Genomic DNA, 144,179 nt, shown 5'->3' with positions numbered 1-144,179 from the left:
ATATAAATACATTTGTAATGCATATTATTAAACATTTGACAAAAGGACTCCGAAACCAATAATGTACGACTGTACGTACCGATTAAAAGCAATGATCAATACAGCAATACATATTGTGTATTGAAAGCCAGTTAACCAATACGTTTGTATTGTAAAAATCGTATATGTACCCAGCACTAATATTTATCGATATTGTATACTAAATTCCAGTTAATCCAAAGAAGGACACAATACGATACCTTTGTCGCACTAGGCTGTCACCTCTAACCGTCAGAAAATGCTTGGAATGTTCAAAATAATGTTCGTCGATGAAGGTAGCAATCAAGACCATTTGTGCTGTATCAACGCGAAGTGTTTGGTATGTGTTAGCTTTCTCCTATTCAAATCAACTCCGTTGAGCAAAACCGAATTCGAAATATGCGTAAATGATTGTTTGTTTGTTTGTTTATGTTTTACGGCCCATCGACAACTAGGGTCATTTAGGGCCAAACAATATACTAACAAGTTTTATTTTCAAAGTTAAAATCAGATAAAATTTGTCATTTTTAAAAGCATCCGTATTGTATATTTAGATCATTATGATAAAAAAGTTGGTTAAAAATGGTAAAATATATATATGTACGAGTAGATTATGTGAAATAATATGTACGAATAGATTATGTGAACTTTGTTATAAATAGAACGTCAAAGACAGTAACGTAAAAGACATCAAAGTCTATAATATAGATCGATTTCTTTCAAGTAGCTAAATATTGTTTTCGAATCCACGGAACTGAAAAGGGTTTTCATATCCGGGAATCGAAAGTATTTATCACGAATGTGCTTGAAATCGGAACATTCTATTAAAAAATGCTGCACTGTGAATTGAGCATCACATGCATAACACAACGGTGGATCCTCTCGTTTCAAAAGGAACGAATGAGTAGGATATGTGTGCCCGGTACGGAGCCGAGAGAGGACTATTTCCTCCCTACGATCCTTCCGACTTGGTTTTGATGTTTTTAAAAAGTTTTGGTTGTACTTTAAAAAGTTTGTTGCTCGTCTCGAAAGACCAGCGTTGCTGCCATTTACTCTGAATGGCAGAACTAATTACAGGTTTGAAATCTGTATATGGTATTTTAATATTTGTTTGCTGCAGATTTAGAGCAAGTTTTGCTTGGCGGTCAACAAGTTCGTTGCCTTTAATTCCGACATGGCTCGGAATCCAAAGTAATGTCATTTTGCATTTTTTTAAGATACGAGATATTCGTAAAACAAGGTTTTGTATGAGTATGTTCTTTGGATCTCGTGATTGTAAATTCTGAAGGACGGATAGAGAGTCGGAACAAATTATTGCCTTTCTGATGCGTTGTTCTTCGATATGGTCGAGGGCCAAATCGATGGTACATGCTTCCGCAGAGAAGATAGAGGCACCATCTGGTAAGCGGATTGAAGAGCGACGGTGATCTGAATAGCATACTGCGGAGACCTTTACTCCATCTTTTGAACCATCAGTGAAGATCTGAACATGATCAGGAAAATCTGCAATGCACTCCCGAAAAGAAGAGTTGTGCTCTTCGGGTAATACACTCGACTTTGCCCTCTCGTGTAGAGGAAGGTTAATATCAGGTGTTTCGACAAGCCACGGCGGTACATCCGATACGGTGTATTCGCCTATGTTGTCAAAGCTTATGTTAAGTTTATGAAGAAAATTCGAAATTCTAATGCCAAATGTTGGTAAGAGTTTTTGGTTTTGATTAAATATGTTTGGTATTTCGGATTGACAACAAGGTCAAAAGCCGGATTTTTCGGGTTGGATTTCAATTGGGCGGCATATTGAAGAGAAAGTTTTTTCCTTCTGTCATTTAGGGATGGTTCATTTGCCTCAACATAAAGGCTCTGCACAGGGGTTGTTCGAAAAGCACCAAGTACTAGACGTAATCCTTGGTTTTGGATAGGATCCAGCATCTGCAGGTAAGAATTTCGTGCCGATCCATAAACGATGGAGCCATAGTCGAGTTTTAATCGAATAAGTGCCCTATAAAGGCGCAGAAGCATTTCGCGGTCTGCACCCCAGTCAGTATGGGATAGTACTAACCCTAACCCTAAAATGTTCATTGCCTTTGAGCACTTATCTTTTAAGTATTTTATATGTGGAACAAAGGAGAGTTGAGTTTCGAATCGAAAATTAGTCCGAGGAATTTAGTCTGCTCGACAACTGGAATTTTGATACCGTTTAATGTTAGATCTGGATCATTATGTGGTTTTCGTTTTTGGCAGAAGTGCATTGTTGAAGTTGTCGTTCTATCGTGTGCATGTTCTTCGACCTATAGCAGATCAAGAAGTCATCGACGAATAGAGACCCTTCAGTTGACTTACCGAGACATTTAGTTATACTGTTGATTTTCAGACCAAAAAGTGTTTCAGAATAAGTTGAACCTACGCGAACTTTAAAATGTCTGTCAGATATATAGTTTGAAATGAATTTTGGGAGATTCCCACGTACACCAATTTCATGCAGGTCTTTCATAATACCATAATGCCATGTAGTATCGTATGCCTTTTCCAGATCAAAGAACACAGCGACAAGATGCTCCTTCTTCGCGAAAGCTTCTCGAATGAAGGTTTCTAATCTGACCAGATGGTCTACTGTTCCTCTGCGGTTTCTGAATCCACTTTGGAGTGGGCTCACAATATTATAGGATTCAAGGAACGACATTATTCTACTGTGTCACCCAGTAGTAATGAATCATCAATATATGACGTGTTCCAAGTTTTCTGAGACTAGAGAAGAATGACTTTGTGAACATCCTAGGTGCTTTGGTTTGGTTCGGTGTATTTGTTTAACGTCCTATTAACATCTAAGGTCATTTAAGGACGGCCTCCCGTGCGTGCGACATGTATGTGAGTGCAGATACATTCCAGATACAGGCACAGAGTAGTAAGCATCTTTTCAGTCTATGGAAGCCATGAAATAATTTTCCGTCATCAGATCTATTTCTGTTTGAGAGTGTCCATTTTGAAAAGGAGATAAATTTTTGACTCGTTTAAGTCTTTTAGATTTAAAATTAATCTGACACTACCATCTTTGTTAGGGCGTACGAAAATGTTTGATATGAATTCGCCAGTTGTGTGACCAACTTCTTTAATCACACCTTTTAGTAGCAATTTTGTAATTTCTTTGCTCATGGAGTCTTTTTCTTTTTCGTCGAATTGATATTGAACTGATCAAATCAGCTGGATTGTCAAAAACCTCAAGTTTGACTCCTTTTATAGCATCTAAAATGACAAAATCAGACATTAGTCTCCTCCAAAAGGAATGATGCTTACTTAAACAACCTGCCTGGTAATTCTGTACATAGTAGGGTAATTTCGTTCGAGTGTGGGACAAATAATGCCCAGTCATTATGATCACTCACCTGGTCATTTGTGTAAACCGACAAGGTCTGTACAGCGAGGTGGTTTACTTCCTCTCCTGTCCCTTCTTGTATTTTTTTTTGTCCAGGGTTTCTTTCCAGTCATCTGTTGCTGGGATTGAAATTGTTTATATCCACCTTGTCCCTGGTGATGATACCCTTTGTTCCCCTGGTATGGGTGGTTTCTCGGAAACTTTTCCCGGTTCGAATACTTCGATTGTCCTTTCATGCCTGAATATGTGTGATAGTCCGCTCCCGAGCTCACTCGAAGGGCCACTAATGTTCGGAAAATCGTCACCGAACAACCGAGTTGTTACCGGGTTGTATTTGGAACACAATGATCCAAATTGATTGTTTAGATCGGAGCGATCAGCTCTCGCCGACGCTGGCTAATCTAATATACGACCTTGAGAAGTCTATATATGACCTTGATGAACCTGTATATACCCTGAAGATACCTAGGCCTCAGAGGAACCTACATAATGACATTTAGGAGAATATTTGACCTTGTGAAACCTATACGAGCTTGAGTCGGGACATCCCATCGGATACGTTGGGAAGACCAGTGAAATCAGACCAGTGATGAAATTGTACCTGTTAAAGACATTCGCGCGTGTCAAATTTAAAATTACTTGCAATTGGACTCTAAAGTACACACTGTAGATATGTTACAATGTAATATGTATTTTGTAAGATGCATCAGATGTTGATGGAATGACGAAACCAGTATTATAATGTCAGTGGTTTTAGTTTTACATTAAACAAAGTTTAACAATAGATGTTACATGACTAGATCAGTGGATGTAACATGACTTTTGTTTCCACATGGAGGTGTATTAAGACATTTTAAAGTTATACTTTATGCATTATCCCTTCCCAGAGTCAAACTAAATGACTTTTTTTGGCCAAAAACCCCGCTTTTTGGCATGTTTCGAACTTTGTGAAAACAATAATACCTAAGTTTTTGGTGCAAATATTTAAAGGTGTCAACACAGCAGATCACTTTATAATTGTACTAGGGTACCGACATTTGGTATATATGGCCCTTATGGCGTTTAGACTATCTCTTTCAGAGACAGTGAATTCTGGATTGGTCATTTTTACATTACACTTCAGGACACAACTTTCACTGCTCGTATCAATACAAGAGGCCCATGGGACCTGTATCGCTCACCTGGTTGGATTAGACCAAATGTTGAAATAATGTTCATATTCAAATTGTTTTATTTGTAAAATTCTAACAATGCTATACATGGTTATAGTGTGGGAATCCCAACTGCTTTAAAGATTAATGAAGTCCAGACTCTCAAAGGTCTGAAAGACCTCAAGAATTGTTTATAGAACATGCATTCATCACTTTATGACTAGTAGCGATTTAAAGGAATTACCTCTATTTCACCTATTGGGCCCGCCCCTTTGGCCATTCGGGGGTCAGAGTCACCATTTATGCAAAATCTGTTCCCCTGTTTCTGACCAAATTGGGTTCAAATCCATTCATAACTTGATGGCTAGTAGCGATTCAAAGGAATTACCTCTATTTCCCCCACTGGGCCCCGCCCCTTTGGCCCCTTGGGGGTCAGAGCCACCATTTATGCAAAATCTCTTCCCCTTCCCCCAAGGATGTTTCTGACCAAATTGGGTTCAAATTCATTCATAACTTTATGACAAGCAGAGACTTAGAGGAATTACCTCTATTTTCCATATTTGGCCCTGCCCCTTTGGCCCCTCAGGGGTCAGAATCACCATTTATGCAAAATCTGTTCCTCTTCCCCCAAGGATATTTCTGACAAAATTTGGCTCAAATCCATTCATAACTTTATGACTAGTAGTGATTTAAAGGAATTACCTTTATTTCCCCTATTGGGCCCCGCCCCTTTTGCCCCTCTGGGGTCAGAGCCACCAATTATGCAAAATCTTTCCCCCTTCCCCCAAGGATGTTTCTGACCAAGTTGGGTTCAAATCCATTCATAACTTTATGACTAGTAGCGATTTAGAGGAATTACCTCTATTTCCCATATTTGGCCCCGCCCCTTTAGTCCCTTTGGGATCAGAGCCACCATTTATGCAAAATCTGTTCCCCTTCCCCCAAGGATGTTTCTGACCAAATGGGTTCAAATCCATTCATAACTTTATGACTAGTAGTGATTTAAAGGAATTACCTCTATTACCCCTATTGGGCCCCCCTCCCTTTGGCCCCTCGGGGGTCAGAGCCACCATTTATGCAAAATCTCTTCCCCTTCCCCCAAGGATGTTTCTGACCAAATTGGGTTCAAATCCATTCATAACTTTATGACTAGTAGTGATTTAAAGGAATTACCTCTATTACCCCTATTGGGCCCCCCCCCCCCCCCCCCTTTGGCCCCTCGGGGGTCAGAGCCACCATTTATGCAAAATCTCTTCCCCTTCCCCCAAGGATGTTTCTGACCAAATTGGGTTGAAATCCATTCATAACTTTATGACAAGTAGCGATTTAAAGGAATTACCTTAATTTCCCCTATTGGGCCCCGCCCCTTTGGCCCCTCGGGGGTCAGAGTCACCATTTATGCAAAATCTGTTCCCATTCTGCCAAGGATGTTTCTGGCCAAATTTGGTCAAAATCCAATAAGAACTTATGACTAGTAGCGATTTGAAGCAAATGTTGGCGGACGGACGACGGACGCTGCGCCATGGCATAAGCTCACCGGACCTTTGGTCCAGGTGAGCTAAAAATGCTGATTGACAACTATGAGATTCTAACTGCTGCAGTATTTTGCTAGATAATTGCTGATATTTATCATATGAATCAGTACAGAAAACTGTTTACTGAATGGCAACATGAAAATGGCATGAAATAACAATTCTGTATCTGCTCACCATGTCGCAAGCCACAAGCAACAAGAATATCAATAGTGATCCCAATGAGGGGCCTTTTTATTAATTTTATTTAGTGTCCTGGGCGCTTATTATGTCAAATACAGTATACATGCATACTTATATTCGCATGCACATATGCTTTCAATATACTTGGGCTATCTACTATTATATAGGAAGCATTGGATAACTTAAATCGAGACTTGAAAGTTTTTAACATTATATTTTCCCTTTTTTTTCCACAGAAGCTTTGGCAAACAGAAAAAAACCCACTTTAAAGTGTTTTATGGAGGATGTGTGTTGGGCGGCTTTAAAGGTACATAGAAGTAAAGTGCACAAGACAATAAGATGTTAAAAGTAATGTTTAAATGTATCTCAAAAGGCAATGTATTGTACAGTTATCGTAAGCTTTACTAATCTTTTAATCTAATACAGATGGTGTCAGTCATATGGATACAGATGGTGTCGGTCATTAGGATACAGATGGTGTCAGTCATGTGGATACAGATGGTGTCAGTCATGTGGATACAGATGGTGTCAGTCATGTGGATACATATGGTGTCAGTTATTAGGATACAGATGTTGTCAGTCATTAAGATACAGATGGTGTCGGTCATTAGGATACAGATGGTGTCAGTCATTAGGATACAGATGTTGTCGGTCATTAGGATACAGATGGTGTCAGTTATTAGGATACAGATGGTGTCGGCCATTAGGATACAGATGGTGTCAGCCATTAGGATACAGATGGTGTCAGTCATGTGGATACAGATGGTGTCAGTCATTAGGATACAGATGATGTCGGTCATTAGGATACAGATGTGGATACAGATGGTGTCAGAAACAGTATGACACTTACTTATAGGGGTTTTCATATGCAGCTGAAAAGGAGATCAATCCAATGTCACCATCTGTGAAAACCATGATTGAGTTTTTAACGGAACTGTTTAACTCTGGTTTGGGTTATAGTCAGGGTGGCGGATCACGTGATCCGCGATGGTATACTTCATGGAAAAATGGCGTCGAAAACAGCCCCCTCGACGGGTATTATCAGGTAGGGCAGCTCTGATTACCTCTTGATTATTGTTATATATAGCCTAAAACCATCTATGTGTTGGTCCAGCCTTAGTTGTGCAATATTGTGTCTAAAATCCCAGTAGTTTGTGAGAACATTGTGCACGAAGGTTACGATCGGCGATCTTGAGCTCGGGTATATTTCACGGATCGAACAGAATTTCTTCATAAATCGTCATTTTGATAATGATGCTAGATATAAGTCATAGTTAAATAAAAGTTTGACAGATTTTATTGTTAGAAAAATATACTATATACCGTTGTCATTTGAAATAAACATATGCGATGATTCGTATGAAATTGGTATAATTCACTGACAAATTGATTATGGTATAATTCACGGCTAACCGGGAATGTATGGTTGTGTTTTCTAGAAGATTCAATTACAATTAAGTCAATCCTTTCTAAAAATTGAAGTTAAGTGGTTTAATATAACGCGCTGCACATAACTTAGAGGTAATTTACTTTATGAAATTTTAGAACAATGGTACATGTATTTTGTGAAGTATGCGGCAAGAGCTACCGGAGTAGGTCAGGACTTAACGACCATAAGAGAGTACACCAGAACAATGCACCTTACAAGTGATGTGCTAAGCTGTTCTTCAGCAAGGCTAATTATCAAAGACACAGGTAAGTAGACTACTTCAGTATTTTCGGGATTTTTCAGTAAACTACATTACGCATCCGTTCCATAATTGAGACTGTTACGGGAATAAAATCAATCGACGAAGGAATATACATAATGTGATACATTTTCTAACATTAAGATAACATTTATAATGATTTAATATTAACGTTTTCTTTTCAGGTGTAATAAACACAAGGAGGAAAAGCGGCACAAATGTGAAACATGCCTAAAGACATTTGCCACAGAGACGGACTTGAGTCAGCACATAAAAAAAATCCACAAAGAACACAAGTATAAATGTGATATCTGCGGTCTATCGACGTCCACCAAGGGAAGCCTTTTGGACCACATGAATAAACATACTGGGAGAAAACCTCACAAATGTAAGAAATGTGGAAAATGCTACCGCTACCAATCTGGTTTGAGCAGGCATTGTAAGCAACATTGATACTAAGTACTGTACCTTGTTACCAACAGTCACGGTTTTATATGCACAGGAAAGCACTACATATTCTTGACTGTTATAAGCATACATTTTCACCCCAGCCTTTGCGGAGATAGTCTGGTCGTTATGTCATAAAAGGATCTTTTTAGTTGCACATGCATTTTGTATTAAAACGCCTGCTATGTCAATGACATAATACTCACAAATAATTAGCATGAAAGTGGAAAGTGGGGAAGTTTCTGCAATAGCTGCATTATTAATAATTTTATAAACTTTTCCATAATGTAATTGTTTTCTTTCATTTAATAATAACAGGTTGTGTAACAATATAGATTTTCTATTTTAAAGTTCCCCACTTTGATTTTCATATTGATATATGTATTTTTATTAACAATACTCAAATACGATTTTTCTGATATCATGTGTTTATTGCCATTGCGTTCGAATACATCATGACACCTTGTCAGGTTCCTACTTAATGCAACGTGTTCGTAGACGAAGTCATTATATATAGTATTGTTTTATGTTCACGAAGAAGTGCCAAATACGTCGTTTCTGTGATATGATTATATTATTACTTATGATTTCCAATTCTGTGATCAATCTTTTATTTTACCAATAGTCTGTTTGGTTTTTACTATTTTGTTATATAATTTGTTTGTTTGTTTGTTTATGTTTTACGGCCCATCGACAACTAGGGTCATTTAGGGCCAAACAATATTCTAACATGTTTTATTTTTAAAGTTAAAATCAGATAAAATTTGTCATTGTTAAAAGCATCCGTATTGTATATTTAGATCATTGATAAAAAGGTGGTTAAAATGGTAAAATATATATATGTACGAATAGATTATGTGGAATAATATGTACGAATAGATTATGTGAACTTTGTTATAAATAGAACGTCAAAGACAGTAACGTAGAAGACATCAAAGTCTATAAAATAGATCGATTTCTTTCAAGTAGCTAAATATTGTTTTCGAATCCACGGAACTGAAAAGGGTTCTCATATCTGGGACTCGAAAGTATTTATCACGAATGTGCTTGAAATCGGAACATTCTATTAAAAAATGCTGCACTGTGAATTGAACATCACATGCATAACACACCGGTGGATCCTCTCGTTTCAAAAGGAACGAATGAGTAGGATATGTGTGCCCGGTACGGAGCCGAGAGAGGACTATTTCCTCTCTACGATCCTTCCGACTTGGTTTTGATGTTTTAAGTTTTGGTTGTACTTTAAAAAGTTTGTTGCTCGTCTCGAGAGACCAGCGTTGCTGCCATTTACCCTGAATGGCAGAACTAATTACAGGTTTGAAATCTGTATATGGTATTTTAATATTTGTTTGTTGCAGATTTAGAGCAAGTTTTGCTTGGCGGTCAACAAGTTCGTTGCCTTTAATTCCGACATGGCTCGGAATCCAAAGTAATGTTATTTTGCATTTTTTAAGATACGAGATATTCGTAAAACAAGATTTCGTATGAGTATGTTCTTTGGATCTCGTGATTGAAAATTCTGGAAGACGGATAGAGAGTCGGAACAAATTATTGCCTTTCTGATGCGTTGTTCTTCGATATGGTCGAGGGCCAAATCGATGGCACATGCTTCCGCAGAGAAGATAGAGGCACCATCTGGTAAGCGGATTGAAGAGCAGTGGTGATCGGAATAGCATGCTGCGGAGACCTTTACTCCATCTTTTGAGCCATCAGTGTAGATCTGAACGTGATCGGGAAAATCTGCAATGCACTCCCGAAAGGAGGATTTGTGTTCTTCGGGTAATGCACTGTAATGGTTAAGGACGAAATTTTTTTTTTAGTAAAATAGTGACTGTGAATATTTTTGTCACTTAACGGTATATTGATTGATCACAATCACAAATAAATTGTAATTTGGCTTGAACTTTCACATCAGGCCCTACTGTACATTAGGATATCAAATGACACCACTGTATATTTAGGTGACAGGCAGGCAGGCATCAGACCGGAGGAAATATTGCAAAATGAAGGCTCGGCTATGGATAATAACACATTGGTATCAAAACTATGCAAGGTGTACAGATCAACTCAGGCGGGAACATTATTAATTTGCTGTTTCTACGTTTGTGGTCACCTGAGACCCCTTCTACCATTATTTGTTTCATTGTCAATTAAACATTTAATCCAGTGCTGTTTTAAAGCACTATTGTCCCATAATTCTGAGCAAAACAATAAAAGTATCTTGATCAATTGTTTTATTTATGATGGCTTAAACCATCTAAGGTCTTGCATTTACCTTGTGCCACGGGAATTGTTTTTAATTTTAATTTCTATCAACATAATAGTTATTATGCATTAAAAATATTATTAAAAGAATATCCAGACTGCATTCCTGTATCATTTACAGCTCTGCAGAATCACAAAAACAATCTGAAATATTAAATAAATCATGTAATGCACGACATTTTTGTATGGTTAATGACCTTAGCTGTTGATAGGACGTTAAACAAAATAAACCAAACCAAGTATGCTTATAGATTCATGTCAAACAATTTGTTTTGTTTAACGCAAGTGTTTTTGAAATTATATGAATGCATTATTATTACTTTTGTTTTCTTGATATTTTGCTTGGATTGGTTCATTATTATTAAATGTTCATGTGTTTCATTCTGTACATGGTTCATTTTTGGCCGAGCCCTTGTGCCAATGGTGCGTTTGTTTCATAAATGACGCAGTATTATTCTATTGTAACGACAAATTGACCCCTTATAGTTGAAAATATTACGCATTATTTTCTTGGAGTACGGGTCATTCCTTCAAACTTCGTTTGGTTCATTTAACGTTTCAAACGGTAAGCGTCTTTAGGATTCAGATTCTGGGTGTATTATATATAATACTTAAACAAATGCCCAAAATGTTTTTAGTGTGTCTTACGATCATGCAATGGGGGCAGCAGGAACAATTCTTACGCCCTACCTGCTGGGCATGCCAAAAAGGGTAAATAAAATTAACTAAAATATTTCAAAACTCATGTGACCGTTAAGGCCCATGAGACTATTAAGCTTGTTGGATTAGCAGCACTAGTCCATATGTGTCTCATTTATAAACAGTTGCCTAATAAAACTTTTTTGTTCCATATTATTAGATGTTGGTGCTTCTCCTGTGCAAGCAGAGCGGGGAATGGCGAATATACTTAATTTACAGGGTGATTATAATTATTAAATTGTATTTCCCTTTATTTTAGACCAAACAGAAATGTATGGTTGTTAGATCACATCTCAAAACAAAAACGAGGTAAAAGTAGTAGCAACTTTCTATCAAAATATTGAGATGCGCCTGCGCAAATAATGACACGAATGGAAAAACCTACGCGTTGGATTATCCCATCTCTGCCATTCTGCTCTCGTCGTACTTCTATTCGTGTCATACAAATACACGCAAACGAGTACATAAAAATCAAGGTTAAGGCATACATGTACATACTAATATATGCGATCGCGACACCCCTCAGTACGCTTACGTTAACCCTTATCGTGCTTAACGCGTCAAGTGCCGCGGCGCCGATCCAAGTCTGTGTCTGCTAATCGCGACATATGCTGCTTTCCGAGGTTGTGTTTATACCGTCCAAAAATAGATACGGGATTGCCTGCAATCGGTAGTACTATAATAGTAATTGACGTCATACCTTCCCAAAATGCCTTTGCAGTAATTCTGAGTAATTTGATTGGCTAATAAAAATACTATCGGAGGTTTCCTTCACTGTTGTGACCTTCGATACAAAATGTCTGACTGGACGACGAAGAAAGGGATGCGTTCCTCCGTGAATATTTTGATTCTGACGCCGAGGAAGAATTTGAAGGTTTCGAGGACATTCATTCTGTTAAGCAACATGAAATCAACCATGTCGGACCGTGCCAGCACCGAAAAAAAAATTCAACATGCTATTGCAGGACTATAGACAGTCTATTCTACCTGAAGTGGTAGATAAATATGATCAGCTAACTGTGGAAGAACAAAACTTGTGTGGTCAGATGAACAATTGTTTTTGTGGCTTACACTTACTTGTAGGCATTGCCGATGTTGCAGAAGCAGCAATCAAGAAATTTGAAAAATTGTATTTGGATGATAAGGAAATCGGTTCATCAACCAAGCCAGAGCTTAAGCGTTATCATCGGGCAGAGAGTGGTACGTTACGACTGCTACGGACAAGCAGCAAAGCATTTGCCATGGGAGAAGATGAAAGAAATGGTGTATTTCTACCATGGAAGACATTTCTTGACAACAAAGGAGAAAAAAATCAAGTGCTCAGATTCAAACATAATCGCTTTAACATGGTTTTTCTGATAGGTCAGGCTGCGTTTTACCATCATGAAGATGCATGTGAATTTCTTAAGGCAGTTCATGGTACTTCAAATGATCTCCTGAAAGCTGTACTTCTTGACACTGAAGAAAACCTATATTTGGCTGGTGCTAAGGCACTTGGTCTACTTTCAAAATTTCTCACTGCTCCATTGTGGCGCTTGATTGAATTGCCAGGACATATCTTGGACATGAATGACCATTACAACACTTTGGTTAATTTCCTGGAGAAGGCATCAGTTGATCCTACAATAGCGATGGGATTTATGAAAGGAGAAAAAACACCGTTTGATTCAATAATTGACAACGACGATAAAGTACTTGCCAAACTCCTGAAATCATGTGATTCTATTGACGAAATCACATCGCCAATTCTCCAGAATCTCTTCTCTGCAATTAAACAGTTCATCATTCGAATGATACCTGAACATTTACCAGAAGGGAAATTCTGGGAGGCATCACCATCGTTACGAGAAGAAACAAAATCTGTTCGGAAAGACAAATCTCCTGAATTTATCTTCGGATTACTGGATCATTTGATTGCATTCAGACCTAATGCATCTGTATTGGCAAATGAAAGCTTTTTGTTGTACTCTTATAACAAAACATCACAATGGCTTGGAAATCTGCCACGTATTGAAAGGGAAGCAATGCTACAAACGTCAATTAAAGAAGGAAAGGAAATCAGAAAAGTGTTTAAAGCTAGGATAGGTGAAATTGAACAAAAAAGGTTGGAGGCACAAGAAGCAAAAAAGTTGGGAGTTGGAGAGACAGGAAAAAGAAAGAATTAGGAGGGCAGAGAACATGACAAATGATGTATTGTATTATGGATTATGGCAAAGTGAAGTGCAGATGGTAGAAGGATTAGAAAGACTTGGAGGAAAGGAAAAGGAAAAAGTGGAAGCTCTGCAGGCACAGTTGAAGTTCCGTAAGAATGTACTCCGTCAAAAACATTCAGACAAAAAAGTATTTAACCTATCTAGAAAACTACCATCTGGAAAATATCACAAGCTCTCGGTTGAAGAACTGAAATCTAACATTTTAGAACTAATTAAAACAGCCGCATCTGCAGAGACTTCGGAAAAACAGTGTAGCGACGTCCCCCTTCTTGTGGGAAAATGTGTTTCACATCAATTTGAGGACAAAGCCTATCGAGGCCGTGTGATAAGTGTTGTCCCGGGCTTTAATGAATGGTATAATGTCAAATATGACAATGACAGTGCCATTTATGTGTACAACCTCATGGAGGATTACAGGAAAGGTGATCTGAAAATAATAATTTCAAAAGAATAAGCATAGTATATAGACTTTTCATTATTAGTTTTGTTAAACTGTAAATATGTTCAGATTTTTTTAGATTTGCTGGATTGGGGAGACATCCACTATTCAAGATAAATAAATGTGTAAGAAATATCGCTTTTATAATTAAGTTACTGTTAAATGTTTAAACACTTTAAATTTGCATGCAATTGCATCATTAGACACTTGAAATCATAGTTAGAAAAAGTGTCTCGGTTGTACATTAGTCAATTTGTATTCTGAACAGATTACAATTAACATGTATATCGATATATTGATTATCGATCAAAAATAAACAACAATCTGTCACTTGAAGAGTGAAGTACAGCTGCTAACAGTTTTACTTCATAGTCTTAGATCTGGTTGATTATTAAGTATGTAGTCAATAGTCCATTTTATTTTGTTTTTAATATTGTTTTATTTCAGCCTTACTAATTTTAGTTTGCATTTGTTCCAATTTGTTTTTACTAACATTTTCAAAATTATTTCATGGATTACTATGTTTTTACCTATAATATACATCAAACAATTTATTCAGATTTATAGTGAAAACTACATGTATTTGGAAAGATGATTTTTTACTTTTGAAACTTGTAGTCTTTATTTTAAATATTGAAAACAACTTTTAAATGCTTCGTTCTTACATTAATGTTATTGCATTTCCTGTGGTAATGTGATATTTGTGTAATTAAACTTTTCTTCATTCAAAATTTAAAACAATTGTTTTCCACTTTCTATTTTTCAGGTTGTGTTTGACTTGTATAGAAAAAGATACAGGGAGGCCGGTAAACTTCTGGACACAAGAAGAATTTATTGTTTAATTTAAATAAAAACAATTTCATGACTTTACTTACACTGTTTAAAAGTAGTGGTTGTCTTTCCAACAAAATGAGAAAAGTACATCACGTCAAGGATTATACATGTATGAGTACAATTAATGAAAAGCAACAGTACCCAGAGAAAACCCACCAACCCAAAGTACATGTACATGTAAGTTACTGGCAACAACTCCAAATTTGTTTAAATTTGCTATTCAGAAGTGAAGGGCAAGTGCTTCTATGTTGGACACATGAGTAAAACACACTACAACCCTGGTGTATAGAGATTATACATGTACATAACTGAAAAAAAATCCATTTTGGAGGGGGGTACCCCTAAACAAACACATTTTTGCCAATAAACATTATAAGAAAATTGATTTCCTTAAACAACAGTGAAAGAATTATGAGAATATCTCAATTAATAAAAAAGTTACGGAATAGTGTTACGTTTTGGTGAAAAATGAAAAATGCAATAATTGTAACCCTGAATTTCCGAAACTTCAAAATATCATAACTTTTTTAAAAAATGAGATAAAATGAAAATTTAAAGTATGTTTTCATCAGGAGGCAACACTCTTTTAATGTGATTAATAATATTTATAAAAATAGAGGCAGAAAAAAATGTGATAGCATTGCTACCATAAGTCACAGAGACATGAGACTAGCTTGTACACCAAATCGACGCAGAGTCATGAGACTGGCTAAGTTCGGGGACCCCCGTTACGTTACAGCTACATCGCGAACGAGCAATGGTCATCAATAGTATATCGGTAACGAATAATAAACACAAAGTAAAAATATTACGATGGTTTTGGAATTCTAGGGCGAAGCATATCGCTAAATCTATTGTCTTCAGATTTTTTATTGAAGGAACGAAATGACTCACATTCTTGTATGGATAATGGGCCGAAATGACCTATTCTCAATACAAGAATGAGTCATTTCGGTACACTGAAAAATCGACGAAATTTTACTTGAATACCTGTTTCGGAACCTTTTCCTGTCTCTGAGGTTATCTGTGGACAAATACTGCCATCCTGGTGTTCTATGGAGTCCTCATAACAATATCCTGTGTCTGTGGTTAACTCGGGACTGCAATCATCTGCAATTATGTAATAATGTGCATGTGTAACGTATCGGGGGTCCGATCTTAGCCTGTCACACTATAGATCCCAACAATAGCCCGTTATGCCAATATATACAGATAGGGCCGCTATGTATATTTACAAAACATACTAAACACGAAAATACAGTAGATGGAACTAGTACAACTATTTCCCACTACAGACTACCAAATAGTACAAAACCACTCTTCCTATTTACAACATAACAAATGCAAACAATGATAATTACGATATATACCGGGTTTGACGGAACGTCCCTTGCTCAGCCTCCCCGCGCTAAACCACTGCACTCCTAACTGAGCGCTCAAACAGCTACAGAGCTAACTGTTTAGACCACCTTGCATTGCCCCGCAAGATACCCGGTGCTTGACCACACCCACCACGGACTACATATATACTCAGTAGTATCCGCTCCTTGCACAGTGCTTTACCACACTGTTAAACCCTACAGTGATAACATGTATATGCAATGTAGCCAGCGCCGTGTCCTGTGTGTATTAACACCAATACACACTGCCCACTGCCCGCTCCTTGCACAGTGCTTTACCACACTGCTGACCCTACAGTGATAACATGTATATGCACTGTAGCCAGCGCCGTGTCCTGTGTGTATTAACACCAATACACACTGCCCGCTCCTTGCACAGTGCTTTACCACACTGCTAAACCCTACAGTGATAACATGTATATGCACTGTAGCCAGCGCCGTGTCCTGTGTGTATTAACACCAATACACACTGCCCACTGCCCGCTCCTTGCACAGTGCTTTACCACACTGCTGACCGCTCCAGACCTTAATGAGCGCTCACTTACACTCACCATATATACACGTGCCCCACACAACAGCTATAATCAAGCCTGCACAGGCCCAAAGAGACACTGGCGATGACTAGCTACAGGTACTGCATGCCGCATGCACGGTTAGATACAGAGACAGAGTGAAGCCTTGTTCAGGCAAGTCCCTACTCTATAACATACCCGCTGTGCAGCTCAGTTTCTGGTTCTGTTGTTTCGTCTGCTTGATGTCCAGTAATGATGAGGGTGATGATAAGGTGATAATGAGAATGAAAAATAATGGGCTGCTACAGCCGCTGGCTCGCCCTTATATACCTAATGGCGAGTACATGTGGAGAGGGAGAGAAGGTTGTTGGGCGAGTCCAAGTGTTCGGCAATCTCCGCTATTGTCCGGAGAGATAAGGACACAGCCTTCCTACCGACTATTTATAGAATGTAGTACAGGGTCAGCTGTCCGTCTGAAATGACCCTAAGGAAGTGTCCTGCCTAGGTAATGTTTACGTTCCACCAGAGTTGTGTATTGGAACAGTATATTTCGGCTGTGTTCATTACATTACCCCCGCCTCCGAGCAAGCGTCCTCGCGTCTAATAACGGCATAACAAACTACTCAACTGCAATATATACAAACATTTATCTAAAGACAGCTAGTCTAAACTTACATGTATGTAACAACCATAATGGCAAGCCAACAACCTAACATATATTCTAAAATGGACATGGTATGAATACTAACTACGAATGTATGGCAACATATAAATCGGAATGGAACAACAAAAGTTCTGCAAACAAGTCTAACAATATGTATGAACATGGAAGGAATCATGGTAATCATTAGTCTTAAAAAAATATATATATATACCTTTTATCAAAATAAAAAATGTAAACCTCTATATCAAAATAGTACAAGTTATATCCACATTTCAACAAGCAATATGTAACAAGGAAGCACCATTCTTCAATATTTCGACTATAAACTAATAACCAAAGAAGCACCAATCTTCAATATTCCGTGTCCCACCATGGGACGTCCATACTTGTTTAAACAAAGGTCTCTTCGAACTCAACCACTTCATACTCCCGACCGTTCTCGGTGTATCTGGTGGTCTTAGTCACTGTCCGTCGTGACCTGGCCTCTGTCTGTATGCCTACATGGCACACCGTCTTCCTTCTTCTCACACCCTTCCCCATTACTGCCGTATTTGGCCTTACCGGCCTCGGGATCATGTTCGCATGATCCTTTGGGTGTATAACTGGCGCCACCTTCCTTTTTGGTGTCCCCGAGAACACTGGTGCGGGGTTTGTTCTCTTCCGAACAACTGGACCACTTTCATTGTCCGGGGATTCCACTAGACCCGTTTCCTCGGTGTCGGTGTCGGACACTTCCAGGTCGCAAAGCAACGACCCCGGGTCCTTGTCACACCAGCTCACCTCAGATGTTTCGTCCTCAGACGAAACATTCGTAGGCTCAGATGGAGACACTGTCGGTCGAGAGGCCAATGTACTCCCGTTTTCAACGGCAGCTTCTATGATGGCATGCCGCTTCTCGTGGCGTTTCAGGTTAGCTTGCTTGTATGTGGTGTACGCACAGCTGTTGCAGCGCAACACGTTGTTTACCGACTTCATTCCACAATCCACGAGATGTGCCCTCATCTCTTCCAATGTTGTCTTCTTAGTGGAACATATTGGACAGGTATGTGGCTTTACCGGTGTCGTCTTTGTCTTCACCATTTTTCTGGAAAGAGAGAAAAGAGGCATTGCATACAGTGATTTTCCCAAGACACGGTATACTGGAGTAAAATCAGAATGCCATTTCGGAGCGCGCCTTTGTCTCCTGGAGCCTGTTTCTCCGCCCTCCTCAATCAAACCCCTCTCAATTACTGTCTCGCTTTCCGGACTACGTTCTGATTCAAAACTAGTCTCATCCACCTGCACCTGGGCATCTCTCAACCCGGACACCTCACTCTTACTTTCACCTCTTAGTATCTGAGATTTTGTCGCTCTTATTCTATCTGCATGCACAACTTGAATTTTACCTTTGTAACCACATCGGATTTTGTAGGTCACCTCTCCCACTCTAGAAACTACTTTAAATGGTCCCTGCCATCGCTCTGCTAGTTTGCGTGACTTCCCCGGTTGTATGTTCGGGAAAAACACATAAACGCGGTCACATGACCTAAAGTCCTGCCACGACACCTTTTGGTCATGGTACCTTTTCTGGCGGTTCATAGCTCCTTTGGCATACTCCCTGACATGCTGATGTGATTCTTCCATTTGTTCCTTTAACTTCCAGACCCACTCGTTTCTTGGGATGGTCTTTAAATGTTGGGGCATTTGAAATTGGATGTCGAGAGGTGTAGTTACCTCCCTGCCAAACATCATCAGATTAGGAGAGTTTCGAGTTGTTTCGTGTTCCGTGGAACGGTACGCCATCAACACGTACGGAAGATGTTCATCCCAGTCAGTTTGATGTTTGTTTACAAACGCACTCAGCATTGTCACCAAGGTTTTGTTAAATCGTTCTACCATCCCATCAGACTGAGGGTGGTAGGGTGTAGTGCGTGTTTTGTTAATTTTCAGGAGCTCACACATCTCCTGAAATAACGCACTTTCAAATTGAGATCCCTGATCCGAATGGATAATGTGTGGGACTCCACATCTGCATATAACTTCCTCGACAAGTACTTTAGCCACTGTGACTGCCTCCATGTTGGGCATGGCAAAGCATTCTGTCCATTTCGTGTAATAATCGGAGATAACCAACACATGCCGGTTACCACTATTGGTAACGGGTAGTTCACATAGGATATCAATAGCTATCCTTTCCATCGGGAATCCCGATTCGACCAATTGCATTGGCGCTTTCTTTGTTGGTATCGGAGCTTTCCGTTTGTTACACTGTGGACATCCAGCAAGATAACTCTTGACATCCGACTGTAACCCTGGCCAGTAGTATCCTTGCCTGATGCGAGCTAAGGTTTTCTTAACCCCAAGATGACCAGCAGTTCGGTTGTCATGACAAAACCCTAGCACGGTTCGTCTAAGTGATGCTGGTATCACTGCTTGCAAAGTCTGAAGTAGAACATTTCTCCTCCACAATATCTCATCTTGTACCACTAGGGATTCAAATTGTGACCATAGTGCTTTCACAACTATATTCCGGTCAGCAATTAGTTTGTGTTTGGGTTTGCTGCCTTTCAAAACCCATTCCTTCACTTCGGAAATATCGGTATCGACAGCCTGAGACTCCCTGAGTGTACCATGAATATTGTGATCCTTTGCTTTGCTTTCTATTTGTATAGAACTGACCATTGGCAAAGTTCCCTTTTGTGAGGTTATCCTATCCTCCCAAGTAGGATCAAATCCACATTGCTTACAAGGGATGCGACTAAGACTGTCGGCGTTTCTATGCTGTACACCTGGCCGGTGTTTGATTTCCATATCGTAACTGCTCAAGATTTGTAACCAACGGGCCATTTGCCCCTCTGGTTCCTTGAAGTTGAGCAACCAGCGTAAAGAACTATGGTCTGTGCGCACTGTAAACCTCTTGCCATAGAGATAGTGCTTGAAGTATTTTGTGAAGTGTACCACTGCCAATAATTCCTTTCTTGTCACACAGTATTTCCGTTCTGATTTTGTAAGGGTTCTCCCCGCATAAGCGATTGGTCTTTCTACACCATCCACGACCTGAGAAAGCACAGCACCTATAGCTGCGTTGCTGGCATCTGTATCTAACAGAAACGGCTTAGAAAAGTCTGGATGAGCCAAGATTGGTGCGTTTATGAGTCGACTTCTAAGAATGTCGAATGCTTCTTGACATTCGCTTGTCCATTCAAACTTTCTCCCTTTCTCAGTAAGTTGGTGTAGGCATTTTGCTATGCCGGAGAAGTTTTTAACGAACTTCCTATAGTAACTGCAAAATCCTAGAAAAGACCGCAGTTCCTTGACATTTGTTGGAAAGGGCCATTGCTGAACAATCCCTATTTTCTCCGGGTCGGTTGCAATGCCTGCCTCTGATACAATGTGGCCCAGGTACTGGACCTGCTTCTTGAATAGCTGGCATTTCCTTGCCTTCAATTTTAGACCTGCACCCATCAGTCTGTCAAACACAGTCTTTAGGTTGACCATCATCTCCTCGAATGCTCTTCCTACCACGATGATATCGTCTAAGTAAATCAGACAGATTTGCCACTGGAGACCAGCCAGAACTGTCTCCATTAGTCTTTCAAAAGTGGCAGGTGCTGAGGTCAAACCAAACGGCATTACAAGAAATTCGTACAGACCGGTTCGAGTACTAAAAGCTGTCTTTGGACGGTCCTTCTCCTCTAACTCAACCTGCCAATACCCAGAATTTAAATCCAGAGTAGAAAACCATGAACAGCCTTTTAACTGATCCAGCGCTTCGTCAATTCTGGGTAAGGGATACGCATCATGCTGGCTCACAGCATTCAGCTGTCGATAGTCAACACAAAAACGCATTGTCCCATCCTTTTTCTTTACCAAAACAATGCCGGAAGACCAAGGACTGACAGATTTTTGTATTACTTTCCTGTCAAGCATTTCCAGGACCTGTTTATCTACCTCTTCACGTAAGTGTGCAGGTACCCTCCGTAGAGGTTGTTTTATAGGCTTAGCTGATCCAGTTTCGATATGATGTTTCACAATGCTCGCCCTACCAAGATCTTCGTCATTTTCTGCAAATGCACCCTGATATTGTATCAGTAAGTCTTCAACATTTTTACTCTGTTTAGCGTCAAGATGAAGTTTTGACTTCTCAAACAACTGCAGAAGATCAGGTCTTAGTGTCTCAGAAACTTCATCCGACCTAGCACCCTGACAGAGTACATCCTGTACCGGGCTAGCGGTTGCTATTGTTGTTCCTGAATAGATGACTTGGGGATGGTCTTGCAGATTCATTAACCTAACAGGAATTACCTTGGCTGTAGTTACTAATGAACGAGCTACCAGTGCCTTTTCTCCTTTCAGGAAGTTATCTGATCCTTCCACAATCAGAGACTCAGTCTCGTGTGTATCTTCTGCATATGAGCACAGTTTGCCAGGTATAATCATCTCACTTTTGGGAGGGATTATCCTCCGCTCATTTGCACATACCCTGAAACACCCAAAAGTTCCTTCGTACTTCATACTTATCGGAGCGTCATCAAGAGTCAAACGCCCCATTCTGAGGTCCAGTACTCCATTTTTCTTGGTCATGAAGTCTAACCCAAGCAAGCCATCAGTGCTAATCTCCGCTACAACTGCCTCGGCGTACATCTCATTACACCCTTCCGGCTTCAGTATAAAACTGCCTTTCCCGAGTACTTCCAGCTCAGCCCCGTTTGCTGCAACTATATCCTTAGTTACTTCCTGCAATTTTGGCCGAGCTTCCTCTGGGATACTTTCATACACTGCCTTGGAGAGGATGGTTACTGTAGCGCCTGTATCTATTAAGAGCTTGGTTTTGACATGCTGTACCTCAGCATTCATGTAGAGTCCGGCCTCCACAGCTGCAGAGGACATACCAAGCTCTGCCTTGGCATCCGTCTCTTTTTCTCTTGTACTAACTGGTTTAGCAGCATTAACTGGCTCCTTCCTGTTAGTTTGTTTCTTATTCCACTGAGGACAGTTCCGCTTGAAGTGTCCAGTTTGCCCGCACTTAAAGCAAGTCTTGGTAGTATCCGATTGATCTTCCCAACGACTACCGGGCGATTTATTCTGTGGCTTTTTGACATCTTTTAGTGCCCGAAGCTCTTTTTGCATTTCTTCAAGCTTCTTTTGTATTTGACCAAACATGTCTGGTGCCATTGGTGATTTCTTATTTTCCTGCTCCATTCCTGAAGCAGTTTCTACGGCTGCACCTCTGACATAGGAATGTCCGTCCCTCTTATGTTTCTCGGCGCGATTGTAGGCCTCCAACTCCACTGCAAGCCGTATTGCATCATTCAAATTCTGGGGTCTCCCTTGTTTAATCCTTATACGCATATCAGAGTCTACCAGCGCCTCGATAAACTGCTGCTTCGCTAATGTTTCCCTTACATCACTAGGGACCGTCCGGTAAGCCAAATTCACCAACCGCCGGATCGCCTGCCCCAACTCTGGTAAAGATTCTGTTGCTTTTTGTCTCCTCTCCAAGAGTTGTATTCTGTATAACTCATCTTGGTTTGGGGGTGCAAATCGATCCTCCAGAGCTTTCACTAGTGAGGAATAATGTTCCTGTCTCCCCTTGGGCAAATCCCCAAGGATGCCCTGTGCATGTCCACGCAAACTGACAGCCAGATAGAGACCCTTTTCCGTGCTAGTCCATCGGTTGATCCTGGCACATGCCTCAAAATGTGAAAAATAATCTTTCCAAGGCGACGAACCATCATAGTTGGCGGCTCTGACCGATATTGTCTTTGGTCTCACTAAAGCTTGGTCCCGCTCATCGTCAGGCTCGCTATCATCTGATGGTATCCCTGATGAGGTAGAAGCAAATTTAGGAATCCTTCTCTTGGTTATGTACCCTCCCTTTATCACCTTAGGTGTGGAGTTAAACATATGACTAGATTCTGAGAACCGTACCCTGCGAGGGCTGTCCGATCTAGCCGTATCAAGAGTTGGGGATATACTTCTATCCTTCCCTTCCTTTATGCTTTGGTTGTGCGCCGACAGGGATCGTAATTCCTCCTGCATTATCCTGATCTCTTCGTCAATATCTTCTTTATTTGTCTCTCTCCGGCTTGTACTGAAACTTATAGGAGCAGTCTTCTGTTTGGACACCCCAGAAGGTCGATGTGAAACGAACCCAGAATCTCTGGCCTCCGACCTAACAAATACTTTGGTATCGTCGTGATCCTCAAACCTTGTACTGTAAGGCGATGTACCTAACCTACTGGAATCTGGCAACACAGGGTCATAGTTGGACAGATCGTCATCCGACATATTGCTGTGCTGTACTATATATATATTTTATTAATTCAAGCAACTGTTGGGATCCCACCGCTGCCACCAAATTCTGTAACGTATCGGGGGTCCGATCTTAGCCTGTCACACTATAGATCCCAACAATAGCCCGTTATGCCAATATATACAGATAGGGCCGCTATGTATATTTACAAAACATACTAAACACGAAAATACAGTAGATGGAACTAGTACAACTATTTCCCACTACAGACTACCAAATAGTACAAAACCACTCTTCCTATTTACAACATAACAAATGCAAACAATGATAATTACGATATATACCGGGTTTGACGGAACGTCCCTTGCTCAGCCTCCCCGCGCTAAACCACTGCACTCCTAACTGAGCGCTCAAACAGCTACAGAGCTAACTGTTTAGACCACCTTGCATTGCCCCGCAAGATACCCGGTGCTTGACCACACCCACCACGGACTACATATATACTCAGTAGTATCCGCTCCTTGCACAGTGCTTTACCACACTGTTAAACCCTACAGTGATAACATGTATATGCAATGTAGCCAGCGCCGTGTCCTGTGTGTATTAACACCAATACACACTGCCCACTGCCCGCTCCTTGCACAGTGCTTTACCACACTGCTGACCCTACAGTGATAACATGTATATGCACTGTAGCCAGCGCCGTGTCCTGTGTGTATTAACACCAATACACACTGCCCACTGCCCGCTCCTTGCACAGTGCTTTACCACACTGCTAAACCCTACAGTGATAACATGTATATGCACTGTAGCCAGCGCCGTGTCCTGTGTGTATTAACACCAATACACACTGCCCACTGCCCGCTCCTTGCACAGTGCTTTACCACACTGCTGACCGCTCCAGACCTTAATGAGCGCTCACTTACACTCACCATATATACACGTGCCCCACACAACAGCTATAATCAAGCCTGCACAGGCCCAAAGAGACACTGGCGATGACTAGCTACAGGTACTGCATGCCGCATGCACGGTTAGATACAGAGACAGAGTGAAGCCTTGTTCAGGCAAGTCCCTACTCTATAACATACCCGCTGTGCAGCTCAGTTTCTGGTTCTGTTGTTTCGTCTGCTTGATGTCCAGTAATGATGAGGGTGATGATAAGGTGATAATGAGAATGAAAAATAATGGGCTGCTACAGCCGCTGGCTCGCCCTTATATACCTAATGGCGAGTACATGTGGAGAGGGAGAGAAGGTTGTTGGGCGAGTCCAAGTGTTCGGCAATCTCCGCTATTGTCCGGAGAGATAAGGACACAGCCTTCCTACCGACTATTTATAGAATGTAGTACAGGGTCAGCTGTCCGTCTGAAATGACCCTAAGGAAGTGTCCTGCCTAGGTAATGTTTACGTTCCACCAGAGTTGTGTATTGGAACAGTATATTTCGGCTGTGTTCATTACACATGTTATTATATTAAAGAATGTGCAAGACACTGAGAAACATTAAAGTTTTTTAGAAGAAATCTGTACAACTTAATCAAAATTGTTACTCTGAATTTAAATCATCGGAGCCCATATCAATGAGGATATCAATATCATGATTGAGGAAATGATTTCAGTATGGGAAACATTGGTTTGCAGGGGTGCACTTAATGAGTGACCAGGGAGTAATGAGTGTCCAGGGAGATATTTTTCACGCCCAGGAATTCGTTAATGAAGATTTTTTGATAATTTTTTCTGTATCCCATTATCTACCACCATGCAAAATCTCCTTTCGATCGGACCAGTGCATATCATGTAAATGCACCGATGAAGTTGCAGTGCAACGTGCACTCGGAGTGTCCCGGGCGTATTTTACACGCCCAGGAAGTCGTTGATTTAAATTTTTTGATTATTTTTTTCTGAAACATACAGATTAAACCTTCTGTTTTACCATGTATTAAGACAACCCATTTATATTGCTACAATCCCATTGACAAATGGTACTCTTAACAATAATCATGAAAATATGACAATAGTCGTACATAAAGTGAACCAGAATACTCGGAGAACCCAACTCTCAAATAATAAATGTGATCTGATATAAACTGGAGATACACAAGGGATAGTTTGAGTATATACGTAACAGTATATGGTTACACTACAATTGTCAAGAAAAATTTTACATGATTTTATGAGTGGTAGCTAAAGGATGTATATATGTGCACCATTTTAAAAACCCTGAGGTATGCAAATAATACATGTTGATCATGATCATGATCATATGAGCAAAAGCAATGGTTCCAAAATCTGAACATTAAAAAGGCATCCACTTGTAACAAACACAACTAACTATAAACACTTTGAAACAGCAATAACCCTAGAACAAGTCAATCAAAAATTATGGTACAAATATGGTATATAAAATAACCAATAAACAACCAATGAACACTTACATTTCTGGGTAAAGTATTCATTATTACTGACAAAAAAATGTGAAGGATCAATAAATTGAAGTATCATTAGTTAATTAATAAACCCATACTACACTGTAAGGTACAGTAAGTATATTGGTGGCATCATTAAGATCAATAAAGTTTATATTCATGATAGAACACAACACTAGAGTAATCACTTATAATGTTCATAAGCATTCATGGTACTGTCAATAACTGTAATGGCAATGAATTACAGATATAGTACCTATATGATTAGAGGAGGTGGCTTTTGTTGAACATGTTTCTTGGCTTTGGTATCTAGACAATTGGAAGAAAGCCACAAAGCGTTCTGAGCAGGTTCCCCTACGATATGTACAAGATACAAGGTATCACCTCCATTATTCTTCTGAGCTAATACACGTTTAATTTTATGAATATTGCTTTCACTTGCTGAACCGGACGTAAAGAGCGTGTCTGGATTAACGTGATCACGAAAACGTATGGGTTTATTGGCATGTCGCACTGGACGTGTAGACACAGTTAAAGTTGGTATCCGTTCTGGTTGTGAAATGTCTGTACTGGACTCAATATCAACATGAGCGACAGGAGAATCTATCTCTGTGGATTTATCAAACACATCAGAACTAGCAATGTCCAATTCAGTTGTCTGATCAAATGCACTATTCTGAGCATCATTGTCACTAGAACCAGCAATCTTTGACATACCAGTAGTCACTTTGTCAATGAAGAAGTTTGAGGGGTTAGGAGCACGTACATACGCCATTTTAAGGCGATCGATGTGGACAGGCTTAGCAAGAAGCTTTCCAGATTCCTTGACTTTCAATGCAATCATGTGTGGACTGAGCACTTTATTGACGATGTAGGGTCCCGTATATTTAGGCTGGAGTTTTTTACCCTTTCCTGTTGGTTGACTGGACATGTATACATAATCACCAGTGACAAGGTCTAATGGGTTAGCTTTCCTATTCACTCGCACTTGCATATTTATACGCGACTTTTGAACAGCATCATGCATTTCTGTACGAACAGTCTGTAAGCGTTGAATGTGATGCTGTAGGTAAGAGTGACAATCCTTAGGAAGTCCTGAGAAGTCTGTATCTGCAATATTAGAGAGAGGAAACTTAGGTCTCTGTCCATACATTAACTCAAATGGCGAGTATTTAGAACTACTGTTAACAGAATTGTTCATGGCAAACACGATAGCAGGTAATATATCCTCCCAACTTTTCCCTTGAGTGATAAAAGGTGTCATTCGCTCTGCTAGAGTACGATGTAGGCGTTCACAAGATCCCAAGCAATGATGAACAAAAGATGGTGTAAACTGCTGGGAAATGTCAAGTAGTCGACAAACTTCAGCTGTGCACTTTGACATGAATTCTGTGCCTTGATCACTGATTAAAGAGTCACATACTCCATACTGAGTTACAAGTTGGAAAAGGCACTGGCTCACAGTTAGGACATCCTTGTTTGGAATTGGAATGACAAACAAATATCGGGTAAACAAATCAACTGCAGTAAACATATAGGAGTTACCCTTTGATGATGTAGGGAGAGGTCCGTACAAGTCAACTTGCCATACTTCAAACGGTGCAGAGGGCGTCTTAAAGTAAGTAATAGGGGCACGCGTAGGAATCTTTGTCATTTTGCGAGTTTGACATTCATGACAAGGTCGAATATAATCACCAACAATTTCGGCCATCTTTGTGAAGTAATAATGCACACGGATGAGATCTAAAGTTTGTTCTATGCCTCCATGTCCGCCCATGGGAGAGTCATGGTAGAGCTGTAATATGGTTCGTATCATTGCTTGCGGTAACACTAACTGATACTTACTCAATAGTTTTGTGCGCTTGGATTTGGCAATACGAGAGTGAAACAATAGGTCATCAACAAGAATGAAATCCGATGCTTGGACTAGAATGGTTCTGGATCGTTTCTGCGATAAAGGTAATGTACCGTTGGAAAGGTATGTATAGATATCCTTAAATATTTCATCACCTTATTGCAATAAGGAAATACTCTCTTTTGAAAAACCAGTCTTTTCCAGTATATCCAACTGGGGAATAGTTTGGTGGGTCTCCCTATCAGTAGAGTCTGCTGCAGGAGTATCATCCAAAATATCAATGTCTGAGTCACAAGTCGTTTCAAGAGTAACATTTGATGATTGTGATCCATCAGCAGGCAAGGGTTCTGGAGTCGTCAAACAGACAGGAGGAACAAACATAAAGTCAGTAGGAACAGAAGGAGAAGACGCAACACCAGACTGACCAATATCAGTATATCCAATTAACTCTCCATCATTCACTGTCTCTATGTCACTATTACAAGCAGGAGAGTGGCTGGCATCTTGGGTTTCACTGGTTTCCACTGAAGTAAGATTTTCCGGAGATTGACCTGCATAAGAAGTTGTGACGCGAACTGTCTGAATATCAGATTTGCTTTCTATGTGGCGTGTTGTCAACTTTTTAAGATGACGACCAGCACAGTGCTGTACACTTTTTTCTATATCAACATCATCAGTGTCAGCATCGTATCCATCGTCATAACAATGCAGCTGAATCGGTCGCAAGATGTCAATATTCTGTACCATTTTAATGTCGACATCACTGTCCTCTGGCTTAAGAAGATCCTGAAGGTCCTGTCCTGTAGGTAGAGTGATCTTACATGGTATGTCATTGCTGTAGGGGAAATACGGGTCATCCTCAGTAGGGCTTGCAAATAGGTCATCAGGATTTGTCCGACACCTGCTTAGAGCATCCTCCACAACCATCTCAGCCGCAGGTTTGTATTTTATTTCAAAACTAAACTGTTGTAGTATCGACATCCACCGTTCATATAATGCCCCCAGAGAACTTCTTCTGAAACAGCGGTTTTAAAGCCTGGTGGTCGCATTCCACAATAAAGTTGCGTCCTCTTAAATAGTCAGCACAGTCTATAATACTTGTGACAACTCCCAAAAGTTCAAGCTTAGTTGGTCCATAAGATGACTGGCTCTTATTAAGAGACTTTGATCCAAAACGAACAACTTTGTGAATACCAGGAAGAGCACATTTCTTGTCAATGTTTGTATCTGGATCAGGGTGAATTTGGTACAGCATATATCCGATACCCTTGGAGGAAGTGTCAACTCCTAGGTGAAATGGTAAGTCGTAACGTGGAAACGCAAGTATGTCTGAAGTGGCCAGAAGGTCTTTCAATTGTGTCCATAAAAAGGTTTGATTCTTTTTCATCAGCCGAAGTAAAGGCTCTGCAACAGATGCATAGTTCGAAATATACTTCCTAAACCAATTCATTAGGCCAAGAAATCGTTTGAGTTCATTTATCGTCGACGGTTTAGGAAAATCCTTGACGGCAGTGATACGATCTGGCGGAGGACGAATTCCTTCCTTTGATATCAAATGACCAAGGTAAATGCATGACTGATGCGCGAAGGTACACTTTTTAGGCCCAAGTTTTAAACCAGCATCATGCAGACGTGTAAAAACTTCATCCAGGTCTGATAAATGTTCCTCAAAAGTTTCTGAAAAGATCAACACGTCATCTAAATAACATAAACAAGCGCGGAATGTCAACCCGTGCAACACCTTGTCCATCAGAAGCTGGAATGTATTAGGAGCAGTTGATAAGCCCATCGGCATACGTTGAAACTGGTATGTCCCAAAGCAGGAGTTAAACGCGGTATAACGCTGCGATGCAGGTTCGATACCCATCTGGAAAAACCCAGACGACACGTCTATCGAAGTAATAAAATTTGGTACCCTGTCACTGAAGGACTCTGTCAGCTCCTGTAGGTTGGGAATGGTATAGTGAAAATGTTGAGTTTGAGAATTCAAGTGACGGAAATCACAACAAAAGCGATATTGAGCAAGGCTTTTTTCACGCGACGTACCATTCAACTTTGACGGATCTTTACACCGTTTTGACACCAATACAATAGGGCTGGTGATAGGCAAATCTGCCTTTTCTGATACAGGTGTAATAATTCCTTGTGACAAGTTCATCCAGTTGATGGCGCAGTGCCTCGCGTTTATCAGGAGATAGTCTATAGGGTTTCTGAACTTTAGGCTATGGGTTTGGTTTCAACATAATTTTGTGTTGGACTAAATTGGTAAATCCTAATGCTGGGCTTTCACTAGTAACAAATACATCTTTATGTTTAGTTAACAGTTCTAACAACCTTAGCCTTTCCTGCTCTGTCAACCGAGATGAAATGTCAAAATAAGATTCAAACCTACTATCAACAGAGTTACTCCCTTTTGAATCAAAACTCAAATGGTTTACATGGTGACTCTGATTTGAAATAAAATCATGATGTATACTGGAGTTATCTGAGCTTGACGAGTTATCGTGGCAAATATGGTTACATTTTAGAATATTTCTGTCTGAGGCAGGGCATGCATGAACAGAACAACATTGTCTCTTGTGGTCACATCCTTTGGTATCATTCTGACAACATTTGACATCAAAATTATCAAAAATATTTTCTGAACATGTTGCAACATTACCCAAATTCTGAAAACATTTGGTTGGAGCAGCATTAGTATCAAGTAAATGACCAGTGGAAGTATTGTTCAAGAAAGTGACAACATCTGGAACATTTTGGCAACATTTGGCAACATTCTCAAAATTCTGACAACATTTGGTATGTACAACATTAGTATCAAGTAAATGGTCATTGGAGGTATCATTCAAACAATCAACAACATCTGAAACATTTTGGCAACATTTGGCAATATTCTCAAAATTCTGACAACATTTTGTATCTACAACATTAGGTTTCATTTTCAAAGGTTTGTCTAACATAGAAAAATGAACACTGTCTGACTCTACGTCAGTCATACATGGCATAGATTGACCAACCTTAGTACGAGCAACATTCTGTACAGAAGGATTGTGATTTGTCAAAACTTCATCACTATTCAAGTTTAAAACATGAAATTGACCCAGAACTTTCCCTCGAGCAATGGTAATATGTTTGTTGGTAGGATTTAAAATCTGAATTGGTACATTGCCCTTTTGGTTAACATTTACAACACTTCTGGCTAACAACAATCCACATTTTGCCATTTTCATATTACCTTTACATAAACCCTGTACACCATGCATAGTTTTTGAAACTGTTGCCCATAAGCGACACTCACTGTTAGGGGCTATAACACACCTTCGAGAACACACAATGTTATTTTTCTTGGAAAAAATATGAAAAATTGTCAAAATCTAAAACAAGCTTGTGTTCTGCAAGATAATTACTACCTAACAACAAAGGTTGTGAACTCTCCTTGATAACATAAACATCAATACAGTGTTTCCCTTGTGGAGATTTCATAATCAATGTAGCCCTACTCTCAATATGTACTGACTGCTTATTAGGCAAAATAATCTTTGTACAAGGTTCAAAATCTAGTTGAGATTTACATTTGTCTGGTAGTGAACTAAATAATTCAGATGACATAACATTGATCTGACTACCACTATCTATGAGAGCAGCTACCTGTGTAGATTCAAACCTGACAGGCATGTACATGAAATTTGTGTCTCCTGATTCATTTTTGTTACATAATGGTAAAGAGTCAGAGTCTGAAGTTACAGAACTGTTGGACATTGGATCTGTCTCTGAATCTAATATGGGAAAGGTGGCGGCACCTGAAATGTTGGACATCCCGGGGAGTTGTGCCGTTGGTTGGTGTTCCTCGCCGGGATTGGATAGTTTAACTGATAACATGTAATCGCTGTATGTCCATACATGCTGCAGAGCTGACACAGTGTCTCTGGTGAAGGAACACCATTACCATTCCATTGACAGTTATATTGCTTGTGGCCTCTGCCACCACATCTATAACATGAGCTTACTTGACCTTCATCGAGACGCGAACGTGTATCAGGAGCGCGCGAGCGGTGACGTGTTCCGAGAACTCGCAGAGAACGCATAACATCTAATTTTGGTACAGTGTGCAAGTGTAAAGCTGACACAAAACCGGAAAGTACTTTAAGGAACATTTTAGGTTACAGGGACTTCCAAAGTAAATATTGTGATTGGGGAATCAAACATGAACCTGCTGCGCGAAGGATGTATGCAAATGCTGTGAAGGGTGATGGTTTGTGTATCAAAACATATGGATTGATTGTTAATCCAAAGTACCCCCACCTTGGAGCAAGTCCAGACGGGTTGGTAAACTCTACAAAATGTGATTGTGATGATTATGGTGTGTTGGAGATCAAATGTCCAGCTTCAGAAAAGTGGAAATTTAAGCACCCATCTCAATGTGCGTTGGATCCAGATTTTTTCTGCTACTTTGATCATTCCTGTGATACATTGAAATTGAAACAAAGTCATAGATACTACTACCAAGTGCAAGGACAGATGCTGATTACAAACAGAAAGTGGTGTGACTTCCTTGTCTGGACTCTGAAGGGATGGACAGTGGAAAGGATCCAATATGATGAGCAGTTCTGTTTGAACATGGTGTCTAAGCTGGCCAAGTTTTATTTACAAAATGTGATACCAGAGATTTTTAGCTCACCTGGCCCGAAGGGCCGGTGAGCTTATGCCATGGTGCAGCGTCCGGCGTCCGTCGTCCGTCGTCCGTCAACTTTTTCTTTAAATCGCTACTAGTCATAAAGTATTGAATGGATTTTCACCAAATTTGGTCAGGAACATCCTTGGGGGAAGGGGAACAGAGTTTGTATACAGTTTTACTCTGAACCCCCAGGGGCCTGAGGGGCGGGGCCAATAGGGGAAATAGGGTTAATCCTTTAAATCGCTACTAGTTATAAAGTTATGAATGAATTTGAACCAAATTTGGCCAGGAACATCCTTGGCAGAAAGGGAACAGAGTTTGTATAAATTTTTACTCTGAACCCCCAGGGGCCTGAGGGGCGGGGCCAAATAGGGGAAATAGGGTTACTCCTTTAAATCGCTACTAGTCATAAAGTTATTAATGAATTTGAACCAAATTTGGTCAGGAACATCCTTGTGATACCAGAGATTTTTAGCTCACCTGGCCCGAAGGGCCGGTGAGCTTATGCCATGGTGCAGCGTCCGTCGTCCGTCAACTTTTTCTTTAAATCGCTACTAGTCATAAAGTATTGAATGGATTTTCACCAAATTTGGTCAGGAACATCCTTGGGGGAAGGGGAACAGAGTTTGTATACAGTTTTACTCTGAACCCCAAGGGGCCTGAGGGGCGGGGCCAATAGGGGAAATAGGGTTAATCCTTTAAATCGCTACTAGTTATAAAGTTATGAATGAATTTGAACCAAATTTGGCCAGGAACATCCTTGGCAGAAAGGGAACAGAGTTTGTATAAATTTTTACTCTGAACCCCCAGGGGCCTGAGGGGCGGGGCCAAATAGGGGAAATAGGGTTACTCCTTTAAATCGCTACTAGTCATAAAGTTATTAATGAATTTGAACCAAATTTGGTCAGGAACATCCTTGGCAGAAGGGGAACAGAGTTTGTATAAATTTTTACTCTGAACCCCTAGGGACCTGAGAGGCGGGGCCAAATAGGGGAAATAGGGTTACTCCTTTAAATCGCTACTAGTCATAAAGTTATGAATGAATTTGAACCAAATTCGGTCAGTAACATCCTTGGCAGAAGGGGAACAGAGTTTGTATACATTTTTACACTGAACCCCCAGGGGCCTGAGGGGCGGGGCCAAATAGGGGAAATAGGGTTACTCCTTTAAATCGCTACTTGTCATAAAGTTATGAATGAATTTGAACCAAATTTGGTCAGGAACATCCTTGTGATACCAGAGATTTTTAGCTCACCTGGCCCGAAGGGCCGGTGAGCTTATGTCATGGTGCAGCGTCCGGCGTCCGTCGTCCGTCAACTTTTTCTTTAAATCGCTACTAGTCATAAAGTATTGAATGGATTTTCACCAAATTTGGTCAGGAACATCCTTGGGGGAAGGGGAACAGAGTTTGTATACAGTTTTACTCTTAACCCCTAGGGACCTGAGGGGCGGGGCCAAATAGGGAAATAGGGGTTTATCCTTTAAATCGCTATTATTCATAAAGTTATTAATGGATTTGAACCAAATTTGGTCTGGAATATTCTTAGGGGAAGGGGGAAAGAGAGTTTATATAAATATTGACTCTGACCACCAAGGGGCCTGAAGGGAGGGGCCAAATAGGGGAAATAGAGATTTGAGTTTTAAATGGATTTGAACCCAATTTGGTCAGAAACATCCGTGGTGATGGGGGAACAGATTTTGCATAAATGGTTACTGTGACCCTCAATCCCATAACTATGTATAGTAACGCTGGGCATTAAGGGATAAACACAATTCTTATGTAAACATAGGCCAAAGGGTTTTCCCCACCCTAAGGGACTTAGTTTCTTTAAACACCATTATGTTGTAAAAAATAATCCATATGGTCTTTCAGAGAGTACATTTTTGTATAATGTATTAACAAATTGAACATGAACATTATTTTGACATTTGGTCAAATCCAACCAGGTGAGCGATACAGGCCCCATGGGCCTCTTGTTTCTCAGCGTGTGAAAAGAGACTTGGCTCTGTACCCGTAGACAGTGACATTATACTGAAATTCGTACCATTCCCTGATTTTGTCCTGGATCCATAAGCTAGTATGGTGACACTGAACTTTGTATGCAAAATGTAAAAGTGCACGTATTGACATTTGACAATTAAGTTGCCTTAATAAATAGGTATTTGCATACATTACAGTTTAAAATGTTTTCATGAATATACTTCTATACCAGTCATGATCAGCAGTAGAATTTTTATCAATGTATATATATATGGGCAAGATATTTCCCATAAGTGATCATGATCTCATTACTGAAACAATTTTCTTCTTGTTCTAGATATAATATATTGTTCGAAAATGAAGCATTTATGAACATTCATTTTTGAAAAAAAATGATAATTCAAATTGAAACTATGTATACAATAATATAACATGGCGCACATACTTTTTAATATATGACATGAAAAAGATAAGAGATTCAATGTTTGAGTACAAAATCTTCCTTGATTTTATTGAAATTTCACAATTGTCGCATTATATAAATAGTACACACTAGTAGAACACACCGTCACATAATAAAAAATAAATCACTTTCTAAATTAAAATTTAATTTATTCATTCCCTTTGCAGCTCCAAATATACATGTTTACCATGTATATAGATACAGTGTTCCAGCTAGGATTTCAAAAGGGCATTTTTTTTACGCGGTTTCAGATTTTTAGGGCATATTTACATGTTGCATACATTTAAACAGTATAATACAAGGTGATAACAATTTGCATTCATTGTTTCTTAATTGGTTCTAGTAATAATGTATTGGGGCATCCAGTAAACATATTGTTTTTTTTTTAGGTGTAATCATTAAATGTCTGTATAATATTGGAAACAAATTCAAAAGAACCTTTCTTTTATGAATTTAAATTGCTAAAACTCATGGGTCAACTAGATGCTAAAGTATATAAAATATGCTTTCCTTCTCCAGATTTGTCTTCCACTTTAATAATTATGTTTGTAAAGTCCATTCAGCCTCATTTCAAGAATGATCTACCAGTTAATTAATAATTGTATCTTTTTTGTAACCATTAAAATTTCATCATTGTTTTCTTTCAGAATTCAGTTCTGCCCATGAGCTTGAATTGAATTTACAGACTTAATATAAATTAATGAGAAACAAAAGTATAACAATAAAATTAAATTTATTAACAGTGCATCAATGAAAACATTACCTTACAACAATAGTTTAATCAACTCTTTCTCTATTGAATCAATATATTGCACTCTCTCTGACCAGTAAAAGATTAAAGCACTAGTCTACAAGACTACACAAACACACACCTCTTGGAATATTTTAATCAACTCTTTCTCTATTGAATCAATATAATTAAAGCACTAGTCTACAGATATAAGATCTTTCACTTCAACAACATGCTTTCACATTATCAATCTCACAGCTCTCCAAGACTACACAAACACACACCTCTTAGAATAAGTTAAGTAATTTACATTCAAACAAAATATGACATATTTACTTTGTAACAAATTCAAAAGAAAGCTCAATACATTAATATAATACATATGTTTATATAGGCCTTAAAAAACTACTTGTCTAAAACTGCTCTGTAACATGGCAGACAAAATGAAAATAACGAAATAAGAGTGGTGAGACTTTACCTTTATATACTTTTTACTCAATCAACCACCATACATAGTACACTGTATACAGACTTTTGTATGCTAGGTCTTCCTTTAAAATAAATTTACTGAATAGAAATAAAAGGGCACACCAAAAGTGTGAAAATATGAAATAGTTATATAATTATTGTTAGTTAAAACCAACAACAAGCAACATGTATTTCTAACTTAAAGTCATATATATGATTACATGTACATCATGTTGTTCTACTCTAAAGCTTGTATATATATATGTATGCTACTCAAAATGTAAATTGTATGAAATTTACACAAAACATATATAACTTGTATACACTATGTACTTCATACACAAAGTCAGAAATTGTGCAGAATATTCCTTTTAATACAATATATATATATATGCTGGTAGTTTTAAATGTCATATGCCTTCATAAGTAAAAAGTAGTCTCAATAACATCCAATATATTTTAATAATGATCATGAGCTAGTACTGCATGTAGAAATGTCAAATAAAATTCACAGATTGATATAACATGAGTCTCATTTCTTTTTAATCAGCGGTGGTTGAAGGTTAGTTAGTTTCACGCAAACTTTCCAAATGGTGGAAGCTTGTGGTGCCATTGTAATTGGAATGTTTGTCTGTAATATTCTAAAGTTTTTTATCCTCTCCATTTGCCTTTCCACATGAATCCTTAAATTTGCTATTTGTCTTGTTTCCTGTACTTCACGTCTTGTCAGTTGTTTCCTTTTCTTTTTGAATGGCGGAATAATCAATTGCACTCCTTTCGGTGTTGTGAGATCAGAAATTAAGAAACCTTTGTCTGCCATAATGGCATCACCACACTCGCACATGTCTACTAGGCCACTTAGTTTGGTTATCTGTTTGTCCGATATGCTACCATTATATAGGTCTGACACAAAAGTTACGACACCGTTAGGACTTATTCCCACCAATGATTTGTAAGTCATATGAGACTTGTAGTCACTGTAAAGCATTGATCTCAGCTGTAAAGAGCTCGGTGTTTCTGTTCTGATCTCGGTACAGTCTATGATGACACGGCAATTTGGGTACTTTGACTTAAATGAATTTGGCATTGTCAAATCAATTTTCTTTCGGTCCTGCCACTCAATCAGAAAGGAAAGCTGAACATTCAAGTAATCGATCCATTTATTGAAATCCTACTACATGATGATGTTGAGGTCTTGAAGCGATAGGCCAAATCCTCTAAAACAAGACCTAACCTTAACCTCATCAAAACTAGGAAAAATTCGTCTATCAAACGTAATGCACTAGGTTTTCCACTAACCTTTGTTTCCCTTAAGTTGAGGGTCATCCTTAAACTCGTCGAACAAGGCTTCAAAGGAATCTGTATCTGGAATCCCAGTATAAAACATAATATCCTCATTGGATCGTTTCACATCCTCATATGTGAGAGTTGGTCTGTCAACTTGTGTTCCAACACTGTTATATGTTTTCGTTGAGGTTTGTGTTCCCACTTGAGCTGATACTATATGTGCAGAATCTGTCTGAGTGGAAACACTTACAGCACATGCCGACGTTTGGGAGGATTGGTTCCGAGAACTAGAAATATGGGATCCCAGAACATTGCCACAGTAATCATTAAAGAGTAATGAATTATCAAGTCTGCTTGAATTAGCATCAAATGAAACGCTTTCACTAACAAAGTCATCACTCCCGCGTGAAAGTTCCAAATCCAGCAATTCATTTGGTGCACATGTTTCTATAGCTTCATCCTCTGTCAGGCGGATTTGTGTTGTTTCATGAACTTATGGAACTGATGTGTTCACAATAGCTGAACATGCCTCAATACTACAGTCCAAATCCTGAAAATATGACAAAAAGTCTGCAATAATGACATGATCGATAGACACAAGATAATTTGTTTTCTCACGCATGGGTAAAGATGGAGATAGTTATAATTTGGTTTATTTTTGTTTAATAAACATCTTCTTCTATCAGTAATACCCAGAAAAAAACACCAACCTAAATATACAAACAAGACGCCCAAAGGGCCTTAACGGTCACCTGAGATTTGACATATTTCGGTCAACTAAATTGACCCTTTTTGGCCCCACCCATCAGTCCTAATGGGGTCAGTCTATGAAGAGTATTTGATTACAACATATAGTAGATAAGAAGATTTTTAAAATTTCAGTCAATTTGACCCTTTTTGGCCCCGCCCACCAGCTCCTGGGGGTCAACCAGGGCCAACATGTACATACCATCAAACTGTCATCCCATGCTGATAATTTGAACTAAGTTAGAATGAATTCCAAAACAAATCCAACAAATAATAGTCAAAAATGTGATTTCCCTATATAAACTATAGTAAAGTTTACCCCCTCCCCAGGGTCATGAAATTCACAATTTTGGTAAAGCACCTTAAGACCCTTCCATCTATGAAGAGTATTTGATTCTACCATATCTGAGAGTAGAGAAGAAGATTTTTGAAATTTCAGTCAATTTGCCCCTTTTTGGCCCCGCCCACTAGCCCCTGGGGGTCAACCAGGGCCAACATGTACATACCATCAAACTGACATCCCATGCTGATAATTTGAACCAAGTTAGAATGAATTCCAAAACAAATCCAACAAATAATAGTCAAAAATGTGATTTCCCTATATAAACTATAGTAAAGTTTACCCCCTCCCCAGGGGCAAACGTGAGACCCCACGGCCATGAAATTCACAATTTTGGTAAAGCACCTTAAGACCCTTCCATCTATGAAGAGTATTAGATTCTACCATATTTGAGAGTAGAGCAGAAGTTTTAGTCAATTTGACCCTTTTTGGACCCACCCCTCAGGCCCGTGGGGGGTGGGGACCATATAATTCACAATTTTGGTTGACATTCAGCCATAGGAACTTTCTGCCAAATTTCATTGAATTTTGTTGAGTGGTTTTGGAGAAGAAGTCGAAAATGTAAAAAGTTTACGGGCGCACGACGGACGACGACGGACAAAAGGCGATTAGAATAGGTCACTTGAGACTTCGTCTCAGGTGACCTAAAACTGTATATATTATAATTAATATATAAAGCTTTAGTCCATTCCACCAAGATTGAGCAGAATTACAGCAAAAACAAAGTTAATTAATACAAAAGACCGTAAATCTATAGGAAGTATCATTGTCATTAGGAAAACACAACTTCATGTAATTTCTGCTGAATGACCATATTTTGCAATACTGTTACTCAGAAACGACAATTAAACCTGTATTATACATTTTCGATCTATAAGTACCAAAATAACACAAAAAAGGACCATTGCTCTTAAATATTGTCTGATCAAACATTCAGGAAAACACAACTTCATGTCATGGTGATTAAGAATATTGAGTTTGAAGGTTATCTGTCAAAAACTAAGTGGTCTCTGAACAACATTTTACGCAAAGCACCAAACCATATATAATGTGTAAGTAATTGATATTGCTAGTAGATATTTCATAGGGATTTGGTATGTTTTATTTTATAACAACAATGGACACTGAATTAACATGAATGGTATTATCTGTGACAAAAATCGAAATATTCAATGAAAAAATGTATCATGTCAAGCATAGATCTAGAGACAAAAGTACCTTACATTGATGATTAGCATTTGCCAGGTTTCTCAGTCAGAAAACCTGTCCCAACTAACCCTAGCTAGGGGGTCCATCCATTAAGCTTGCTATTACAGCCTCAGTTACCTTTAGGTTAATTAGGCCAAATAAATATATATAAATGTTTTTCCTATTTCCCAACCATCCCTATTTGTTCGGTTTGCCTTATCTTATGATTAACATTTTGAATTCTAAATCGATGACTATCTCTATCATTCTATTTATCTGTCACCCAAATTGTATTCATATCGACTGTATACTACCATTTGGTAACAGTTCAATGCTTAAATAATTGCCATCGATATCCATTTTCTGGTCCAGACATTACATATATATAAGGACACTTGCTCATATTTATGCCCATAAAGAGACTGGATTGCATCTAAGTATTGTTATATATTGATATATATTCTATCATAGAACATATGGATTACATTCAAATAAAAGATAAAGGCTTTGGTTTAAAAAGTAGATTGAACTAAAAAGAAAATGCATAAAAATGTTTTCCTATATACCATATTTTAGGGAGCAAAAATGTATTAAGAAACACAACTATAATTTTGTTTGGCCTTCCAGGTATGGAATAGTTTTACCTGTAGTCATGTGTGACAGACAAGGGTATTGCAATTGTTGACCACAACACTACCATGCTACCAGTAACCCCACCACAACCTTATGACACCACTCAAGAACTTAACAAAGGATGATTAGGTAATACCAGTCACCAGGTAGGGCAGGTCAGAACACCTGACCCTAATTAACTCAGAGGGGTGTGTCATTGTGTAGTTGTACCAATGAAGCCAGCTGTTTTGGCTTCTTTTCACATAAGCTGAATTAAAGTTTTAATATAAATGATACAGTAACTTATGGTCTTATTGCCCCCATGACTTTGAAATTGTTTAAGTCTGAAACAGCTTCCAATCAAACAAATCAATAAAATATATACTTTAATAATTAATCTTTTTCCTCTGCAATTTGTATAAGAGGCCATCTGGACATTCCTTTTATTATCTGGTCAACTAGTGAATTGTTTGTCATTTTTATGCAACTGATTTATCTCGGCCTAACATTATATATTTTGAGAACAATATAACCAATATTGACACTAAGCAATTTTATTAATTTATATACATTCATAACCATATATGGTAAATATATAGCATTGAGGTATTTTTGATTATAATAAATACACATATGAGACCTATTCACAGTTTGCAAAAAAACATAACAAATTAAATTATATAACACTTCAGGTTAAAATCAGATTTCAACAAACAAAACCAATGAAAATTGATTTTGCTAGTTTTTATTTTGAGTTTAATAATACATATGCTTGTCAGCATTTTTATTTCTTACAATATCAAGCAAGCCCTGAATAGATGTTTTTGGAGAATAAAATTGTCAGTAGCAGAAACAATTAACATAGTAAAGAGGAAATTCAATATAACTTGATATGCAAATACTCTGGAATTTAGATTTAAATTTTAAAAATACCTTTTCCTTTTGCAAAACTGATTCACATTTTTTTTCCAAATGGTTGTAATGCTAGTCCACCTCAATTTATCTCAATTGACAAACTATTTCAAATAAATTGAAAATTAAAGATATAATTTGTGATACTGTAGAAAGGAATGTGACACGATTGATATTTAAATAAGAATATCTACAATGTAAGTTAAGATGAAACTATTTAGATTATATAGAGATGAAGGATATTTAGTCAAAAGCAAGAAATAAATACAAATAAACAAATCTACATATGAAATAATTATATGATGGGAACTCAGCTCAAAATTATAGTTGTCAAGTTTGTTTAGTGAATTAAATCTTTTAAAAACATTTTGATTTAAGTTTTAGAATATATGTATTTTTGTGTCCTTCTACAACATTGGTTAAAAGGCAATCTATGAAGTTATATAACTGACAAACAGTGCTGAACAGAATTATATTAATGCAAAATGTGAATCCATTGCTATGAAAGAATAAAATAGAATGAAGACACGGCCATTGAAAGATATTGTCAATTAAGCATACATTATGGAGTTTATTTTGCATCTCCTCTGACAACTTTGTCAATCAGATTTAAATTTGTTAAGTTTGAATTTGTGTTTTATTGCCTTATTAAGTTAATAACACACAAGACTTTTTCGAAAAAAAACGAAGTAGAAGTAATGTGAAGCCATAAAATATCAATGTTTGATACCTATCTATCTAGCCATTAACACGCTATAAAACTTACCGAAGTTTGAAAAGTCTTGGTCGGAAACAGCGATGGTACAGTGTGCTTATGAGTTGGCCCCGATTTCCCCACAAAATGATCCGAACAAATCCTCGTACTGTCGTAACTTTTGAAGTTAAAGTCTTTTCGCACCAATCGGCATAGCTGTATCCATATCTTTCGGAGTTTCAAGTCGGATAGAAATCTGTGTAACTTGATTTTTCTGTCACCGTCCCATTTACTAGAATGGTTGCTGCATATGCAGCAGTAACGTTGGTTGGTTGGCATTCTACCGTTACATTACAAACAGTGTGTTTAGCTGGAAATCTTGCTGTGCTAGTAAGCCTAACGTGGGTAATACACAGCAGTGACACTTCCCGGAAATGAATGACACTACTTCAGGACATGCGCAATAGATTTTAGAGAGCGGTGTGACAAGGGACATAACTCATGTTTTGGGAAAGGGCTATATACACCGGTACCTCATCAATATGTGTGAATCTTTATTGTACAAAAATATGTCTATAAATAGACCCTTTTTGACTTGAGTTCTTTTGATCCAGTTTTGGCACTTCCAACCCGGATTAAATCAAAGACTGGTTAAATCACTATAAACTGATAGAAAGTCCACATAGTTCATCTCGGGATAACTGTCCGTCTTTAAGATAATATGAATCCATAAAGTTTAACACTTAAACTGTCCAGGTTTTAAATTTTATAAAGTTACCAAATTCACACTTAACATTTGCTTGATTTCATAACAACATTTCGAATTTCGCAACGTCTTTAAAAATCTCCATATGACAGGCCTCGTTTTTAGCTCACCTGGCCCGATGGTGCAGCGTCCGTCGTCCGGCGTCCGTCGTCCGTCAACTTTTTCTTTAAATTGCTACTAGTCCTAAAGTATTGAAGGGATTTTCACAAAATTTGGTCAGGAACATCCTTGGCAGAAAGGGGAACAGAGTTTGTATACATTTTTACTCTGAACCCCCAGGGGCCTGAGGGGCGGGGCCAAATAGGGGAAATAGGGTTAATCCTTTAAATCGCTACTAGTCATAAAGTTATGAATGAATTTGAACCAAATTTGGTCAGGAACATCCTTGGCAGAAGGTGAACAGAGTTTGTATAAATTTTTACTCTGAACCCCCAGGGGCCTGAGGGGTGGGGCCAAATAGGGGAAATAGGGTTACTCCTTTAAATCGCTACTAGTCATAAAGTTATGAATGAATTTGAACCAAATTTGGTCAGGAACATCCTTGGCAGAAGGGGAACAGAGTTTGTATACATTTTTACTCTGAACCCCCAGGGACCTGAAGGGCGGGGCCAAATAGGGGGAATAGGGTTACTCCTTTAAATCGCTACTAGTCATAAAGTTATGAATGAATTTGAACCAAATTTAGTCAGTAACATCCTTGGCAGAAGGTGAACAGAGTTTGTATAAATATTTACTCTGAACCCCCAGGGGCCTGAGGGGTGGGGCCAAATAGGGGAAATAGGGTTACTCCTTTAAATCGCTACTAGTCATAAAGTTATGAATGAATTTGAACCAAATTTGGTCAGGAACATCCTTGGCAGAAGGGGAACAGAGTTTGTATAAATTTTTACTCTGAACCCCCAGGGGCCTTAGGGGCGGGGCCAAATAGGGGAAATAGGGTTACTCCTTTAAATCGTTACTAGTCATAAAGTTATGAATGAATTTGAACCAAATTTGGTCAGGAACATCCTTGGCAGAAGGGGAACAGAGTTTGTATACATTTTTACTCTGAACCCCCAGGGACCTGAAGGGCGGGGCCAAATAGGGGGAATAGGGTTACTCCTTTAAATCGCTACTAGTCATAAAGTTATGAATGAATTTGAACCAAATTTAGTCAGTAACATCCTTGGCAGAAGGTGAACAGAGTTTGTATAAATATTTACTCTGAACCCCCAGGGGCCTGAGGGGTGGGGCCAAATAGGGGAAATAGGGTTACTCCTTTAAATCGCTACTAGTCATAAAGTTATGAATGAATTTGAACCAAATTTGGTCAGGAACATCCTTGGCAGAAGGGGAACAGAGTTTGTATAAATTTTTACTCTGAACCCCCAGGGGCCTTAGGGGCGGGGCCAAATAGGGGAAATAGGGTTACTCCTTTAAATCGCTACTAGTCATAAAGTTATGAATGAATTTGAACCAAATTTGGTCAGTAACATCCTTGGCAGAAGGTGAACAGAGTTTGTATAAATTTTTACTCTGAACCCCCAGGGGCCTTAGGGGCGGGGCCAAATAGGGGAAATAGGGTTACTCCTTTAAATTGCTACTAGTCATAAAGTTATGAATGAATTTGAACCAAATTTGGTCAGGAACATCCTTGGCAGAAGGTGAACAGAGTTTGTATAAATTTTTACTCTGAACCCCCAGGGACCTGAGGGGCGGGGCCAAATAGGGGAAATAGGGTTACTCCTTTAAATCGCTACTAGTCATAAAGTTATGAATGAATTTGAACCAAATTTAGTCAGTAACATCCTTGGCAGAAGGTGAACAGAGTTTGTATAAATTTTTACTCTGAACCCCCAGGGACCTGAGGGGCGGGGCCAAATAGGGGAAATAGGGTTACTCCTTTAAATCGCTACTAGTCATAAAGTTATGAATGAATTTGAACCAAATTTGGTCAGGAACATCCTTGGCAGAAGGTGAATAGAGTTTGTATAAATTTTTACTCTGAACCCCCAGGGGCCTGAGGGGCGGGGCCAAATAGGGGAAATAGGGTTACTCCTTTAAATCGCTACTAGTCATAAAGTTATGAATGAATTTGAACCAAATTTGGTCAGTAACATCCTTGGCAGAAGGTGAACAGAGTTTGTATAAATTTTTACTCTGAACCCCCAGGGGCCTGAGGGGCGGGGCCAAATAGGGGAAATAGGGTTACTCCTTTAAATTGCTACTAGTCATAAAGTTATGAATGAATTTGAACCAAATTTGGTCAGGAACATCCTTGGCAGAAGGTGAACAGAGTTTGTATATATTTTTACTCTGAACCCCCAGGGACCTGAGGGGCGGGGCCAAATAGGGGAAATAGGGTTACTCCTTTAAATCGCTACTAGTCATGAAGTTATAAATGAATTTGAACCAAATTTGGTCAGTAACATCCTTGGCAGAAAGGAAACAGAGTTTGTATACATTTTTACTCTGAACCCCCAGGGGCCTGAGGGGCGGGGCCAAATAGGGGAAATAGGGTTACTCCTTTAAATCGCTACTAGTCATAAAGTTGTTAATGAATTTGAACCAAATTTGGTCAGGAACATCCTTGGGGGAAGAGGAACAGAGTTTGTTTAAATCTTTATTCTCAACCCCCAGGGGCCCGAGGGGCGGGGCCAAATAGGGGATATAGGATTACGCCTTTAAATCGCTACTAGTCCTAAAGTATTGAATAGCTTTTCACCAAATTTGGTCAGGAACATCCTTGAGGGGAGGGGGAACAGAGTTTATATGCATTTTTACTCTGTACCCCTAGGGGCCTAAGGGGCGGGGTCAAGTAGGGGAAATAGAGATTAGTCTTTTAATTGCTACTAGTCATAAAGTTTTAAATGGATTTTAACCAAATATGGTCAGGAATATTCATTGGAGAAGGGGAACCGAGTTGGTATAAATTTTTACTCTGAATCCCCAGGGGACTGAGGAGTGGGGTCCGATAGGGAAAATAGGGGTTAATCCTTTAAATCGCTATAAATTATTAAGTTACGAATGGATTTTAACTTAATTTGGTCAGGAACATCCAGAGAGGAAGGGGGGGAAAGAGTTTGTATAAATATTGAGGGGCCTGAGGGGCGGGGCCAAATAGGGGAAATAGAGATTAGTCTTTAAATTGCTATTTGCCATAAAGTTTTAAATGGATTTTAACCAAATTTGGTCAAGAACATCCTTGGGAGAAGGGGAACCGAGTTTGGATAAATTTTTACTCTGTACCCTCAGGGGCCTGAGGGGCGGGGCCAAATAGGGAAATAGGGGTTTATCCTTTAAATCGCTATTTTTCATAAAGTTATGAATGGATTTGAACCAAATTTGGTCTGGAATATCCTTAGGGGAAGGGGGAAAGAGAGTTTATATAAATATTGACTCTGACCCCCAAGGGACCTGAAGGGAGGGGCCAAATAGGGGAAAAAGAGATTTGAGTTTTAAATGGATTTGAACCCAATTTGGTCAGAAACCTCCATGGTGATGGGGGAACAGATTTTGCATAAATGTTTACTGTGACCCTCAATCCCATAACTATGTATAGTATCGCTGGGCATTAAGGGATAAACACAATTCTTATGTAAAAATAGGCCAAAGGGTTTTCCCCACCCTAAGGGACTTAGTTTCTTTAAACACCATTATGGTGTAAAAATAATCCATATGGTCTTTCAGAGAGTACATTTTTGTATATGTATTAACAAATTGAACATGAACATTATTTTGACATTTGGTCAAATCCAACCAGGTGAGCGATACAGGCCCCATGGGCCTCTTGTTTTTTATGGTCTTTACATGTATCTTCTTCCATTCGTTAGTGGTTAAGTTAATCCAAACAAAGCTGTAAATCCCAATGAAGTGTTGAATTCCAGTAGGTAGACTAAACATCCAAATGTAATTGTTAATTGACTGGTAAATCCGAGCGACGTTGAATCCAGGGGTACAATCAAATAAATTTAATCAGCATTTCTACACAAACACCAATTCTATCAAACATCATTAATATTCACATAAATTCCAGCAAAACACTTTCATTGAATTACTGATTATATATATTCCTCAGAACACTGTTATTATATTACACACACCTTACTAACACTTCATTAGCTTTATAATCCAGTGAAAATTAATAACACTGCACACTTTTAATTACTCATACTTGGATTTTATCACAAAATCCCACTATTTCTTTGTTAATCCACAGTAATAATCATAGAATTTTACAACAGCTACTTCTAGTTTTACACATACGGGACACAATATCCCCAGAGTTAATCCAATGGAAGCAGAAACTTTTTGACGCATGTTGTTACATCATGCATATCTATCCGATATCACATTTTTTTTCACTTTTTTCCTTCCCCGGATCCTGAAGGCCTCCCTCCAAGTTTATTTAGATATCCTGTAGTCTGGTCCACCATTCCCCAGAGACAATGTAATAATTCCGGTGACACTGCAGATGATTGTGTTGGTGCCGGTGTTGGGATGCTCCTAACAACGTTATGAACACGTTGAACCTCTTTAAGGACTGTGTTAGCCACTGCTTGTTGATACTGTTGAACATTTGTCTCTGTCTTCCTGTTGTCCAACTAACGTGACAGAGGTCTCCAGTTGTGTCATTTTGGCTTCTATTGTCCCCATCCGTCTTGAGAATCCCTCCAAAAACTGGGCTAAAGTAATTATTTGGGCCTCTGCCGACGCTTCCCTTGGTGACAATCCTGGCTCCACTACCTGAGTTGGCTCTGGTGCTAAACAGTAGTTACCTTTGTGTCAGAGACCGGTGAAAATCGCCCATTGTTAACAGACTCATCCATGAGAGGTGTGCTTGCTGACTCTGGTAGCAAAATATTGTCCATGGTAGCTTTAGAAAATCAGCATCCAAAGAACTATGGTATTGAACAAATAATGTTAATGTCGAAAAATTTTCACACAAAGTTTAAGTTTTAGATTCCAATTCCGAAAGAAGTTACAAGTTAATCCAAGGTCGAATGTTCCTAAAAGTGTCGGTGGTGATCTCTGTCAGGGTATATCCCTTCCTCTGAATTCTCCCTTTAACCAATCAGATTGCCCATGACATCACTCCTGACCAATGGAATTCCTCCCACCTACAGTGTCCACTTTTCCCCACACTGTCCCTCAAGCCCTGTTTACCAACATACTCATCAGTAAATGTTGTCTTTGAAGTTCCTTAATTCAGATCTCAGATAGGTTCTTGGACAAGGCCCATTCACTGAAACATCAATGCACAATGAACAATGCACAATGCACCTCAGAAATTCTCAAATCTCTGCACACTGACAAGACTCCACCAGTCTGTACCCTTATTATTAGGTTAAAGGCTGAAACTCTGAACACATAAGACACACTCCTAATTAATTGTTAATTCCTAGCCTTTCTGGTGGTCTCCTCTCTCTGGCACCCCTCCTGAGGTTTACACCACTTGTCTCCTCTGAAGGTTAAGCACTCACAGTGGGACCTTTTCTGCCACCTTTAGGGGGACAGGCTACCTGTTGTTTACTCATCTTTCCCTCTGATGTGGGTATCACACAACAGTTCTTGTTGTCCAGTTTCTGTTTAATGGCCGATATCCAGTCAGGAATTAGATCTCCATTATAAGGTTTTAATATGTCATGATGAATAACTTTCCCTGGCTTAGATGCAGAAAACTGTACTTTGTACAATATGTATGACAGCTTCTCTCTGATCACTAGGGGTCCTTTCCAGATAGTGGGCAATAGTTTCTTACTTTTACCTATTGCAGCTAAACCACTATAACAATACACTAAATCTCCAGGTTTATATACATGTTGTGTAATCCGTGTATCATAGTCTCGCTTTTGTCTCTTTGCGCTGCTACCTAAGTGCTGCCTTACAAGTTCATATACAATTGTAAGATTTTCCTTCAAATTTGTCACATATTCTGTCTCATCCCCATTTGAATCAGGCGGCAGAAATCCCACTGACATCTGTATGGGAAGGTTTACCTCCCGGCCAAACATCAACATGTTTGGGGTGTACCCTGTAGAGTCATGTACAGAACTTCTATAAGCTGATGTCACAAAGGGTAAATACACATCCCAATTGTTTTGTTCCTCATTTACATATGTTGCCAACATGTCCACCAAAGATTTATTAAATCTCTCAACCATCCCATTTGAAGAAGTGTGATATGGCGTTGTCCTTGTCTTGTTAATTGTAGGGCGTAAGAATTGTACCTGCTGCCCCCATGGCATGATCGTAAGAGGCGACTAAACTTGGGATCTTATCTTTTCTCTTCTTTCTTAACAACTTTCTTCTTTCTAATGTCTCCCTTGACAATGCCTCACTTTTGACCTTTAGTTGAGCGTTCGCCGCTGTGAGGAAGGTTTTGGGTTCTGTCCCCTGGCCGAGACATACCAGAGTCTTTAAAATGGTAGTTGCTACTCCTGCTTAGCGCTCAGCAAATAAGGAGTGGGACGACTGGTTAGCCCGTTGTCAGTATAATGTGACCGGGTGGGGTGTGCTGCTGGGTGTCTTCGGCAGTATGCTTCAGTGAGATAGCACTTTAAATCGGCAAAAGTTCCAGCCTATCACAAGGAGACTTAACACGAACATACCACAGCCTCCCAAAACACACATACGCACTCACCACACGCATACATATCGCTAGCACGGGAGGCCGTCCTTAAATGACCTTAGATGTTAATAGGACGTTAAACAAAATAAACCAAACCAAACCAAATCTACACACTTCCTGGAATAACCGAGACTCATAGTTTCTTCAATGGTCAGAATGTAGTTCCCATGGGATCCCATATCGAGAAATAAAATCAAACACTATCCGGTTTGCTGTTGTCTCAGCTGTTTGATCAGGTATAGCATATGCCTCCACAAACTTTGTAAACTGATCCATAACCACCAGAATGTACGTATTCCCACTTTCAGTCACAGGGAATGGCCCTAATATGTCCGTGGCTACCCTATCCATGGGAGCTCCCACTATATAGCTACCCAGTTTAGCTTTTGGTTTTGACTTGGGTCTTTTTCGAGCACAACAAAATTCACATTTCTTTACAAAATCCATGATGTCTTGTTTCTTTTGTACCAGAAAAAAGAAGTTCCCACCTTTTTAGCCCACCATCATCAGATGGTGGGCTATTCAAATCGCCCTGCGTCCGTGGTCCGTCCCTCCGTCCGTCCCTCCGTCCGTAAACAATTCTTGTTATCGCTATTTCTGAGAAAGTGCTGATGGGATCTTTCTCAAATTTCATATGTAGGTTCCCCTTGGTGCCTAGTTGTGCATATTGCATTTTGGGACCGATCGGAAAACAACATGGCCGACAGGCAGCCATCTTGGATTTTGACAATTGAAGTTTGTTATCTCTATTTCTGAGAAAGTATTGAAGGGATCTTTCTCAAATTTCATATGTAGGTTCCCCTTGGTGCCTAGTTGTGCATATTGCATTTTGGGACCGATCGGAAAACAACATGGCCGACAGGCAGCCATCTTGGATTTTGTCAATTGAAGTTTGTTATCTCTATTTCTGAGAAAGTATTGAAGGGATCTTTCTCAAATTTCATATGTAGGTTCCCCTTAGTGCCTAGTTATGCATATTTCATTTTGGGACCGATCAGAAAACAACATGGCCGACAGGCAGCCATCTTTGATTTTGACAATTGGAGTTTGTTATCGCTATTTCTGAGGAAGTACTGAAGGGATCTTTCTCAAATTTTATATGTAGGTTCCCTTTGGTGCCTGGTTATGCGTATTGCATTTTTGGGACCAATCGGAAAACAAAATGGCCGACAGGCAGCCATCTTGGATTTTGACAATTGAAGTTTGTTATCGCTATTTCTGTGAAAGTACTGAAGGGATCTTTCTGAAATTTCATATGCAGGTTCCTCTTTGTGCCTGGTTATGCATATTGCATTTTGAGACTAATCAGAAAACAACATGGCTGACAGGCAGCCATCTTGGATTCTGACAATTAAAGTTTGTTATCGCTATTTCTGTGAAAGTAATGAAGGGATCTTTCTGAAATTTCATATGCAGGTTCCCCTCAGTGCCTAGTTATGCATATTACATTTTGAGACCAATCAGAAAACAACATGGCCAACAGGCAGCCATCTTGGATTTTGACAATTGAAATTTGTTATCGCTTTTTCTGTGAAAGAACTGAAGGGATCTTTCTCAAATTTCATATGTAGGTTCCCCTTGATGCCTACTTATGCATATTGCATTTTGAGACCAATAGGAAAACAACATGGCTGACAGGCAGCCATCTTGGATTTTGACAATTGAAGTTTGTTATCGCTATTTCTCAGAAAGTAATGAAGGGATCTTTCTAAAATTTCATATGCATGTTCCCGTCGGTGCCTAGTTATGCATATTGCATTTTGAGACTAATCAGAAAACAACATGGCCGACAGGCAGCCATTTCGGATTGTGACAATTGAAGTTTGTTATCGCTATTTCTCAGAACGTGATGAAGGGATCTTTCTGAAATTTCATATGCAGGTTCCCCTCAGTGCCTAGTTATGCATATTGCATTTTGAGACCAATCAGAAAACAACATGGCTGACAGGCAGCCATCTTGGATTTTGACAATTGAAGTTTGTTATCGCTATTTCTCAGAAAGTAATGAAGGGATCTTTCTAAAATTTCATATGCATGTTCCCGTCGGTGCCTAGTTATGCATATTGCATTTTGAGACTAATCAGAAAACAACATGGCCGACAGGCAGCCATTTCGGATTGTGACAATTGAAGTTTGTTATCGCTATTTCTGTGAAAGTACTGAAGGGATCTTTTTCAAATTTCATATGTAGGTTCCCCTCAGTGCCTAGTTTTGCATATTGGGACCAATACGAAAACAACATGGCCGACAGACAGCCATTATAGCTAAATCTTAAATTCTGTATATAGGTTCCCCTTGTTTGAAAAGTACTAGAGGGCTGTTTCTGAATTTACACAGATAAGTAAGACTTAGAGGAAGGGAAAAGTAGGGAAAATATCAATCTGACATGGAACCTATAAAGATCATTCAATGGTGGGCGCCAAGATCCCTCTGGGATATCTTGTTTAATGTTTTCTTTACCCCTAAGTGTCCTGAAGTGATAGATCCATGAATTGATTTAATCACACGCGAAACTAGGACTCGTGTCAGCACCAATTGTAGTTTCATTTGTTTATCCTTCCCTTTCCATTGCTTGTACAACACTCCTCCTCTCAGAAGTAATAAATCCCACAACAACCACAAATTTCTGGCGGCCGGACTTCCAGCAGCTATTACGTTCCACTCGGGCCATTCTCCTTTACTAACACTATCCAGTATAAGTGCTATACCAGGATCCTCACTTTGCATTCTCTTAATATCAGTGTTTGTATATCCTCCAACCCATTCTAAAGGTGTAAAATATTCCACCTCAGACTCAGGTATCGACTCCTGAGATTGATCAAGATCTTCGTTAAGGGATCTCCCGCTAAGTTTAGTCCCCCCGGGGTCCCTATGCTGGTGAATCTCAGTAAGATCCTGTCCCTCCATAATATTTTCTTCACGGCGATATCTCAATCTCCGCACACCGACCACACAATGAAAGAAAACAAAATAATTTCTGACACACATGAAAAGGTAGCTAATCACTGAACCAATCGCTGTACACACCACCAACATTAGCCGCAATAACTGAAATAAGATTGTAGGGGTGGGGTGTTGACACTGGCATGACTTTGGATGTCAATATGTCTAACTGGTTTGGTTAGCAATGGAACAACTACACTTTCCTCCATATAACTAGACCACTGTTCATGCCTCTTAACACATTTGTCACATCCACCACAAGGTAAATCCTCTAGTATTGTCTCATCGTCATAACAGTCACATTCCTCGGGGTCACGTGGGTACCTAGACAAAGCATCAGCATTTTGATGTTTACTCCCGTGACGATGCTCTATGACAAAGTCAAATTGTGCCAGTATTTCCAGCCATCTAGCAGTCTGGTCTGTAGGATCCTTAAATGACATAATCAATCTCAAGGAACTATGATCAGTGCGTATAAGGAATTTACGCCCCAACAGATAATGACGAAATTGCTGAACAAAAGTGATCACTGCTAACAGCTCACGTTTCGTAACACAACAACGACGCTGTGACTTTGTAAGTGATTTACTAGCAAAGATTACAGGACGTTCCACCTCTTTTCCTGCACGAGCTGACCACTGCATTTGACTAAGTGTAGCCCCAATTCCTTTATCTGATGCGTCAGTATCTAAAATGTACAATCCTTCATCTCCCGGATATGCCATTACCTCCTCTTCTGTCAATGCAGTTTTCAAATCTCGAAAAGAATTTTCACATTCATCACTCCAAATGAATTCCTGTTCGGCCTCTAACAGGCGATTCATTGGCCTAGCCCCGGCGGAAAATCCTTTAATGAACCGTCGATAATAAAAGCATAATCCCAGGAACGAACGAATGTCGGTCTGTGACTTTCGTGTAGGCCAGTTATTTATAACTTCCACTTTCTTTGGATCAGGTTTCACACCATCTCCAGTAACAATATGTCCCAGGAACTTCACCTCTGTCTGGAATAAGTGACATTTACTTGGCTTCAGTTTTAATCCAGCACTACCAAGTTTTTTGAAAACTTGATCTAATCGATCAAAATGTGAATCAACACTTTCACTAAAAATGATATCATCCAAGTATATCAACAAGGTGTAAAACTGTAAGCCACGAAGTATGACAGGTAGCTGGCGCATTACGAACGCAGTCTTAGGGCGCTGCCCTGCAGGTAGGGCGTAAGAAACTTGGGATCTAATCTTTTCTCTTCTTTCTTGATAACTTTCTTCTTCCTAATGTCTCCCTTGACAATGCCTCACTTTTGGCCTATAGTTGAGCGTTCGCCGCTGTGAGGAAGGCTTTGGGTTCTGTCCCCTGGCCGAGACATACCAGAGTCTTGAAAAATGGTAGTTGCTACTCCTGCTTAGCGCTCAGCATATTTGGAGTGGAACGACTGGTTGGCTCGTTGTCAGTATAATGTGACCAGGTGGGGTGTGCTGCTGGGCGTCTTCGGCAGTATGCTTCAGTGAGATAGCACTTTAAATCGGCACAAGTTCCGGCCTATCACAAGGAGACTTCACACGAACATACCGCAGCCTCCCAAAACACACATACGCACTCATCACACGCATACATTTCGTACGCACGGGAGGCCGTCCTTAAATGACCTTAGATGTTAATAGGACGTTAAACAAAATAAACCAATAAACCAAGTCTTAGGGCGATCTTGAGGAGCTACTGGGAATTGCCAATACCCTGATTGTAAACCTTACTTAAACTATCCAGACAATCATCCATTCTTGGCAGGGGGTAAGCATCTTTCCTAGTTAATTCATTTAGCTTACGGTAATCTACACAAGGTCGAGTGGTCCGATCGGGCTTTTTGACATATACCATAGGACTGGCCCACGGTGATTTTGACTCCTTAATGACACCCTGTTTTAATTGTTTTTCCAAAATGATTTCCTTTTACTTAGCAAATGCCATAGGGGGTCGCCTGGGCGCTTGTTTCACTGGACAGGCTGTACCAGTATCAATTTTATGTTCCACTATATTTGTAAATCCCAAATCCTCAGAAGAACTTGCAAATACAGACAAATGAGCTTGTAACAGTCTCCTCAGTTTCAGAATGTCATCCTCAGATAAGTTCACACTAGACTCATTGCATAACTTTTGTACACCCTCTGGCCACACTTCAGCAGCAGACACATTATTAACCCATCCATTGTGTTGAGGATTGTCACCTGGGTCAAAAGTTGAAAAGTAAACTATTTCCTGGACACTAGCTATAGACTGTCCTGAATGTATGATAATATCCTCATCTGTTAAGTTCATCACAGGAATAGGAATTTCATCTCCTGGTGTCACTAATGCATTTCCTACCAACAAGTCATTCTCGACCCTAGGTAATGGTCCCACAGCACATGGTTTTGAGAAAGGTATACCCAAACTTGTCCGTCCAACTAAAACACATTCACTATTTGCTGGTACTTTTGTTTCTGTAGCACATGAAACTCTTGACACACCAAATGGGGCCCTATGAATAAACGTTTCATACTTCTTCCCGTTAAACCGTAAACCTGTTTCAGTCCCACACATATACTGGTGATTGTATAGAAAGTCTAAACCTAACAGACCATCCTCTCGAATGTCTGTTACGTACATGTTCCATTCAAATTTGGTGGATTTCAACTTAAACTCAAATTTAGCCATTCCCTCTACTGCCAGGAGACCATCATTAGCCACCTCCAGCTTAAGTCTCGGATCAGATTTATCAAGTTCGGGCCTACAATCCATTGGAATGCTGTAATCCTGCTTAGGGCTCAGCAAATTAGGAGTGGGACGACTGGTTCGCCCGTTGTCAGTATAATGTGACCGGGTGGGGTGTGCTGCTGGGTGTCTTCGGCAGTATGCTTCAGTGAGGTAGCACTATAAATCGGCAAAAGTTCCGGCCTATCACAAGGAGACTTAACAAGAACATACCGCAGCCTCCCAAAACACACATACGCACTCACCACACGCATGCATGTCGCACGCACTGGAGGCCGTCCTTAAATGACCTTAGGACGTTAAGCAAAATAAACCAAACCAAACCGAGTCATACCAAAGTCGTTAAAAATGGTAGTTGCTGCTCCCGCTTAGCGTTCAGCAAATAAGGAGTGGGACGACTGGTTCGCCCGTTGTCAGTATAATGTGACCTGGTGGGGTGTGCTGCTGGGTGTCTTCGGCAGTATGCTTCAGTGAGGTAGCACTTTAAATCGGCAAAAGATCCGGCCTATCACAAGGAGACTTAACACGACCATACCACAGCCTCCCAAAACACACATACACACTCACCACTCTCATACATGTCGCACGGACGGGAGGCCGTCCTTAAATGACCTTAGCTGTTAATAGGACGTTAAACAAAATAAACCAAACCAAACGCACCTAGTAACTTCAAAGTTTTTTGTTTTTGTTTTTGTCACTATCCAAGTTCACTTTTTTCTGTTTTCTCTATATAAGCTATTCCAAGTCCCAACGACAGTAAATGTATATTTGGCCAATTATGATGTAAACAGCCACTGTGTTCTTTCTCTCAAAAGGTTTAATTTGCATATTGCTTTATGAATCAACACGATACATTTGAGAACATAATATTGAAATATCTGTATCATAGTATTTCTAGATACACAGCAACAACAATCTTTTTTGTCAAAATCCAAGATTGCTGTCATTTCCCAAAACCATGTCAAATGTAATATACATAAATATATTCGAATTTGAACCTCCAAATTTGAAATCATTTGAAATAATAAGAGACTGTTCAATCATAATTGGACCACAGATGAAAGGTAGCTTGAATATTGATGAGATGGCATTCAGTATTTTATGAAGACCAGAAGTGCCCATCAAAACAGGATTCTTTAACAGCATTAACAAAATATAAACAGGTAATTAAAAGCCTTCTGGAAAAGAACCATGATGGAAACATTACTGCAAATATTCAACATATTTTCTTTAAATATTTTAACATCCTCTTACTCTTTGCTACATATCTTTTCTCCTCAATGTTTTCATTTTCAAATCGTTCGACATCTTTCAATGGAAACATGCATACATGTATTTCATTTAATGAACACAAACATTTGACATTGTGACAAAGTCAAACTTGCAAGTCAATGTAATACTGGGTACATGTATAATTTTAGTCTCCATCACTGAGGACTTTTATCAGGTAGCAATATTTAGACCTCATAATGAAAAATAGCCCCCTTCCCCTGGCTTGTTTTAAATTCACGAATATTTTTTTATTCAATTTCAGTTTGTATGCATATTTTGTAAAATTCCATTTGTGTTATTCTGTAAATTCTATATTTGGTTTACTGTGGCCAATTTTTTTAATACAAAATCATCCAGCCCCATTCACAAAATAGCGATATTGTCCGAACATTCATGTAGCAGAATATAGATCACAGGATTAATACAGACTGGATACTCATTTAAGTGAACCTGATGTTTGACAACAATATTTCATAAAGTGAACAGATAATTCATTTTGCTGATATTACCAAATCCCAACCTACGATGTCGGTGTGTTAATCCAGAGTATATTTTTGCATTTAGTATTAGACTATGCATGAATTACACAACTAAATGTCTACTTGGAAATTATAGATAGGTGCAGTGCTCAATATTTCATTTACATTGCCTGGTATGTACACAACTGTATGATTTGTCATTCCTGCATACAGTTGTGTACATACCAGGCCTTGTCACTCCTGCATACAGTTGTGTACATACCTGGCCTTGTCACTCCTGCATACAGTTGTGTACATACCAGGCATTGTCACTCCTGCATACAGTTGTGTACATACCAGGCATTGTCATTCCTGCATACAGTTGTGTACATACCAGACCTTGTCACTCCTGCATACAGTTGTGTACATACCAGACCTTGTCACTTCCTGCCATACAGTGTTTACAGCACCAGTCATTGTCATTCCTCTGCATACAGTTGTGTACATACCAGTCCCTTGTCACTCCTGCATACAGTTGTGTACATACCAGACCTTGTCACTCCTGCATACAATAGTTGTGTACATACCAGGCCTTGTCACTCCTGTATACAGTTGTGTACATACCTGGCCTTGTCACTCCTGTATACAGTTGTGTACATACCAGACCTTGTCATTCCTGCATACAGTTGTGTACATACCAGACCTTGTCACTCCTACATACAGTTGTGTACATACCAGACCTTGTCACTCCTGCATACAGTTGTGTACATACCAGACCTTGTCACTCCTGCATACAGTTGTGTACATACCAGGCCTTGTCACTCCTGCATACAGTTGTGTACATACCAGGCCTTGTCACTCCTGCATACAGTTGTGTACATACCTGCAGTACCCAAAAGCTCTTGTTATATCAACCTTAACAGGCCATAGCAAATTCTTTATTCCTGGCACCCGACTCCAAACAATATCTCCTTCTCTGAACTGAAAACAGAAAAATTCATACTGAACAAGTGACAGTGACGATATTCCCAGTACAATTGTTTAAGTGCAATTACACTGTCACATTAGTGTTTGCTTTGCTTTCATATTTAAACTACAACTAAATATAACCTGTATACTCCTTTCAGTATACTGTCGTACGATGTTCAAGGCAGCTGTTACTAAGATTAGCAATCGGTACTTACACTCAACATTGCCATCCACTGTAGTCTTGATTCTGAGCGAATGAGTGTTGCAATAGGCAAATACAAGATTGAATTCTTGTAAATGTTGAATCGGAGTCCATAGCACTGTCTGAAGTCAACAATCTCTAACAAAAGGCTACACCTAATTCCATTACCCAGCACGTACGCCAACGCAAATCTGAAGTGGCGTGCCTCCACATTAAACAAAATGTCTCTAAAGAACATCATAAGTACGTTCTCATCATGACATTTACTTATTAAATTTTCATAAATTGTGAACAAAAAACTTGTCCACTTTCGATAGATTACAAATATCCCAGCAACAGAATAAGAATCGCTAAAAGCCTACAACATGCCGACTGGTCTTGAGCCGCCATTATTACGACCGGAAGTCGGAGTGCCTTGTGGGAAATTTATTTTGGATTCTCTACATAAACTGGTCTTTTGGTCTAGATATGTGAAAATACATGAAACGATAACCACTAAACAAATGAATAATAACGAAGACATTTCAATAATCTATTTGTATCTACAAAGTTTCATTACCGACAACTCATTTCCATTTTGCCCCTCTCCCCCAATCACATAACCTAAAGCACGCCGTAAATCTATTTTTGGGAGACGGTTTTACGTCAATAAAGATAAAATATAGCAATACAAATTACTTAAAAATACCCTTTTCTCGTTTCTTGTTGAAAATCGTGATTACTGAGTCACAAACATACAACAGATGACAGCGAACCCCAGAAGCCATCGCCGACAAGTCCACAAAAACGATGCATCGAATTACTTTTTGAAGTATATAGTAAATATCTTTATCGAATTGTCTTTTGTCATTGAAATCATGGATATCAGTTCGATTCCCTTGATTGATCACAGATATAAAAGGAAACATACCTTCACTTAATACAACAGACCTTCACTTAATACAACAGACCTTCACTTAATACAACAGACCTTCACTTAATACAACAGGCCACTTAATACCACAGACCTTCACTTAATACAACAGACCTTCAATTAATACCACAGACCTTCACTTAATACAACAGACCTTCACGTAATACAACATACCTTCACGTAATACAACAGACCTTCACTTAATACCACAGACCTTCACGTAATACAACAGACCTTCACTGAATACAACAGACCTTCACTTAATACCAAAGACCTTCCATTATCGTAAATCGTTAATTATCACAGGTTGGCAGGTTTCCACAGTAAAACCGCCGTGTTGGAAATGTGGTCGTCCCTGACAGAGGTGAGGAACGGGCTAAGACATGCACTAACATATATTTTTGAAATAAAAGAGACTACAATCCAGTTAGACATACTAAGGATTCTCTTTTATATACCGAAAACAAAGACTCGCGACACACCGCTATTGTAATTATCACGCGGTGCTCAACTAAGCCTTAACCTAGAATTCACGGCGATATTGTATTACGGTATGCCGGCACAAATATCTCTTGTTGTACGGCCATGTATTCGTGTAATGGCGAGCTGGAGATGTGCTATTTACGTATGTTTGGTATGGTATAAGTGTTATTTGTCGTAAGTCACGGAGGACTGCTGAACTCTGCACTGTGGAATTACTGATATATGTCACATCTAATAGTCGATATATTTAATTATTTTTTGTTCACAGTAAAACAACAATGACAAATAATTGTGACATAGTAGCGATGCATCAATTCTAAAACAAAAACAATAAAAAGGGGGACAAACTCTGATCAACAAACCACGTCAAACGACGGAGGTTCTCGTTTATATCTGACCGGTAAAGGTTTACCGGGACAGGGTATACATCACAAATGTAAAATTATATCAGGTTTTATAGAATCGTACACTTACCTTCATATCGACAGGTTTACATCCACAGAACGAGAAATGACCCGATGACCACTTTAAGTGTGTCCGTAAATTATGGTCCGTCAATATAATGAGTCGCGAGGACGAAAAACCAATATGTCGATATTATCGGCACACTTAGTCAAATGAATGAGGTCAAAGGACATCTGATCTAGCCAATGATATGAAAGGATATATAAATTGCCTTGTGTATTTACCCCCAGTGTGGTTGTGGTTCATAGTAAGGCTGTTCCGATTAGGTCGGCTATTTATCATGTAACGTAACTCTTTATAGGGAAATGTAATTTGAAGACTAACTATCATTGTACCTAAAGCTGCGATAATGACGTAACCACGGGTGCGCAGTGTAGGTGATATATATAATCCTCTTTTCGTTCTATATAGTTTATATTTAAACGTGTCACGTGACATGTTTTCTGAAGACCTATATCAGGCGGACGCATCCGCAGAACTTCTGTACAAATTGATCCATGCTTTTAACAATGTGCGAGGTTATCGATGTGAACGGTTGCAGGAGTTTGACATTAATTCCTCTGGGATGTTTACTAGTAACGGCGACCTTTATAACTCCGGTAAGTTACCTGTGGACGTACACCTGTTCAGGGACGTACAGAACTTTGTTGGATAAATCTACAGATTCACAATTTAGGATTAAAAAAAACAATACAGCGGACAGAGTGGCTCTTTATCGTAGAGTTGATATGATAACTATAAAACGTCAGTACTGGTTTGCTAACATTATTTAGTATATGATTTGAGAGTACTGACCAATATGTATTACTCCTCAGAAAACGATCTTCAGATTATAATTATCGGTGTTTCGTTAAGGGAGAGGGGGGGGGGGGGGGGGGGGGGGGGGGTATTGAACGTTATGTCATATATACCATGTATATCTGATATAATAGTCCTATATATACCATGTATATAATGTATATCTGATATAATAGTCCTATACATACCATGTATATAATATCTATCTGATATAATAGTCATATCTACCATGTATATCTGATATAATAGTTGTATATATACCATGTATATAATGTATATCTGATATAATAGTCCTATATATACCATGTATATCTGATATAATAGTCCTATATATACCATGTATATAATGTATATCTGATATAATAGTCCTATATATACCATGTATATCTGATATAATAGTCCTATATATATAATGTATATCTGATATAATAGTCCTATATATATAATGTATATCTGATATAATAGTCCTATATATATAATGTATATCTGATATAATAGTCCTATATATATAATGTATATCTGATATAATAGTCCTATATATACCATGTATATAATGTATATCTGATATAATAGTCCTATCTATCATGTATATAATGTATATCTGATATAATAGTCCTATATATATAATGTATATCTGATATAATAGTCCTATATATATAATGTATATAATGTATATCTGATATAATAGTCCAATATATATAATGTATATAATGTATATCTGATATAATAGTCCTATATATATAATGTATAGTAATGTATATCTGATATAATAGTCCTATATATATACTGTATATAATGTATATCTGATATAATAGTCCTATATATACCATGTATATAATGTATATCTGATATGATAGTCCTATATATATAATGTATATAATGTATATCTGATATAATATTCCTATATATACCATGTATATAATATATATCTGATATAATAGTTGTATATATACCATGTATATAATGTATATCTGATATAATAGTCCTATATATACCATGTATATAATGTATATCTGATATGATAGTCCTATATATATAATGTATATAATGTATATCTGATATAATATTCCTATATATATCATGTATATAATGTATATCTGATATAATAGTTGTATATATACCATGTATATAATGTATATCTGATATAATATTCCTATATATACCATGTATATAATGTATATCTGATATAATAGTTGTATATATACCATGTATATAATGTATATCTGATATAATAGTCCTATATATATCATATATAATGTATATCTGATATAATAGTCCTATATATACCATGTATATAATGTATATCTGATATGATAGTCCTATATATATAATGTATATAATGTATATCTGATATAATAGTCCTATATATACCATGTATATAATGTATATCTGATATAATAGTCCTATATATACCATGTATATCTGATATAATATTCCTATATATACCATGTATATAATGTATATCTGATATAATAGTCCTATATATACCATGTATATAATGTATATCTGATATAATAGTTGTATATATACCATGTCCAGGAAGAGCAGCATCATAAAGCAAAATTTTAGCCAAGTTCCCATTTTTGGGGCATGCCCCTCTGTCCCAATGGGTCAGACAAGACTCATTTATATCAATTAGGATTGCCTTTCCCCAATGATGTTTCATACTAAATATGGTTGTAATCAATTCAGGCATTAAGGAGGAATTGCATTTTTAAGAAATGTTAAACCTAAGCGCTCCTTTTGCCCCATCTTTTTTTCCCCAGGGGTCAAACCTGTCTCATTAAAAAATATGATTGCCGTCACCTTATGTTTCACATCAAATTTGGTTGTAATCCACCAAAAGGTTAGGGAGGATTAGGATTTAACAGCAAATATTCACCAAAGTTCCCCTTTTGGGGCCCTGCCCCTCAGGCCCCAGGGGTCACACTAGCCTCGTTTATATAAAATATGACCATCCTTCCCAAAGGATGTTTCACACCATATTTCGTATTAATCCACCTAACGGTTAGAGAGAAGTAGGATTTATAGCAAAAATTCACCAAAGTTCCCCTTTTGGGGCCCCGCCCCTCTGGCCCTAGGGGTCAAACCAGCCTCATTTATATAAAATATGATTGTCCTCCTCCAATGATGTTTCACAACACGTTAGAGAGAAGTAGGATTTTATAGCAAAATTTCATCAAAGTTCCCCATTTGGGGCCCCACCCCTCAGGCCCCAGGGGTCACACTAGCCTCATTTATATAAAATATGACCGCCCTCCCCAAATGATGTTTCACAACATATCTGGTTGAAATCCACTAAAGGGTTAAGGAGGAGTAGGATTTTATAGCAAAATTTCATCAAAGTTCCCCATTTGGGGCCCCGCCCCTCAGGCCCTAGTGGTCACACCAGCCTCATTTATATAAAATATGACCGCCCTCCCCAAATGATGTTTCACAACATATCTGGTTGAAATCCACTAAAGGGTTAAGGAGGAGTAGGATTTTATAGCAAAATTTCATCAAAGTTCCCCTTTTGGGGCCCCGCCCCTCAGGCCCCAGGGGTCACACCAACTTCATTTATATAAAATATGACCGCCCTCCCCCAATGATGTTTCACACCAAATTTAGTTGTACTCCACCTAAGGGTAAAGGAGGAGTAGGATTTTATAGCAATATTCACCTAAGTTCCCTTTTTGGGGCCCCGCCCTTCTGGCCCCAGGGGTCAGACCAGCCTCATTTATATAAAATATGATTGCCCTCCCCCAATGATGCTTCAAACCAAATTTGGAAGTAATCCACCCAAGCGTTAAGGAGGAGTAGCGTTTTGAAAGAAAAAGTTTACGGACGGCGCACGGCGGACGGCGCACGGCGGACGATGACTATAGGTCATCCTGACCCTTTGGGTCAGATGACCTAATAAACTATAGTAAAGTTTACCCCCTCCCCAGGGGCAAACGTGAGACCCCAGGGTCATGAAATTCACAATTTTGGTAAAGCACCTTAAGATCCTTCCATCTATGAAGAGTATTTGATTCTACCATATCTAAGAGTGGAGAAGATTTTTGAAATTTTTGTCAATTTTACCCTTTTTGGCCCCGCCCACCAGCCCCTGGGGGGTCAACTAGGGCCAACATGTACATACCATCAAACTGTCATCCCATGCTGATAATTTGATACAAGTTAGAATGAATTCCAATACAAATCCAACAAATAATAGTCAAAAATGTGATTTCCCTATACAAACTATAGTAAAGTTTACCCCCTCCCCAGGGGCAAACATGAGACCCCAGGGTCATGAAATTCACAATTTTGGTAAAGCACCTTAAGACCCTTTCATCTATGAAGAGTGTTTGATTCCACCTTTTCTGAGAGTAGAGAAGAAGATTTTTGAAGTTTTAGTCAATTTGATCCTTTTTGGCCCCGCCCCTCAGGCCCCTGGGGGATGGGGACCATATAATTTACAATTTTGGTTCACCCTCAGCCATGGAAGCTTCCTGTAAATTTCATTGAATTTAGTTCAGCAGTTTTTAAGAAGAAGTTGAAAATGTAAATAGTTTACGACGCACGACGGACGACGCACGACGCACACCGCACGACGCACACCGCACGACGCACGACGCCAGACAAAAGGCGATTGCAATAGGTCAACTGAGACTTCGTCTCAGGTGACCTAAAAAGCGACCATCTTATATCATAATTTAATTTTTTTCGTATATCTTTTCGTATAGCTAGTTATTCCGTAATATTTGTAAACTTTTCGTTAGCTGTGCGGTTTGTATCGCACAGTTGTACGGTTTGTATCGCACATCACACAACTGTATATGAATAAAACCTTATATATGTCCTAGCATTTGCTAAAGTATATAGATATGAATAGCCTGGGCATTTAAGAATAAAATGATATTCATGATAGGGAGCATTTAGATTACATCTACAGAACACATTCTTAAGTGTCGCTGAATATTTTGATAACAACCTTTTAACATTTAAATCGTGTGCCGAGAGCAAGTTAATTCGTTCAAGAAGTAATTCTTTAATAGTTTTCACAAATATCCCTGCTACTAAATTCATTGCTAAGAGGCATGTATGAAAAACAAGAGCTGTTTGAGAACAGCAAAGCTCGTCTCGCAAATGTTTGTCAATAAATAATCAAAATATATAAATTGGAATGGTTTCGCAAATTGCATTCATAATATTTATATTGTTTATTTTATCAGATTCTGTTTTGTGAATTCATGCAATATTCAAATCTATACAAATATGTATATATAAAATATTTATTGACAAACATTTGGGAGACAAGCTTTGCTGTTGTAGATTAATTGAATATATAAAATACAAATCTAATTGCTTTTGGACGTATTTCTTCATTTTTTTAAAAGATATTATCCTTATGAGAGTTGTCTCCCTTGAAAAATGTGGACCGGTATCAATTGTCTTATGTGAGCATTTTCACATTGTTTTATTTTCAGTTTCACCCAAAGAAGTGATTGAGTATTTCCATAGGGAAAAAAATCAGCACCCTAGTACGAAGTATAAAGTGATGTGTTAATAGCTTTCAACATTTGGACTCCACCCCCCCCCCCCCCCCCCCCCCCCCCCCCAAAAAAAAAAACAAAACAATCTTTCAGTTTAACTCTGGCAAGGGATAGTTTAACCCGTACCGGGAACCTAATACCATGTATAACTTTGCCTATCAACACTCAAAACATAAACTTAATATAAAGTCCAAAGATTTAAAAATAAAAACAAAAAAACCACAGATTTAAAAAGAACAAAATCCTATTTTTTACAAGCTTTACTTTAGGACGGGATTGTTTAACTCCAGAGGGACTCTATTGCCAATTATTAGCACCATAGTACAATTATAAAGTGATGTATTAATACCTTTCAACACTTACACCAAAAACTGAACGCAGAAATATTTAAGTCCAAATATTTGAAAATTCTATTTTTTTCCCCAGAAAAATCTTTTAGTTTAACTCTGGCGGGGGATAGTTTGACCCCAACAGGGACCATATTACCATAAATTATAATGCCTTTCAACACTTGCACCAAAAATTTAACATTTGAAAAACCAACGCCGACGGCGGAGTGACGACATAAGCTCTCACTCTTCTTCGAAGAGACGAGATAAAAACCTTTGACTGTGCTCTATTTGTTGTATGTAAATATCTATCTATTGGTAATGTAGAGATATGATCAATGTTTTCTGTTAACCTTATATAACCTAGGTATATTCTATTTCATTCATTTTTCATATTAAATAACCATGTATCGCTATTCGTCACATCACAAGGCCTGTACCAGTATAAATATATTCCGTTCGATATGAAAAATGCTCCAGCAACTTCCCAGCGACTTATAAATAGCGTACTATCAAATTTTGAAGACTGTGGTGGATACATTGATGATGTCCTTATTTACCAAGAAACATTTGAAAACATCTGCGCCGGATTCGCCACTTCTTCTGAAGACTCATGAAAATGAACATGACAGCTAAGTGTGAATTTCGTCATGCAACTATAGAATTGTTAGGTCATGTTGAAGGACAGTGATAAACGTGAACATTACCGTGGTCCCTATATAATTGTTAGGGTTAGGATTAGGGTTCCGTGGTCCCTATAACATTGTTAGGGTTAGGGTTAGGGTTCCGTGGTCCCTATAACATTGTTAGGGTTAGGGTTCCGTGGTCCCTATAACATTGTTAGGGTTAGGGTTAGGGTTCCGTGGTCCCTATATAATTGTTAGGGTTAGGGTTCCGTGGTCCCTATATAATTGTTAGGGTTAGGGTTAGGGTCATGTTACAGTGGCTGGTAAAACCGGTCAAGGCCAACGTAGTAGCAATCTAAGATTTCCCATCTCCTGGAAATAATAAAGAACTGATGAGATTTCCCATCTCCTGGAAATAAGAAAGGGCTGATGAGATTTCCCATCTCCTGGAAATAATAAAGAACTGATGAGATTTCCCATCTCCTGGAAATAAGAAAGAGCTGATGAGATTTCCCATCTCCTGGAAATAATAAAGAACTGATGAGATTTCCCATCTCCTGGAAATAAGAAAGAGCTGATGAGATTTCCCATCTCCTGGAAATAAGAAAGAGCTGATGAGATTTCCCATCTCCTGGAAATAATAAAGAGCTGATGAGATTTCCCATCTCCTGGAAATAATAAAGAACTGATGAGATTTCCCATCTCCTGGAAATAAGAAAGAGCTGATGAGATTTCCCATCTCCTGGAAATAAGAAAGAGCTGATGAGATTTCCCATCTCCTGGAAATAAGAAACAGCTGATGAGATTTCCCATCTCCTGGAGATAAGAAACAGCTGATGAGATTTCATGGCGGGATTTTATCGAAAATTCTGTCAGAAATTTCTGTTATAGCAGCTCCACTTCCAGCTTTGCTGAATAAAATGTCAAGTTCATCAGGTCAGACGAGTGTGTGAAAACCACATAATGATCCAGATCTAACATTAAATGGCATCAAAATTCCAGTTGTCGAGCAGACTAAATTCCTCGGACTAATGTTCGATTCGAAACTTTCCTTTGTTCCACATATAAAATACTTGAAGGATAAGTGCTCAAAGGCAATGAACATTTTACGAGTACTATCCCATACTGACTGGGGCGCAGACCGTGAAATGCTTCTGCGCCTTTATAGGGCACTTATTCGATCAAAACTCGACTATGGGTCCATCGTTTATGGATCGGCACGGAATTCTTACCTGCAAATGTTGGATCCTATCCATAATCAAGGATTACGTCTAGCACTTGGTGCTTTCCGAACAACACCAGTGCAGAGCCTTTATGTAGAGGCAAATGAACCATCTTTAAATGATAGAAGGGAAAAACTTTCTCTTCAATATGCCGCCCAATTGAAATCCAACCCGAAAAATCCGGCTTTTGACCTTGTTGTCAATCCGCAATACCAAAACATATTTACTCAAAACCAAAAACTCTTACCAACATTTGGCATTAGAATTTCGAATTTTCTTCATGAACTTAACATAAGCTTAGACAACATAGGCGAATACACCGTATCGGATGTACCGCCATGGCTTGTCGAAACACCTGATATTAACCTTACTCTACACGTGAGGGCAAAATCGAGTGCATTATCCGAAGAACACAAATCCTCCTTTCGGGAATGCATTAAAGAGTTTCGCGATCACGTTAAGATCTACACTGATGGCTCAAAAGATGGAGTAAAGGTCTCCGCAGCATGCTATTCCGATCCCCATTGCTCTTCAATCCGCTTACCAGATGGTGCCTCTATCTTCTCTGCGGAAGCATGTGCCATCGATTTGGCCCTCGACCATATCGAAGAACAACGCATCAGAAAGGCTATAATTTGTTCCGACTCTATCTGTCCTTCAGAATTTACAATCACGAGATCCAAAGAATATACTCATACAAAACCTTGTTTTACGAATATCTCGTATCTTAAAAAAATGCAAAATAACACTATTTTGGATTCCGAGCCATGTCGGAATTAAAGGCAACGAACTTGTTGACCGCCAAGCAAAACTTGCTCTAAATCTGCAACAAACAAATATTAAAATACCATATACAGATTTCAAACCTATAATTAATTCTGCCATTCAGAGTAAATGGCAGCAACGCTGGTATCTCGAGACGAGCAACAAACTTTTTAAAGTACAACCAAAACTTAAAACATCAAAACCAAGTCGGAAGGATCGTAGAGAGGAAATAGTCCTCTCTCGCCTCCGTACCGGGCACACATATCCTACTCATTCGTTACTTTTGAAACGAGAGGATCCACCGGTGTGTTATGCATGTGATGCTCAATTCACAGTGGAACATTTTTTAATAGAATGTTCCGATTTCAAGCACATTCGTGATAAATACTTTCGAGTCCCGGATATGAAAACCCTTTTCAGTTCCGTGGATTCGAAAACAATATTTAGCTACTTGAAAGAAATCGATCTATTTTATAGACTTTGATGTCTTTTACGTTACTGTCTTTCACGTTCTATTTATATAACAAAGTTCACATAATCTATTCGTACATATACATATTTTACCATTTTTAACCAACTTTTTTATCATAATGATCTAAATATACAATACGGATGCTTTTAAAAATGACAAATTTTATCTGATTTTAACTTACAAAATAAAACATGTTAGTATATTGTTTGGCCCTAAATGACCCTAGTTGTCGATGGGCCGTAAAACATAAACAAACAAACAAAAACAAACGAGTGTAGGTCTGGTCAGACGAGTGTAAGTCTGGTCAGACGAGAGTAAGTCAGGTCAGACGAGTGTTAGTCTGGTCAGACGAGTGTAAGTCTAGTCATACGAGTGTAAGTCTGGTCAGACGAGTGTAAGTCTAGTCAGACGAGTGTAAGTCTGGTCAGACGAGTGTCATTGTGGTCAGACGAGTGTAAGTCTGGTCAGACGGGTGTAAGTCTGGTCAGACGAGTGTAAGTCTGGTCAGACGAGTGTAAGCCTAGTCAGACGAGTGTAAGTCTGGTCAGACGAGTGGAAGTCTGGTCAGACGAGTGTAAGTCTAGTCAGACGAGTGTCATTGTGGTCAGACGAGTGTAAGTCTGGTCAGACGGGTGTAAGTCTGGTCAGACGAGTGTAAGCCTAGTCAGACGAGTGTAAGTCTGGTCAGACGGGTGTAAGTCTGGTCAGACGAGTGTAAGTCTAGTCAGACGAGTGTAAGTCTAGTCAGACGAGTGTAAGTCTGGTCAGACGAGTGTAAGTCTGGTCAGACGAGTGTAAGTCTGGTCAGACGAGTGTCATTGTGGTCAGACGAGTGTAAGTCTGGTCAGACGAGTGTTAGTCTAGTCAGACGAGTGTAAGTCTTGTCAGACGAGTGTAAGTCTGGTCAGACGAGTGTAAGTATGGTCAGACGAGTGTAAGTCTGGTCAGACGAGTGTAAGTCTGGTCAGACGAGTGTAGGTCTGGTCAGACGAGTGTAAGTCTGGTCAGACGAGTGGTCAGACGAGTGTAAGTCTGGTCAGACGAGTGGTCAGACGGGTGTAGGTCTGGTCAGACGAGTGGTCAGACGAGTGTAAGTCTGGTCAGACGAGTGGTCAGACGGGTGTAGGTCTGGTCAGACAAGTGTTATTGTGGTCAGACGAGTGTAGGTCTGGTCAGACGAGTGTAAGTCTAGTCAGACGAGTGTAGGTCTGGTCAGACGTGTGTAAGTCTGGTCAGACGAGTGTAAGTCTAGTCAGACGAGTGTAAGTCCGGTCAGACGAGTGTTAAGTCAGGCCAGACGGGTATACGTCTGGTCAGACGAGTGTTAGTCTAGTCAGACGGGGGTAAGTCTGGTCAGACGAGTGTAAGTCTGGTCAGACGAGTGTTATTGTGGTCAGACGAGTGTTATTGTGGTCAGACGAGTGTAAGTCTGGTCAGACGAGTGTAGGTCTGGTCAGACGAGTGTTAGTCTAGTCAGACGAGTGTAGGTCTAGTCAGACGAGTGTAAGTCTGGTCAGACGAGTGTTATTGTGGTCAGACGAGTGTAGGTCTGGTCAGACGAGTGTAAGTCAGGTCAGACGGGTGTAAGTCTAGTCAGACGAGTGTTATTGTGGTCAGACGAGTGTAAGTCTGGTCAGACGAGTGTAGGTCTGGTCAGACGAGTGTTAGTCTGGTCAGACGACTGTAGGTCTAGTCAGACGAGTGTAAGTCTGGTCAGACGAGTGTTATTGTGGTCAGACGAGTGTAGGTCTGGTCAGACGAGTGTAAGTCAGGTCAGACGGGTGTAAGTCTGGTCAGACGAGTGTAAGTCTAGTCAGACGAGTGTTATTGTGGTCAGACGAGTGTAAGTCTGGTCAGACGAGTGTAAGTCTGGTCAGACGAGTGTAAGTATGGTCAGACGAGTGTAAGTATAGTCAGACGAGTGTTATTGTGGTCAGACGAGTGTAAGTCTGGTCAGACGAGTGTAAGTCTGGTCAGACGTGTGTAGGTCTGGTCAGACGAGTGTAAGTCAGGTCAGACGAGTGTAAGTCTAGTCAGACGAGTGTAGGTCTAGTCAGACGAGTGTAAGTCAGGTCAGACGGGTATACGTCTGGTCAGACGAGTGTAAGTCTAGTCAGACGAGTGTAAGTCTTTTCAGACGGGTGTAAGTCTGGTCAGACGAGTGTAAGTCTAGTCAGACGAGTGTAAGTCTGGTCAGACGGGTGTAAGTCTGGTTAGACGGGTGTAGGTCTGGTCAGACGAGTGTTAGTCTGGTCAGACGAGTGTAGGTCTGGTCAGACGAGTGTAAGTCTGGTCAGACGAGTGTAAGTCAGGTCAGACGTGTGTAAGTCTAGTCAGACGAGTGTTAGTCAGGTCAGACGGGTGTAAGTCTGGACAGACGAGTGTAAGTCTGGACAGACGAGTGTAAGTCAGGTCAGACGAGTGTAAGTCTAGTCAGACGAGTGTAGGTCGGGTCAGACGAGTGTAAGTCGGTTAGACGAGTGTTAGTCTGGTCAGACGAGTGTAGATCTGGTCAGAGGAGTGTAAGTCTGGTCAGACAAGTGTTATTGTGGTCAGACGAGTGTAATTCTGGTCAGACGAGTGAAAGTCAGGTCAGACGAGTGTAGGTCTAGTCAGACGAGTGTAAGTCTGGTCAGACGAGTGGTCAGACGAGTGTAGGTCTGGTCAGACGAGTGTAATTCTGGTCATACGAGTGTAAGTCTGGTCAGACGAGTGTAAGTCAGGTCAGACAGGTATACTTCTGGTCAGACGAGTATAAGTCTGGTCAGATGAGTGTAAGTCTGGTCAGACGAGTGTAAGTCAGGTCAGACAGGTATACTTCTGGTCAGACGAGTATAAGTCTGGTCAGATGAGTGTAAGTCTGGACAGATGAGTGTAAGTCTGGACAGATGAGTGTAAGTCTGGTCAGACGAGTGTTATTGTGGTCATACGGGTGTAAGTCTGGTCAGACGAGTAAGTCTGGTCAGACAAGTGTAAGTCTTGTCAGACGAGTGTAAGTCAGGTCAGACGAGTGTAGGTCTGGTCAGACGAGTGTAAGTCTAGTCAGACGAGTGTTATTGAGTTCAGACTAGTGTAAGTCTGTATTTGAGAAGCTCGCCAGTTGTAACTGTACCTGATTTCGGTTGACAGTTCAAACTTCTTCTTGATGCCAGCAATGTTAGTGTTGATTCAGGGACGGGGTGAAAACATTGATCAACACATTTGCTATTTCTCGAAAACAATTTGATAAACACCAGCGAAACTATTCTAACATTGGGAAGGAATATGAAGCATTAATTTTGGCACAATTTGAATCAATTTGATGTCTATATCTATACTACTATAAAGGTAGTTTATACAGACAATAACCCTTTGACAATCATTAGGAAAATGAAAACAAAAATCGAAGAATTCTCGGGTGGAGTTTGACCGGAGTATGGTCTTCACATCAAACACATAAAAGGCTGATGCTTTATCAAGAAGTTATGTACGATTTGATAGTTAAAGAAAATTTCCTTTTCAGGAAAATTTTCTTTTCTTCAGGGAGGGGTGTGTTACATGCTCGGTGTGTTGATTGAAGGGAAACAACTCTTACATATGTAACTAAAATTTTCTGAAATTTTCTTGAAGAGAGATGTATCATAATATTGTGTTAGTAGATGTGGCCTGATGGTTGGGGAATGTACTTGAAAGATTTGGCAATATAGTATAAATACCACGAGAGACAAATTGTTATTCAGAACTGATTTACAATTGTCAAGGAAAGCTTTGTGGATTCTGTTGGATCAATAATTCCCAGAACTGTTAACTGTGGGATTGATAAACATTCTTAATTCTGGGGAAATGGATAGGAAAGGATTACTCAAGGACAGCTGTTGTACGAATAATTATAAGTCATGTCAACTGTGAATTATCTCTCTAGTTTATTTATCATTAGATAACGTTTTGAACTTATAGCTGCTTCATTTCTTTTTTCTGTTATCATCACGAAAAGCAAGATACCCCGGGGGCCTGTATTGTTGAAATGGAAAATTCAGTAAGTACTTTGTTTCTTATCCGTGAATGATTCAGACCGAATTTTTGTCCGAATCCAGCCTTCCGATGGGTTTTGAAGAATAAACAATACCTATTTGGTCCATCCCTTTAACCACGGGACCTGATCCATCCTTTTTTATCAACATGTGTTCTGCTTCACTGAAAAGAAGCTTTTGCCGATTTGGACCAAATCGTACTATCATTCCTCTATCAGAACAAAGATGAAAAAAACACAAACAAACAAACATGTCCGTGTAAGGATCCTCCATTTATACAAAGTTGCTTCCAGTCTCCAAAGTTGTTACACATGAAATGTTCAACATCCATAGAGTCGTTTATAACGGACAGACGACGGACGCTCCGCCATGGTCGTTTATAACGGACAGACGACGGACGCTGCGCCATGGTCGTTCATAACGGACAGACGACGGACGCTCCGCCATGGTCGTTCAGCGAGGTAAAACAATAAACCGACAACAGTGTCATTGTTTTATTCAGTAAGACATACATATTAACAGTATCGAAATGATTATGCCGATAGACTTACACAAGCCACAAAATTTTACATGTTCCAACAACGCCATGGAAATCAAATGTCACCTGAAGACTAGAAACTACTCGACACAATCTTGACGTGAGAGTTTGAGATAAAACACTTGACCGATCGATAGAGTGTTAATTATTATATTGTGGGTACTTGATTCGCTCCACGACATTCAAAAGTTAAAACAAATCAAAACAAAAAATACTTTAGTTTAAAATGACCCAAGTTGTCCCCATCGTGATTAACCTCTATCTTACGACACTTTAGACAAGTTGGTCACGTGGCTGTTTTTAGAAATCAGTCTATTTTTTATATTCGTCACGTGACATTTTACAAGATAGCATTAATTCAGTCCGACATTATGAAATGGTATCTAATTTAAAAGTCATTTACAATTATAGTAAGGGTGATTACAGTGAACAGACACTAATGTGTCAGTTTGTCAGGTGGAGGTGACACAATATCGTTACACAATAAAACCAACATCGGTGTCTGATCAGCTAAATCCACGGTAGATCATCTAAAGTAGATATCATTGACAAAAGTAATATAGATACAATCTCCGTAATAAAACATCGTTTTAAAATAATGCTTAAAAAATCCAACTAGTTTAGTTTTGCTCGCAGATGAAGCGAAACCTTGCTGTACACGGCACATCAGCGAGGACATATTCGGCTGGTATCCTCCACAGAACCATACACGGCCCGTCATAGTTCATAATGACCCTGGACCAACCAACGGACTGGTCCAAAATAGTGTTGCCGGGGAGCTTCCACACTCCACCAAGGTATGACCCGGCGACGAAGAATCCTAGTCGAGCTGTACAGATATATATATACATATAATGTCATGTATTCTTAGGAATCAATTTACGCTGATATAGAAACATATTATACATTACTGTCGGAGTACAACTGTATGTTATACAGAGGTCAGCATAGAAAATGATATACAATGGATATACCAGACTGGGTAATAACGATATAATGTTATATAATGTAGATACCAGACAGGGTAATAACGATATAATGTTATATAATGTAGATACCAGACAGGGTAATAACGATATAATGTTATATAATGTAGATACCAGACAGGGTAATAACGATAAAATGTTATATAATGTAGATATCAGACAGGGTAATAACGATAAAATGTTATATAATGTAGATATCAGACAGGGTAATAACGATATAATGTTATATAATGTAGATACCAGACAGGGTAATAACGATAAAATATTATATAATGTAGATACCAGACAGGGTAATAACGATAAAATGTTATATAATGTAGATACCAGACAGGGTAATAAAGATATAATGTTATATAATGTAGATACCAGACAGGGTAATAACGATAAAATGTTATATAATGATATATAATGTAGATACCAGACTGGGTAATAAAGATACAATGTTATATAATGTAGATATCAGACAGGGTAATAACGATAAAATGTTATATAATGTAGATATCAGACAGGGTAATAAAGATACAATGTTATATAATGTAGATATCAGACAGGGTAATAAAGATACAATGTTATATAATGTAGATACCAGACTGGGTAATAAAGATACAATGTTATATAATGTAGATATCAGACAGGGTAATAAAGATACAATGTTATATAATGTAGATACCAGACTGGGTAATAAAGATACAATGTTATATAATGTAGATATCAGACAGGGTAATAAAGATAAAATGTTATATAATGTAGATACCAGACAGGGTAATAAAGATAAAATGTTATATAATGTAGATACCAGACAGGGTAATAAAGATAAAATGTTATATAATGTAGATACCAGACAGGGTAATAACGATAAAATGTTATATAATGTAGATACCAGACAGGGTAATAAAGATATAATGATATATAATGTAGATACCAGACAAGGTAATAACGATAAAATGTTATATAATGTAGATACCAGACAGGGTAATAACGATAAAATGTTATATAATGTAGATATCAGACAGGGTAATAACGATAAAATGTTATATAATGTAGATATCAGACAGGGTAATAACGATAAAATGATATACAATGGATATACCAGACAGGGTAATAACGATAAAATGTTATATAATGTAGATACCAGACTGGGTAATAAAGATACAATGTTATATAATGTAGATATCAGACAGGGTAATAAAGATATAATATTATATAATGTAGATATCAGACAGGGTAATAAAGATAAAATGTTATATAATGTAGATACCAGACAGGGTAATAAAGATAAAATGTTATATAATGTAGATACCAGACAGGGTAATAACGATAAAATATTATATAATGTAGATACCAGACAGGGTAATAAAGATAAAATGTTATATAATGTAGATACCAGACAGGGTAATAACGATAAAATGTTATATAATGTAGATACCAGACAGGGTAATAACGATATAATGTTATATAATGTAGATATCAGACTGGGTAATAACGATAAAATGTTATATAATGTAGATATCAGACAGGGTAATAACGATAAAATGTTATATAATGTAGATACCGGACAGGGTAATAAAGATACAATGTTATATAATGTAGATATCAGACAGGGTAATAACGATAAAATGTTATATAATGTAGATATCGGACAGGGTAATAAAGATACAATGTTATATAATGTAGATACCAGAGAGGGTAATAACGATAAAATGTTATATAATGTAGATATCAGACAGGGTAATAAAGATAAAATGTTATATAATGTAGATACCAGACTGGGTAATAACGATAAAATGTTATATAATGTAGATACCAGACAGGGTAATAAAGATAAAATGTTATATAATGTAGATACCAGACAGGGTAATAAAGATACAATGTTATATAATGTAGATATCAGACAGGGTAATAACGATATAATGTTATATAATGTAGATACCAGACAGGGTAATAACGATAAAATGTTATATAATGATATATAATGTAGATACCAGACAGGGTAATAAAGATACAATGTTATATAATGTAGATATCAGACAGGGTAATAACGATATAATGTTATATAATGTAGATATCAGACAGGGTAATAACGATACAATGTTATATAATGTAGATACCAGACTGGGTAATAAAGATACAATGTTATATAATGTAGATACCAGACAGGGTAATAAAGATATAATGTTATATAATGTAGATACCAGACAGGGTAATAAAGATATAATGTAATATAATGTAGATATCAGACAGGGTAATAAATATACAATGCTATATAATGTAGATATCAGACAGGGTGATAACGATATAATGTTATATAATGTAGATACCAGACAGGGTAATAAAGATAAAATGTTATACAATGATATATAATGTAGATACCAGACAGGGTAATAAAGATACAATGTTATATAATGTAGATATCGGACAGGGTAATAAAGATAGAATGATATATAATGTAGATACCGGACAGGGTAATAAAGATATAATGTTATATAATGCAGATATCAGACAGGGTAATAAAGATACAATGTTATATAATGTAGACATCAGACAGGGTAATAAAGATATAATGTTATATAATGTAGATATCGGACAGGGTAATACAGATATAATGTTATATAATGTAGATACCAGACAGGGTAATAACGATAAAATGTTATATAATGTAGATACCAGACAGGGTAATAAAGATAAAATGTTATATAATGTTATATAATGTAGATACCAGACAGGGTAATAAAGATAAAATGTTATATAATGTAGATATCAGACAGGGTAATAACGATAAAATGTTATATAATGTAGATACCAGACTGGGTAATAACGATAAAATGTTATATAATGTAGATATCAGACAGGGTAATAAAGATATAATGTTATATAATGTAGATACCAGACAGGGTAATAAAGATAAAATGTTATATAATGTAGATACCAGACTGGGTAATAACGATAAAATGTTATATAATGTAGATATCAGACAGGGTAATAACGATATAATGTTATATAATGTAGATACCAGACAGGGTAATAACGATATAATGTTATATAATGTAGATACCAGACAGGGTAATAAAGATATAATGTTATATAATGTAGATATCAGACAGGGTAATAACGATAAAATGTTATATAATGTAGATACCAGACAGGGTAATAACGATAAAATGTTATATAATGTAGATACCAGACAGGGTAATAACGATAAAATGTTATATAATGTAGATACCAGACAAGGTAATAACGATATAATGTTATATAATGTAGATACCAGACAGGGTAATAACGATAAAATGTTATATAATGTAGATACCAGACAGGGTAATAACGATAAAATGTTATATAATGTAGATATCAGACAGGGTAATAAAGATACAATGATATATAATGTAGATATCAGACAGGGTAATAAAGATACAATGTTATATAATGTAGATATCAGACAGGGTAATAACGATAAAATGTTATATAATGTAGATACCAGACAGGGTAATAACGATAAAATGTTATACAATGATATATAATGTAGATACCAGACAGGGTAATAAAGATATAATATTATATAATGTAGATATCGGACAGGGTAATAAAGATAAAATGTTATATAATGTAGATACCAGACAGGGTAATAACGATAAAATGTTATATAATGTAGATACCAGACAGGGTAATAACGATAAAATGTTATATAATGTAGATATCAGACAGGGTAATAACGATAAAATGTTATATAATGTAGATACCAGACAAGGGTAATAACGATAAAATGTTATATAATGTAGATATCAGACAAGGTAATAAAGATAAAATGTTATATAATGTAGATATCAGACTGGGTAATAACGATAAAATGTTATATAATGTAGATACCAGACAGGGTAATAACGATAAAATGTTATATAATGTAGATACCAGACTGGGTAATAAAGATACAATGTTATATAATGTAGATATCAGACAGGGTAATAAAGATACAATGTTATATAATGTAGATACCAGACAGGGTAATAACGATAAAATGTTATATAATGTAGATACCAGACAGGGTAATAAAGATAAAATGATATATAATGTAGATACCAGACAGGGTAATAAAGATAAAATGTTATATAATGTAGATACCAGACAGGGTAATAAAGATATAATGTAATATAATGTAGATATCAGACAGGGTAATAAAGATAAAATGATATATAATGTAGATACCAGACAGGGTAATAAAGATAAAATGTTATATAATGTAGATATCAGACTGGGTAATAACGATACAATGATATATAATGTAGATACCGGACAGGGTAATAAAGATACAATGTTATATAATGTAGATACCAGACAGGGTAATAACGATAAAATGTTATATAATGTAGATACCAGACAGGGTAATAACGATAAAATGTTATATAATGTAGATATCAGACAGGGTAATAACGATAAAATGTTATATAATGTAGATATCAGACAGGGTAATAACGATAAAATGTTATATAATGTAGATATCAGACAGGGTAATAACGATAAAATGTTATATAATGTAGATACCAGACTGGGTAATAACGATAAAATGTTATATAATGTAGATACCAGACAGGGTAATAACGATAAAATGTTATATAATGTAGATACCAGACAGGGTAATAACGATATAATGTTATATAATGTAGATACCAGACAGGGTAATAACGATAAAATGTTATATAATGTAGATACCAGCCTGGGTAATAACGATAAAATGTTATATAATGTAGATACCAGACAGGGTAATAAATATACAATGTTATATAATGTAGATACCAGACAGGGTAATAACGATAAAATGTTATATAATGTAGATACCAGACAGGGTAATAACGATAAAATGTTATATAATGTAGATACCAGACAGGGTAATAAAGATATAATGTTATATAATGTAGATACCAGACAGGGTAATAACGATAAAATATTATATAATGTAGATACCAGACAGGGTAATAACGATAAAATGTTATATAATGTAGATATCAGACAGGGTAATAACGATAAAATGTTATATAATGTAGATATCAGACAGGGTAATAACGATAAAATGTTATATAATGTAGATACCAGACAGGGTAATAACGATATAATGTTATATAATGTAGATACCAGACAGGGTAATAAAGATAAAATGTTATATAATGTAGATACCAGACAGGGTAATAAAGATACGATGATTTATAAGTTTAAAACACGACCATCAGGTACCTACCCATCTACCGGTAACATATGTAAAGCACGTACTATCGTCAGTGGACACCCATGTATGACCCCAGATAATTGTAGAATTAAATGAGACTGACCTGTAAGTTGATGATAATTGATAATTGATAATTTGATGATAATTCGGTCTTCACTTCAGATGGTACGAAGGGATCACATGAGATGCGTGCGCATATCACCAGTCATTCTTTAAAGTCGTGGAGAGAACACTTAACCATGTACATCTACCCAATACCCATAATAATTGTATGACATACATAAAATATCCATAAAGGGTGGGTACCTCCAAGGGTGGGCATGTGATGCCTTTGTACCATCTGAAGTGAAGACAGAATTATCCTCAAATTTCAACTTACAGGTAAGTCTCATTTAATTCTACAATTCTGTCTTCACTTCAGATAGGTAATCCGGGACCCCATGAGAGGTTAAAAGAGAGTGTTCACGAAACAAACAACCACAACAATTATGTAGAGAACAAGAGTTCAGTGTATTAAGGAAATCAAAGTGTTGACAATATCAAATCAACAAAACAAACTAAAACTAAAAGCCATGTCTGTCAACTACTAAAGATATACTATATAACATAATGACTGATCTGTAAGTTAATGAAAATAAAGGTAATATAGCCATGTCAATACAGAACACCACACACCGCATAAACATTCAGTTCGGCCTGTTAGCCAACATGTAAACATAAACACATCCAAGCAATTTGCAGTAGTCCAAGGGAAACAACTCCATAAATAAGGAGCGTCAGTTGAGCTGGTATAATTTATCATCTGTGCCACCAGGAGGTTTAAGGTAAACTTTGCAAATGTAGAGTCACTGCTCCAGCCTGCTGTGTTGTGAGAATTGTTTGAATTGGTACATTTGCTCTAAATGCAGCAGAGGTTGATGCCGCTCTGGTGCTGTGCGGGGTAAACACTGTCATATCAATGCCCGCCTGAATAAGTACTAATTTTATCCATCTGGATATAGTAGCCTCAGAAACCGGTGAATATGGTTTGTGAAAACTTATAAAAAGCTTGCCGCCTTCCGAGTTGTCCCTCAAGAGTTCTGTTCTGTTGGGATAATTTTTAGCGTTTCCGCCACACACAGGTTTACATAATTAAACTCCCCCAGTGTTATCTCACCTTGGTTTTTAGAATGTCACCAAACCTGAATTTAACACAAGTGTCTGAAAGGGTCACATTCCTAATATTTAGTGGATGCAGACTCTGCGCCCCTTGTCCTGTGGAGAGTACCAACAAAATAACTGTTTTATATGTCAACATTTTTAATATTGTTGTATCCAGTTGGCGTACATACTCCAAGACTATCTCAGTGTCCTGGGTAACATTGTTTTTCGGTAGTGCCGGTTGCAACTGAAATACTCCTTTCAGAAATCGTTGAATGTGTGTGTGATTCCCACACGGCACACCATCTATGTAAATGAAGGACGACAAGGCTGATTTAGCCGTATTTACTGCACTGTAACCTATTCCCTTTTGGAAAAGATGTGTTAAAAAGTTCAACACATGTCCGCCTGTGGGTGACAAAGTAGGTATTCGTCTCTCATCACAATATCGTACCCACTGAGACGTATAAGTTTGGTATTGTCGCACAGTTCCTTGTCTCCATGACGACACGAGAATGTGTTAAGCGTCCTCCAAAAGGTCGAGGCTTTTGATGGATTTCCTGAAAGGCAACAGGCCATCAGTCTTATTTTTGGAAGGCTAGTGGTTTGTAGGTGTGCGTTGCTGTGGGTACTCTTCTCCCTGGGTAGAATATAAACACAGTCACTTAAACACCTAGCTAATTGTGGGGACCATGATTGAGTGGTCCAATATGGAGAATTAGAATAACTTCCGATTGGTCCTCCAAAATCTTGTCCATAGTTTTTCCAATCAGCGTAAAGGGTGGAAACATGTATACAATTTCTTCTGATTGCCAGGTTATCGAGAAAGCATCTACAGCCATAGCAAATGTATCAGGCTTCCACGATACAAACTTTGGAAGTTAATTATTCAACCTAGGGCAAACAGATCAACATGTGGTGTTCCCCAAATTTCTGTGATTTTGGTGAAAATGTAATAAAAAGGCTTCCATTCTGTAATTTCATGATTTTGTCTGCTTTCAGCATCAGCTGCTGTGTTATCACAACCTGGGATATGTGCTGCAGATAACCAGATATGTTTCGCTGTGGACCAGGCCCACATTTCTTTAGTAAGTCAACATAATTTTTCCTCCCATGTGTGAAACATAAGCTATTGCAGTGGTATTGTCCATATTGAGTCTGATGTTGAATAATTAACTGTAGAATTTTTACAAAATACTAGCATGGTGAACCACGCTGCTTTCAATCCTAAGTAATTTATATGTTCTTGTGCCTCAAAAATGGACCAATTCCCACCTGCAGTAGGACAATTACATGTACTTGTAGCCAGCTGGCACAAATTGTGATGTAATACTCCTCCCCACCCCAATTGTGAAGCATCAGAGGTCAGTATTATGTCTGGTGAACCATGACAGATGTTTCTTTGTACATTTTCAATGTTTGAAATCCACCATTGTAAGTCATCTTTGCTATCATTAGATATATACACATGACTATCAAAATTACCCTTTGTAAGTTTTAATGCTTGGTTTGGTTTGGTTTATTTTGTTTAACGTCCTATTAACAGCTAAGGTCATTTAAGGACGGCCTCCCGTGCGTGCGACATGTATGCGTGTGGTGAGTGCGTATGTGTGTTTTGGGAGGCTGCGGTATGTTCGTGTTAAGTCTCCTTGTGATAGGCCGGAACTTTTGCCGATTTATAGTGCTACCTCACTGAAGCATACTGCCGAAGACACCCAGCAGCACACCCCACCTGTATTTTGTCATGTTCCAGTGATCTATAATATGCCTGACCATATTGAACACCCGGAAAACTGGAAACCATTAGTCCTATGTATTGAGCCACCTCCTGTATTGTCGGGGCAGGCTTCACCACTAATGTCTCGCACACTTGTTTAATTTTGTAAGATTTGTTTCTGTGTCAATGAAAGTGTCATGTTTTTTGAGTTTATATAAAGCCTAAATACTCAATAATTTGACTTGGCTCAAACACTGACCTTTCTGGGTGAACAACAAATCCTGTTTGTTGTGACAATAAGACATTTGAACGACATTCCTCTACTGTGTCACCCAGTAGTAGTGAATCATCAATATACGACGTGTTCAAATGTCCAAGTTTTCTCAGACTAGAGAAGAATGGCTTTGTATTTTTAGTGAACATCTTAGGTGCAGATGAAAGACCATCAGGCATTGCTGTAAATTGATAAGTTTCCCCTCAAATGTAAAGCGGAGATATTTCTGATACATTCCAGATGTTCCAGATACAGGCACAGAGTAGTAAGCATCTTTCCAGTCTATGGAAGCCATGAAACAATTCTCCGTCATGAGACCTTTTGCTGTTTTGAGAGTGTCCATTTTGAAATGGCGATAAATTATTGACTCGTTTAAGTCTTTCAGATCTAAAATTAATCTCACACTAACATCTTTTATAGGGCGTACGAACATGTTTGATATGAATTCGCCAGTTGTGTGACGAACTTCTTTAATCACACCTTTCAGTAGCAATTTTGTAATTTCTTTGCTTATGGAGTCTTTTTCTTCTTCATCGAATTTATATTGAACTGGGTTATGTTTTCCCATATCAGCTTTGGATTATTGTGTTCCAAATACAACCCGGTAACAACTCAGTTGTTCGGTGACGATCTTCCGAAAGCCATGAAGGACATTAGTGACACACACAAAGTCGCCCTTCGAGTGAGCTCGGGAGCGGACTATCACACCTATTCAGGCATGCAGGCCATATCAGCTGGATTTTCAAAAAACTCAAGTTTGACTCCGTTTATAGAGTCTGACAAAATCAGACGTCAATGTCCTCCAAAAGGAATGATGCTTACTTAAACAACCTGCCTGGTAATTCTGTACATAGTAGGGTAATTTCGTTCGAGTGTGGGACATAAATAATGCCCAGTCATCACGATCACTCACCTGGTCATTTGTGTAAACCGACAAGGTCTGTACAGCGAGGTGGTTTACTTCCTCCCCTGTCCCTTCTTGTAGTTTTTTTGTCCAGGGTTTCTTTCCAGTCATCTGTTGCTGGGATTGAAAAAATTGTTTATATCCACCTTGTCCCTGGTGATGATACCCTCTGTCCCCCTGGTATGGGTGGTTTTTCGGGAACTTTCCCCGGTTCGAATACTTCGATTGTCCCTTCATGCCTGAATAGGTGTGATAGTCCGCTCCCGAGCTCACTCGAAGGGCGACTTTGTGTGTGTCACTAATGTCCTTCATGGCTTTCGGAAGATCGTCACCGAACAACTGAGTTGTTACCGGGTTGTATTTGGAACACAATAATCCAAATTCATTGTTTAGATCGGGGCGGAACAGCTCTCGCTGACGCTGGCTAATCTCCTGTAATGCGCTTCCAATCAGGGTGAAACTGTCAATAGCCAATTATAAATACTCGTCGATGTTTGACCTCGCGTTGAGAGATTTGTCTTTTCCCCCATCAGTCAACATTTGAATGAGCTGAGCGAGGGAAGTAAGGCCTTTTGCTTTCCTCTTGTGTGCCTTCTGCTCACGAATGTCCCGACTTTTTGTGTCGGACTTTCGCCAAATTTCGGGATTGACCCGAGTTGCTTGTAAGTTTTCCATATTTTCTGGCCTTGGATACGCATCTAGCTTTGCCTTAAGCTTCTCATCCGGCATTTTGTTTTGTTAGCATGTACGTTAAGAGACTGGCTAGTTTTTAGCTCACCTGCCCGAAGGGCAAGTGAGCTTATGCCGTGGTGCGGCGTCCGTCGTCAGTCCGTCCGTCCGGCCGTCAACTTTTTCATTCAAACAACTTCTTCTTAATAACCAAAAGGCCCAGGGACTTGATATTGGGCATGTAGCATGCTGGGGTGAAGGGCTACAAAGTTTGTTGAAATAAATGACCTTGGCCTTCATTCAAGGTCACATGGGTCAAATAGGCTATAATCTTCAAACGACTTCTTCTCAATAACCAAGAGGCCCAGGGACTTGACATTGGGCCTGTAGCATGCTGGAGTGAAGGGCTACAAAGTTTGTTCAAATAAATGACCTTGACCTTCATTCAAGGTCACATGGGTCAAATAGGATTTAATCTTCAAACGACTTCTTCTCAATAACCAAGAGGCCCAGGGACTTGATATTGGGCCTGTAGCATGCTGGGGTGAAGGGCTACAAAGTTTGTTCAAATAAATGACCTTGACCTTCATTCAAGGTCACATGGGTCAAATAGGCTATAATCTTCAAACGACTTCTTCTCAATAACCAAGAGGCCCAGGGACTTGATATTGGGCCTGTAGCATGCTGGGGTGAAGGGCTACAAAGTTTGTTCAAATAAATGACATTGACCTTCATTCAAGGTCACATGGGTCGAATATGCTATAATCTTCAAACGACTTCTTCTCAATAACCAAGAGGCCCAGGGACTTGATATTGGGCCTGTAGCATGCTGGGGTGAAGGGCTACCAATTTTGTTCAAATAAATGACCTTGACCTACATTCAAGGTAACAGGGTTGAAATCGGCTTAAATCTGTAAACAATAATTCTGCGATAGCCAAGAGCCTCCAAGACCTGATATTAGGCCAATAGAATGCTGGAATGAAGGATTAGAAAATGTTTAATATGAATAAAACTAGCTTACAATGATATTTGAATAAAGAGGTAATCAACATAGTATCTTTAGAAATGACCTCAATCAACTTCAAAGTTGCTGTAGAGCCAGGTGAGCGATAAAGGCCCATTGGGCCTCTTGTTCATTTGCCATTTTTGGTCCAGTATTTTCCTCGCGACTGAAGTCTTGCACGAGTACCTTCATGCACTCGGGAATTCATCGTCAACTTCCCCCACGGACACTGGTGTTTGTCCCAAATTGGATGCACTGTTGTCCTCTCCTTCGTCATTGGACGATATTAAAAATTCGTCAATGCGTTCACAAACGTCCATGAATTCTTCGTCACTCTGGTACTGACGATCTATGTCGTCCTGTCTGTCGTACCTCTCCGAAGATCGCATTTCTTGTAACATTTGTAATTGGGCGTCCATAATTGGTTTGAAATTGTTCATCATTTCATGCATGCCCACATTAGGGTTCACAGGCCCTAGATCACTCTGAGCACTTGTGCTAGCAACTGGGTGCGAAAGCGCGGGGTTAGTTTTCCCCATCTCAACATCAGTCATCTTTGACAATTCACTCTGTCCACCACTGATTGATGTGCTGCTTTTACAGGCATGTTTGTCAGTTTGAGGTTAAGGCGACCCCTTCAAATCCTTTGACAGGTTTTTATGTGTGTTTCTGGGCTCCATGTTATTCAAAATCTGGCCCACAAAGTCAAACTCCGCAACGATGCTTTGCACTTTTTTTTCGTTTTTCCCAAGATGGCGGCCATTCACGCGCACCACATCAACGTGTGGTCAAGGCTGACCCCTCGGGTACAGCACCAAATAGCAGAGTTTGGGCGTATTAAAGCCACCAACAATGTGATAAAAACGTGTATACGTGGAATAAATTAATGAATGAATGAATGTAAAATTGTTTACATCCGACCCTTTCTGGTAATTGATCACGCTATGACTAGTGATATGCGCACGCATCTCATGGGGTCCCGGAGTACATATCTGAAGTGAAGACAGAATTTCCGTGGACACCCCCTGTACGACCTCTGATAATTCCTATCGACCGTGGACACCGTCTGTACGACCCCAGATAATTCCTTTTGTCATTGGACACCCCAGTAGATTTTCATTTGTTATACGGACGACTATTGGTTCTTAAACTTACTTGAAAATTTGAAGCGGAGATGTTCTTTGTCATAGTAATCCTTTTTCTCAGCAGAATTGATGACGGCCAGGGTGGCGTTTTCATCAGTACACGTCTGTACTGCGTCTGCGGAAGTGACTTGTTGATCATGGATTTTAAAGCAGAAATTCAGTTTCGATGACAACAGATAGTCTGTTCGTCGGCATGTCTCTGAAACGTGAAATATATATCTTGCTATTAGTATATAAACACCCATCATATAACTACCTTGTTATTAGTATAAAAACACCCATCACATAACTACCCTGTTATCAGTATCATAACAACCATCACATAACTACCCTGTTATCAGTATCAAAACACCCATCACATAACTACCTTGTTGTAAGTATCACAACACCCATCACATAACTACCCTGTTATCAGTATCATAACACCAATCACATAACTACCCTGTTATCAGTATCAAAACACCCATCACATAACATCCCTGTTATCAGTATCATAACAACCATCACATAACTACCCTGTTATCAGTGTCAAAACGCCCATCACATAACTACCATATTATCAGTGTCATAACACCAATCACATAACTACCCTGTTATCAGTGTAATAACACCAATCACATAACTACCCTGTTATCAGTATCAAAACACCCATCACATAACTACCCTGTTATCAGTATCATAACAACCATCACATAACTACCCTGTTATCAGTATCAAAACACCCATCACATAACATCCCTGTTATCAGTATCATAACACCCATCACATAACATCCCTGTTATCAGTATCATAACAACCATCACATAACTAACCTGTTATCAGTATCATAACACCCATCACATAACTACCCTGTTATCAGTATCATAACACCCATCACATAACTACCCTGTTATCAGTATCAAAACACCCATCACATAACATCCCTGTTATCAGTATCATAACAACCATCACGTAACTACCCTGTTATCAGTATCAACACACTCATCACATAACTACCCTGTTATCAGTATCATTACACCCATCACATAACATCCCTGTTATCAGTATAAAAACACCCATCACATAACATCCCTGTTATCAGTATCATAACACCCATCACATAACTACCATGTTATCAGTATCAAAACACCCATCACATAACTACCCTGTTATCAGTATCAAAACACCCATCACATAACTACCCTGTTATCAGTATCATAACAACCATCACATAACTACCTGTTATCAGTATCATAACACCCATCACATAACTACCCTGTTATCAGTATCAAAACACCCATCACATAACATCCCTGTTATCAGTATCATAACAACCATCACGTAACTACCCTGTTATCAGTATCATAACACCCATCACATAACTACCCTGTTATCAGTATCAAAACACCCATCACATAACATCCCTGTTATCAGTATCATAACAACCATCACGTAACTACCCTGTTATCAGTATCAACACACTCATCACATAACTACCCTGTTATCAGTATCATTACACCCATCACATAACATCCCTGTTATCAGTATAAAAACACCCATCACATAACATCCCTGTTATCAGTATCATAACACCCATCACATAACTACCATGTTATCAGTATCAAAACACCCATCACATAACATCCCTGTTATCAGTATCATAACACCAATCACATAACTACCCTGTTATCAGTATACAAACACCCACCACATAACTACCCTGTTATCAGTATAAAAACACCCATCACATAACTACCCTGTTATCAGTGTCATAACACCCATCACATAACTACCCTGTTATCAGTATAAAAACACCAATCACATAACTACCCTGTTATCAGTATCAAAACATCCATCACATAACATCCCTGTTATCAGTATCATAACACCAATCACATAACTACCCTGTTATCAGCATCATAACACCCATCACATAACATCCCTGTTATCAGTATCATAACACCCATCACATAACTACCGTCCTAACCCGGAGGTATTCATGTTATATAATATGTGACGTTACCTGGGTGACATAAAGCTGTGTTGTCTCGTAACTTGAGGCATTGAGTATTCGGGGGACAGTTCAACAAATCACATGATCTCTGCAAAAAAAATCGTAAAATAAACTTTTGATTAACATCTATTGCGAAACAGCTCCTATAAATAACCGGGAGGGTCGTCCTGCTGGATGTCTTCAGCAGTATGCTTCAGTGAGGTAGCACTCTAAATCGGCAAAAGATCCGGCCTATCACAAGGAGACTTAACACAAACATACCGCAGCCTCCCAAAACACACATACGCACTCATCACACGCATACATGTCGCACGCACGGGAGGCCGTCCTTAAATGACCTTAGCTGTTAATAGGACGTAAAACAAGATAAACCAAACCAAACCAAATCACATTAAACTATTTAAAACATAGTTATTACCTAGTTTTCATCTGTGGTTAAAAACGGTTCTTGATATTAAATTACCTGGGTAATTATAATGTACCATTCATAATAATGCTTTTCTAGATATTTCTAAGTTCTATGCATGATCAATCAATTATCGATGTGATAATGATTGATCATGAACTTATTAATGATTCCCACCAACACAACTGAAGAAGTTGCAAATTAAAAAAAAAAGACAATCTCCTCGACACGGACCACTGACAAAGACACTGAAACGGTCTTTGAACTATGGGGAAAGTCTCGAAATATTTATTTAATGAAATGGGTTTGTCAAAGAAACAAACAATTTTTCTTCTCTCATTTGTATCATTATATTCCACTGAAGAAATCATACAAAAAATGGTATTCTCCTCGCGCAAGTATTGTTTTATTAACAATTTTCTCCCAAGATTAATATTGGAGAGAGTCAATTCCATCAAATCTAGGATATCCCTATCTGAAAGAGTTAAATTCTATTTTTTGAGTATATTTGTTGAAATTGGGATATTGTCGGATATGAAATTTGATATATAGGTACATTATGGGACACAGGTCCCTCTGGTCACCTCATTTTCACGTTTTACCAAAATGGTCACCATTTCCTGGCCTCTGATTGGTCTAAATTTAGATATTGTCCGTTTTTAAGCGGTATTATGGGACTGTGTACTATTATATGTTCAGTAGAAGATTATATAATTATAGGTACACATGTAAGTTAATTTGCCAGTAATTAGATGGACCTCGGTTCTCTAAACAACTTGGATGCTATCTATACCATGTTCGTGTATTACTGGTTGTATCAAATTATCTTATAGTTCTAATGAATGTGGTGTTTACATGTAGACTTCAGGTCACGAATCCCATTACCATATTAAGTTAGGGGAAATTTATCTGTCCGGCCGATGCACATCATGATCATTATGAAAGAGCAGCCTTCGAGTCATACCTTCCCGTGCTTTGCACGACACGGCAGTCCTTCGGTCGTGCTTTTCACGGACAAGGTCGGCAATATTACCAGTATTCTGTATGCTATTCATTCTAATGAGTTAAGGATAGATTTCGTTAAATTCTACCAATGTTTTTTTTATATTTATTGCATAGAAATGTACTACATGTACATAGTTTTGATTTAACCTGTTAAATCTACCTGTTAAAAATAAGTGTTAATTTCGACTATTTTGCTTACGCTTGATGTCAAATTATATCTAATTTGAAATCTTTTAAATTGCATAGAAACGAAATGTACTGTTATATGTTCAGTAGAAGTTTATATAATTATAGAACCTGTAAATAATCATATCTACATGTACACATGTTAGTTAATTTGTCAGTAATTAGATGGACCTCGGTTCTCTAAACAACTTGGATGTTCGAGTCATTCCTTCCCGTGTTTTGCACGGACACGGCAGTCCTTCGGTCGTGCTTTGCACGGACAAGGTCGCTCTTAGCCGTCTGCGAACGGACACATCATATACATTCCTGCATCATTAAACAGAGGAACCACCAATCGACGAATTCGTCATTATTCAACTCTTCATCTACAATTACTTCATCTACACATCTATACCACAAAACACTAGGAAGATCATTATATTTTAATAGCAAATTCAACTTTATTGGTTTCATTTTCTTGGCAACAAGACAGTTTTACTTATTTTTGTTTGACGTCCTATTAAAAGGCAGGGCCATTTAAGGCCTGGTTTTGGTGGTGGAAGAAAGCTAGAGGAACCCGGAGAAAAAACACCCACCTACGGTCAGTACCAAGTAACTGCCCCACGTAGATTTCGAACTCGCAACCCTGAGATGGACAGCTAGTGATACAAGTGCAATTAATGATTGCAGGTATAAGCATGTCATTTTGAAATTTTGTGTCGCTCCTAAACATCTCATGGATGTATAAACCAAATAAGAAGGTACAATAAAGTTAAGTCCAAAAATGGATTTTGCCATAACATCACTCCAAGAACTCTAATGAATGTATAGACCAGCTTAGAAGGGCATAAGTCGTATACATTTGTGACTTACAAGCTTTCCAAAAACTTACTCAAAAAAGTTTTGGGGTGGGACGCCGGGGTGACAGCATTAACTCGTAACCGGTGAGCTAACAAGAGGCCCATGGGCCTTAACGGTCACCTGAGATTTGAAATATTTCAGTTAATTTAATTTACCCTTTTTGGCCCCGCCCATCAGCCCTCAGGGGTCAGTTAGGGCCAACATATGCATATTATCAAACTTTCATCCCATGCTGAAAATGTTAACCAAGTTAGAATGAATTCCAATAAAAAACAAACAAATCAGTCAAAAATGTAATTTCCCTATATAAACTATAGTAAAATTTAACCCCTCCCCAGGGGCAAACTTATGACCCCCGGGTCATTAAATTAATAAATTTTAGTAGAGCATCTTAAGACCCTTCCAACTTTAAAGAGTATTTGATTCTACCTTATTTCGGTCTTTAGAAGAAGATTTTTGAAATTTCAGCCAATTTGACCATTTTTAGCCCCGCCCATCAGCCCCTGGGGGTCAGTCAGGGCAAACATCTGCATGCCATCAAACTGCCATCCCAAGCTGATAATGTTAACCAAATTAGAATGAATTCCAATACAAATCAAACAAATTATAGTCAAAAATGTGATTTCCCTATATAAACTATAGTAAAGTTTACCCCTTCCCAGGGGCAAACTTGAGACCCCAGGTTCATGAAATTCACAATTTTAGTAAAGCATCTTAAGACCCTTCCAACTTTAAAGAGTATTTGATTCCAACTTATTTCGGTCTTGAGAAGAAGATTTTTGAAATTTCAGTCAATTTGGCCCTTTTTAGCACTGCCCATCAGCCCCTGGGGGTCAGTCAGGGCAAACATCTGCATGCCATCAAACTGTCATCCCATGCTGATAATGTTAACCAAGTTAGAATGAATTCCAATACAAATCCAACAAATAATTGTCAAAAATGTGATTTCCCTATATAAACTATAGTAAAGTTTACCCCCTCCCCAGGGGCAAACGTGAGACCCCAGGGTCATGAAATTCACAATTTTGGTAAAGCACCTTAAGACCCTTCCATCTATGAAGAGTATTTGATTCTAACATATCTGAGAGTGGAGAAGAAGATTTTTGAAATTTCAGTCAATTTGACCCTTTTTGGCCCCGCCCACCAGCCCCTGGGGGTCAACCAGGGCCAACCTGTACACAACATCAAACTGTAATCCAATGCTGATAATTTGAACCAAGTTAGAATGAATTCCAATGGAAATCCAACAAATAATAGTCAAAAATGTGATTTCCCTATATAAAATATAGTAAAGTTTACCCCCTACCCAGGGGCAAACGTGAGACCCCTGGGTCATGAAATTCACAATTTTGGTAAAGCACCTTAAGACCCTTCCATCTATGAAGAGTATTTGATTCTAACATATCTGAGAGTAGAGAAGAAGATTTTTGAAATTTCAGTCAATTTGACCCTTTTTGGCCCCGCCCACCAGCCCCTGGGGGTCAACCAGGGCCAACATGTACATACCATCAAACTGTCATCCCATGCTGATAATTTGAACCAAGTTAGAATGATTTCCAATGGAAATCCAACAAATAATAGTCAAAAATGTGATTTCCCTATATAAAATATAGTAAAGTTTACCCCCTACCCAGGGGCAAACGTGAGACCCCAGGGTCATGAAATTCACAATTTTGGTAAAGCACCTTTAGACCCTTCCATCTATGAAGAGTATTTGATTCTACCATATCTGAGAGTAGAGAAGAAGTTTTTTGAAATTTTAGTCAATTTGACCCTTTTTGGCCCCACCCCTCAGGCCCCTGGGGGGTGGGGACCATATAATTCACAATTTTGGTTGACCTTCAGCCATAGAAACTTTCTGCCAAATTTCATTGAATTATGTTAAGTGGTTTTGGAGAAGAAGTCGAAAATGTAAAAAGTTTACGGACGCACGACGCACGACGCACGACGGACGACGACGGACAAAAGGCGATTAGAATAGGTCACTTGAGACTTCGTCTCAGGTGACCTAAACATGTTGGGACACCTTAACCACTCGCCCCTGCGGCCCAACAATTACCACTTGAGTCTTCTCATTTGTTGAAATTCAGATATTGAGCGATATTGATGAAAACTGCTGAAACAGAGTTATCGCAATACACTACGCTTCAATCTTTCTGTGACAACCTTCAGGTGTCACCCAACTAGTAAAACATTCAAAAAAGATTTAAAATATATATGTCACGATCGCATGTATTTATATATGAATATTTATATCTATGTGTTATGGCTGTTTTATTTGTGAATCGTGTGCGCGTATTTGTATGGTACGAATGGAAGGATGGATAGAGCGGAAGTGCACGTGCGGAAGTTTCTCTACAGGTAAGGTATGCCGTGAGAAATGGCGGTGTTTTGATTACCTGTGGTCGGGTGACTTATTTACGTGGATACAGGCACGGAATTCAGACTGTGGTGAGTTAACTAATTTTAAAAGATTCTATTTACTTCACTTATTCATTTCTTTGAGTGTCTCGTATACCGGGTAAATGTATTTCCAGGATACATTTGAACGTGCGGTCCAATCATGCGTAACATTGAATAGACGTAGTATACATGTCAGGGACTTCCGTTATCGCTAGAAGGTGAGTAAAGGGAGGTAATCCGGAAGTCTAAATTCGCCATGACAGTTTGCGAGTTGCTACGTGGAGCACGTGAAAATGTGAGTGAAATTGAAATTTATTTTATTATCTTCATACTAAATGTCACGCAAAAACAAGGTGTCAGCATTTATCTGTGAATGTTAAAGTAATTTTTCATATCTTATTATCACCGAAATACTCATTATTTACCTGTTTGTTTTAATTCCGAAATTTATGGTGGTTTCCTTGCCGAGTATTCCGCCATTTTCAATGTTATATTAGATGTGGTCGATAAACGTCTATATGCGATTCGAAAGCTTGTATAAAAACGTAATTTATGTGATATTTTCAAGCTTCTGAATGAAAGCGGACAGAGGCGATTAATTTTGTATCGAATTGCTTAAATAATTACCTTCCTCTACGCCATAGTCCTTTCCAGAAAAATTTGTTTACATTTATCGTCTTATAAGACCAGGACACTTTTATAGGTTGTAGACCATATCAAATAAATAAATAAATACATGACAAATGATAATAACACGCACAAAAACAAGAATACATTTTTAATCCACAAATTAATAAGAAATAAATTTTAATTCCTTGCCATTATTTCAGATCCTCGATCGTGGTGTGTTAGTTTGATTGATAATATCAACTCCTAAAAGTGAGTATTACATGACCATTTACTGCCAGGAAATCAAACATTAATTTATTATGTATTGTCTCAAAACCTTTCAGTGATTGTTGATGTAATTGGTATAGTTTGTAATGGAAGGAAAATTCAATTACATGTAATTGTCATTTAATTAATTACATAAAAAATAATTGTAAAATTGAAATCCTATTACTGTACCGTACAACGACATATTATTACCTTTATTTTGTATGATTTCTAAAAGATGTTACATGTATATTTATTCTACAATCATTCTATTTAACCATATACTAAGTGATATTTAAGTATTATATATTAATGATGATAATGTTGATGAACATTATATGATATTGTATGGTTTGTAAAATATACACTATGCAGGTGAAACTTAATTACTCATTTCGTACTCCCAGTATAACTCTGTTTCTGAATTAATTCATTTGAAAAGTTATCAGCAGGTTGAGCCCACCTACTCAGTTGTCGGTTAACACCAAAAGAACTTTATAACAATTACTGGCCAAACCGGAAGTTTTAAAGCAAGGTATACATATTGCTTCTAGTTGAAAACACTTATGTTCCTAAAATGTAACCATCAAATTAAAACAAACCACAAGACTATCTGCATGTATGGTACACATTCATTGTCATATGTAATTTATGTAGTGAATAAAAATATGTAAATGTGAAATCTGTATTTGTAATGTTATCGAGGCATTATGTGTCAAAATTAAACAGATGTTAAGAAAATGGTATCTGGATAAATATTCTAAACATGACAAAATGTATGATTTATGATATATAATGATAAAATGCCAAAAGTAATATCAAATTCCATTAATTACATTGGTAAAGTAATTCTCAATGAATGCCTATGTAAAACTGTAATTTAATCAGCAAAACCTTAAAGTAATTCAAATCTAATTAATTACATTACCAGGTTCACTACAACATTGGTGCTAATTAGAAAATATTCTTAATATCCTACTCCTTTAAACTGGTTCCATTGAGGACACCACCTCCCATGATGATGACTTTATTTTAACTATGCAAGAATTCCAAAACGACATAGAGGATGGGTCCTTTTCTATAGATGGTAAGTGTAAGTCATATACACTAATAATGAAAAAAACATTACAATAATGCACTAGGCAAGTTCTTATTAATTATTTTTCACATGATTTTTCAACTAAATTGTTTCCTTTTTATCATTACAGAATCGTGTGCTGATTAAGATACAGATAGTAATGATATCTTCTCTTGTTATTATGTAATTATGTCAACATGACATTTGTAAAACAGATTTTAATAATTATGATTTAAATGTAATGTCATAATTTATATTGGCTTAAATCTGAGTCATACATTAATACAATTAACGATTAACAAACGAAATTCATTACACACACAATTTGTATGGGCAAATATTTACAAATTTATTTTACAAGATTTTGTGTGAACATTTATTTTCACTTATTTTAAAATTGTCTCCTTTTTTCATTACAGATTCCTGTGCCTCATAAAGATACAGACAGTAATTATATTTTCTGGGTTTTTTTTCTGTTAGATGAAATACTGCGAAATTTCCTCACATTTGTGAAACATATTATAATATAGGAGTTACCTCCCTTCATAAAAGTTACTGTTAAAATATAATTAGTTTTAATCTGAGTTACCCCCCTTGATGATCATAACCTAGATGATAACAAACATATTTAAATCCAAATCAAGCTTAATCCACAATCCACCGATCCTAATAGTAGTTTTCTACAATATTTAGATGACTATCCCAATAGTTTTGACCACTTTTCGTAAGTTTATATAAATGTTTTTTTTAACTGAAGTCCCTATACATGTTTATGTATTGTTGGTATTGTAGTATCTTCATAGTTAATTGGTAAAAGTTATATTCAAATCTATATTATAACATATAGGGTAGCTTTATTGTATTAGTAGTAAATATGTGTATGTATGTCCATTTTTACAGGTAAACTAGATCGGTGAGTTTAGCTGATGTAAAAAAATACGGAAGCTTTTAGGCGCCATATTTGAAGTATTGTCCATAGTGCTAATAGTGTTAGAAAGGGACCGACACGTGTTAGCAATACTGTTTTATATGAATACTTAGTATTATGAGTGCATATATTAACCAGTATCATATATATGTATATATAACTATAAATGTTATATGTTATGTTACTAGTAGTGACCTTAGATGTTAATAGGACGTTAAACAAAATAAACCAAACCAAACCAAATACTAGTACAACGTTAATGATGATAAGTAATCAATATGCATGCTATGTGAGGAATTGTCAAGTGCTTTGTTGTGTGTATTTTGAAGCTTTCCACGTTGGAGTGAGAAAAATCCTTATACCAATCAGGACACTACAAACTACCACGCCTTCGACAACAGGACCGGCTATGGACCAAGGTCAGCCACAGGATGTTTGTGGGTATTCACAGGCGGGTCATGGTATCTAAAGGTTTGGGATCCACATTGCAGACATTCTAGTGGAATTGTCTATGGTTACTCAGCTGGAAACCTTTGCTGGTAGCTATCTATATACGTAACCTGCGGGTTAGTGTATAATGAGGACCTTTGGTGTCAGTCACCCTAGATGGGACGCGCGCGGGAGAAAGCTGTACTCCGGTTCAGCTTCAATGCCTTGTTCGTGAGGACTTATACTGTGGAATGTGATGTACTGTGACGTGTTGTGTTGAACTTTTATATATGGAACTTTTTGGGGTTGATCGAGGTTGTGGGAGTGAGTGTGATTGTGTTTTTTTTTGTGTCTATATGCATTTGTATATAATAAATTCTGAATATTTCTTGTACTAGTTCTAGTGTAGTTTTTTCATTGCCAACTACCTATATCTGACGCTTGTCCTGCGTTACAATATATATGTGATATGCTTTTATAATGTATAGTTTCAGATGTTTGTTCTTTTTCTTTTTTTTTAATTTGATACACAAGATATAAACTTAATATTATATTCATATTGTGCAAGTTTTATTTTTCTACATTGTAGCTCAAACAAAATGGTAAAGCTGTCAATCAGGGATGTACAAATAAATTACAAACAAAAAAGTCCTCAAGTGACCTATTCTAATCGCCTTTTGTCCGTCGTGCGTCCGTAAACAATTTAAATGTTCGACTTCCTCTCCAAAACCGCCGAACACATAAACTCAATGAAATTTGGCAGGAAGCTTCCATGGCTATATAATTGTCAACCTAAATTGTGAATTATTTGGTCCCCCACCCACCAGAGGCCTGTGTGGCGGGGCCAAAAAGGCCCAAATTTACTTTAACTTCAAACATCTCTACTCTCATATACCTTGGAATCAAAACTCCCTTGTTTGAATTATATTGGAATGAATTCAAACCTGATTAACATTACCAGCCTGAGATGACAGTTTGGTGGCATGGACAGCGATAAGGGAGGAAATATGAGGACATTTGTATGCTAATTCACAATGCAAGGAAGGCTGCTACAAAGCAGAAGGGAAATTAAGATCCAAACTACCATGGTCCGTATAAAGTGGTGAATATAGATGACAAGAGTGCCACTACAGAATGATTTAGGACGTACTCTTAAGAGGAAAAGGAGAACAGACTACCTGACACTGTTTATAAATATTGAGAATACAGTTTTGTGCCCGTAGGACATCTTTGACAAGACTACTGATGAGAATACAGTTGTGTGCCCGTAGGACATCTTTGACAAGACTACTGATGAGAATACAGTTTGTGCTCGCAGGACATCTTTGACAAGACTACTGATGAGAATACAGTTGTGTGCCCGTAGGACATCTTTGACAAGACTACTGATGAGAATACAGTTGTGTGCCCGTAGGACATCTTTGACAAGACTACTGATGAGAATACAGTTGTGTGCCCGTAGGACATCTTTGACAAGACTACTGATGAGAATACAGTTTTGTGCCCGTAGGACATCTTTGACAAGACTACTGATGAGAATACAGTTTGTGCTCGCAGGACATCTTTGACAAGACTACTGATGAGGATACAATTTCTTGTGTGCAAGTCACTGTTGGACAATGTATTACAGATGTCAGTACAGATGTCAGTTTGAATAATCTTTTTAACTTATAAGTGAACTTGATTTATCAAAAGATATCATTAGAAGTTCAATATCACCACGGTCAACTGAGTTTCTTAAGGAGGCTACCAGTGTATGGAAGACCGAGTTAGGGTGCTTTAACACACTATGTTACCCCATCGGAGACATTTGGATTTGGACTTATCAACATAAAAATATCGCTGGCTATTCTTACGTCTGCAGTATGTGTAAAGGCCTGTCAACAGTTTCAGCCACTGATGGCCATTGCGCACACACTCGAGGAGGTATTAGCCAATCTCGAAGATGTTAATATTCACAAGCTTCCACATCCCTACCTAACATATCGCCTTACTGTTGGCGGCGAGACTCCAGAGGCAGAAGACATTGCAACTCTAGAGGAGGGGAAGTGGATAAACGACAAGGTAAAAGAAGTTCTTAATTATTCAGCTGAACAGCATTGCATTAAATTCAGATGTGCATTTTTTTTCATTCCAAGATTGTTACTTACATTTATTACTGTTATATTATATATTTGACGGTCATGTCTGTCTTTTAGTTATAACAACATATACTAGACGGTCACTCTGTTTTGTTTGAATTATCACAAAATAAACTAGATGGTTATTAAGTAGGAGAAATTAACTTTTTAAATGCTGTAATAATGTAAGAAAAACAACAGTCAAAATTAATGTTAACTACCTTGGTCATGTAACCCGACAAAAGAACATCTCACTTAATGTTAGTGTCAGCAGCAGAAGAAACCCAGACAAGGATCTTCTATATTAATACAAAGATCTTTCTTAAAGCTTATCAGAGACCAACCAACCAATTGTTTTTCCATAGACTTTAGTGTTAACGTTTTGGATTATTTCATTCAAATTCTTGAATTGAATATGACGATTATGGTTTATAACAAAACTTTAGGGTCTGTTGTAACACCTAATCAAAAAAAAAAGTTGGGTCCTTCAGCTCAAATTTTCTCCAGGGTAGCCATTTTGAAAATAGGTGAATTTCGCAGTAAAAATTCTCAAATATCGTAAATGTTTACCTGTTTACTATTATTACGTGAACTTTTGGGGGAAAAAAAAATCGGACTTACGAAATTTATATCAACATTTCTTATTGATAGTTACCTATCAGGCTATATATCTATTTTCTCACTTCATAACATACTGGCCAATCAGTGGCTGCCAGACATTTTATCCTTGGCTCAACGTTCTATACACGGGCTGTTTCAAAAATATATTTTTTCAATTGGTTGGTTGTTCCCTATCAAGTGTTATTTCAATTGAATTCAAGATTAATTTAATACATACTGACAAAATTTGGAATGCAACTTGGCATATATTGCATGGTGTGTCGACTTACAATCAATGGCCTATGCCAAGTAGAAATGTTACGTCTCTATTTGCTTATTTTCGGGTTCAGTTCTCGAAATACACCAATGAGCTCATGCTTATATGTATCAACGGGAATCACTGGGTGTGGCTGGTTTCAGACGCAAAGCAAAAATCAGTTTACGTTCTGGTTTGGTTTAGTCTAATTTGTTAAACGTCCTAGTTACGCTCTGGACTTTATGCATGGGGAGGCTGGTCATAGATGGGCAAGGCTGTGGAAAGAATTCATGGTCAACCAGGACAGTGTTTCAGATGGTACAAAACAGTTTGGTCAGTGGAATTCCCCCAATATCAGAAGCAGCAAACAGACTGACAGCAACTCATGCGGTGTATTCACCCTGGTGAATGCGGAATGCTTTGCCAAAGTTGTTCCCTTTACAGTCATGAGACAGTTGCATTACCAAAGATATCGAAAATACATTAAGGCATATTTGCTCAATGCTGGAGAAACAAAGTCGGACTCTACGTGTGACATGACAGATTGTCGGATGCTTACAGAACACAAAAGATTGGTCCAGTGTTGCGTGTGTGGACAAAGTACTGCAGGAATCCAAAATACAGCCAACGAGAAGGAATATGAATGCTGCTTCTGTGATGCCATGTTAAGATAGACATTCGTAGTTTATTATTGGTATCAATTTTTTGGAAAAGCCTCTTCCTTAAATTTCTATTATGACCTGTCAAATTTGATGAATTATGTGTTATGGTGTAGTGTTTGGTTTGGTTTATTTTGTTTAATGTCCTATTAACATCTAAGGTCATTTAAGGCTTATTACCTACCTCTTTACACAATATTCCAGAGCCCGCAAGATACAATCACCAGGGGGGCACAGCAGGCATTCCACTTACACTATACCAGCACAGTATCATCAACACTCATTCAGCTGGGTATTTCAGACCTCCAAAACAAAATTTCTCTCATGGAAAAAAGACAGGATGATAGCGACCAATATTCAAGGCGGACATGTCTCAAGTTTAGGGGTATTCCAGAGAAAAATGGTGAAGACACTGACGCACTTATTATTAATGCATGTAATAACCAACTTGGCATCAAGATTTCTGTAAAGGACATAAGCCGCACCCACAGGGTTGGCCCCAAGACTGATAAATATCCACGAGATATCATTGTGAGATCCTTATCATACAGAGTCCGTGCATCAGTTTATGAGGGTAGATTTAAATTATTTGCTAAGGCCAGGGACCCAAACAGTGAGCCAAATCTGGCCTCATATCCGGTACGTGGACTAATGACAGACGGATAGTTGCTAGAAACAAAAGTAGCGACACAACGCAGGTTACCAGGCTCAGCGAGCTATCTTCCTATCCTGAGCCCCCTCCCAGACCACCAGACCACCACCTCGTGACACCAAAGTTAGAACATTGGAGTTGGAGTCGCACCCTGGGACACCTGGACAGCGTCGCTATGTTAAAGCCATTTCACGTGACAAGCAACCCCCAGTCATGGATACCTCCAACTCATTCAGTGACCTATCTGATGATGAAGGATAGAACTGAAAATCCTCCTCTTGAAATGTTTACATAACAAATATCTCATATAAATAGACTAACTGTACATGTTTCCATTCGTCCAACATTGTAAAATATCACAACTGTTTGCATTTCCTCTTTTTATTCTACATGTAAATTAATCGCTGATGTAGTTATATGACTCAATTGCATTTTGTATTATGATCTGATGATTATGTATCCACAGATCGATGAACTTCACCACTAGTGTATCTATTTTGCTTAGCAGAAATACGTGACGACCGATCTAACTAGACAACATCAAACCTATTACATGTATATCATTACTGGTACTACTTGTTCTGAATGTAAAATGTGAAACATAGTTCAAAAAATACTTTCTCACGCACTTTACCAAAACTGATTAGTTTCGACCAAGTGTAAATTATTATGTAAGTGAATCAAAGCAATGTAACCTGTATTTATAATTTTATATTGTATGTACATAGACAATGAATATATGCCTCTAATTGAGTATTATCCCGACTTACATGTACGCTCATAAGCCAGTATCATAATGAATATGATTATATATGAAGTAATCGGTTATTGGGTATTATTGCATAATATCATTGCAAACTAATGTGTAGATGTAAGTACTTGTGCAATGTTAAAACAAATTACAAACAAAACTTACCTGTATATATAATGAAAATTTAATCAAAGTACAACAACGTAAAATCCATGTAACGATATTTAAACTCGGTGTATATACCAGTCAAGCACAGCTGGCCTTTCACGTGCATCTTAGTATGGTTTGATCTCATTTATACTGATAAACCAGTTCAATTAGCCGCTGTTCATAGTTTTATGTTTATTTCTACACTACCTAATACACTTAGAATATATTGTTATCCCATTCCAAAGTTCAGCCTGGAACCATGGTTTCGTACCTTGGATCTGTGAGGGAGTTTCTAGATTTTCTGTCCATGGAAGTTCCACAGGACGACAGGAACAGTCGGGCTATTCAAGTTATCAGAGGATCAATAGCTAGGTGGGGACACTCCCTAAAAAAAGAAAAGATGAAGAGGAGGGTGGCCGTGGCTGCCTCTTTACACCAGAATCTTATTACGCCCTTGCAGATTTCAAAATGTTTCACCTCTGTTATGGCCAAATCGGCAAGGGACTTAATGTGCAGTTTTAGGCCCAATCAGGAGCTAGGGAGGAAGGACTTTTGCCTTGCCCGGAATTATTTAATATTTATGCTGTTAGTCAGGAATGGCCAGCGGTCTGGAGCGGTCGTAAACCTCTGCAATATCCATGTGGCGTCTGCTGTAAAGAAGGCCGGGGACTTAGTTATTACAGTTCCGGAGCATACGACCGGATATGCCACACCTGTTCACCTTGTGGTGTCAGGACCAACGCACAACCATATGCTGACAGACAGATGAGGGAAGCCGTCCCTGATTTCGACTGTACGCTAGGCCGCAGTGACGACGGGTGTTTCTTTATTTCCTGGCCGGGCAGGACAGGGTCGCCGCCTATTCCAATGACAAACAGTAGAGTCAATCAGGCACTGACGTCCTTTTGGAATGACTGCGGGATGGGGAGAAACGTATCGGCGACTAAACTGAGGAAGTCAACCGTTACGTGTGTGAGAGACAATGAGCCGGCGATGAGAGACAAATTATCGGCTCATATGACGCATAGCAGTCGAACGGCAGATCAGTACTACCTGACACATAACAGGTTTGAAGACAGCGTAGCAGTATCCTCAAAAATTGCTGAGGTTATGATGGTTGAGCCATCGGGCAATGGTGAGTAATATGAAACGAGCATATGTTATTGTTTACATGACATAATCTTCAACTACTTTGACTGTTTTATTTCAAATGTCATAGAGTGCGATGTAATCGACCTTTGGTCAAATGAATGAGCAAAAAAAATTGATAATGTTGCCAAAATTCCTGTTCGAAATTGAAATGGTGTAATTTTCAAAAGAACGAAGATAAACTATCTCTAATTAATATCTGTCTAATGTTGCTGTTGTAGATGAACCCGTTACCTACGAGTTTACTGATATAGCTGCGGAAGAGAGCGTTGCATGTGAGCCAGATCAGGAGAACGAGACAGAAGGACATGTCGTAGAACAGGATCGTCCCGCCCAGGAAAAGATGTAAGTTAGTATTACAGAAGCCATTATATAGATAATTAAGATCATATGGACCAGGTATTTGTTTACATTTCCGGCGGTGATCGCAATCAACCATAATTTGTATTATCAAGTAATCATATTCATTACCCAGTATCGAGTTGGAATGACTGGACATCGCGACAGGTGATGGCGATCTTCCGGCAGACTAAGACAACATCTGATAGGGGACTTGGAAACCAGTTGAACATAGTTGTGAGATACTGTGACATAAATGTAAAGACGAAGATAACACTAACATAGACACACAACACACAAGCACTAACATAGACACACAACACCCAAACACATGTGATATAAACGGAAGTTGATTCTGGCTCATCTAAGTGCTTGAAACGCTTGAAAACACGGGCTTTTGGTTAATATATTTTCATTTTAAATATCAATCTATAAATTTTGGACATATTTAACACTTGCGTGATATTTCAGAAAATACAACTGAATTAAGAGTGAGATTACATTTTCATTAATGATGCAATTGCGTTTGAGTAAGAAGAAAGCATAGGTATAATAACAAAACATTCGTGTTGTACTCAGCCCCTGTGATCAGAGGCCGTCATCACTTATATGAACAGATCGATTTGTGTTATGTTTCCTTGTGATAGGCCAGAACTTTTGCCGATTTAAAGTGCTATCTCACTGAAGCATACTGCCGAAGACACCCAGCAGCACACCCCACCCGGTCACATTATACCGACAACGGACCAACCAGTCGTCCCACTCCAAATATGCTGAGCGCTAAGCAGGAGTAGCAACTACCATTTTTAAAGACTCTGGTATAACAAGATAAGGCTAAAGTTAAGACAGAGGAATAGAATCCATAAAAAAGCACTTCATACCAATAGTCCAAATCACTGGGCCAGCTTCAGAAATATAAGAAATGAAACTATCAGATTGATACGTGATTCTAAATCCTTATACACTGAAAAATTAGAAAACTCTGAGTGACTCAAATCTCTCATCATCAAAATGGTGGAAAACTGCTAAATCTATTCTTAAAATCAACAACAAATCAATTACCATTCCACCATTAAACACAATAACACATATCTGTTTCACCCATTTGATAAAGCTGAATGCCTTGTTGATCATTTTTCATCTATTTCTACATCTTTTGATAATATTGATCCTTTGCCGCCTGTTCCTGAGTCTCCAAATATACTTAACAACATTTTATTTCATGAACAGGATGTGAGAGATCAACTTTCAGTTCTTAATACTAGGAAGCCTGCAGGGCCTGATGAAATGATACCTAAAGTTATAAAACTCCTTACACCATCTTTAGTAACTCCGCTCACTATGTTATTTAATAAAACCATGTCAACTGGTCCTGTTCCTCTGTCTTGGAAATTGGCTAATATTAATGCTATATATAAAGGCAAAGGTGATAAAAATGATGTTTTTAAACTATCGCCCAATTTCTATCACTTCCTGTTTCAGTGAAATATTAGAAAAAAAAATTTCAAACATTTATAAAATCATTTATTAGAGTTTGAATTATTCACAAAATACCAGTCTGGGTTCATTCCAGGTGACTCAACTGTTTATCAGTTATTATCCATGTTTGATACAATTATTAACAAACTTGATAAAGGAATGGAAATTAGGTCAATATTTTGTGATGTGAGCAAAGCGTTTGATCGTGTCTGGCATCCTGGCTTGTTATTTAAACTTGAAATGTATGGCATTAAAGGTAAGTTACTCAATTGGTTCAAGAGTTATTTAAGTAATCGTAAACATAGAGTGATGACAGAAGGTTACAGCTCCACGTATAGACAGGTAAGTGCCGGTGTCCCCCAGGGATCAGTCCTCGGTCCTTTTCTGTTTCTAATTTATATAAATGATATTGTTGAATGTATAACAAATGAGAAACGGCTATTTGCTGATGATACTTCAATTTCTAAGCTAATACAAACCAATTCACTTGATGCAGCTAATAGTTTAGCTAGTGATCTCGAAAACATAAATATATGGTCCAAAAAGTGGGATATTAAATTCAATCCTTCTAAGACAGAATCAGTAACCTTTAGCAGGAAAAGGGATATAGTATGTCCAGATATCATATTTCAAAATGAAACCATATCAAATGTGCCAAATCATAAGCATCTTGGAGTATTCTTATCGCAAGATGGTAAATGGCATCACCATATTAACTATATTTATACAAAAGCTTATAAATGTATAAACTTATTGAAATCTGTAAAATATAAAATGAGCCGTAAAACACTTAACACTATATATACAGCCTATATTCGGCCTATATTGGAATATGGTGATATCATTTTTGATAATTGTACTCAGCAAGAGGCTACTCTACTTGAATCTATTCAATTAGAAGCGGCTCGAACCATTACCGGACTGCGTAGAGGAACCTCACATTATAAATTATATAATGAACTTGGTTGGGACACTCTTGCTGCAAGGAGGAAAAAACATAGACTTATTCTTCTTTACAAAATTCTTACAGGCACTGCCCCAAATTATTTAAATGAATTAGTAGAACCACACTATAACAATATGAATGACTTGTACATGTTACGAAATCAAAGAGTCTTCACTACTCCTATGAGTAGAACAAATATATATGCCAAAAGCTTTATTCCAGCAACACTTAATGACTATAATAAACTTGCAGCAAGGGTTGACTTGACAAATATCACATCGCTGTACCAATTTAAACCAATTTTATCGAACACAGTAAGTGATATTGACATTGCTCGAAACCCTGCTTATATTAATTCAGGTAATAGAAAATATAATATCTTACTCTGTCGGCTTCGAAACTAGTCTAGCAATATAAACTCTGATCTTTACAGAGATCATCTTATTGATTCGCCATTATGTACATGTGGGAATTAATATGAAACTGTTTTTCACTTTTTTCTAAGTTGTAGGAACTACAGTGAACCTCGAGATATCCTTAAAGAAAAGTCGTTTGATGTAGATCACAGTCACTTTAGCCTTGACATACTCTTATCAGGCTGTGGTGAGTGTGATCATCAAACTAATTTATCTATCTTTGAAACTACTACTGAATATATCAGAGATACTAATGGATTCTGAACCCTAAAATGAAAATACTTGTCTTTTCATCCATATATATACATTTATCCTACAAGCAAGTATATAGTTATAGCTATTTAAAGCATCCCCCCCCCCCATCCGATGGACGTATATTATTCTATTTTATATTATAATTATGATAGTATGAATGTTATGAATTAGTACACTTACTAGATGAAATATAGTATGGACAACCTTATTAATAAGTGGATTAAAATTGGTTGCATATTTACTGCTTACATATTTCTATTGCTCATAGTCGTGCCCTATATTAATTATTTTTCTTATAATCATTTCTCAATCATACTTCAAATTCAAGTAATCACTCTCCAACTATGCAACCTTACGGAATCGACTAAATATATTATCTAACTAATTTTGCCTTTCTTAACTGTCATTATCAAATTAAAACTCAGAATGTTGTATCCATGACTGGTCCCCAAAGCTTATGGGTGGATGACCAGCAGCTACCTAGCTGTTATGGACTTTACTGGTCGGTACCCCATAGGCGGAGGGAATCCTGTTTTGGTTACAGGATTTTACAATTTTCTATAAAAATAAACTGGATGAAATATATTAAATAAAATCGACTAATTATACTCGATTCAGAGTTGTCCCTACTTAACTGATATCTCATTATATTATATATTATATGAATGATGTTAACATGTATATACTCATTGTTACTAAATGGAGAGAACTTACATAGGCTATGCCTGTTGTTCAATCCTTTTTCTTTCAGAATTTTTTTCTTTGAGAAATAAAATTTGTTGAAATGAAATATCGAAATTTTATTGAATACCAGTGACGTGTTTCATCGTAAATTGAACTTTTCCATGTTTTATTGACTTTCATAAAACTTTAAATTTTCATTTTCTTATAAACAAGTTGTATTTTAACTTTCGCTGTAATACGATTGTTTATTGATAAACAATAATGTTAACATAACTATTTCTATATTCCAATAACATGATACAATTTCATTTAACACATGTATTTTTTAGAAAAAGTTCATATATGAAGGTGTATTTGGTACAAATGTATTTGGCCAAAGAAGAATTTAACAAATTTGCAAAATCTTTAAATCAAAATCCCTTGAAATCCTCTACATATGACCCCAGCCAAGAAGGAATAACGTTTCATCCAACGCCAGTAACCAACCGACCAACGTCCACAGTCACCAAACCCACGACATCAACGCCCTACAGACCAGCAATTAGAGTGTATCCCCGTCTCGCCTCCATCACGCCATCGCCAGACATTGAAGAGGATTCTTGATACCGGATTGTTTTTAAATTAATTTCCATAACGTTCATTATTTCAACAACATTTACAACTTCATCGCTTATTTTCACGTATGTATTTTCAGTGACTTTTCATCATCGTGTGAATGTGATTTTCGTTCACTTCCTATGTGACTTATGTTTTCTTAATTATATATATATATATATATGTATATTCAATTATCGGTGGATGAAAAATTCAATCTGTGAAGAGGAACTTTATGCTAAAACCGATATCTACGAACTGTGCTGTTTTAATGTACCATCATATCACCTATAATTCTATTATTATACTTATGTCATCTCTTGGAGAGACTTTTTCGTTTGTTCAACGTATTATATACGTCATCTCTTGGAGAGACTTTTTATTTTGTTCAACGTATTATATATTACAATATAAAATGGAGGAGTTCCTCACGAGATTATACACGGAAATTTTAATTGTTATATAAACTCCTCCATTATATTATATGTCAAGAGTCGGAATTGAACGAGATGATTAAACATCCACACACCATTTGTTTTTCCGTACTCGTACGACATGCTACCTTCAACTACACTGTACTATGGATTCGACGGATTGGGAACACCCGATGCAGTTTTATGCCGGGATGAAGATGTGTTAATTACGTTCACCATATTCGGACATTCCACTTTTGCCTTCATTACTTGGTTTTATTTCATATATCTGGAATTTTCGTGATCATATTCAGCATTTTCGTCCTTTATTCACAGCCTAATTGATGTGCGTGAAATCATTCTTGGGGGAAAAAAGTTGGTTTTACAACAGAACCAAGAACTCATTAACTTTCCATTTGTATCATTAACTGCAGCACAGAACTTTTCGACTGTTTTCAAGTTTGATGTTTCCTGTTTCGGCATGTGTAAAGAACTTTTCATATTTTAAAAATTGACTCTTCACCATGAAGAACATGTCTTAAATTTCAATCTTGAAACTACATATATGTATTATATTCACCGTTAATTAAATATTGCATATTTCTTTATCGTATATATTTCTTAAATGCCATATTTTAATGATCAATTTAATTTGATACTTACATTTATGCAAAGTATATATATTATCATGTATATGTAATTTTTTTATCATGATGTGCATTCGTAATGGCCGTGACACTAGTTTATAGTGATATACTGTAGTATTTTTATTAACTTTTTTTGTTATCGTGATGTTTCACTTCAATGATGACTGTAATTTCAAAATATTAATGTAAGGATATCATTATGTCATTAATGTTACAATTACATATACATGTATTTACATTGACAATATTATCAGTATTTTGTATGCTATTCATGTTTTGATTTAACCTGTTAAAAATAAGTGTTAATTTCGACTATTTTGCTCACGCTTGATGTCAAATTATATCTAATTTGAAATCTTTTAAATTGCATAGAAACGGAATGTACGATAATATGTTCAGTAGAAGTGTATATAATTATACATAGAACCTGTAAATAACCCTATCTACATGTACACATGTTAGTTAATTTGCCAGTAATTAGATGGACCTCGGTTCTCTAAGCAACTTTGATGTTATCTATACCATGTTTATGTAATACTGGTTGTATCTAATTATCTTCTTGTAGTTCTAATGAATATTGTGTTTATATGTAGTCTTCAGGTCACGAACACCATAACCATATTAAGTCGGGGGAAATATATCTGTCCGGCCAATGCACATCATTATCATTATAAAAGAGTAGCCTTCCAGGCCATACTAATGTCAAGTTTTCCAGTGCTTTGCACGGACAGGTCGCTCTGAGCCGCCTTCGAACGGACACATCATATGCCTACCTGCATCAATAAACAGAGGAACCAGCAATCTACGACTTCGTCATTACTGCTACACGTCTAATACAACAAAACACCTAAGAAGATTGTTATATTTTATACCGATATGACTTTTATAACGTCATCCATTAATTTCAAACGCATCAAAATGCCCTTTATATGCATCTTAAAAATAAAAAGTTGATATCAACGGAACAAATGATTTCTCTATTGTATAGTTATATGAATTTTATAATTGTTAAGGATTAGACAGAATCACCCAGTTTTTGTTGGAAAAAACGGCGTAAAATTTCGTAACGTTTTTGGTAAATAAACCAATCAAGGTCAAAAACGAAAAGCTCTTGGTGTAAAAATGATTCATACCAGTAAAAGATGGAGATCCCAAGAAAGAACTTAGATGTGTTCTCTTCTCTTTATCATCTTTTCAGGAAACCGAGTGAGTACGAAAAAGTTGAAAATTTGGTGACCTGACCTCATAGTAAACTTGTTTTTATTTGACCTCGGATTTTAAAACCTTCAGAAAGAAAAAGTTAGCCATAGCCAGTATCTACAATTACTATAACATAACCTCTAGAAAATAGAAACTTTTAGAGTTATCGCTATTTTGAACTTTGCAATACATAACGTCATGGCGGCCATATTGGATTTCGGTTTGGTTTGGTTTAATTTGTTTAACGTCCTATCAACATCCAAGGTCATTTAAGGACGGCCTACCGTGTTTGCGACATGTATGAGCGTGGTGAGTGCGAATGTGTGTTTTGGGAGACTACGGTATGTTCGTGTTCTCTTCTTTCTTAACAACTTTCTTCCTAATGTCTCCCTTGACAATGCCTCACGTTCAGCCTTTAGTTGAGCGTTCGCCCCTGTCAGGAAGGCTTTGGGTTCTGTCCCCTGGCCGAGACATACCAGAGTCTTTAAAAATGGTAGTTGATACTCCTGCTTAGCGCTCAGCATATTTGGAGTGGAACGACTGGTTCGCCCGTTGTCAGTATAATGTGACCGGGTGTGGTGTGCTGCTGGGGGTCTTTGGCAGTACGCTTCAGTGAGGTAGCACTTTAAATCGGCATAAGGTCCGGCCTACCACAAGACAAGGAGACTTCACACGAACATAACACAGCCTCCCAAAACACACATACGCACTCAACACACGCATGGATGTCACACGCACGGGAGGCCGTCCTTAAATGACCTTAGCTGTTAATAGGACGTTAAACAAAATAAACCAAACCAAATTGACCAGTGTAATGACCCCTATCTGATCTGATTACCTGATCCTCATAAAGCGCCGTCTTGTTGACCACACTGTGTAATGACCCCTATCTGATATGTTTAACTGATTATCATTTAGCGCCGTCTTGTTGACCACACTGTGTTGTGACCCCTATCTGATATGATTACCTGATCCTCATTAAGCGCCGTCTTGTTGACCATACTGTGTTGTGACCCCTATCTGATTACCTGATCCTCATTTAGCGCCGTCTTGTTGACCATATTGTGTTGTGACCCCTATCTGATTGGTTACCTTATCCTCATTTAGAGCCGTCTTGTTGACCATATTGTGTTGTGACCCCTATCTGATTGGTTACCTTATCCTCATTTAGAGCCGTCTTGTTGACCATATTGTGTTGTGACCCCTATCTGATTGGTTACCTGATCCTCATTTAGCGCCGTCTTGTTGACCACACTGTGTTGTGACCCTTGTCTGAATTCTAGGATATCATCCAGAGTATGTCCGGCAGTTACAACGGAGTTCATTTCACACTTTAGTTGATCTTTGTCGTAGTTGATAGAATCACAGTTAACTTTTCTATAGCACATTTGAATACACTGCTGATAGCCGACATTATCAACAGTAGTCTGTACAAATCCGGGCAGGTAACGGTCTCGTCCTTCTCCATAACTTTGGCAACTTTTACTTGAAATATCTACCGTTATTGAAAATATGTAGAAAAGCGATAAACATTGTCCTCGGCTCATGTTCTATGTTAGAATTGACTACATGGCGATCACTGGAATATCACGTTCATCAGACTGTTTCTATTGTTTTATTAATGCAATACTAATGCTATATATGAACTCCTCACGGAGGAATATCTGTGTACATCAGTGATGAGGCAGTTCTAGTGTCGTATAATCCGCTATAAAATAAAGCGATGGCACACATCAATTAGAACGCCCAACAATATTTCATTAAAACACTAATTGGAATTATACACCGTTTGAAAACTCAGTCAGGCGTTACACGAAATGTCCCTGTTGTCATAAATATTAACAAGCTTCACCAGCCATGCATTAACACTGTTAACATATTAAGATTCTTTTTTATTTATGTCGTCCCAAAGAACGAGCTAAGTTGGATTAATTTGTAACTTTCGACATCCAATTTATGTTTTCTCGATACATACATACTTCATTCTGTCTGATTAGTTAACGGAATACAGTTTGGTTTGGTTTGGTTTATTTTGTTTAACGTCCTATTAACAGCTAAGGTCATTTAAGGACGGCCTCCCGTGCGTGTGACATGCATGAGTGTGGTGAGTGCGTATGTGTATTTTGGAAGGCTGCGGTATGTTCGTGTTAAGTCTCCTTGTGATAGGCCGGATCTTTTGCCGATTTAGAGTGCTCCCACACTGAAGCATACTGCCAAAGACACCCAGCAGCACACCCCACCCGGTCACATTATACTGACAACGGGCGAACCAGTCGCCACACTCCTTATTTGCTGAGCGCTAAGCAGGGGCAGCAACTACAGACAAGGCATTCAATGGAAATTGTTTAGGTGGGGAGTATCATAATATGACCGATGGGTACCAGGGAACATTGGTTTGGTTTATTTTGTTTAACGTCCTATTAACAGCTGAGGTCATTTAAGGACGGCCTCCCGTGTGTGCGAAATGTATGAGTGTGATGAATGCGTATGTGTGTTTTGGGAGGCTGCGGTATGTTCGTGTGAAGTCTCCTTGTAATAGGCCGGAACTTTTGCCGATTTAAAGTGCTATCTCACTGAAGCATACTGCCGAAGACACCCAGCAGCACACCCCACCCGGTCACATTATACTGACAACGGGCCAACCAGTCGTTCAACTCCAAATATGCCGAGCGCTAAGCAGGAGTAGCAACTACCATTTTTAAAGACTCTAGTATGTCTCGGCCAGGGGACAGAACCCAAAACCTTCCTCACAGCGGCGAACGCTCAACTAAAGGCCAAAAGTGAGGCATTGTCAAGGGAGACATTAGGAAGAAGAAAGTTATCAAGAAAGAAAAGAAAAGATAAGATCCCAAGTTTAGTCGCCTCTTACGATCATGCAATGGGGTCAACATGTACAATTCTTACGCCCTACCTGCAGGGCAGTATACAAAAAAAAGAAATAATAAAATTATACAGAAACAAACAAGGATTTCCTTCAAGTTCTTGCATAGAAATTAACAATGAAAATCAAGAGATATTTCTGACCAGCGGAAATATTAACTTCTGGAATTTTTGAAGCAATATTATAGGGGCTGGTTTGACAAATGTTTAGGTTAGATACAAATCCAAAGATATCTCTGAGCAACGGAAATCAACAGTTTTGCTAATTGATATCATAAGGGTTGGTTTGACATATATGTATATACAAAAGATGTATTAGATACAAAATACAAGTCCATAGATACCTATTTAATACCAACGAAAATCGAAAGTTATGGTATTCATTGGGGCTGCATGGTATACATGTTTACATCAGATACAAAATATAAATCCAGATATCCCTTACCAGTGAAAATTGAAAGTTAAGGCAAGGAATTCTTAGGGGCTGGTTTGTATGTTTAGATAAGATACAAAACACAAATCCATAGGTATCTCTTACCAGCGAAAAAACGAAAGCTTTGGTAATGGAGGCTCAGGTGAGCTTTTACTATGGGGTATCATCCGGCGTCTGTCGTGCGTCGTGCGTTAACTTTTTTTAACCGAGAGTGTTGGAATTCGCATTGAATGATTAGTTAGAAGGTCCTGACTAGATATTTGTATTCATTAAGTGAAAATAAAATTCAAGATGGCTGCCATGATCGCCCTCTTTGAAATTATGTTTTTCCTTATAACTCAAATATTATTTGCTTCGTAGTAATAAGACTTTCTAGGAATGTTCTAGTGACATTTCTGAAGAGGTGTTGTTTCAAAACCTCATTGAATTTACAAGATGGCCACCAAAGCAATTATCTTCTGATGAGCTATAGAAAAGTACTTTATTTTTTGTTTGTGAACAAGATATCTAATGACTGGAACATCATTTAGAGTTGATTTTCAATAACAAGGTTCAGATAGTGATGATAAAGAGACGAGTTTAATTAAGAGTATGTATAATGAGTGGTTGATTTTTAATTACATTTTTTGTAATTCAATAGTATGGTTTGCACCCGTCTGTATACACTGTATATATCTTCAGTGTGAACATTGGCGCTATGGGTCCATAATGGGGGAACTGGCAGCTGACTAGCTTGGCTGCTAACAGCACCAACTGTATATCTCTTCAGTGTGAACATTGCTGCTAGGGGTCCCAAATGGGGGGTTCTGTAGAACATTTCTTTGTTTAAGATAACTAGGCTTTTGGATTTTCTCCTCTCTGATACCAATTAGTTTTGATGAGAAAACCTGTTAGCTTAATATCCGCATGAAACCATAATATTGCTGGTTTAGGGTCACACAGGAAAACAATAAAATTATTTAGATAAAGGGCAGCAGAGGTCTGGAAAAGGAGCCCTATCTCCAGAGATGCACAGTTACCCAGTGTCTAGCTTTAATGTGTAAATATGGTAAAGATCAGAAAACTTCTGATAATTTAAATGAGAGAGTCTTAAGTTTTCTAATTCATTAGTCATATACATATATTTATTACATTTTTACCAGTGAAATATCAAAAATTATTCATTCTATAAAAGTGATATTTTTCACTAGTGAAAAATATCACTTTGCTGATTTGACCAATCAAATTAATGATTAGAAAATACCAAAATAATTGACCAATCAGAAAGCCCGACATATATGTCAGCACCTGGACAAGGGGAACTACTTTTTTTGTTTACAAATTATCTCCCTTGTCTGAAGCTTCTGTCGTCTGCTGGTAGTATTCTGCTTGACAGCAAAATGAGCTCTCCAAATCACGAGAATGAACTTCTTGTTAAATTAATCTTAGAAGGAGAGTTAGATATGCCACATTTTGGATTGATTGATGATGCAGCTGAAGCCAGCAACACCATTGGGTTAGTGAATGAGACAGAAGGTGGAGAGAATACCAGAACAAGCACTAGGCCTAGTGCTCAGTCCAATGGAATTGGAAAAAGAGTATTTGAAAAAGTAAGTGCACAAGACATTGACTGTTTCCTGTTCCAACAGCAGAATTTGAACACTAAGAAAAAAACACAACAGGACATGAATGTTTTCAATGCATATCGTACAGCCTCAGGGGAAGGGAGAAAGCCAGAAGCAATTCCACCAATTGAATTAGATTCTCTGATATCAACTTTTCTGTTATCAGTAAGGAAAAGAGATGGCACCGAGTATGAACCCACATCTCTAAGGTCCTATTTCAGTAGTCTGGACAGACATCTGAAGGAAAAAAACTACATTGTCTCTATCCTTACTGACATTCAGTTCACAAAATGCCGAAACGTCTTAAAAATGAAGCAGAAACAACTAAAAGGGATGGGGAAAGGGAACAAAACCAGAGCTGCTGATGAGCTGACGGATCAGGAGGTAGAAAAACTGTACTCAACAAACACACTCGGTTACAAATCACCAGCTTCACTTCTGTATTCAATGTGGATGGTATGTACGATGCATTTTGGAATGCGACCTGGCAAGGAAACACACGACTTGCAATGGGGAGATATTGCACTTAAGACAGATGTAGAGAACGGGACAGAATACATCATATACAACCAGGAAAGACAGACAAAAACACGCACTGGAGCAAATCCACGAGACATCAGAAAATTCAAACCTAGGGCCTATGGTAGCGTTGTGACGGATGGAATAGATAACAACAAAGATCCTGTATTTTTATATAAAATGTATGCCAGTAAGAGACCTTCAGCCATGAATGAACCAGACAAGCCATTCTTCCTAACAATCAACCGTGATGCAAATCTTGGTAAGTAAAAACAAATAAATTAGATTTTTTTATCATTGAATACATTTTCAAATTACATTAAAAATGTACATGAATTATTTAAACAGCTGTTCAGTAGTAGATCAATAAAAATCAGAGAAATCTGATTTTTTTTCAACATTTTGGAATTTATCATGCAATACTACAGAGTTTATAGCTACATGTATAATATCTTCTCATTTTAGACAATCCTGCCAGCAGGTGGTACAAAAACAGCCCAATGGGTATTAACAAAATGTACTCAATCATGTCTGAAATGAAAGGAAATGCCGGTCTGACAAATGACAGACGTCTGACTAACTACAGGTATTTAATTCCTTTTATAATTGTTTTACATTTCCCAAACCGATGTCATTCATAGCTATTTTAACAACAAAAAATGGAAAATTTACTTTTTGAAATACAGAACTTTATAAATGTATGAAAATGTGACACCCCCTTCCTCCGATTTGCAAGGCCCTGTGCATAGGTTTAATTTGTGTTTCAGACATATGAAACATACATAAAAAAGGTAAATCAGGGGGTAGATTGTTTGATTGGAAAGATATTTCTGTTTCTTTTCGTGAATTAATGTCAAATACTTTATTTCCAGAATTCCTTTCCACAAATTACAATTTAATGAATATTTATCAAAAATAGGGTCAGACTCCCAGAACAGGGAACTAAATTTTAAAGAGAGGTGTGAAATACATTGCCAAGCTAATAAAGCAATCGTTAAGATACATGCCTAGTCTATATGATATAAATTATATAGTAGGGCGGGACAACTGGAACACATAATGTATGTAACCTTACATATAACTGTATGTTAGAATAAATGTGTAAAAAAATGTACCAAATGGGGTCGTGTGACGTTACAGTACAGTATCTACTTTCACTTTCAGTGTGCGAAAGCGACTCGTTCAGAAGCTAAATGACTCTGGTGTCCCACCAAATCAGATAGTTCAAATAACATGCCACAGGAATGTCAACAGTCTGAATAACTACAGCCGACTTAGTTCTGAACAAAGCAAGGATATCTCACATGTCTTGTCAACAGGGAATGAAAATAGATATGCCATGTGCACCGCAAGCAGGCCTCGAGAAAATACCCCTGTCCCCGACAAATCATCCTCAACCACAGCACAAAATAACCATCTGTTTCCAATAATGGGTGGGCTTTTTTCTGGAGAAAATACCACGTTTAATTCAACGGTAAATTTCCACTTTCACGGAAGTCAGCAGACAATGCAGGCCAGTAACTCAAACTATGTGATCGGAGAAACAGCACAAATAGCAAACATGGCCGCGTCCGGGTCAGGGAGAAAGTACAAAAGAATAAGGACAATTGACAGTGACAGCGAGTAAGAATGACTTACTTTAACATGACTGGAAGTTTGATATCACCAGGACTGAGGATTAAACAAAATCCGTGTGTTTGTCGGAATTGTTTCATGTTGATCTACAACATTTTGGACTGAGCGTAGTGATTTGTGTTGTTTTGACGGGCCTTTTTTTTAAATACTTTTATTTTGACAATGTTATGGCAACATTTGTAAACATATAAACTATGATACATATTGAAGTAAAAGAATTGATTAAAATATTTTTTGAACTAGTTTTTATATTTGTTTGGGAATTTTTGTACTTTGGACTATATTTTGTCGCGTAGGATTGTCTAGACATGTAAGCGGTAAACGTATGCAAACTTTCGCTGTAGGCCTAGTTAGTAGGTTTTTCGTTGATAAAAAATGTAATAAACAGAATATCTAACAGTGTCTTCAGTAATACAAAATATATCTCACTCGTGTGGCTAATATTTTGATATTTTTCACTCGTGTTGCGCACTCGTGAAAAATATCAAAATATTAGCCCCACTCGTGAAATATATTTGGTATTACTGAAGACACTGTTAGATATCCTCTATATATATATATTATGTAGTGATACTGTGCAAGTGGAAAACATGTCACATTGATACTATTTATGTCTTTACATTGCTCTAAGTAGGAATAATGATAGGACAACATCAACTGACATCTAGGATGATAATTGCATGCTGATAGCAATTATTGCAAAATTAGGTCACTGTGACCTACTTTTTTTAAAATTATTACATTAGGGCAATAGAAATGGACATCTAGGATGAGAAAGGCATGCCGATAACAAATATTGCAAAATTAGGTCACTGTGAACTACTTTTTCAGTAATTATGCTAGGGCAATAGAAATGGACATCTAGGATGAGAAAGGCATGTCGATAACAAATATTGCAAAAATAGGTCACTGTGACCTACTTTTTCAGTAATTATGCTAGGGCAATAGAAATGGACATCTAGGATGAGAAAGGCATGCCAATAACAAATATTGCAAAATTAGGTCACTGTGACCTACTTTTTCAATAATTATATTAGGCAATTATTTTGTCTATATTGCCTCAATAAGTTGACAAAATACTGTAATGTCATTACTTCAACTTAATATGTATAGGTATATCGAAATATTGCAAACATGGCATTCGACATTTTGATGATGAAAACAAATACTTGATAGATTTTGCTGAAGCTTCCTGTGGATGATCAGCATCGGACACAGATGGATTTCCATTGTGTTTGAAAAAACTACATCATTCAAGATATCCACCATTTTTTGCCATCTCCAGAATCACATTCTCCAGAAATTTTAACCTTACATTCTTTGAGATAGACCCTTGGTAATATACTGCCCACCAGCCATGCAGCTATCAGCCTCTAGTTGGTTTGTAGGGGGATGTAAAAAAATGATATAGGGCTATTATCACAGCAGATGAGCGTTTAGGCCTATATGCCTCTTGTTGCTTTTCATATTTTGAATAAGCATACATAGTTTACCATTACAAATGATATGACTTACACGTCAATGACATTTTATCTAAAAGAATTGTTAAAACTGCAATGGAGATATACACTTCTTACACATGTTAATTGGCAATGTAATTATAAATATTGCAAATATTCTGTAAATTTGTGTTTGCAATGTTATTATTTACAATATACAATTCTTTTCTAAAGGTTTATAGCAAAACAAAAGTTCTAAACAACATATTATTACTTCATAAGTATGAAATTATCAGGTTAGTGAAATTGTTGAAGTGTTTACTGGTATACATTGATACAGATGTAGATCTGAATAATATTCATAATGCAGGAAATCCATTCTTGAAAACTCAATTTTAACTAAGCATACATATTTTAGAAGTCGCATGTTTTTCTACATATGTGTAGCATACACTAACTTGCAAACCTTCCTTGTTATTTCCATGATAAGTTTTAATTGTTATAGGAAGATGTACAGTACGCGTCAGGTGTTATGGTTCTCTTTCACTATCAGGGTTGCGAGTGTCACTCGAGAGTAGGGGATTAAGTACGCCCCGTGTTTCAACTCTGGTGTTTCCACCGGCCACCACCGGCCAGGGCCTGGCGAGTGTAGGAAAAGGTGTGAAGACTCACAGCTGGAGACGTGGCCGTGGTCAGAGTTTTGCGACCTTTCACCTTTATCTGTACTGATTGTTTAATCATGTAACGATTCATTAACATGCTCCTTCGGATTTTGAGAAAACGTAAAATACAGTATAGCCGTAGATTGGCTGAATGATCATGAATTCATACGTAATTTTCATTAATTGGCCAAGAACTCGTGTCCTGAGAATTGTACCTGCTGCCCCCATTGCATGATCGTAAGAGGCGACTAAACTTTGGATCTTATTTTTTCTCTTCTTTCTTAACAACTTTCTTCTTCCTAATTTCTCCCTTGACAATGCCACACTTTTGGCATTTAGTTGAGCGTTCGCCCCTGTGAGGAAGGCTTTGGGTTCTGTCCCCTAGCCGAGACATACCAGAGTCTTTAAAAATGGTAGTTGCTACTCCTGCTTAGCGCTCGGTAGTTGCTACTCCTGCTTAGCGCTCAGCATATTTGGAGTGGAACGACTGGTTGGCCCGTTGTCAGTATAATGTGACCGGGTGGGGTGTGATGCTGGGTGTCTTCGGCAGTATGCTTCAGTGAGATAGCACTTTAAATCGGCAAAAGTTCCGGCCTATCACAAGGAGACTTCACACGAACATACCGCAGCCTCCCAAAACACACATACGCAATCACCACTCTCATGTCGCACGCACGGGAGGCCGTCCTTAAATGACCTTAGATGTTAATAGGACCTTAAACAAAATAAACCAAACCAAACCAATCTCTGGTATAGCGACCTACCAACCAATTATTTTTCTATAGACTAAAATGTTAACGTTTTTAAGTAATCCATTCAAGTTCTTGAATTCAATATGTTTAATTATAGTTTATAACGAACGTTTAGGGTCTCGTATAACACATAATAAAGAAAATAGTTGGGTCCTCCAGCTCAAATTTTCTCCAGGGTAGCCATTTTGAAAATGGGTGAATTGCGCAGTAAACATTTTCAAAAATCTGAAATGTTTACCTGTTAATTATTATTACCTGAACATATGGGGGAAAATTAATCGGACTCACGAAATTTATATCAACATTTCTTATGGAAAGTTACCCATCAGGCTACTTACCAATGTTTTACTACATAACATACTGGTCAATCGGTGGCTTCCAGACATTTTATCCTCGGCTAAACTGTACACACAGGGGATGTTTAACAAATATATTTTTTCAATTGGTTGGTTGTTCCCTGGTGTGCTGCTGGGTGTCTTCGGCAGTATGCTTAAGTGAGGTAGCACTCTAAATCGGCAAAAGATCCGGCCTATCACAAGGAGGCCGTCCATAAATGACCTTAGCTGTTAATAGGACGTTAAACAAAATAAACCAAACTGTATTCCGTTAACTTATCAGATATAATGTATGTATGTATCGAGGATACATAAATTGGATGTCGAAAGTTACAAATTAATCCAACTTAGCTCGTTCTTTGGGACGACATACATAAAAAAGAATCTTAATATGTTAACAGTGTTAATGCATGGCTGGTGAAGCTTGTTAATATTTATGACAACAGGGACATTTCGTGTAACGCCTGACTGAGTTTTCATACGGTGTATAATTCCAATTAATGTTTTAACCAAACCGAAATCCAATATGGCCGCCATGACGTTATGTATTGAAAAGTTCAAAATAGCGATAACTCAAAAAGTTTCTTTATTCTAGAGGTTATGTTATAGTAATTGTAGATACTGGCTATGGCTAACTTTTTCTTTCTGAAGGTTTTAAAGTCCGAGGTCAAACAAGAGATCCCAGAGGGATCTTGGCGCCCACCATTGAATGATCTTTATAGGTTCCATGTCAGATTGATCTTTTCTCTACTTTTCCCTTCCTCTAAGTCTTACTAATCTGTGTAAATTCAGAAACAGCCCTCTAGTACTTTTCAAACAAGGGGAACCTATATATAAAATTCAAGATTTAGCGATAATGGCTGTCTGTTGTTTACGGATTGGTCCCAAAATGCAACACCAGGGACCAAGGGGAACCTACATATGAAATTTGAGAAAGATCTCTTCAGTACCTTCTGTAAAATAGCGATAACAAACTTCAATTGTCAAAATAAAAGATGGCTGCTTGTCGGGCAGGTTGTTTTCTGACTGGTCTCAAAATCCAATATGCATAACTAGGCACAGAGGGCAACCTACAAATGAAATTTCAGAAAGATCCCTTCAGCACTTTCTTAGAAATAGCGATAACAAGTTTCAATTGTCAAAATCTAAGATGGCTGCCTGTCGGCCATGTTGTTTTACGATTAGTCTCAAAATGCAATATGCATAACTAGGCACAGAGGGCAACCTACAAATGAAATTTCAGAAAGATCCCTTCAGCAATTTCTGATAAATAGCGATAACAAACTTCAATTGTCAAAATCCAAGATGGCTGCCTGTCGGCCATGTTGTTTTCCGATTGGTCTCAAAATGCAATATGCATAACTAGGCACCAAGGGAAACCTACATATGAAATTTGAGAAAGATCCCTTCATGACTTTCTGAGAAATAGCGATAACAAGTTTCAATTGTCAAAATCTAAGATGGCTGCCTGTCGGCCATGTTGTTTTACGATTAGTCTCAAAATGCAATATGCATAACTAGGCACCAAGGGGAGCCTACATATGAAATTTGAGAAAGATCCCTTTAGTACTTTCTCAGAAATAGCGATAACAAACTTCAATTGTCAAAATCCAAGATGGCTGCCTGTCGGCCATGTTGTTTTCTGATTGGTCTCAAAATGCAATATGCATAACTAGGCACCAAGGGAAATCTACATATGAAATTTGAGAAAGATCCCTTCAGTACTTTCTCAGAAATAGCGATAACAAACTTCAATTGTCAAAATCCAAGATGGCTGCCTGTCGGCCATGTTGTTTTCCGATTGGTCTCAAAATGTAATATGCATAACTAGGCACCAAGGGGAACCTACATATAAAATTTGAGAAAGATCTCTTCAGTACTTTCTCAGAAATAGCGATAACAAACTTCAATTATCAAAATCCAAGATGGCCGCCTGTCGGCCATGTTGTTTTCCGATTGGTCTCAAAATGCAATATGCATAACTAGGCACCAAGGGGAGCCTACATATGAAATTTGAGAAAGATCCCTTCAGTACTTTCTCAGAAATAGCGATAACAAACTTCAATTGTCAAAATCCAAGATGGCTGCCTGTCGGCCATGTTGTTTTCTGATTGGTCTCAAAATGCAATATGCATAACTAGGCACCAAGGGAAATCTACATATGAAATTTAAGAAAGATCCCTTCAGTACTTTCTCAGAAATAGCGATAACAAACTTCAATTGTCAAAATCCAAGATGGCTGCCTGTCGGCCATGTTGTTTTCCGATTGGTCTCAAAATGTAATATGCATAACTAGGCACCAAGGGGAACCTACATATAAAATTTGAGAAAGATCTCTTCAGTACTTTCTCAGAAATAGCGATAACAAACTTCAATTATCAAAATCCAAGATGGCTGCCTGTCGGCCATGTTGTTTTCCGATTGGTCTCAAAATGCAATATGCATAACTAGGCACCAAGGGGAGCCTACATATGAAATTTGAGAAAGATCCCTTTAGTACTTTCTCAGAAATAGCGATAACAAACTTCAATTGTCAAAATCCAAGATGGCTGCCTGTCGGCCATGTTTTTTTGCAATTGGTCTCAAAATCGTTATGCATAACTAGGCACCAAGGGGAACTCACATATGAAATTTGAGAAAGATCCCTTCAGTACTTTCTAAGGATTAGCGATAACAAGAATTGTTTACGGACGGACGGACCACGGACCACGGACGCAGGGCGATTTGAATAGCCCACCATCTGATGATGGTGGGCTAATAAAAACAAGTTCACTATGAGGTCAGGTCACCAAATCTTCAACTTTTTCGTACTCACTTGGTTTCCTGAAAAGATGATAAAGAGAAGAGAACACATCTAAGTTCTTTCTTGGGATCTCCATCTTTTACTGGTATAAATCCTTTTTAAACCAAGAGCTTTTAGTTTTTGACCTTGATTGGTTTATTTACCAAAAACGTTACGAAATTTTACGCCGTTTTTTCCAACAAAAACTGGGTGATTCTGTCTAATCCTTAACAATTATAAAATTTATATAACTATACAATAGAGAAATCATTTGTTCCGTTGATATCAACTTTTTATTTTTAAGATGCATATAAAGAGCATTTTGATGCGTTTGAAATAAATGGATGACGTTATAAAAGTCATATCGGTATAAAATATAACAATTTTCTTAGGTGTTTTGTTGTATTAGACGTGTAGCAGTAATGACGAAGTCGTAGATTGCTGGTTCCTCTGTTTATTGATGCAGGTAGGTATATGATGTGTCCGTTCGAAGACGGCTCAGAGCGACCTGTCCGTGCAAAGCACTGGAAAGCTTGATATTAGTATGGCCTGGAAGGCTACTCTTTTATAATGATCATGATGTGCATTGGCCGGACAGATATATTTCCCCCGACTTAATATAGTTATGGGGTTCATGACCTGAAGACTACATATAAACACAATATTCATTAGAACTACAAGAAGATAATTGGATACAACCAGTATTACACAAACATGGTATAGATAACATCAAAGTTGCTTAGAGAACCGAGGTCCATCTAATTACTGGCAAATTAACTAACATGTGTACATGTAGATAGGGTCATTTACTGGTTCTATGTATAATTATATACACTTCTACTGAACATATTACCGTACATTCCGTTTCTATGCAATTTAAAAGATTTCAAATTAGATATAATTTGACATCAAGCGTGAGCAAAATAGTCGAAATTAACACTTATGTTTAACAGGTTAAATCAAAACATGAATAGCATACAAAATACTGATAATATTGTCAATGTAGATAATATTGTCAATGTAAATACATGTATATGTAATTGTAACATTAATGACATAATGATATCCTTACATTAATATTTTGAAATTACAGTAATCATTGAATTGAAACATCACGATAACAAAAAAGTTAATAAAAATACTACAGTATATCACTATAAACTAGTGTCACGGCCATTACGAATGCACATCATGATAAAAAAATTACATATACATGATAATATATATACTTTGCATAAATGTAAGTATCAAATAACATTGATCATTAAAATATGGCATTTAAGAAATATATCCGACAAAGAAACACGCAATATTTAATTAACGGGGAATATAATACATATATGTAGTTTCAAGATTGAAATTTAAGACATGTTCTTCATGGTGAAGAGTCAATTTTTAAAATATGAAAAGTTCTTTACACATGCCGAAACAGGAAACATCAAACTTGAAAACAGTCGAAAAGTTCTGTGCTGCAGTTAATGATACAAATGGAAAGTTAATGAGTTCTAGGTTCTGTTGTACAACCAACTTTTTTCCCCCAAGAATGATTTCACGCACATCAATTAGGCTGTGAATAAAGGACGAAAATGATGAATATGATCACGAAAATTCCAGATATATGAAATAAAACCAAGTAATGAAGGCAAAAGTGGAATGTCCGAATATGGTGAACGTAATTAACACATCTTCATCCCGGCATAAAACTGCATCGGGTGTTCCCAATCCGTCGAATCCATAGTACAGTGTAGTTGAAGGTAGCATGTCGTACGAGTACGGACAAACAAATTGTGTGTGGATGTTTAATCATCTCGCTCAATTCCGACTCTTGACATATAATATAATGGAGGAGTTTATATAACAATTAAAATTTCCGTGTATAATCTCGTGAGGAACTCTCCATTTTATATTGTAATATATAATACGTTGAACAAATTAAAAAGTCTCTCCAAGAGATGACGTATATAATACGGTGAACAGACGAAAAAGTCTCTCCAAGAGATGACATAAGTATAATAATAGAATTATAGGTGATATGATGGTACATTAAAACAGCACAGTTCGTAGATATCGGTTTTAGCATAAAGTTCCTCTTCACAGATTGAATTTTTCATCCACCGATAATTGAATATATATATATATATATATATATATATATATATTTAAGAAAACATAAGTCACATAGGAAGTGAACGAAAATCACATTCACACGATGATGAAAAGTCACTGAAAATAAGCGATGAAGTTGTAAATGTTGTTGAAATAATGAACGTTATGGAAATTAATTTAAAAACAATCCGGTATCAAGAATCCTCTTCAATGTCTGGCGGTGGCGTGATGGAGGCGAGACGGGGATACACACTAATTGCTGGTCTGTAGGGCGTTGATGTCGTGGGTTTGGTGACTGTGGACGTTGGTCGGTTGGTTACTGGCGTTGGATGAAACGTTATTCTTTCTTGGCTGGGGTCATATGTAGAGGATTTCAAGGGATTTTGATTTAAAGATTTTGCAAATTTGTTAAATTCTTCTTTGGCCAAATACATTTGTACCAAATACACCTTAGGACAAGTATCGTAAACACACCACCAATTGAAGAGATAATTATAATTGAATTTAAAATAGTGGGTATAAGTATGAATGCGTGTTATATAACTAATGCTAGAAATACTTATTGTAGAAAATATTGCTTGCCTGGTATGCAAAATAGGTTCATATATGAACTTTTTCTAAAGATATATGTGTTAAATGAACTTGTATCATGTTATTGGAATATAGAAATAGTTATGTTACCATCATTGTTATATCAATAAACAATCGTATTACAGCGAAAGTTAAAATACAACTTGTTTATAAGAAAATGAAAATTTAAAGTTTTACGAAAGTCAATAAAACATGGAAAAGTTCAATTTACGATGAAACACGTCACTGGTATTAAATAAAATTTCGATATTATTGAAATGTTTATAATTGTGCTCTGGCTATTTTTAAATGAAAGGTAATAGAAAATTGCACGGTCGAAGTAATACCCTCTATAACACAATCCATGATGTCTCTCACTGTAAGGCTGAAACTAATAATAAAATGAAAATAATGAATTATCTCAGAAAAGTTCCTTGTGATGTGTTATGTTGATGTGATGCTTCGGATGTGGAAACATGAAGAAAATATTCTGTTTTTTTTTCGGCATTAAACTGCTGTGGGTACTTCCAAACCGTTTGTTTTGTAGTATGCAATATGTCATATGAGTAACGAAGAATATATTGATTGTGTGTAATATCACATCACTTACTCCGACTCTGACATATAATAGTAAAGTTTTAACTCTTTCAGTACCGTTGTCGACTATAGTCGACATACAAATGTGCTCCCTCTTCCCCGTTGTCGACTATAGTCGACATTATTTCAAGCTCCGTTTTCCCCGCAAAGTGTTGATTTGTTGAAAGCATCAACCGACATATACAATTACCAAATGTAATGACATATAAAATGCTTTCAAAACTTTTGAAACAAACACTTTGGTTGATAAATTAGTTTTTATTTCGTTTGTGTTACGTGTTTTTTTCGGTAGAGTAATAGTTTATATTTTCTCAATATGTTCTTAATGTAAACAATATGGCGGCTTGCTACATTTTGCTTCAGATATCAGAGTCTAGGACGGTTCAGAGTGATAAATCTGATCTAGATCTTATTTTGTTCAATATTTCTTAATCATGTACAAAGATAACACTAACCTTTCTGTTTCTATATGAAAAAAAACAACACATGAAAAATGCACATGTAGCCTGCCATTTTTAAACTTCCGGGGGCGAGGCTAATAACTACTTCCCGTACGGAATCCGGAAAGAACACAAGGTACGATGTTCGAATGATGTTATTGTGGGGAAAAAATAAAATTTTAAAACTTTAGAATGGTTAAAAATATGCAAACAGTATAAGGACAGGAGTGCTAAGTATATTGGTGCTAAATAGTTTGAGAGAGGAAGTATTCGAAAACATGTTTGAAGTCATTATTATTTGTAATAAGTGCTTGTTTCTCATTGTATTGTTTCCCTGTTTATAGAGACCAACCAACCAATTGTTTTCCCATAGACTTTAGTGTTAACGTTTTGGATTATTTCAATCAAATTCTTGAATTGAATATGACGATTATGGTTTATAACAAAAGTTTAGGGTCTGATATAACACCTAATAAAAAAAAAAAAGTTGGGTCCTTCAGCTCAAATTTTCTCCAGGGTAGCCATTTTGAAAATAGGTGAATTTCGCAGTAAAAATTCTCAAAAATCGTAAATGTTTACCTGTTTACTATTATTACGTGAACTTTTGGGAAAAAACCAATCGGACTTACGGAATTTATATCAACATTTCTTATTGATAGTTACCTATCAGTCTACATATCAATTTTCTCACTTTATAACATACTGGCCAATCAGTGGCTGCCAGACATTTTATCCTTGGCTCAACGTTCTATACACAGGGGCTGTTTCAAAAATATATTTTTTCAATTGATTAGTTGTTCCCTTATATTACCTGCGTTGAGGGTCTACCCAGAGTGATTGAATGAGTGTTCATTTTTCCATTTCAACAAATTTTATTGACATATATGTACAGGTGTTATTTACAAAGTCAATTGGATTGAATAACAGGCAGGGCCTCAATAAATTCTCTCCATATTATAGGTGGACAAATAGTGAAAAAGCAGAAAATTTAATTCAGATAACTGAAATGGAGTTATTTATACTTACAATTAACAAACAGCAAATTTACACATATTGAAAGGGAGATAACTCTTATAATACATACAGATATACATACAGACACATACAAACAAAACATACATTTGTATTTATAAGGTATGACAGATTAAAATAGCACATATCAACATAAGTATATGTATGTAATAATAGCATAGTTATTCAGTAAACAGTTTGGTAGATAGACCAAATGTCCATATGCAAAATATTGCATAAGTCATATCTACCGAGCTGTGTTTTTTAGAGTAAAAATTTCACTACATCACACATGTACCTGTAATCATAAAAGAAATAGGGAATGAATGATACATTGAAATGTACATAGAGGAAAATTAAAATAATAAGAAGTGATGGCAGGTTAACTTTTATTCAAGTGAAAATACATGTACATTCACAGCAGTGTTCAACTGGATTCAGACTCTAACAGGGGTTATAATAGTTTGATTACTAGACTGTCCATTTAATATGTATAACATAATCAATTTCTAAATATATTTGATATAATGGCATCATGTAATTTTACATTTTGTACTTGAACGAAGGCCTGTTATGATTTTGCCGATTTAAAGTGCTATCTCACTGAAGCATACTGCCGAAGACACCCAGCAGTTCCGGCCTATCACAAGGAGACTTCACACGAACATACCGCAGCCTCCCAAAACACACATACGCACTCATACATGTCGCACGCACGCACGGCCTTAAATGTTAATAGGACGTTAAACAAAATAAACCAAACCAACCTGTTATGATTCTTGCTGCTTCAAGTTGGACAGATTCTAATAGATCTTTGGATTGTTGTGTGCAGTTGTCCCAAACAATGTCAGCATATTCTAGTATAGGTCTGATAAATGCAGTATAGATTGATATTAGTGCTTTGCGATTGACCTTAGTTTTAATATAGCGAAGGATGTTGAGTCTATTGTAGGCCTTTTTGTAAATATTTTGGATATGTTGTTTCCATGATGCATCTTCTGTTAGGGTAAGTCCTAAATGTGTGTTGATGTAGTGTCAGTAATTTGGCTTTTTTCAAATGTTATAGTAGGGTGGTTTGTGTTTTGTTTCCTTGAGAATATAACTGATTTAGTTTTATTTGGCTTGAGTTTAATATCCCAAGTGTTTGCCCATTCACTCATGTTGGTAAGAGCAGTTATTAGTGCCTGTGCTGCTAGTGCTTGGTCTTCATCTATGATTACATAAAGTGAGGTTTCATCTGCAAACAGCTTGATATTAGAAGAAATATTTTCAGTTATGTCATTAATGTAAAGAAGAAAAAGAAGGGGCCCAAGAACAGATCCCTGGGGTACACCTTAATTAACAACCTTGAATTGTGAAAAATAACCCTCAGTATTTACTCTTTGAAACCTATCGGTTAGATAATTTTGAAACCAATTAAGTAGATTACCTTTGATACCATATTTGTCAAGTTTATAGAGTAGGCCTTGATGCCATAAACGATCAAAGGCCTTACTAATATCACAAAATACAAATCTTAACTCCTTACCCTGATCAATGTTACTAACAATTTCATTATAAATACATGTAAATAATAATTGATTTACTGTGGAATCACAAGGTATAAAACCAGACTGATGTTCTGTTAAGATGGCATTCACAACAAGGTAGTTATAAAGATACTTAAAAACAATTTTTCCATTATTTTGCTGAAGCAGGATGTAATTTAAGACATCATTAGTTGATCCATTTCCTTTGTATATAACATTAATGTTTGCTTGTTTCTAGCTGTTTGGTACTGTGCTGTCCTGCAGGTAAGGGCGTAAGAATTGTACCTGCTGCCCCCATTGCATGATCGTAAAAGGCGACTAAACTTGGGATCTTATCTTTTCTCTTCTTTCTTAACAACTTTCTTCTTCCTAATGTCTCCCTTGACAATGCCTCACTTTTGGCCTTTAGTTGAGCGTTCGCCCCTGTGAGGAAGGCTTTGGGTTCTGTCCCCTGGCCGAGACATACCAGAGTCTTTAAAAATGGTAGTTGCTGCTCCTGCTTAGCGCTCAGCAAATAAGGAGTGGGACGACTGGTTCGCCCATTGTCAGTATAATGTGACCGGTTGGGGTGTGCTGCTGGGTGTCTTCGGCAGTATGCTTCAGGGAGGTAGCACTCTAAATCGGCAAAAGATCCGGCCTATCACAAGGAGACTGAACACAATCGATCTGTTCATCTAAGTGATGGCGGCCTCTGATCACAGGGGCTGAGTACAACACGAATGTTTTGTTATTATACCTATGCTTTCTTTTTACTCAAACGCAATTGCATCACTAATGAAAATGTAATCTCACTCTTAATTCAGTTGTATTTTCTGAAATATCACGCAAGTGTTAAATATGTCCAAAATTTATAGATTTATATTTAAAATGAAAATATATTAACCAAAAGCCTGTGTTTTCAAGCGTTTCAAGCACTTAGATGAGCCAGAATCAACTTTCGTTTATATCACGTGTTTGTGTGTTGTGTGTCTATGTTAGTGCTTGTGTGTTGTGTGTCTATGTTAGTGTTATCTTCGTGTTTACATTTATGTCGCAGTATCTCGCAACTATGTTCAACTGGTTTCCAAGTCCACTATCAGATGTTGTCTTAGTCCGCCGGAAGATCGCCATCACCTGTCGCGATGTCCAGTCATTCCAACTCGATACTGGGTAATGAATATGATTACTTGGTAATACAAATTATGGTTGATTGCGATCACCGCCGGAAATGTAACAAGAGGCCCAGGGGCCTTAACGGTCATCTGACTCTAAATTAAAACCCTTATATTATAGCAAGTATATAGTGGCACTGTTGGCCATGGTGGCCATCTTTGATTTCTGACCGGCCCAATAAATAAGAACACTTGGTCTGGACCATCTAAGGATAATTTCTGGTAAGTTAGAGCTGAATCCCACTGGTGGAATTTGAGGAGAAGGAGAAGTTTGAAATAGGCATTGTTCAGGAAAACTATGATTGCACAGTCATGTTACAAAATGGCTGCCAAGTCAATGATTATACGAGGCCGAAAAACAACACTGTGTTGGCCCTCCTTCCTTAACATCCTCACCAATTTCCAAATAAATGGCACCAGTGGAACTGGAGAAGAAGTTTAAAATGTGTTTTTCAAGATGGCTGCCATAGCGGCCATCTTGGATTTCTGGCCGACCAGATAAATAACAACACTTAGTAAGGACCATCTCAGGATCATTTCTGGTAAATTAGAGCTGAATCCCACCGGTCGAATTTGAGAAGTTTGAAATAGGTGTTGTTCAGGAAAACCATGATTGCACAATCATGTTACAAAATGGCCGCCATTGCTGCCATGTCAAAGTTTTTACGAGGCCGAAAAAATAACAACACTATGTTGGCTCGCCTTCCTTGAATCCTCACCCATTTCCAGCTCAATGGCACCAATGGAACTGGAGAAGAAGTTTAAAATGTGTTTTTCAAGATGGCGGATATGGCGGTCATCTTGGATTTCAGACCAATCCAAAAAATAACAACACTTGGTCGGGATCATCTCAGGATCATTTCAGGCAAGTTTCAGCTCAATAGCACTGGTGGAACTTGAGAAGAAGTTTAAAATGTGTTTTTCAAGATGGCGGCTATGGCGGCCATCTTGGATTTTGGACTGACCCGAAAAATAACAACACTTGGTTGGGATCATCCCAGGATCATTTCTGGCAAGTTTCAGCGCAACAGCACTGGTGGAACTTGAGAAGAAGTTTAAAATGTGTTTTCAAAATGGCGGCTATGGCGGCCATCTTGGATTTCGGACTGACCCGAAAAATAACAACACTTGGTCAGGACCATCTCGGGATCATTTCAGGCAAGTTTCAGCTTAATCCCACTGGTTGAACTTGAGAAGAAGATTGAAATGTGAAAAGTTTACGGACGGCGGACGACGACGGACGAAGCATGATGGCTATAGGTCAGATGACCTAAAAAAATACCTGGTCCATATGATCTTAATTATCTATATAATGGCTTCTGTAATACTAACATACATCATTTCCTGGGCGGGACGATCCACTTCTACGACATGTCCTTCTGTCTCGTTCTCCTGATCTGGCTCACATGCAACGCTCTCTTCCGCAGCTATATCAGTAAACTCGTAGGTAACGGGTTCATCTACAACAGCAACATTAGACAGGTATTAATTAGAGATAGTTTATCTTCGTTCTTTTGAAAATTACACCATTTCAATTGCGAACAGGAATTTTGGCAACATTATCATTTTTTTTTGCTAATTCATTTGACCAAAGGTCGATTCCATCGCACTCTATGACATTTGAAATAAAACAGTCAAAGTAGTTGAAGATTATGTCATGTAAACAATAACATATGCTCTTTTCATATTACTCACCATTGCAATTTTTGAGGATACTGCTACGCTGTCTTCAAACCTGTTATGTGTCAGGTAGTACTGATCTGCCGTTCAACTGCTACGCGTCATATGAGCCGATAATTTGTCTCTCATCGCCGGTTCATTGTCTCTCACGCACGTAACGGTTGACTTCCTCACTTCAGTCGCCGATACGTTTCTCCCCATCCCGCAGTCATTCCAAAAGGACGTCAGTGCCTGATTGACTCTACTGTTTGTCATTGGAATAGGCGGCGACCCTGTCCTGCCCGGGCAGGAAATAAAGAAACACCCGTCGTCACTGCGGCCTAGCGTACAGTCGAAATCATAGACGTCTTCCCTCATCTGTCTGTATGTCAGCATATGGTTGTACGTTGGTCTTGACACCACAAGGTGAACAGGTGTGGCATATCCGGTCTTATACTCCGGAACTGTAATAACTAAGTCCCCGGCCTTCTTTACAGCAGACGCCACATGAATATTGCAGAGGTTTACGACCGCTCCAGACCGCTGGCCATTCCTGACTAACAGCATAAATATCGAACATATTATTTTAGAAATTAGATATAAAAAAAATACTTCTTTGTTGCTTGTAGACCTCCCAATACAACAGCTGAATATTGGAAAAAACTTGATAATACATTAGATAACCTTATTAATACTACTTATAAGATTATTATTACTGGTGATATTAATGTCGACCTACTAAAGATGAAACCTTCTTCTCATCTTCTTAAGCTTTTAACTAAATATCAATTAAAAAACCTTATACAAACGCCGACACGTATTATTAATACCACTGCTACATTGATAGGTGTTTTTATTACCAACAATGTGAATATCTTTAATTCAACACTAGTACGTTCACCCCTTTGCAGTGATCACTGCCCAATCCTAGCTAATATCTGTTTTAAAACTTTAAAAAGCAAACCATACAAAAAAAATATCTTCAATTTTCATGAAACAAATTGGGATAATATTAACAATGAGTTACTTAACATTGATTGGGATATTATTTTTAATGATAGTAATAATATTAATGAATTATATTCTATTGTCTTAGAGAAAATAAGCACTGCTACTAGCACACATATACCACATAAAACAGTTATTGTACATCCTAATGATAAGCCGTGGATGACCGGTGAAATAAGACATAAATTGAGACAAAAGAACAGGTTACATCGATTAGCTAAACAAAAAAAACAGGGAACAGGACTGGGACAAATTTAGGAACTTTCGGAATGAAGTAATTGATTTGATTAGTCAAACTAAGGATAATTACATGAAAAAATTACAGAGTTTTCTTGCTTATAAGTCTACTAATCCTAGAAGATGGTGGCAAATTGCTAAAACGATGGGGGAAATTACTAATAATAGCAAACAATCATTCCCTTTAAAAAACAATGAAGTTCTTATTCATCCACTGGATAAAGCTGAAGCATTGAATACCCACTTTACTAGTATTGCCTCTGATATTACTGACTCTAATCTACCCGACTTACCTCCCCTGTCCCATGTTGAACTATCTGATATTATTATAACTGAACAAGATTTTGGTTTGGTTTATTTTGTTTAACGTCCTAGTAACATCTAAGGTCGTTTAAGGACGGCCTCCCATGCGTGCCATGCAGGTCGCACGCACGGGAGGCCGTCCTTAAATGACCTTAGATGTTAATAGGACGTTAAACAAAATAAACCAAACCAAACCTCCCATGCGTGCGACATGTATGCGTGTGGTGAGTGCGTATGTGTGTTTTGGGAGGATGTGGCATGTCCATGTTAAGTCTCCTTGTGATAGGCCGGAACTTTTGCCGATTTAAAGTGCTATCTCACTGAAGCATACTGCCGAAGACATCCAGCAGCACACCCCACCCGGTCACATTATACTGACAACGGGCCAACCAGTCGTCCCACTCCAAATATGAGCGCTAAGCAGGAGTAGCAACTACCATTTTTAAAGACTCTGGTATGTCTCGGCTAGGGGACAGAACCCCAAACCTTCCTCACAGCGGCGAACGCTCAACTAAAGGCCAAAAGTGAGGCATTGTCAAGGGAGACATTAGGAAGAAAGTTGTTAAGAAAGAAGAGAAAATATAAGATCCCAAATTTAGTCGCCTCTTACGATCATGCAATGGGGGCAGCAGGTACAATTCTTACGCCCTACCTGCAGGGCAACTGAACAAGATATAATTGATCAACTTCACATTCTAAACAAGGGCCCAATGGGCCCAAATCGCTCACCTGCAATGCAGTGATCTTTTCATATATGGATCCTGCAGTTATTTGAAAGCATGCTACAGGACCAATATAATAATGTCTCTCTGCACTTTGGCTTTTCACTAAAAGTCATTTAAAGATTTAAGCATACTTGATCGACGTGACCTTGAATGCGAGTCAGGGTCATTCATTTGAACAAACTTGGTAGCCCTTTACCCCAGCATGCTACAGACCCAATATTAACTCCATGGGACTCTTGGTTATTGAGAAGAAGTCGTTTCAAGATTTTAGCCTTTTTGACTCCTGTGACCTTGAATGAAGGTCAAGGTCATTCATTAAATAAACTTGCGAGCCCTTCACCCCAGCATGCTACAGACCTAATATCAACTCCCTGGGACTCTTGGTTATTGAGAAGAAGTCGTTTAAAGATTTTAGCCTTTTTGACTCCTGTGACCTTGAATGAAGGTCAAGGTCATTCATTTCAACAAACTTGGTAGCCCTTTACCCAAGCATGCTACAGACCTAATATCAACTCCCTGGGACTCTTGGTTATTGAGAAGTCGTTTAAAGATTTTAGCCTTTTTGACTCCTGTGACCTTGAATGAAGATCAAGGTCATTCATTTGAACAAACTTGCGAGCCCTTCACCCCAGCATGCTACAGGCCAAATATTAGGTCTCTGGGACTGTTGGTAATTGAGAAGAAGTTGTTAAAATTTTTAGCCTTTTTGACCGCTGACCTTGAATGAAGGTCAAGGTCATTCAATTGAACAAACTTGGTAACCCTTTACCGCAGCATGCTACAGACCCAATATCAACTCCCTGGGACTCTTGGTTATTGAGAAGAAGTCGTTTTAAAATGTTAGCCTTTTTTACTCCAGTGACCTTGAATGAAGGTCAAGGTCATTCATTTGAACAAACTTGGTAGCCCTTCACCCCAGCATACTACAGACCCAATATCAACTCCCTGGGCCTCTTGGTTATTGAGAAGAAGTCGTTTAAAGATTTTAGCCTTTTTGACTCCTGTGACCTTGAATGAAGGTCAAAGTCATTTATTTGAACAAATTTGATAGCCCTTTACCGCAGCATGCTACAAACCCAATATGAACTCCCTGGGACTCTTGGTTATTGAGAAGAAGTCGTTTAAAGATTTTAGCCTGTTTGGTCCCTGTGACATTGAATGAAGGTCAAGGTCATTCATTTGAACAAACTAGGTAGCCCTTCACCCCAGCATGCTACAGGCCAAATATTAGGTCCCTGGGACTGTTGGTTATTGAGAAGAAGTCGTTTAAAGATTTTAGCCTTTTTGACTCCTGTGACCTTGAATAAAGATCAAGGTCATTCATTTGAACAAACTTGGTAGCCCTTTACCCCAGCATGCTACAGACCCAATATCAACTCCCTGGGCCTCTTGGTTATTGAGAAGAAGTCGTTGAAAGATTTCAGCCTTTTTGACTCCTGTGACCTTGAATGAAGATCAAGGTCATTCATTTGAACAAACTTGGGAGCCCTTCACCCCAGCATGCTACAGGCCAAATATTAGGTCTCTGGGACTCTTGGTTATTGAGAAGTTGTTTAAAGATTTTAGCCTTTTTGACTCCTGTGACCTTGAATGAAGGTCAAGGTCATTTATTTCAACAAACTTGGTAGCCCTTTACCCAAGCATGCTACAGACCTAATATCAACTCCCTGGGCCTCTTGGTTATTGAGAAGTCATTTAAAGATTTTAGCCTTTTTTGACTCCTGTGACCTTGAATGAAGGTCAAGGTCATTCATTTGAACAAACTTGGGAGCCCTTCACCCTAGCATGCTGCAGGCCAAATATTAGGTCTCTGGATCTGTTGGTTATTGAGAAGAAGTCGTTTAAAGATTTTAGCCTTTTTGACTCCTGTGACCTTGAATGAAGGTCAAGGTCATTCATTTGAACAAACATGGTAGCCCTTCACACCAGCATGCTACAGACCCAATATCAACTCCCTGGGCCTCTTGGTTATTGAGAAGTCGTTTAAAGATTTTAGCCTTTTTGACTCCTGTGACCTTGAAGGTCAAGGTCATTCATTTGAACAAACTTGGTAGCCCTTCACCCCAGCATGCTACAGACCCAATATCAAGTCCCTGGGTCTTTTGGCTATTTAGAAGAAGTCGTTTAATTTTTTTAGCATATTTGACCCCTGTGACCTTGAATGAAAGTCAAGGTCATTCATTTGAACAAACTTGGTAGCCCTTCACCCCAGCATGCTACAGACCTAATATCAACTCCCTGGGACTCTTGGTTATTGAGAAGAAGTGGTTTAAATATTTTAGCCTTTTTGACCCCTGTGACCTTGAATGAAGGTCAACGTTATTCATTTGAACAAACTTGGTAGCCCTTCACCCCAGCATGCTACAGGCCCAATATTAGGTCTCTGGGCCTTTTGGTTATTGAGAAGAAGTTGCTTGAATGGAAAAGTTGACGCCGGACGGACGGACGGACGGCCGGACGGACGACGGACGCCGCGCCACGGCATAAGCTCACTTGCCCTTCGGGCAGGTGAGCTAATAAAAACAAACCAGCTGGACCAGATGGTATTTTACCAGTTATTATTAAACATATCTCGCCATCTTTAGTATATCCACTTAAATTATTGTTTAATAAAACATTATCTACTGGATAAATCCCTGATATTCTAAAAGTTGCTAACGTTACTGCACTTTATAAAGGAAAAGGTGAAGTTAGTGACCTTAATAATTATAGACCCATAGCGGTCACATCTGTCTTTATTAAAATTTTAGAAAAAAATGTTTTTAAATATACATATAATTATATTTCAAGTCATAATATGTTAAGTGAACATCAGTCAGGTTTTCGACCCACCGACTCTACAGTTAACTGATATATATGATACTATAAGTAGTACATTAGATCAAGGCAAAGATTTGCGCTTTGTTTTCTGTGATATAAGTAAAGCTTTTGATCGCGTATGGCATTTAGGTCTATTACATAAATTGAAATCTTACGGTATTAAAGGTAAATTATATAATTGGTTTAAAGCTTACTTATCTGACAGAAAGCAAAGGGTAATCTTTGAAGAGTATCAGTCTAGCACTAAACCTATATCGGCAGGAGTCCCTGAAGGATCTGTCCTTGGTCCATTGTTGTTTCTTCTTTTCATTAATGATATTACTAATAATATAAACAGCAATATAAAACTCTTTGCTGATGACACCTCTCTATATGTAATAATACAAAATAATAATGATTTAGATACACCTTCTTTACTGCTTAATAATGACAGCCTCTATTTCTGACTGGGCATATAGATGGCAAATTCTCTTCACTCGTAATAAAACAATAGCTATGAACTTCAGTCGTAGACAAAACATTGATTATCCACATCTTTTGTTTAATAATAATCTAATTGCACAAAATGAATCTCATAACCACTTAGGGCTAACATTTAATAGTAAAGGAACATGGGCGGACCATATTTCTAATGTGTATCAAAAAGCTAACTCTAGATTAAGTTTACTTCTTGTATTAAAAAAATTAGTTGATAGGAAAACCTTGAAAACTTGATATACTTCATACATAAGACCAATATTAGAATATGCTGATGTAGTTTGGGACAATTGCACTCAAGCCGAATCTGATATTCTTGAATCTATTCAACTGGAAGCCATGTGTATAATAACAGGTCTCTGAAGAGGTACTTCTCACCATATCTTATATAATGAAACTCAACTAGAACCTTTAAGTAAAAGAAGACATAATCATAAACTTGTATTAATGTTCAAAATTATTAATAACTATACTCCATTGCATCTCTCTAATATTATACAACCATATTTAAATGTAAACAATATATACACCTTTAGAAATAACAGAGTATTTAATATACCACAGTCACGAACTAATAGCTACATGAAAAGTTTTCTTCCTTCAACTATGGGTCTACTTCTTTCGCAGCCGCGGCTCAGCCGGTAGCCGCCGGCAGAACCCGGCACGTCACTCGATTCCTATCCGTGAGCCGGGTTTGCCTGTGGCGGGAGATAGGCAAAGGGGATAACAAGATGGCGGGCGTTGGTGCGGAAAGGTAAGTTGACAAGTGATATTTTTGAAATTCTTTTACCATAACTTGTCCAACCAATACATTGTATGGGGAAAGTTTAAGTAAAGTCTACGGGATTCAGATGAGGAACAAGTACATGTAGGTTACAGTACTATAATAGCATGATCTAAAATCACCAGAATAGATAAAACCGATGCCTACTTGATTAAGAATACATTGTATGTTATTTACAGGACCTACACATTCAAAGTCGTGGATAAGAGGACAAACACAAGCCATCGAATAAATGTCAACAAGGAAGGTTCTGACAAAATCCGGGCTGGTGGTAATTAATTCTTTATATGCAGGCCATTAAATCAAGCTTTTCGTGAGTTTTGCTGTATAATATATATAGATAAAAAAATAAGATAGAAAAAAATAAAATAATTAAATCTGAAGGACAGAAAACGTTAGTATAAAAAAAATTTCACATTACTTTTTTTAATATATATTTTCCACATAATATAGGTTCTTGGACAATAGTAAATTGAAGCACTTGTCCTATGTTGCCAGGTGATTACTCAATTTGCTGTAGCCTCTCGTCTCCCTTGTTACATTTTATTTTATTTTTGTAGACATCTCCCTTGTTACATTTTATTTTATTTTGTAGACAAAGAAACCATGGCAAGGATATTATTAGAATTACCCATGAGCGAAGTTGAAGATGCTACAAGTATTGAACAGAGTTCATCAGGATATTCTACCAGTACAAGTAACAGTAGCACTACCTTGGACGAGTCTGGGTCCTATGGTGACTTGCCAGACATAGTAGACTACTGCAACCCCTGCAAATACCCCAACTCAACCCTGGAGTGAGGCCTCCGAAAAACTTATATTGTCATTATATCAACAAATAGAAGACAAAAAAATCCCAACCAAGGGTAAATGGAAAGTAATTTGTAATAAAATGCAGGAAAAAAGGATATTATTACACATCAGAACAGTGTCGCCTTAAAGTCAAGGCACTCAAAGAGAGGCATCTGAAGCTACAGAGGAACAAAAGTGGTGAGGGGGCACCAGAGGACAAGATTTCATGGAAAATATATTTAGTGGACAGGCAGATGTTCATCCAGAGATAGTTCTTGATTCAGAAAATAAAGGTTTGATTGATAGATTATTATATGTTTTACATGGTTATATAAATATCATCTGGAACCTATTAAAGCAGTTGTTGAGTAAATTAACACAACATAAAACCCCTGGATCTTCATCTTGTTTATAAATGGTTTATGAATTATGATTATCCAGATTTTCGCCTGCCTTATGTGAGAATGTTTTCAATTGTCTAATGTGATCAGTAGTTAACTCTATTTTCCTCCATTCTGTTTTATTATATATTGCAGAAGACCAAAATACTTCGGCAGCAGCAGCAAGCGACACTTCCTCTGATTCAACTCCTGGTATGTATATGTATGCCCGCCACAAAGTGATCTAGGGCATTTAGTGTTCCCCTTGTCTGTCCCGTTAGTTTCGATGTTAAGCATTTGGACCATTAGCTTAGTTCTGGCAGAACTACATTGTCTCTGTCATATACGGCAAGCCATTGTTTTTGCTTTGTAAATAGGAAATTATACAGATATCTGCATTTAAAATCCAGATCTCTTTATTTTAAATACATATATATGTATTGTATTTCTTATTAATAATACAGATATGACAGGTATCTTTTAAATGTATATATCTATATCAGATATCTATATTTAAATAAGAAATACAGATAACTGTAATATATTGAAACAGATATCTATGTAAAAGATTTCTGTATTTAAATTACACATATCTGTATTTACAATTACAGGTAAAAATATATTGTGTTTTAAGCATTTTCATTTGGAAATGTATCATCATGGTGAAAGATTACAAATATGATCTCTATAGCCTCTCACCTCCTGGGTTGCGAGTTCAAATCCCGCTTGGGGGCAGTTAATAAAAATTGTCAAGGGATTTTTAGTCCCCTGCCGTTTGAAAAACGGGGGGACTTTAGGTTTACCCTCCGTCCGTCTGTCCGTCTGTCTGTCTGTCACGCAACAGTTGTCCGGACAACTCCTTCTAAAGTACTACTCCGATTTTAACAAAACTTGGTATACATGATCAGTATAACATGAAGTTGTGCATCCCACATTTTTTTTCTCGAAATTTGATTTTTTTTAAATGGCCGCCGGCTTCTCATTGGTTGAGGCTTGTCCGGACAACTCCTCCTAAAGTACTACTCCGATTTTAACGAAACTTGGTATACATGATCAGTATAACATGAAGTTGTGCATCCCACATTTTTTGTCTCGAAATTTCATTTTTCAAAATGGCCGCCGGCTTCTCATTGCTTGAGGCTTGTCCGGACAACTCCTCCTAAAGTACCACTCTGATTTTAACGAAACTTGGTATACATTATCAGTATGACATGTACTTGTGCATCCCACATTTTTTTTCTCGAAAATCCATTCTTCAAAAATGAATAGGTGCATTTCTAGCTCAGGCAGGGGACTTTGTATTGCTGTTGCAATACTATCCACCCTTGTTCAACCTAGTTTGAGAAAGTTGCCAGATACTTGCTTAACATATTTTCAGTTCCTCTGTATGTTGTGAAACGCCCACATTTCTGGCAACCACAACTTTGGGAGAAAAAAAAAATTGAACCTTCTTGCAGTACTGGAAAGGAGAAGAAGGGGAGATTACCTTAAGCACTACTGAGAATATTTAAGGGATGCCTGCATTGTTTTGAATCCCATGACGACACCTAGATATCTCCCAGTGATGAATAAAAAGAATAATCGCCTAATGGAATTCAAATTCCATCCAAGTTGCAAGAATGGATGCTAAGGTTTTATATGAGTGATCAAAGTTACGGTATATATAACTTTGTATTAACTTGATCAATTTATTAATGTGGTTTTAATATCCAATGAATCATTTGTCAAATTCGATCCTTAACTGTCCCTTTTAGATATTTGCTGGACAGTCCACTTGACAATGTGCTAAATAAAGTCCATTAGAATATGAGTTCCACCAAAACAATCCATTCATGTGCCATTAGGGCCATTATATAGTTTCAACATTGATCAGTTGTTTGCATGCAACTACTTCCTTTTTAACAACTGTGCAAGAATCTAATAGAAGTGCTTAACCCTTGCTTAGCCCAGCAATACATTACTTATCCAAAAGAAAACCTGTAGTAAATTGTGCACTAAAAGTGACAACTGAGACAAAGTGTCCCCAGACTTGTTTTGTGAAGATGACAGAACGCCTAAATGTCAATTTTATTTTTGATATTTAATTATCTTGAGACTTGACACTGAATTAACATTTAAATTAATGTTCTTTTTATTCAGAGCTGCCAAAAGCAAAACGTCGAAGATCGGGAGCCCAGGAAATGATGGACTATCTCCAAGAACAAGACAAAGCAGCGGAAAGGAGGCACCACGAAAGATTAGATTTGTCAAGGAACTTATTTCTGTGTTCAAATCAAAATAGTTTTGAATATTATTCCTGATTCATGTGAATAATACATGTTCGGAAGACTTTATTTCAATTTTATTTCAACAGGAACATCTAACATGTTTAAGTAAACATTTGTAAAGGTCCCCGATAACATTTTGCTGGTTTCGCAAGCTCGCCAGTCCCAATCAAAATATTCAAGAATTGGTTTGGACAATAAATAATGTTAACCAGCTGAGCCCCTTTTGATCCGTTGGGACATTTTGTTTTGTTTTTTATTTTGTTAGATTCACTTGAAGCACATTGTACTATTATCCAAACTTTTATAATTGCGAGTTATTAAAAGTTCATAATCAAAGCTTCCTTGTTTGTTAATCCTGTATAGCCTCCGCATATATACATAACAAAAACCTGAAGGAAAATGGTTTGTTCCCTGATTGACACATAATACATCATTATTGGCGATAGTTGTATTTGTACAATGTACATGTACTTAGAATATGGAGAACCAATAGAAGTAAATGGCAATTCCACATATTTAAAAATCTTGGAAATGTTTTCCTGTCTTCATGGGATTTGATAAAACAAGTAAAGTATGAATTTAGTCTATAACAGGCTTAATATCAATGCAACAGCCGATGGTCAGCGTGGATCATCAGGGCGGATACAGGATTTTCAGTTAGAGGGGGCGTGTCCGGCAAATAATGAGGGGGGGGGCGGAAAATTTGTAGCAGGTAAATGCAAAATCCTTCATTCTAGTGTAATACACGATAGATTCATACCTAGCGTGTTTTATAAAACAAGTACTAGTACATATATATGAGAGACGGGCCTTTTGAAGTGGATTCACGACCTACCATGGGGGGAGGGGGGGGGATTGATACAAATTGTGCGATTTGGTGAATTCTGAGGATTCTTAGAAGCGTTATCAACAACTAAAATTCAACCATTTGAAGTAAATAATAAGATATAAACGTATGTCTTTTTATTATAAAACAAATATTCAGTATAACAGAGATGGACGCATATACTACCGGGCACATTGTTTTACTCAGAAAGCAGGGTCATGTGAAGCAATAAAGGTCCTTGCTATAACAACGAAAAGTTCTACTCGTCAGAGAAAAAAAATGAAAATAAAGATGTCAAATCTTGCATACTGAGTGAGCTTTTCAATAAAATTCTATTAAAGTAGAACCTTTATTACACTATTATTTCGCTGATTGATACGGGAATTTGTGTTTAAGATATCCTTACTTTGACAATTTTAGGGGGGGGGGGGGGGGGGGGGGGGGGGGCGTGCCCCCCCCCCCCCCCCCCCCCCACTTAAATTCGCCAGTGATCATTTGCCATGCCCCATAACTGTGAATAACAGCGTAAATGACAATTGTCATCTAACATTAATGTGTTGATCAGATTATTTAATCTTTGAAAATAGATGACTGCATGAACCTCACTTGAGGAAGTTAAATGGAAAATCTTTATGCTCGGCTGCATTGATGGAAAACATATCAACATTGAACATGAACAAATATACAAATTCTATTTTGTTCTGCATTTATATAATCTTTAAACTACGTTAAGGGTTTTAGACATTGCTTTCATTGTTACTAGTGTGCTAACATTCCTTTATTAATTCACACTGGAACGAAAATAAGAGCGGGTGTCTTATTAGTAGTTTTCAAGCAACTTCGTTGTTTTTTCAGTTTCGCAGTTGATTTGTGATAACCAGCCGTTTCATAACGCCTTCTGCGTCATTCTCTATTATTTGTCGGAACCCACCATCACCGGCATCAACTTCATCCACATCATCCGATAAATAATCTTCCATGTTGTCATGGTGCAGAATACAGATGTTATGCAAAACACAAGCGCAAGTAATGATTCGGCAAATCTGGATAATACTCCGGACATTTATGTACTTCAGTCTTCTGAAACGACCTTTAAGCAAGGCAAATGCCCTTTCTATAACTTGCCTCTTTGATGAAAGTGCCCTATTGTATGCCATTTCTTTGCGACACAAATGTCCAGTGTCTCTGTATGGTGTGAGAAGCCACCGTCGAATTGGGTACGCTGCATCACCAACTGACCATTTCTGCACTTCCTAAAACCAAAGCCCCATAACTGAATTTCGTAGCACCTAAGCATCATGAACTCGGCCAGGCCAACCAACGTTTATGTTGATGAACATCCGATTCTCTCGACAAACCCCTTGGAGGATTATTGAATGGATTTTTTTCGATTGTAATATGACTGAGGATTTCTATTTGGTGCTTCTATTGGGATATGGCAACCTTCCACCGCTCCCACAACATTGGGAAAGTTGTACCGCCCAAGACCATCAGTTGTTTGGGCAATGTCTGGAAGTTCGCCATTTTCTGGCCATTTTATGAACTTTGCGAGTAAATGGTTATTTATGATGTCGATAACTTCACTCCTTGCACGTAAAAAAGTGGATTCAGAGACACCAAACCGATGGCTTAGTTCTAGGGTTGTTTCTTGTGAAGCCATATATCTTAAAAGTCATTAAAATTTTCTTCTCAGTTGGAACTTCTGGTCTTCCACCTGGATGAGTCCTGGTGCCCATCAATGGAAATGCTGCAGCAATATTTCAAATGTTTCTCTTGAAATACGAAAAAATCTTTTGAACGTGTCTGGAAGA

General features: G+C 37.8%; 2 protein-coding genes and 1 pseudogene across 3 annotated transcripts; all 3 read right to left on the bottom strand.

Annotated features, from left to right (window-relative positions):
• Positions 1-54,296: 54,296 nt before the first annotated feature.
• On the bottom strand, positions 54,297-55,124 carry LOC117341356. Its single transcript, XM_033903212.1, has one exon. It carries the CDS (start codon positions 55,122-55,124, stop codon positions 54,297-54,299), a length of 828 nt encoding a protein of 275 aa, XP_033759103.1.
• A 17,958-nt stretch (positions 55,125-73,082) lies between these two features.
• On the bottom strand, positions 73,083-116,836 carry LOC117341320. 2 transcript variants are annotated; one of them, XR_004535610.1, is made up of 4 exons: positions 116,720-116,836; positions 88,194-88,272; positions 86,202-86,390; positions 73,083-73,969 (listed from the first exon to the last, which is right to left on the bottom strand). XR_004535610.1 is itself a non-coding variant. In XM_033903172.1 (4 exons), the coding sequence occupies exons 1-4, from the start codon at positions 111,031-111,033 to the stop codon at positions 73,761-73,763; spliced, it is 645 nt and encodes a 214-aa protein (XP_033759063.1). In that variant the 5' UTR covers positions 111,034-111,175; the 3' UTR covers positions 73,083-73,760. The 2 variants fall into 2 exon arrangements, 1 of the variants encoding a protein (XP_033759063.1); XM_033903172.1 differs by lacking the exon at positions 116,720-116,836 and adding an exon at positions 110,866-111,175.
• A 26,345-nt stretch (positions 116,837-143,181) lies between these two features.
• Positions 143,182-144,179, bottom strand: part of LOC117341355 — a 4,304-nt pseudogene continuing 3,306 nt past the window's right edge.

The sequence above is a fragment of the Pecten maximus genome, chromosome 13 (assembly GCF_902652985.1).
Source record: "Pecten maximus chromosome 13, xPecMax1.1, whole genome shotgun sequence".
In the NCBI taxonomy this organism is placed as follows: Eukaryota; Metazoa; Mollusca; class Bivalvia; order Pectinida; family Pectinidae; genus Pecten; species Pecten maximus.
Note: the sequence above shows the minus strand (reverse complement) of the source record. Positions and strands in the feature narration are given on the sequence as shown.

Bases quoted from the DNA above. Each gene is read 5' to 3' on its own strand.
- LOC117341356 (XM_033903212.1), bottom strand. From the start codon at position 55,124: ATGGATTGTAGGCCCGAACTTGATAAATCTGATCCGAGACTTAAGCTG.
- LOC117341320 (XM_033903172.1), bottom strand. From the start codon at position 111,033: ATGTGCTATAGAAAAGTTAACTGTGATTCTATCAACTACGACAAAGAT. The intron at 86,391-88,193 runs GTAACGTCACAT...TTCACGTTTCAG, and splicing joins CACAGCTTTATGTCACCCAG to AGACATGCCGACGAACAGAC. The intron at 73,970-86,201 runs GTAAGTTTAAGA...ATATCTGTACAG, and splicing joins TCTCCGCTTCAAATTTTCAA to CTCGACTAGGATTCTTCGTC.